Source organism: Narcine bancroftii, chromosome 5, assembly GCF_036971445.1.
Source record: "Narcine bancroftii isolate sNarBan1 chromosome 5, sNarBan1.hap1, whole genome shotgun sequence".
In the NCBI taxonomy this organism is placed as follows: Eukaryota; Metazoa; Chordata; class Chondrichthyes; order Torpediniformes; family Narcinidae; genus Narcine; species Narcine bancroftii.
Window position 1 is genome coordinate 21,353,183 of NC_091473.1, and position 144,179 is coordinate 21,497,361.

General features: G+C 40.5%; 1 protein-coding gene across 3 annotated transcripts; it reads left to right on the forward strand.

The window, feature by feature from the left end:
- The first annotated feature begins 28,259 nt into the window (after positions 1-28,259).
- On the forward strand, positions 28,260-101,369 carry lmcd1 (LIM and cysteine-rich domains 1). 3 transcript variants are annotated; one of them, XM_069936934.1, is made up of 7 exons: positions 28,260-28,569; positions 41,370-41,482; positions 55,874-55,959; positions 69,306-69,561; positions 81,991-82,365; positions 96,679-96,894; positions 101,086-101,369. In XM_069936934.1, the coding sequence occupies exons 2-7, from the start codon at positions 41,441-41,443 to the stop codon at positions 101,245-101,247; spliced, it is 1,137 nt and encodes a 378-aa protein (XP_069793035.1). In that variant the 5' UTR covers positions 28,260-28,569; positions 41,370-41,440; the 3' UTR covers positions 101,248-101,369. The 3 variants fall into 3 exon arrangements, with proteins under 3 accessions (XP_069793035.1, XP_069793036.1, XP_069793037.1); XM_069936935.1 differs by lacking the exon at positions 41,370-41,482 and having other exon boundaries at positions 28,269-28,569; XM_069936936.1 differs by lacking the exons at positions 28,260-28,569; positions 41,370-41,482; positions 55,874-55,959 and adding an exon at positions 59,418-59,518.
- The last annotated feature ends 42,810 nt before the right edge of the window (positions 101,370-144,179 follow it).

Consider the following 144,179-nt stretch of genomic DNA (forward strand, 5'->3'; position numbering starts at 1 on the left):
GTTGCTCTCCAACACCAACATAATCTGCAGCTGTTCTTGATTGTGGAGAGGGTTTTGCCTGTGATATCCTGGGCTGTGCTCACTACCTTTTAGAGGGCTTTATGTTCATTCTTCTTCAGCATGATGTTGAAACAAGCCATGAAAGACCTCAACAATGAAGACGCTGTTTACATCCGGTACCGCACGGATGGCAGTCTCTTCAATCTGAGGCACCTGCAAGCTCACACCAAGACACAAGAGCAACTTGTCCGTGAACTACTCTTTGCAGACGATGCCGCTTTAGTTGCCCATTCAGAGCCAGCTCTTCAGCGCTTGACGTCCTGTTTTGCGGAAACTACCAAAATGTTTGGCCTTGAAGTCAGCCTGAAGAAAACTGTGGTCCTCCATCAGCCAGATCCCCACCATGACTACCAGCCCCCCCCCCCACCCCACATCTCTATCGGGCACACAAAACTCAAAACGGTCAACCAGTTTACCTATCTCGGCTGCACCATTTCATCGGATGCAAGGATCGACAATGAGATAGACAACAGACTCACCAAGACAAATTGCACCTTTGGAAGACTACACAAGAGAGTCTGGAAAAACAACCAACTGAAAAACCTCACAAAGATTAGTGAATACAGAGCCGTTGTCATACCCACACTCCTGTTCAGCTCCGAATCATGGGTCCTCTACCGGCATCACCTACGGCTCCTAGAACGCTTCCACCAGCGTTGTCTCCGCTCCATCCTCAACATTCATTGGAGCGACTTCATCCCTAACATCGAAGTACTCGAAATGGCAGAGGCCGACAGCATCGAATCCACGCTGCTGAAGATCCAACTGCGCTGGGTAGGTCACGTCTCCAGAATGGAGGACCATCGCCTTCCCAAGATCATGTTATATGGCAAGCTCTCCACTGGCCAACGTGACAGAGGTGTACCAAAGAAGAGGTACAAGGACTGCCTAAAGAAATTTCTTGGTGCCTGCCACATTGACCACCGCCAGTGGGCTGATATCGCCTCAAACCGTGCATCTTGGCGCCTCACAGTTCGGCGGGCAGCAACCTCCTTTGAAGAAGACCGCAGAGCCCACCTCACTGACAAAAGACAAAGGAGGAAAAACCCAACACCAAACCCCAACCAACCAAATTTCCCTTGCAACCGCTGCAACCGTGTCTGCCTGTCCCACATCGGACTTGTCAGCCACAAACGAGCCTGCAGCTGACGTGGACATTACCCCTCCATAAATCTTCGTCCGCGAAGCCAAGCCAAAGAAGATGATGTTCAGGGGTATTGGTGTCCCCATACCAGACTGATGTAGCCAGTCAGCACACTTTCCATCAAACATCTGTAGAAATTTGTCAGGGTTTCTGATATCATAACAAACCTCCACAAATTCCTGAGGAATTATAGGAGCTGACTTGCTTTCTTCCCAATGCCATTAGTATGTTGGGTTCAGGAAAGGTCCTCTGAGAAAGTGACTCCTAAAAACTTCAAGTTTATTGTCATCTGCTTGTACAAGTACAAACCAACGAAACAGTGTTCTCCGGCCCTCTGTGCAAAACATGCAGACACACACCCAGACGCAAGGTACACACTGTCACTTACAACTTAAATTTGCTCACCCTCTCCACCTCTGATTCCCTGAATGATCACTGCTTCATACACCTCTGAGTTTCCCTTTCTGAAATCCATAATCATCTCCTTAGCTTTGGTGACATTAAGTGTGAGGTTCTTGGTGCATCATTCAGCCAAATGTTTTCCATTCATTCTTTCTTAAATTGAATGATAATCAGTGGCATAATTTCTAGCAGGAGAAACACAAGATTAATGCTACGCAAATATCTTATGTTCATATATTTGTGTCATATTAGCATGAATTGACTTTCAAATGCTTGAGTTAACAGTTAACTGTTTGAGAGTTGCAATCAAATATCATTCTGTGGAACACAGTGCACCTTGTCCCAGTCTCTGCTGAAGACATCCATTGAATGAGAAGGGCAGAGAACAAGAGAGAGGAAGTTAGCAGGAGGGAGTCTGAGAAAAGGCTGGACAGAAGAGGAGTCTGCTGAAAAGGTTTCTTTTTTCAAGAGTGGGCAGAGTTCCGATAGGGTAGCCAGAGTGTACTCTCTGTGGAAATCAGGAGTGGCAGCTAGTCTTCCTGGTGTGGCAAAGAGGAGTAGAACTCTATGAGAAGAACTTGGAATGAACTTTCTTCTGGAAGACACTCTTGTTTGGGGTGTCCAACAAGCAACAACCATATCTCTGTAACCCTCCACAACTTTCCTGCCAGGTAATTCTAAGTAAGCACTGAAGTTTGCTTGAATGTAATGACTGTTTGATTCTGTGCACATGATTGAAGATTACTAGAAACTGTAGCCTTGAAAATGTGGCCAGTAAAAAGGACTTTCTTGAAAATGCATTACATATTCTTATGCTTAGATTAGGTTGGGGTGAAGAATTGTGTAAATAACTTAGTGTTGATCTTGTTGTTCTATACTTAGAGAATTAAACTAATTTTGTTTAAGGAACCATGGCTTTGGTGTATTTCTATTGCTGCTGGTATATGGGGTTCACTGAACTTGTAACAATGCACACTGACAATAAATCTGAACTTTGAGACAACAAATGGTGTACAAAACTTATCAGTTTAAGTTGTGCATTTATAATGGGAACTAAACAGAATCATATTAATATTGCATCTTGTATGTCTTGCCAACAATATTACAACAATGATAAGTACTGAATTAACTATTTGGTAGTAACACAGCAAATTCCCACAATGAAAGAATGATGGGATTTATTTTTGAAATATTGAGTAACAACAAAGGAACCATGACCATGGTTAGATTCGTGACTCTTCTTTGAATCGTCCTAACTTTTAAAAAAGCAGCCAAGGACTTTTATTCAACTTTACTAAAAATGCAACACTGGTTCAGCATGTCACTGAAGTCTCAGTCTAGATTTGTGCTCAAGTCTCCAGAGAGGAATTAACTTGCCACTTGCCACCCCGGCACAGAAACAAAGGTGCTAACAACTTAACCGCTACGAACAGAGAAAGTAAAATAAATGCATAAGGGAGAAGATAATAAATGGACATACTAATAAAATTGAAATCAATAGGATGGGATAAGATTAGAAAACAATTAGTATATGGATAATGCCTTGGAATAATGATTATTGCGGTAAAGCCCCGGTATCTGGTACCTAAGGCAATTGGTGGATGCCAGATAAGTGTGTTTTTTGGTTGCTTGAGACTCACTCTTACAATGTATAACTAAAACACCTGCATAAAGAGAAAAATACTATATTGTAATTATACTGAGCAAACTTCACTCACATGAATATATAAACCTTAAAACATTTTACTTTATTTACAGACACATTCTTTGTAAACATTTAATCGTCACTGCATCTGCTGGTTCCTCCCTAGCCTCACCAAGCGAACCCAGCTCAGCGCGGACATTGGCGACTTCAGGGGTTTCTACGAGGCTCTAAAGGCTGTGTACGGCCCCTCACCCCAAGTCCAAAGCCCGCTGCGCAGCTCAGACGGCAAAGTCCTCCTCAGCGACAAGATCTCCATCCTCAACCGATGGTCAGAACACTTCCAATCTCTTTTCAGTGCCAACCGCTCAGTCCAAGATTCCACCCTGCTCCAGCTCCCTCAACAGCCCCTAAGGCTAGAGCTGGATGAGGTCCTCACCCTGGATGAGACATATAAGGCAATCGAACAACTGAAAAGTGGCAAAGCAGCAGGTATGGATGGAATCCCCCCAGAGGTCTGGATGGCTGGCGGCAAAACTCTGCATGTCAAACTGCATGAGTTTTTCAAGCTTTGTTGGGACCAAGGAAAACTGCCTAAGGACCTTCGTGATGCCACCATCATCACCCTGTACAAAAACAAAGGCGAGAAATCAGACTGCTCAAACTACAGGGGAATCACGCTGCTCTCCATTGCAGGCAAAATCTTTGCTAGGTTTCTCCTAAATAGAATAATACCTAGTGTCGCCAAGAATATTCTCCCAGAATCACAGTGCGGCTTTCGCGCAAACAGAGGAACTACTGACATGGTCTTTGCCCTCAGACAGCAAGAAAAGTGCAGAGAACAAAACAAAGGACTCTACATCACCTCTGTTGACCTCACCAAAGCCTTCGACACCGTGAGCAGGAAAGGGCTTTGGCAAATACTAGAGCGCATCGGATGCCCCCCAAAGTTCCTCAACATGGTTATCCAACTGCACGAAAACCAACAAGGTCGGGTCAGATACAGCAATGAGCTCTCTGAACCCTTCTCCATTAACAATGGCGTGAAGCAAGGCTGTGTTCTCGCACTAACCCTCTTTTCAATCTTCTTCAGCATGATGCTGAACCAAGCCATGAAAGACCTCAACAATGAAGACGCTGTTTACATCCGGTACCGCACGGATGGCAGTCTCTTCAATCTGAGGCGCCTGCAAGCTCACACCAAGACACAAGAGCAACTTGTCTGTGAACTACTCTTTGCAGACGATGCCACTTTAGTTGCCCATTCAGAGCCAGCTCTTCAGCGCTTGACGTCCTGTTTTGCGGAAACTGCCAAAATGTTTGGCCTGGAAGTCAGCCTGAAGAAAACTGAGGTCCTCCATCAGCCAGCTCCCCACCATAACTACCAGCCCCGCCCCCCCCCCCACATCTCCATCGGGCACACAAAACTCAAAACGGTCAACCAGTTTACCTATCTCAGCTGCACCATTTCATCAGATGCAAGGATCGACAACGAGATAGACAACAGACTCGCCAAGGCAAATAGCGCCTTTGGAAGACTACACAAAAGAGTCTGGAAAAACAACCAACTGAAAAACCTCACAAAGATAAGCGTATACAGAGCCGTTGTCATACCCACACTCCTGTTCAGCTCCGAATCATGGGTCCTCTACCAGCATCACCTACGGCTCCTAGACGCTTCCACCAGCGTTGTCTCCGCTCCATCCTCAACATTCATTGGAGCGCTTTCATCCCTAACGTCGAAGTACTCGAGATGGCAGAGGTCGACAGCATCGAGTCCACACTGCTGAAGATCCAGCTGCGCTGGGTGGGTCACGTCTCCAGAATGGAGGACCATCACCTTCCCAAGATCGTGTTATATGGCGAGCTCTCCACTGGCCACTGTGACAGAGGTGCACCAAAGAAAAGGTACAAGGACTGTCTAAAGAAATCTCTTGGTGCCTGCCACATTGACCACCGCCAGTGCGCTGATATTGCCTCAAACCGTGCATCTTGACGCCTCACAGTTCGGCGGGCAGCAACATCCTTTGAAGAAGACCGCAGAGCCCACCTCACTGACAAAAGGCAAAGGAGGAAAAACCCAACACCCAACCCCAACCAACCAATTTTCCCCTGCAACCGTGTCTGCCTGTCCCGCATCAGACTTGTCAGCCACAAACGAGCCTGCAGCTGACGTGGACATTTACCCCCTCCATAAATCTTCGTCCGCGAAGCCAAGCCAAAGAAAGATAGTTTTCCCTCAAGGACAAAGAATAACATTATAGATAATTAAACCCCCCCCCCCTCCAAGTTTACAGATAAAGCCTGAGTAATATACTTAATAATTTACTAATAAAGACTCCTACTAAGAACAGATAAGGAGACACTTTAAGAGAGTCATCCCAAAGGTGTCATCCTGGGTGACACCATTGTATTCAAAAACAACTTTTTTCAAACAGTTGCTACAAACAAAGCATGACCAAGGCACGCTTCTGGCTGAATATTTGCCCCAATCTTAACCAACAGTTCATGTACAAGTTCACAGAGCATTTACTTTTACAATTTTAAACTTTAATTTTTTATTCATTCTTATTTATTTTATTTATTTTCCTCAGTTTTTTTTGCCGGTTGCTTGAATTCTGGATAATGGTGGGGGGGGGGGGGTTACTGTACATTTAAAGCCATCATTCATTTTAGGATTATGTTATTTAAATAATTGCTAAGTTGCAATTGTTATTAGATAATTCTGGACATGTTCTACATGGAGCTCCTCAATAAATTCATTTTGTTTGAGCTCCTTCTGAGTGGTTCTGTACATTCAACAATGGATTTTTTTTTTCCCCAAGCTTAATAGTCCAATGAGGATATTGACTTTACAAGAACAGTGAAGAATCATAGCCATTAAAGGTGACAAAAGATAACAAATAAGTTCATGATTGCATTGGTAGGATGAGACAGAACTTCACAATTTTTAATTAAAAATTTTAAATTAAAAAATAAATAGTATTTAGACATACAGCATTGCAATAGGGCATTTCGGTCCATGAACCAGTTTTGCCCAATTACACCCAATTGACCTACACCACCCCCCCCCCCACCCCCATCACATTTTGAACAGGTGGAGGAAACCAGAGCCCATGGGGAAAATCCACATGTACACAGGGAAAAAGTACAAACTCCTTACAGATATCGCAGGATTCAAACCCCAGTCCTGATTCCTGGTACTGTAACATCTTTGTGTTAACTTTGCCATTGATAATTAATCATTTTCAGTCTGAGATACGGGCTCAAACAAGAGGAAAGAAAGATTAAAGTTGTGTATACAAAGTCAAGAGCTTGTTTAAAAAAAAATCAAGCCCTGTAAACGTTTCGACAAAACAAGCTCGAAAGCATGTCAAAGACAGGAATAAAGGTAAAAATAATGTATGGGAACCCAACAATTATAAACTGAAATACCAGAAATTAAATTGATGACATGGTTGAAGAATCTCAGAATGTGGACATGCATTCATAAAAAGATTATCAGATACTTCAGACAAACAGAATACTGTACTTACTTTTAGGACAGTTGATCTCTTATTTAACAAGATTCAAAATAATTCACCCCAACGCCTTGAAAAATTATGAGTTTAGAGTCAGACAAGGCCAATGAATATCACACTGAAACATCAATTAGCAGCCCTTCTTTGAGACCACACTGCAACAAGATGTCCTCAAGCACAAGTAATAATGCCCAGGAAGCTCAGGATGCAACTGAGTCTCAGTCACTCATTCTGGAAGGAGAGTTGGAGATGATGAACTTGAAGTGGCATAAACATCACAGCACAGCTGCAAAGTAAAAAGGTTCTGTCCAGTTGGCACAGTTTGGCAGGTTGAAGATAAGAGGATTGATTCACTGAGAATTGGAAAAGACATCTACCTGGATTGATGACCTGCTGAGGATTGGTGGGAAACTCAATGGACTACATGAACACAAATTCTGAGATCTTGGGAGAATGGAGAAGTAGTCTTTATGATCAAAGATGTTCACTGAGTGAATCCCACAGTTATTCAAATGCCAAAGTGGAGTCCAGAAGACAATAATATACCAAGAACACCTGGTGTATCTGTGAGTTCAGCAAAAGTAACACCAAATCAGTGTGCACATGATCACCAGATCAATGAATGGTTTTGAGATACAATATCAAGAAGCAGGTAGCATAAAAAGCCTCCAATGTACTTCTGTAGCCATGATAATTAAACATCTGGACCACATTAATTCCACAAAAATACAATTGGCATGGTTTCAAAAGGTCAACCTTTACACAATGTACACATTCAAATTTCACTGTGAAATAGTCTTGGAACAATTTGGCCCTTCCAAATTGCTATTATATTGCACATTTTACAGCATAATCAAATATCTGGGATTTTTTGGCTTGTTCTGCATATCGCTTGCTTCCAGCTGCCTAACTTGCAGGATATGTCATAGAACGTTGAGATGCTTTGACATTGAAGTCTGTGTATTGAGAGAAAGAATACAGACCCTATTGAATATATTGAGAAGAATATTAAAATGCACTTTGCTGTTGATCTCCAGCTCTTGGTTCGAAGCTAGAATCTGTTATTTTGAGTAAACAACCATGAAATGTGATTGTGCAGTCACATTTTTCAATAGCAACAAGTAATAACGAAGTTCTATTTATGGATATAAATATGCATGCATCTTGCCAGTCACTCTATCATTGAGAACATATCCAGCAGAAGTATTTACCAAGATATTGAAATAAAAAGTAATCAGTGGGCATAATGGATTCAATTCAATGAGTGGCTGATGCCACTGAGGATGTCCAGAATAAAAAGAGATGATATATGCATAAATGCAAACAAATGATAATAAAACACTGCCCTTCAGCCCACAATGTTGTGCTGACATACCTACTCCATACAATCTAACCTTGCTCCATCTCACATCAATAACTTACCATTTTTCTTACATCCATGTTCCTATGTAAAAGTCCTTTAAATCACCCATTCTCAACTGGAGCCCCAAACTGAAATCATATTTTTTTTTAATGCAGTTGTTAGACATGTGGAAGAAACCAACTAAACCATTGCTTCACAGATGGGGGGGGGGGGTGGCCATAAATTTTGAGCAGTGTCTTAAGGGGACCATCACCAAAGAAAGTTTGTGAATGGCTGTTTTAAATGGCCTATTGTACCATCCTCCACCACCAATCCTGGCAATGCATTCTAGGCACCCACCACACTCTGTGTTAAAAATTCTACCTCAGACATCTCCCCTAAACTTTCCCCCACTTGCCTTAAAAAGATGTTCTCTGTATTAGCTATTGTCTTCCCAGGGAAAAGCTGTTGGCTATCAACTCTTAGCTCCTCATTATCTTCCACACTGCTATTATCACCTCTCAACCTTTGCTACTCCAAAGAGAAAATCTTGTAGCAGACTTCAACAGGGATATTATATGAAGGCTGTACCTGGCAATTAGAGTCAGATGACTCAGGCAGCTGTAATTGAAAAGCTCAGATCAGCAGGAAGCTGACTGGGTAATAGAGATCAAATGATCTTGTGACATAGGGTGGTAATAATTCATTTCAACTCAGCAGTCTAGGGAGTTGGTATTGATTAGAGTTCCATACAATATATGAACTGGTGAGTTAGAAATTTACATCTAATTTGTTTTTTTTCTGCAATTTCAAGCTTTGTCAGCCTTGCTTCATAAGATGTGCTCTCCAATTGAGGTGACATCCTGGTTAATCTCCTCTGTACCCTATCTATAGCTTCTAAATCCTTCCTGTAAAATGAACCCTAACATCTTCCAGCAGCTTATCTAGAATATATAAACTAGTGTTCATAATAATGTAAAAATGGACTCCCATTTAGAAATATAGTAAAATTCAAATCCAATGGATATCTCTCATAAAGTATCTTAAAAACTATCTGAGGTATTGATATTCAAAATCTAATTTATAAAATTATCAATCAACTCATTTCTCCTAATAAGGGAGAATTTGCTGTTGAAGAACAATTTTACACTTGAACACAAAAAGCCACAATTAACTGATTTGAAATGCTCTCATTAAGCAGCAAACAGTCTGCATGATGTACACAAATGTTGCATCCACATTAATAACATAAGATTATCACAATATGCTTAAGGTAGCACACTATGTGAGGGTTCCGGGGGAGCATTTTTTCTGGTGGTATGTTTGAAGTGGGAATGTTGTCTGGAGCATCAGGTGAACTCTTGAATCTAGACATTGGATTTTACATCAATTTGGGACAACCTCATTTTATTGTCCTTCTCTCTCATTGAGAAGCAGTAGATTACAACCTGAACAATTACAGGGGGTTATTATATGCAAAACTCATAACTTCCATATTACTTGTATGCAGCCTACTGAGAAATAAGACGGTTCAGTTAAAGTGTGCCCTTCATAGAAGAAACACCACCACACCCCAAGTAGCATGTGATCTCAATGCACTGCAATCAATAACTTCATCACGGCCAGAGATCACAGCATCTTGCACTGTGGTATGCAATTCAGAGATGCTGCAATCTGAGATGATGCTTCCTGTAAAAGATCAGCAAAATGTGGCATAACATTGTGGGTCAAAGGATCTGTACTATGCTGTAATGTTCCATGAATCAAAATGACACAAGGGAGTAGGTGCCTATCAATAAAATTCATGGGGAACTCTTTAATCACACTAAGTGCCTGATTTCCTGTGTGATTTGCTCCCTGTTCATGTTGAATTGAAAATGAAGGTCAAAAGTCACAAACAACATGATAATGGGCAATTGACACCTATGCCTGGAAGACCCTGGTTCAATGCCCCAATGTATGCAAATAGGAAGTGAGCATAACACTTCAAAACATGCACAGAATTATTTTTGTTTAATTTGAGCATAAAAATCAGATACAAGTTTACCTAATTGCCAGTTACTGGTTTTTTTTTAACCATTAGCTTATTGGGACCTTTGTCTCAAACAGAACTGTCAGAGCAGGTGGTGGTTGAATTTTCCAGTGAGCAGATTGTATCTTTGGCAGAACAGTTGAATCTTGGTTTTGCTCAGTTACATTAGCCAAGGCATTATTTTGTAAAATAATATTTTTTCAAAATGACCATTAGTTTTCCCCAACTTTGTTGAAACAATACTGCCCCCCTTAGTTCTGGTGCCTCCCTCAATAGTCGTGGTCCAAAATTTCAAATCTTTCCACACCCATATGTTTCCCTGACTGCCCACAATCCTCAGATTTGCATCCAGTGATAGCCCAATGACTAAAACTTTTATTTATATTGTTATGTTTTTGATGTTGCAAATCATGCCAATGCTCTTTGCAGCCGTATCATGAAACAAAACAATGCCAAGGCCCATAAGCAGTGTTAAAGCAAATGATCAACATCAAAGGGAATGGGTTTGAAGCCTTATGGGAAAAGAGAGGTGGAGGGATTTATGGAGGAAATTCAAGACCTTAATGCTTTGGAAGGGAATGTGAATAATTCAATGATGATCACAGCAGCAAAATTTGAACATTGCAGATATTTTGGAGGAACTAAGTCTTGCATGAGATTATGGTGTTTGGTGGGGAGGGGGGAGTGATACCTTGAAAGAAGTGGAAACAAGCCTGAGAGTCTTAAAAGGGAGGTGTTATTTACCAAGAACCCATGATTTGGCAAATACTGTGTCATTTTCCAGGCGCAGAGTTGAAGAACAAAATCTGAGCTGATGCAAAATTGGCACAGAGGATTAAACAAAAACAGAAAATTCAAGCCCAAAGTAACAGTGGTGTAGATAAGGATTTGAACAGTTGAAGTGAGGCTGGCGTAGCATTGTCATTGACGTAGAGGTGGAAATGAAGGGACTTTAATGCTTGTGTTGATTAATGGTCATATCTCATCTCAGCAATTTGGTTTCAACAAGGGGTGGGGGGGGACAGGGAAGGTCAAGGAAAGTTGTTTTGGCGTTTATAGTAGATTTTGGAAGAAATACCAACTCTAAATGAAGAATTAGATTCGCTCTCTTTATTTTCATGGACCTTCAGTACTCCCAACACCTCAATCCCACTCTACTGTGTGACAAGACATGCCATTCTTTTCTTTGGCTTGGCTTCGCGGACGAAGATTTATGGAGGGGGTAACATGCCATTACTCTGAGTAAAATGAGCAATAAAGCAGGTGATAGAGAGTCTGCAAAATAATTAAGTGAAATGATACAAACAGAAATATGTAACATTTGCCATGGGAGATCAAGTATGGTAAAATACTGTCGTGTATTCTAAATGTAATACCTGCCATTATGAATAGCATATCTTGCCTCACCTTCAGCAGTGCTGGACAAAAACAAGTGAGAATTCACTTTATAGGTAAAAACAGAAATGTCTGGAATTATGGTTTCACAATCCAGATTGGCAGTGAGGACATTTTTGAGATGAGCAAGTACAGATAAATTGCCCCCACTTTAATTATAGTCGTACTGCAGTAATATTCATTTGCCATAATCCTGCCAAAGACATCAATTCAAACAATCAAGTGCAGATTATTGTCATCTGATTGTACAAGTACCACCCGAAGAAACTGCGTTCTCCAGCCCTCGGTGGAAAACATGCTGACACATAACCAGACATAGCATACATACAGACAAATAGTACATATGTAGGACAAGTATTCATCTATACAAATAATTTTTCATGAAAATGAGAGTCTGGGATGGTTAGTGTGAGTAGTTCCTTTGCCCATGAGAAGAAACTGTTCCTCAGCCTCGTGGTGCTGGCTCTGATACTCCTGTATCTCTTTCCTGATGGGAGCAGCTGAAAGATGCTGTGTGAAGGGGTCTTCAATGATTTTATGCACCCTCTTCAGACACCAATCCCTGTAGATTGTTTCCTAGCTACTAAGGGCAAACTGGAGATAGGATTTTTACTAAATATAGCAAGATACAGATCATGAAAGGTTAAAATTTTACATCGTGATTGGGCCCAACATTCCCTCCAGCCAAATTTTCATCTTTAAAAAAGTCCCTGAATATTGGCATACTCGTTTCAGTTTACAAACTATATCATCAAAGCATAATGGATTTGTTTCCTCAAAAGAGAAACAATGTTGCAAAGTGCACATTCTGCCACTTGATGTCACTAAAACTCATGAACAAACGAGAAACTGAGATCCCAATAATTGACTGTTCAAGTCCAAACGCTGACTGACCATTTCTCTCCACGGATGCTGCCCTCCTTGTTTTCTCAAAATTATAGCATCTGCAGTTTTTGTGTTTGTCAAGTCTTCTTCAACAGAATAGAGGACATAGAAGAGTACAGCACAGGAGCAGGTCCTGCAGCACGCATGTCAGTCCAAATCATACTAAACCTCAGCTGCTTGAACTTGATAAATATCCCTCTACCCCCTTCACTGAGCCTCCACAGCTTGGTGGTTAGAGCACTGGTCTTGTAAACCAGGGGTTATGAGTTTGTTCCTCGATGGGACCTCATATCTGTGAGGGCTGTTGGACCAAGTGCTGACTTTCAGTCTTCCTTAAGATCAACAAAGTTAAAGAGTTTCATGTATGTTGCATTCTAAATGTAGTATTATGTGAAAATAGTGGAACCTTTATCTTTGTATCTTTATATTTATGAACCAATTCCTGAACACATTGATTGAAGAGTTTCCCACAGAATTTAACCCCAAGTACATGAGAAGTCTCATTAATAGCCCACATCTTACAGGAGGGTCATAGGGCTGATCCGCGCAATTCTTGGCCTTGAGACATGTGAGCACCAATGACATAATTGGGCTCCAACTTTCTACACAATCACACCTTTATAAACAATTCATCCATGGAGAATGATCTTCAGATATTTTCACGTTAAAAGCTACCTCTGATTTTTTTTTTTAGGTTGGTCATTCTGGGAAATTGATCCTGAGTTCAGCTCAGAATAGTCCTTTTCAATTACAGACATAACATCTGGCTGTCATAGGCAAACAGTTGTATTCCTGGAATGATTAAAAAAAAAGTCATTAGGCTTGAAATGATACCATTGGTTTGGTTTGAAACCGTGTATGAAATTAATTTTGGGATGCTTTAAAAAACCTAGTTTAAATGAGCAAGCTCCTTCATTAAAACAGCAGAGAGAAAAAATAGATGACAGTAAACAACCATATGCGAATACTATAAAGATTAATTTCAAGGTCACTGTGTTTATTTACAGACTAATATCAGTCATATAGCTGAGGAATTTAAACAGCGAAATAATACAGTAGCATGTTTAATAAAATGGATCAGCCCTTGATCCCATTTAGAAGTGCTAGGATTTGTGGAAAATCATGTGGTAACATGATCTAGATAGACTTTCATGACTCAAACCCCACCACAAAACTTTCTCTCTCTCACACACACACATTCTCACCCTCCTACAATACATATCCACTTGCACATGAGGTAACTATTTGAGAATACACAAATTTCATGACTAGTTATCCTGATAATTCAAATAAAAATTGAACACATCAATGTGGCATGTAATTAGAAAAATAATTAATAATTTAAATTAATGTATATAGTTCTTAAAAGGAACATTTTAACTTAGTTGACTGACAATTATTTGTTCTTCTGTAAATATAAATGATATTAGGCTTGTATATATTTGGTGCCTTTCACAGCTCTTGATGTCACCATACCTTTAAAAGCCCTATTAAGCACTTTTCAAAGAGTGTTCATTGTAATGTAGGAGTGATCAGGATTATTAGAAAAGCTAAGAATAAAAGTGTCTTGTTAAATTCTTATATGCCTTTAGAATTTCCAAAGGCGCATCACATTTTAAATTTTAAAAATGTTTCTCTTCTCAATTGTAAGTAACCAACTTTAATCTCTATTCCTTCATTCTGGACTCTCTGGCACAATGGAATTGATCTTTAAGCATCTACCCTGTTTAGTTATCTGAGATTGTATCTTTTTCATTCATGTGCAATACCTTCACAATCTTCTATTTCCCAGAACTCAAAGGCATATTCTAGTCTTCTCGGGTCAGACATTTCTTTCCAGGAATTAATATAACAAATGTCTTTACAGAAAATACACCCCTCAATTGGGAAGTGACACAACTCCAGATGTGCTCCCATCAAAGTTTCAAATAATTCTAGGAAGACATCTTTTATCTTTTTTCTGTAGCTACTTCCAAATAAAGCTAGCATGCCTTTTGCCTTCTAAATAGCTTGTTGCATTAACTTTCTGTGATACGTGCAAGTAATTCAAAAATATACACCTGAATACTAATATTTCCTTGTATCAACATTTTTAAAACACATTCCATTTTTCTATTCTTTACCAAACTGCATATCTTCCTACCTCTGGATTATTATTCCATTTATTCCCATCTTCCCCGGAAACACCATCAATCCAGATCTCTTTGCCGCTTTTATTTTTGTTCTTTTTACCAATTACTTTCATATTATTGATTTGTCACCAAACTTGGATATATCACACTTGATACTCTCATCTAAGAGATTTTAAATAGCTGAGGTCAGACAGTAATCTTTATTACACTCAACTCATTACATCGCATCTTTGGGGGAAAAAACTTTATCACATGGACTACATTAGCATAAAACATTTCGACTGTTGTGCTCCTGTCGAGATAGGCTGTCACTATATCAGCAGGCTGGATATTCGTCTAAACGGGTCATGCATATTACCTAAGGTCAATGCCAATGGCTGGTACCTCACAGTGGCAAATATTGTTTCCAATTGCCCTCTTTGTTAATCATAATTCCAAGCCATCGACACATTTTACCATAGAATAAAAGCTGTCTAAGGTCACAGCTTAAATCAAGAAGACAATTTGGAAGTAGCTCCAATGGTATATCAGTTCTGGAAAAAGAACAATGGAAGGCAGAATGGAATCACAACACTATCCTGAACAAAGACCACATCAATGATCTTATGGAGCCTCATCGTAGACTTGATCTTCTTCACAATACATGTTACCCACAGTGGAATCAAAATTCTCAAGGAAGATGTGACACCAATGGAAACTTGAATTAAACTTTTCTGGTGAATGCAGCAATGAAAATAAAGCAAGTTTCCCCTGCAAACATTTCAGAGCAAGTGGTTCAATTACACTGGATGGCAAAACTAGTCTTCAAGTTACAGATACAGTTGTTGATACTGTTGTGCCAAAAAAAATGATTCTGAAAAATACCATTTGCTGCTTTCTTTGTTTCCATCAGACCTGGATTAACCATTAAGCAAACAAGGGAAGGGGAAACCACAGTTTTTTTTTCTCCCAGTGCCAGATTTACAATGGTGCAACTGAACTAGGGCCCCACAAAAAGGCCCCCCCCCCCACAATAAATGAAAAAAAAACATATATATAGGTTGTATTTAATAAAGTTGAGGGGTCTGGCCTGGAAGAAAATTGAATTTTTAATCTATTATTTCACATTTTGCACTTATTGAGTCTTAACGTCTAGTTAGTTAGACAATAGAAGTGTTGAGGGGGAACCATTGTTTGGCTGGGCTTAAGGCATCAGTTGGCCCTGTTTCTCATCTATTCACCTCCCAAAAATCTTGTGTCAATTATGGCTCAGTTGGTAACACTGGTTTGAAGATTTTGCTTTGTATCCTGGTCAAGTGACTTGAAAAAAATAATTCAGCTGATATTCAAATGTTATAAGCTATCTTTCAAATGAGCCATACCTCCTCTACCAGGTGGATGTAACAGCCCATTGTATGATTTCAGAGAAGAGAAGGAACATGCTTCTTTTGGAAAAAGTCCCATGGGATCTTTTATGTCCACCTTGCCAAAATTATTTGGTCATTATAACTTTACTGTTTGTGGGAGCTTGTTGATCGCTGACTTTTCTCCGTAACAAGACTATCTTATGCTTCAAAAGCAGATCATTGGGCAATAACATTGGATCATTTCTAAATGTAAATCTTCATTTCTGAAATATTTTCCAAGCAAATGAACTCCAAATGTGTTTGATTCCTTATCAAATTCTTTCTGAAAATATGCATATCCATCATTTACTTTTATCTACTGTGTTAGATTCTCCTTCATGAATCAGATTTGTCAGTCATTATCCACCTTTCATAAAATCAGGATGTCATCAGATTCCAATTTTGGCAGTGTACTGTAATCACATCCTTTTTAATAGTTCATAATAGGTATCCACAACCATCATCCAATAACTGGTTTGTAACAGATTTAACACCTCTTACTACAATGTAATTCTGGAGTTATAGAATTGTACAGCACAGAATTAGACCCTTTGACCCACAACAGTTTGCAATAAAATGCCCAATTAACTACCCTTCCCTAGAGCAAGGCAACAGTCTCACTTTTCCTTCCCTTAGACCTTGATTATATTATTACATTAAGCAGTGCAACAATGAACAGTAAACCAGTCTCAATGGTAAAGTAGTTATGTTGTTATGTCAGACTAGCAGCAATGGAAATTCACCAAGGCAATGTTATATATATTTTTAAAACACTATATTAGTAACACAACCGTATGCGTACGTGCGAGAAAGAAATACCCAAATACCCAAACCATTACAGCTTAGGCAAAATTCTGGAAAATCATTCCAAGTTCAGTCTTAGAAATCCATTGTCAAAATGCAGACTTTTAAATTGACATACAGAAGTAATCGCCAAGGAGATGGGAGGGGCTGAGTGACCAGACTGCCAAAAACTCTCAAATCCTCATTGTGTTTTCAATGTATGAGCTAAAAGCAGGCCATCAGACAAAAGGTGATGATTGTACATGGATAGGAGGACAGGTTTGGACATGGGTAGGAGGAGGGCATGTGACCATGGACATATTTATCCAGACTGAGAGCATGTGAAAATTGGTGAAACATCCCTTCATATTCCACCTGAGCACCCTCCAACCAGATGGCATTAACGTTGACTCTGAAACAGCCGATGGCTGTGTTCGATATTCATTTATTAAAAAGCTTAAGAACTGCTGATATTGGGGTCTTGAGCACTCAATGAGAAGCTGGAGGGACTCAGCAAGTCAGGCAGTAACCATAGAGAGAAATGACCAGCCAATGTTTTGGGTGAGGATCCTTTTTTGGAAACATTCTCAACAAACGATTCCTTCCCAAAACATTGACTGTGCACTTCTCTCCATGCTTGCTGCCTGACTTGCTGAGTCCCTCCCGCTCCTTGGAATTTGCCCTCTTTCATTGTTGCCTTTTTCATCATTTTTAGGGCTCAGTTTCGCTCTCAACTTGACGCCAAGAATACTGATGGGGTCCGCTGTGTCTCCTTCACTCTTCCACTTCTCCTCATAGGATTGTTGGGCAAACCATCATCATCATATCCACCACAAATCAAAATGAATGGCCGAAGTACCTAGTAGGTCAGGTGGGATTAATTGAGAGAAAGAGAAACAATGGATTTTTTGGTAATTTTCTTCAAGTCTGGATCAAGAAATCTGAGATTATACCAAAAACCTGGAAGTGTGATCATCTAGATTTCCCATTCTGTCCTCTCCATGTGGTGAATCTGAGAGGGGGTAGCATCTCAAATTTCCTCACTTCTCCCAATAGAACATTTTATGTGTTGTAGATGACCAGTCCCATTTCACTTTCCTGTTCTGCTCACCATGAAATCCAGACACTTTCTGCACATTTTTATTGTTCCCATCAAAATAGATTTATTCGTTCATTCAATTCTTTCAGTGTGATACACAATTCTGATTCTGAAACATTTAAATGTTGTGAAATGCTTATTGCAAAATCTGGGGCAGAATCCCATTCCACAACTTTTTTGGCTGCTGTAAACCTACTGTTTTCATGATTCAAGAATTTCTGGCATCCCTGCTATTATGCTCAATACACCTTGATAATGGCTTTATTGTGAGAACAGCCAATGTCGATGAGCTGCATTGATTGGTATTTGTTCTTCCTTTGTAAACCAATATGCAGTAGTTGTGAGGACTGAGCCACTGATCTATTGTAGATGTTATGTAGCAAGACAAAAATAGCACAGTCTGATGACCTTATTAGACAATACATTTATAATATCCCAGTGGGGTGCTGAATATAACTGCAAAGGATTTAACAAAATGCTCTGTACCAGGTCCCAGGTTTTGTACAATGGAGGAGCATACTTTTGATGTGATTCATAGAACGAAGTAGACTTCGTTTCTGGTTACATCCACTGGTTGCTGTACCACATACAGGCACCAAGCTCCTTCAATATAGCCAACCACCCAAAGGGCAACTTCTCACTTTTCACAACGTCAAGGTTTTGCCCTTGCCTCGCAATTTAATCATAAATATTGTTCCATTTCTGAGTCATTATCATCTCTTAATGATTTAATTTTTGACATCACATTAAATAAATTTCATGCCTCATTGATTTCATATTTGACATAACATTAAATGAACAGGTAACCATTTTTGTTTTGTAAAAGCTGATTTGAGTAATGCCTCCTGATGTACTATAATCTTCAGGGATAACTACAAAATATCTGGGGTAAAACATGGAAGTCTGCAGAACACCGTGATTGAAGTAAAAAAACTATGCTCAAGAAACTGAGCAGGTCAAATAGTCTACTTTAGACAGCACAAAGGTACAGCCCTTCATCAAGGTATGAGTAAAATGTAAAGCAGTCACCCAAACAAAATGGCAACGGGGATGAGCACAGTCCCACAGGCAGGAGGTAATAGGTGGATAAGGGAGGGAGAGCACAACAGCAAACAAGGCGAGGGGGAAGACTCCATGAATGGAGAGGGAAGGGATGGAGAGATGGAGGAAAGACGATAGAGGGATTGGGAAGAGAGGGAGAATGGGGAGAAGGCTAGCAAAAAGTGGAGGTCAATGTTAATGCCATCTAGTTGGAGAGTGCCCAGACAGCAAATTAGGTGTTGCTCCTCCAATTTACGGGTGGTCTTAGTTTGACTGTATGAGGCCATGGACAGATGTGTCAGTGCTGGAGCGTGGCACAGAACTGAATTGGTGTCACCGATGCGGACAGAGCAAAGGTGCTTAGCGAAACAATCACTCTGTCTGTGTCCTGTCTCTCTGATGTAGAGAAGGCCACAACACAAGCACCAGATGAAGCAGATGACTCCCATAGATACAGAAATAAAGTGTTGCTTCACTTGGAAAGACTGTTTGAGGCCCCGAATCATCAGTTTTCCTGTCTGACCAGGGCTAAATTTAATACCTATAGTTCAAAGAGTCTTGATATTCTATGCCAAGGCTCAGCATGAATTCTGTTGAATTATCTCTCTCTATCTCTCTCTCTCTCTCTCGCTCTCACACACACACACACACACACACACACACACACACACACACACACACACACACACACACACACACACACACACACACACACACACACTCACACACACAGACAGTTCCACATAATCTAGACTCACCAATGCTTAGCTGATTTTTTTTACAGTACAGAACGCGATAGTTGGGATCCAAGATTTCATACCGTGTTACAGCCGAGTCGCGGAACAGATGCTTATATGTCAGGGTGCCCACGGATAATCAAACCCAAATACTACCAGTTTTCGAAGGATCTGCTATCTATAACCAACAATTTCAATGAAAGAAAGCAAGCGCATTCTTTTAATATTAGGATTCTGAATTTTAATCAACTTATTTGCAAAGTTTGGGGTCCACAGACACGCGTACTATTAGCGATTCCGTGGATTAACGAATTGCATTCTAACGAAGTTTTACTGTATTTGAATTTTTGGTCATGTACCAAATAACCAATACATTTCTTCAATAATGGACTCACCATGGTAAAGTCACACCCACTATTGTAAAATCATGATCCTAAGCATTCTGGTGGATTTATTCAAGAAAAAATTGTTTTAATGACATTGAATCATCAATATAAATGCATATTTATAGAATGCACTTCTTGTTTGAAAACTTTTTTATGGAAATGTAATTCAAAAAAGATTTTCTAATTTCTCTTCTTTCCTCAAGGCCACGTTGCAACTGTGTAAAATATGATCCAACAAGTATAGGTCTTCTTTAGTTCCTGTTCCTTCCCATTGAATCAAGATGATGCCACATGCAATCTCTCATATTGTGCGACATGCTGAATGTTTCAGCAAAAAAAGGAGTTTTTTTCAGGAAAATGCATTCCTTTATAAATGAGGAGGGCAGAGGATGAGAGATGAACTGTAGCTTTACCATTAATTTATAGCAGTCCTGCCTTCAGTTTTGAAGTATGTAACATGCATTACCTTGATTCATAGCCCATGCAAGTGTTCTTACAAAATGGCGTTGAGCATGTGCCAAAAGTATTGTTATACGACCACCAGGGGGCAGCTTCAGCAGGCTTTTTTTTGCAACTCTTCAACTTCAGAATACCTTCAGCACTCAAAACTCTTGATAAACTATGAGCAAACACTTCAGTTTATTCCAAAATAAGATTTTGTTATTAGAAAGTTGGAGAACTTGGGTCCATGACTTTCTATGTTGCAGGCTGCACCTCCTCCATGATTATGCTCAACACAAGGACCTTGCAAGGCTGTGTACTCAACTTTCTACTATACTCTTTGCATGCGCATGACTGCATAGCCAAACTCTGCTCCAATTCGAACAATACTTTTGAGAATGTCATAAGCAAGATCTCTAACTACCACCCGGACTCTAGGCTGAGCTTTAGTAAAGCCCCCCCCCCCCCCCGACCTTACCATCCTACCCCATAGCCTCCATACTTTGTTGAATACATTAAAGTATGGAGGAGGAGGAGAATTCTGATGCCCTGGTTGAGGGTCTCATCCCCAAACATTGCCTGTCCCTCTGCCACTGAGCTGATTTGGTTCTCTGCTCTGGAAGCAGTTGGCCACCAGGTTCTGATGCAATCAACATGGTGGCATGGCAGGCTGGCTCCCCGCACCCTTACCCCTGTGGTTACCTGTCACTCCTGCACTCTTGTCCGCAGCCTATAGGCACAAACAGCCGTCGGTAATACTGAAAGATTGCGGCTGCGAGTCAGGCCTCAAAATAGGTCAATGAGCACCTGCCAGAATCACCCAACATTTTAGTGGATGCAGTCATCACAGAGCAGGGTATCACCTGGCTCCGAGTGGCCACAGAGACTGCCACCATCCTCACTCACAACAGAGGCACCAACTCCGGGATGCAGCTGTGGCTCAATTCTGATGGCGTGGCAGTACTCTCCTTGCTCCTGGCCTGAGCTGTTGATGGGTAACAGTCTTTACTGTGACTATGGTGTTTATTCTCAAGGCAACAGTTGCTACTGATCTCTATTTGTGTCATCGGCAGCACAATATTACTGCCCCCACAACCCCCCACCCCATGTCTACTTTCATTGTCCATACGTCATTCCCTTCACACCGATGCCAGCGCTTCATTAACTTATCGGGCGATCATTCAAATCATGGACGGGTCTGGGCTCCTAGACTTCAACCTACTCAGCCTAATGGGTAATCCCCCACAGCTAACAATGATGAGTCAAGGTACAGAGGGGAGATAGAGGGATGAGTAGCTTGCTACCGGAACAGCAACCTCTTCCTCAATGTCAGTGACCAAGGAGCTGGCTAATGACTTCTGGAGAAGAAGCAGAGCTCACTCCCTGGTCCATATTAAAGGTGCTGAGATGGAGTAGGAGACAGCTTTAAGTTCCTATGTATAAACAACTCCATGACTTGTCCTGGTTCAACCATGTCAATACAATGAGCAAGAAAGAACAGCAGTACATCCACTTCCCCAGAAGCCTGAGGAAATCTGCCATGTCATCAGCATAATTTGACAACCTCTGCAGGAGCACCAATGAATGCAGAATGCATCGTTGCATGGTATGGGATTTGCTCCTCTCAAGATTGCAAGAAGCTGCAGAGGGTTGTGGGTTGTGAATGTGACATGGCACACATGTCATTTCCCTCCATCAACTCCATTTATAACTCCCACTGCCTTGGATAAACAGTCAATATATTAAAAAAACTCATTCCATCCTGGCCACACTCAACACCCCTCTGCTATCAGGAAGAAGATTCACAAGTACAAGGTCACATACCATCAGATTCAAAGACAGCTTCTTTCCTACCATTATCAGACTTCTGAATGAACCTCAAAATAATAAAGTTATGCTGCCTTTTGTTCTGTACTAACTGATCTCTCTCTGTAACTGCAGATTTGTACTACATCTTATATGTACTGTGTATGAGATGTCAAACTGGTCTCCTCACAAAACAACTTATTTCACTGTATTTTGCTACATGTGACATGTGAACTTGAACATGGAAATACATGGCTATGAACCATTCATGCATCAGGGCTGTCATTCACTAAATTCTGGCTATATATTGAATGCCAGCAGAGAAGGGTTAGAAGGAAGTATCATTTGAACTCTGTGCCTCTGACTAATGTATGCCAGTACAACAGGCACAATGCAGCCAGTGACATTTTCTGCATGTAGTCAGGCTCACTCATCTTCCACTCACTCTCAAAATTGGCGAGGTGCATCACTGGTGATTTCTAAATCACTGCCAGGAAGCACTGACAAAATTGCCTATAGCTTTATCATCCATGATCATTTTGATCACATCCCTCATGTTTACCTTTCATGATCTAGTCATGCTCTGAGCCTTTTCTCTTTCCCACTCCAACTGACCAATACCTCCCTTCATTGTTCTATTCCTCTCACTTTGATTATTTTCTGAGTCTCTCCATTGTCTCCCATTTCTGAATTCTCCTTACACTTTTGCACCACCCTTTCCTACATGTATGAACTCCTCTCCTGCCCTGCATCTTTATTTTTCTTCCCTTCTCCATACTTCCACTTCCTAGTTCCTCCTCCCCTGACTCTTGGAAGGAAATGACAGGGGATAAGATTTTGCACCAGGCAGTGAGCTTCTCTCTGGTTGAGACAATCATCTCTCCAATGTTCCTTTCCTCAGAATAAGGCAACAGTTGCATTGCCCTTTAGAGGGATGATGACTGGTCAAGTGATAGAAGGAAGGGACTTTTGCTGAATGTCAGCTGAGAAAGTGCCCTATCCTGAATATACAACATCTCCTCACTTGTCAGGAAGGTGCAACAGTGACTGCACTTTCTGAGAAGGATGAGGCAATCAAGGCTACTGGCCACCATCCTGTCGACTTTCTACAGGAGCTCTATTGAGAGCGTCCTACTGCATTGCAGTATGGTGCATTACATTGGAGGTCAATCCACACGACCATAAAGATGGCAGAGAGAATCCCTGGGGACTCCTTCCCCCCATTGATGTGATTTACCATGATTGTTATCTGAGGAGGGCACACAAATCAGTGAGGACCCCTACCACCCCACACCTAGAATCTTCCAGCTACTCCTATTGGGAAAGACGCACAGGAGTATCAGAGCCAGAACCACCAGGCTAAGAAACAGCTTCTTATATGGGCAGTGAGGCTGCTGAATGACTAATGAACTGCTCACACTAACCCTCTGAGAATCTATATGTACTATCCACATGTATAGTTTTTCTCTGTGTGTTAGGTCCGTGTGCATGATTGCAGTGTTTTGCATTCAGCACCAGAGAATGCTTTTTCACTGGGTGTACTTGTTCAATCATGAAAAATGAACTTGAAACACCAAGACAAACAGACAAATTTAATGCATTTAAATCTTGGACTGAATTACGTTTACTGATTCATTCGAACAACTTAAACGAAGATTGTTGGAGAAGAGAACCAAAGGACAAAATATGGAAAGTATACATTCATGTAATTTCTTGTCATATTCTCACTATTCGTGTAACAAATTTACATTTGAAATCCATCTACTCTGCTGAGAAAGTTTTGAGTTCACACCGATATGCTTCCAAATCTCCCTGGGAAGGAAGAGTGTTATCCAACATGCTATTTTTTTGGCTGAGGCATCAAGTGGTGTGCTCTTCCCTTAGTTTCTCTGGGAATATAAGGGGTCCCATACCACTAAAGGAGCTCTGCATTTATTCCCACCAGCAACATCAGAACATGTTGCTTACTCATTTGTTGTTTGTAAAACCGAGCTGTGTACACTGTAGGAGAAATGAAAGTTATTACATTTCAAAAGTAATTAATTAGCTATGAAACACTCTGATTAGCAATGGATTATATAAACCCGTGTTCTTAAATTCTTTAAAAACAACAGCAGGTGGAGCTTCGACCACAATGTATAGTTGCTCATTCAATTCCATTGCAGAGTTACTGGCCTTAGAGCAATTGTTAGGGATCTACAATTGATCTCTATGTTACAACATTAACAAAGGTAAAGGTACCTTCCACCAGATTCAGCACTGGTTACTGAGCACAGTGGTGGCGAATTTTATGTATAGTTTGTACTGTGGTCATCTTCAAAATTTTCACATGTCCTTCTATCAGTGAAACCAACAAAGTAAGTTCTCTAAAGAACAGACACATTATGAAACAGAAGTGCAGAAGGAAGTTTGACTACAGTTATTTGCTATTTCATAACTGATGAATACTCAATTATTTATTAATCAGCCACTAATGACTTTGTTCATTTCATTAATATAAAATATCTTTTTAAAGTCTACTGAATGTGGAGTAATGAAGAAAACATTAAAAAACTCACTTGGACCATCCATGGCTACAAGAACAGCCAGAGAGCCTGGGTAAACTTCTGACACTCTGAAGCCTTCCCATCATTTACAAGGTATGGAAGAATCCTGTCCGCGTCTTGATAAGCCTGAAGAAACCTCCTCACCATCCAGGATATTACAATCCACCCGAAACATTCATTCCACCTGCCACCAATTATATAATGACTGCAGTGTGCAGCATCTACAAAATACAATGCATTTTCTCACCTGGGTTACTCCGACTGCACTTCTCGAAGCCATGACCGCCACGAAGAGGGTCAAGGGCAGAGGATGCATCGGAACACCACCATAAATGAGTTTTTCTCCAAGATGCACAAATCCAAACATGGAAATAGTTGACCGTTTCTTCATCCTAAAAATTAATCAGAGAGAGGAAACAAAAAGATTTTTTAACACTCTTTCAACCCTTCAAACCATATACATGGGATGAGGGGCAGGAATGTTCAGATGAAATGTAAATGGTCTAGGATTTGAGCACAATACCTTCATAGACTACTTTAGCAGCATCAGAGTTTCTCCACAAATGCCAACAAAATACCTCTAGATTGGAAAATGGACATATTGCCAACCAGAAATTTTCCCCATGACGAATTTTGGATTTGCATAAGATATAAACAGTTTTTCTCATCTTCATCTAGAGCTGGCCTTTGGTTTCCATTATAAAAGTAAGCAAAGCAATGAACTTCAGGCAAATATTTCCAGTTTATTTAATAGGGATGGATAAACCAATCCAAACATGAAAATAACTGAATCAGTCATATAGAGAACATTTAGGTTTTGTGAATCCATTCAGAATAAAAGAATATCTGACAGTATCTCAAGACATAATTCCCTCACAGTCTGGGCACCAGCAGTTAAAATCAAAAAACAATGATGTTAAATCATTTTTTTCTGGAAAGGCAATAAGATCCAATTCCATGGATAGGATACAAAGAGAATACCCATCCTCCCTTCAACAACTCACTTAACTAGGAAGCTCTGCTCCTGACAGCTCTACAGAATAACGCTCTCTGAAGAGAATACCAGTGAAGATCTGTCCAAGTTATTAAGAAGTGGAGGTGGGGATGTGTGTGGGGTGGGGGGAACAACACTGTAGGTTTTGACACTAACTCCCAGGACACCAACATGCAACTCAGCCAAATTGCTATCCTTCACTGTGGCCATGTGGTTTTCTCCACCTGTATGCTCTTCTCATGACCAAGTTTCTCAAATGTCTTGATTAAATCTCAGTAGTAAACTCTAGCTTCGAGTAGGACAGCATGGTGCAAAAACTGCCAACTTAATCAATGTTTTAAATTCATAGAATATCCCAAATTCCATTCTATCAACACATTCCAAGATGAGTGACAAAATACTATACTGATGTTGTCTGTTTTTACCATTCCAAGAGGCACATTACTTAGTCCCACTGTAATGTCATAATTTGATGTCTTTTTAAAAAAATATCTGTATTACCTTGGGAGTATTTAATGCTGGGACATCTTCCATTTTGATCATCCAATATCAACACAAATCCAGATGCAAATCATTTAAGCCATGGTGCAATGTACATCTAAATAACTATGGGTTTGCCCCATCCCAGGCAGGTAGATAATTCTGCCATACTTCATCACTGTGTCCTGCAGTGTCCGAATCAACCTGCCCATTGTGCTGTGCCTCCAATAGGAATTTGATTGTGACTGCACAAACACATCCAGCGTTGGATATCAACAACCAGAAGACTGATGCTCCCATCAGATGATCAGGAGGTTTCTAATGTAAACTCTGGTTCCAGCAAACCTCATAATGTCATCATTTTTTTTCCACCTCAATAAACAAGGAAAAATCTAAAATACCAAGAACAATCTGAAAATCAAAAATATCATTTTTTTTTTGTGTTGTCTCCTAATAACAGTGCCCTGCTTAGCTTCTGCAAATACAAATGAGGCAACTGTTCATTCAGCTACAATGTCCATTTACCAGCAAATTAATTTGATATGCTAAATCCTGCCACTCCTGAAACTAGGAAACTAATTTCATTGAAGAAGGCCATGCATTTTAAAAGGGATTATTTTGCTCAAAGGGAGATGTATGTAAATTGTGAATTCTAATGTCTCTGATACTAATCCCACACCAAGACTAAAGTTACTAATTTAGGACGAGTGCTTCACAGAAGCAGGGATGATGTTAGTAAGAGGCAATCTGCAAAAATATTTTCAGACAATTCTTGGCATTTAGATCATGGGAGGTGTGATAGTACAGATCTATCACCAATGTACATAGTGTATATAGTTACTGTATCTAGACTGCGCTTACAGCGATTGGCTGAGAGCTAAGCCACACCTATTGTCTGGGCCTTAAAGGGTTGTGTCCCTAGCCAGGGCGGATCATTTCCGGACTGGTCGGCCACCTGTGAAGAGCTCTGGTCTTTTGCTAATAAAAGCCTTGGTTTGGATCAACAAGTCTTTGGTTCTTTCCACGAGCTCTACAGGAGGCGGGTGGGGGGGGGGGGGGTAAATTTCAGATCATTGTGAGTTTTCCAAAATCTCTGCGTTTACAGGAAAACTCTGGAACCATTAATGGTATCCATTACTGGATGGGCTGATGCAGTCCCAACCAAGTTCCTCTTGGACCTACAGGTAAATTGAGATCCTTATGATTTCAAGGAACCATCCCCACGCTACAGTCCGCGTACATAAAGCCTCCAATGCCAAAAATACTCAAAGGTGGCAAAAACAAAATAAAACAGAACAATGGGAGAAGAGTTTGAAGTCTGAAGGCAGCTTCAGAAAGATTTTCATGGGTTGGGCCAAAAGTTGTAGAAGTGGAAAGAGGATCGCGCGGTTGCAAGGATCACAGCTGTTAAGAGGGTGCAAGTAGATTGGAGCACAGGAAGGGGCCCTTTAATACATGGAAGTGGGAACAAATAATTCTGGTCATAGATTAACACATGCTTATTTAATTTGATTCCTAAGAAGAAGAACAAAGATGTTGAGAAAGAAAGACAGGACTAAAAATTGAGATTATTTGGAAGTGAATGCTGGTGGTCTGAGTGATGGAGAGATGTGAGGTCTGGGTCAAATTCAGAGAAATTTCAAACAGTGAGCTAAACACAAGAACTAAATCGTCACAAATTACAAAAACCACAAGTCACAAACACCCCAAATGACACAAGGATTCGTCCGTATCCGCTCTCGATTGAGAGTTGTACCAGAAGGAATGTTTGGTTGGATTGTTTTACGAAGGAGAAAGGCATTTCAACCTGACTCACAAAGCCTGCTCATTAAAGGTTGGTGATTATGTCTCGACCACAGTATTAAGTTGTTGCCTTGAAAGGGAAGAGACGATGATAAGAATCAGAAAACAGCCCCTCTTCTCCGGCTTGAAAAAGATGAATCAAGCATTTTTCTCTCTCTCTCTGGGTCAACGTGGAACCGGCTGCCCGCCCCGACGTCAGTTCTGTGAGGGATGGGTGGGAAAGGACCGACCCTCCCATCTCCCCGGGAAGGCGGAGGATACCCACCCGTCACACCTCCTGATTCGCTCACCCCGCTTCCAAAACCCTGCCCTCCCACTCAAATTGAACTCCTCTGAACTCCTGTGGCAGAATCGAAGTGACCTGTGGTCACGCAGACACGGACAGAAAGGACCAAAAGCGCCAAACGAGACATTCGTGCATTTAGACCAGCACAAGAGAGGGAGAGAATCTGACCATTGACCCTGGCGCAGTGTGCGGAGTTCCACATGGATCTGGGTCCGGCGATGCAGACGGTAAGTGAGGACGCTGTTGGCCGGCAGCAACTGGGCTTGTTCCGCTCGCTGTCCGAAGTGATCTGAGATTGAAAGGGAGATTCTTCTGACATTGATCTGTTTCTTCTTGTTCACCAGTTTATTGGTGGGCAATGCCAAAAAAAAAACCTTTGATCACTATTGTAGCGAGTGGTTTTCTCTCATTTCTCATAGCTTTATTTTCAGAATTAGGCTTGGCAATACCCCCCCCCCCCCCCCCCCCACTCCAAACAAGCCTTCTTCCTTGGGAGAAGTCCGTAAGGTGAGGACGCAAGGGTCATGAACTTATTCCTGGGGTTGGGAACTCTTCTGAAGTTCAAGGCGTGACCTTGAACCACCCACCCGGGTGTGGAGCGGACCCACAAGAAATCGATACTCGTGCTGTTGTGTTTGTCACATTATGAGGGGAGTGAGTGACGGGAACGACGGAGCCTGTCACTTTCTATCCTGGTCTTTCACAGTTTGCCAAGAGCAGGAGGTCCTGCTAAAAAAAAAAGGTCCCCTTTCCCCAAGGGATTGGTCAAAGGCGAAACTTGCTTGAGATCGCTGTATCGTGAGCCGACCTATTAGTCTTCACCCTCTGCTTCACCGACACGGTTTACTTCATTCTGGCGCTGGAGTGAAGGAATGGGAAGGGATGTTTTCATGCAGCTGAGAAACGCAGCAGGGTGCTCGGTTTCTCTTTTGTCTCTGACATTGACCTGATGTTAAACGCTGCGAGTCCGGCTGAACTCCAATCACGGCGTTTCACTGCTGTTAAGTACAGCCGCCTGTGTTCCTGCGTCTTCAACGCTTCCTGAAGTTCTACCCTGATTTGGAAAGGTTCCTTCCCCTAATTCCCACTCCCCACTTTTTTTTCAAACAAATAGTTCACCGATCACTAGATACCTGATTTGCTTCTGAACTCAACGAGTCTGTCCTCAGACATTTCGAGATTACCGAGCGAACACGGCACTATTCTGAGAGTCAATCGAAACTTTGGGGTCTCCGATGGACTGTTGCAACCATCCTCCTCAACTGCAACATTGCAATGAAGCAACTGAGTGTATGCGGAAACATAAGATATTCCCTTGTTTCAGAGGTCCAGGCTACTAATGATTTGAAGTTGCAAGATAAAAGTTCCCTAAATGTAAACGAGTAACCGACTGAACTGATAATTTTAGGTTTTGTTACGCGCCCAAAGGACCCCAAAACCCAGCAGCAATAGATATTCACCACGACAAAGGTGATTTAAACAAAAGAAAATAGAATCAAACTTTAACATCTCTATTTACTTATACTAACCCAAATTAACCCCCTTCTCACTTTAAGCCAGCATGTATGATGTGTGTGTAAATTTTTTAAAAAGTTCTTTGGTCCACAGTTCAATCTCACTTCTCCTTCCAAGTTCTCTGGTTGCAGGCAATCACCATTCTGTGCACAGAATTGAACATGTACAAAGTTCACCAGGCATTGGTGCTCGAAAGGTAAATGTTTACTGCTCAGGAAGGTTCTTGTAGAGTTTGCAGAGAGTGATTTGTTGTTCCAGGATTTCCACAACTGAGGTACCACCATTAGTCACCTCAATGTCTCGCTGATGAAACTTGCCCCATTAGGGTCAGATGATAATCTCTTTCTTTCAGGCTACCACAGAGTTCCTTTCTGTTCCTCTTATCTCAAGAGAAACATCAGATAGATAGCACTGCCAACCATCCACCACTCTGGAGCTTTCTGTTTCCCATTAGCTTTTCCTGGCTTGTTTCAGCCGTGATTGTTCAGTCTCTCAGTGTCACACACACTGGCTGAGAGAGCTTGTTGAGCTTGTCTCACCACTCTCTCTCTCTCTCTCTCTTCAACTCCCAAATGCTAGAAAGCCCATGTGACTCTCTCACTTGTAAATAAACCCCACCTTCTTCAGCAAACCAAAGTTCTCCTTGGTCAAGCTGTTGTTTTAGGTAAACAAAACACAGGTATGACCTTTCTGTGAGCACTCTGTAGTAGGGTCAGAAGCTTTGTAGTTATTCAAGCAGGCAGCCTGTCTCCAATCCAAACAATGGTTTATTCATTTTCATGACATCATTTCAATTAGCACCTACTTGTGAAATGTGCATAGCATTGTCCATTGTTTCACTGAATAAGATCTTTTAAAATCTGTGTATGCATGTAACCTAATCTTACCAAATTCTCCCAAATTATCTACTCCATTACAGTTTTTATGGACAAGGCATTTTTGTTAGGAATTAAAGTACCTTTAAAGAAATTGCTCGAGACAAAAATTGAGAACAAAGAACATTTATTACTACAACAATGCAAAGTTGGGTGCTTCCCCTTACCCTGGGAATACACACACATACTGGGGCTCACCCAACTTTTATACAGTCAATTTCAGTATCAGAATGCCCTCCCCCTTACATTCTTTTTCCAATTAATAAAAAGCTAATTGATCAACATTGATCAAATTTTATTTGACTGAAGCTTATTTTGATTTCATTGTTGAATTTATAAGCAGGCTGTGTTTAAATCAGAAGAAAATCAATATTTCTGGCTTCAATTTAAATATTTGTCTCAAAGAAGGAAAGCACATTACCCATTTGCCACTTGTAAAATATAGTGTGTTCCTCTCCCCAGATAGCTGTTATAAATATTTAAAATGTGTATGTCAGAGAAATAATTAAGCAGTGAGTAATTAATTGGAAATGCTCTCACAAAACAGGAAGTACTGCAGGGATTATCCCAGTGCCTGAAGCAATCAGGTGGGATTTGACCTCTGCCCCTGATGTTTGCAATGGCAGATGTACTTCATTGTCAAATTAGGTCTGGAAAAAATTAAGTTTGGATTGATTAACAAACAGTAAAAGGAGACTGAAATGAAAAGAAAAGAAAATGAGATACTTCATTTGTCTTTTTAAAATCTCAGATCTGAAATAAAGTTTTCCAATTTCCAACATTTATCTTTCCCATGCCAGTATAATCAATACAATTGCTTGGATAGATAAGATTTGTCAAATCACGCCTGTGGTAAGGTTTGATTAGTATCTTCTGGTAAAATTCAGTTCCTTAATGCCATGCAAGGCCTGACATTGGGAACAGTTGAGAAATGATGCCAATGGCAAAGCAATGCAGCAGGAAACTATTTTTTTGCATTTAATCAGACATCAGGTTCTGATTTGAAGCACAATTTAAACATTAAAAAAATTAATCATTTCTGTATTCTGAAGGTCAAGAATGTTTACATATGTGCAGTTGTAAATAAGATGGAACAGTGCATAAAACATGTAGCAGATGTCCTATGCAGTGGACGAAATGCTGAAGAAACTCAGCAGGTCACCCAGCATCCATAGGGTAAACTACATTTCACACCTGAACTTTTTTACCCTTTATTTCTTATAAATGCTGGATCACCTGCTGAGTTTCTCCAGTACCTTTATTCATTGCTCCATCCTGTTAGCCTGTGCTCCCGCCCCGCCCCCACCACCCCATCCCAACCCTCCACTCCCCGCTCCCCCCCCCCACCTTTTTATTTAGGCGCTTGCCTACTTTTTGCTCACTCCTTATCGAAGGGCTCAGGCTGAAACATTCTTTGCCCTTTACTTCCTGTAGATGCTACGTGACCTGATGAGTTTCTCCAGCACTTCTGCAAACTCTCTTGTTTAGCTAATGCCCACCGACAATGATCAAAGAAAATTAGGCTGAGTCGTTGAATGTAAAAGAACTTTGTGAATCTGTACTGGATTTGCTCTGCATGAAGAAACAGTAGCTGACTTGGATGCCTTCATTTTACTCAGAAGGAACTGTGAAATCCATTTTTTTTTGTCATTGTTAGACATAACATTTGTTGTACTGTTGCCGTGAAGCGGGGATTTTTGTTGTTGACATCAGTAGGGTATGGAAGCTGTGGAGTAAGGAGAATGCAAGCCAGCAGAAACAAATTACTCCAAGTAGACTGGAAGTCCCTGAACATGCCATCATGGAGGCAAGGGCTAGAGTAATGGTATGAGTGCAATTTTCCATCCTTTGCAATCTCAGTGGTGTCAGAAGGTTTGAAAGGACAGCTGCTCAGTTGAAATTCTTTGCTTGCATGGTTGTTTATTAAATGATTTTATTATTATGAGTCAAGTAACAGTTCATCTTCTGCAATTCAATTTTTCATCACAGTATGCTGTGAAGATATATTAATAATTTGGTTTTTCACCAACTTTTCAGTCACTGTAAATAGTTGGAGAATTTCAAACAATGATCTTCTTGCCAATTCACTCCAGGGATACTTGGTTTTGATTGGCTATTTTAAGCTACTTTTGATAGCTAGTCTGCAACCTTCCAATAAAAGAAGGGCTCCACAGAAATGTAGTTACAATTTCCGAGGCATAGATATTTGCTGCCAACCTGAACAATATCTGGCTTGGCAGGCAACCGTACACGTACAAACTAGTACCCAGATCTTTCATTTTATTCTCTATTGTGTGGTCATAGAGAAATAGAGTATGGAAATTTGCCCTTTGGCCTGCCAAGTCCACACCAACCATCACCTATTATTTTGTGTTAAACTTTTCCTCATTCATTTTATTCTCTTCCCTAATTCTGCCACTCAGTGACACAGAAGCACAACTTGGTGTCTAATTAAGCTAACAACCTGCACATTTTTGAGAAATGGAAGGAAGCCCTCACAGTCTCCAGCAGAATGCTGGAGCATTAGTGGTCAGCAATGAACTTTGGTCACCAGTCCTCAATTTGCTGCACCATTGCTCTCACTCAAAGTCAAAGGTTGGCTGAGATTCTTGCTTTGAAAAGGGGAATAGGGAATCGTCATTAACAATGTGGAATATGTTTATGCCAGGGTTGTGATGTAACTGCAAAACTTCAATCATCTAACAGCTCTTTACCATGGTGTTGAAGTGTAGATATTTCAGGACACTTCAGTTTGGTATGAGAATGAGCTGTTGATTCATCCTGTTCCTTTCAATAGTTTTTGATTTCAGCTGTTGTGGTTGGTTATAGATCAATCCATATAAATAAATAAATAAATAAATCAAGCTAAAAGGTCAAGGTTGATTAACTGAAATAAAAAATCATAGAACCACCAAGTTTAGATTTAAAGCTCTAAAATGGGAGTGGTCTGAGAGAAAAATAAATGGCTTTTTTTTTCAAACTTTATTTAAAATTTTATAGCATGAATAAAATAAAAATTACATTTAAAGAAATAATAAAAAATAAGATAATAAAAATTAGAATACTACATTATTAAACTACACAAATTAACCCCCCCCAATAATTATAACACAACGTTAATCATCTAATTTAAAATTAGTCCAACCCTCCCCCCCAAAATAAAGAGTGAAGAATTAATTAACAATGTTGTAAATAAAATAGAAAAAACCCCACTTACAAAAAAAAGGATAAAACTTAACAACAAAAAAAATTACTAACAAAAGAAAATCAATACTAAAATAATACCCTTAAACGTATATTTCAATCAAACATAATACATGTATTTAACAAATGAAATCCACTTTAAACCTAAGTTCAAATATTAAAATCATATATCAACCACATATCTGTTATACAAAAAATCATAATTAATAATACATAAATACAGAATTTCCATTAATACCAAGTTTCCTTTATAATTCGAGAGAACAAAAACATCCCTTAAAAAAACAATCAGATAAACTTTTTATTCCCTTCCCCTCCCCTTATATAAAAAAAGAAAAAAAAAGTTCAAACTCTTATAAAATTCTCCATATTCTTCATTTATAACATCTTCAAAATTCTCTATCGAAATTAACTTAATTTTATTAAACTCTTCTCCCTCAATGTATTTGTACTTGGTTTTCTTCTTTTTCTTCTTATCACCTTTCCCCTCATCTTCCTCTTCATCTAATTCAACATCCTCAATTTTTGACTTATTATCTTCTGTGACATCATCCTCTTAAAAAAGAGAAAAAAAACACCCCCAAAAAAAAGAGAGAAAAAAAAGGAGAGAAAAAAAACCTCCTAATTCCCTCTCAATTACAATCAGAAAACAAAAAGAGTTAAAAAAAATTATTTATTTTTAAAAAAAATTTAAAAAAACCTTCACTTCTTAACCCAAAAATTAAAAAAGAAAAAAAAACAGGTCGGAGGTCACGACTACCTCCTCCTGTTTAAACCGCCCAAAGCGGTAACTCCCCCTAAATATTGGGTGTGAGATAACTCACAGGTAGCTGATGACTTCTGGAAACTAGTGCCCACCCAGTTCCCTCTCCCAACTCCCATTTCATTAAACTATCATTATTATTTAAACTATTTAAACTCTTCTCAAAAAAAAAGATAAAAGATTTATTTTTTTAAATCAGCGTTACCACTTTGGTCACCATTGCTTCCATTTCTTTTAAAAATCTGGATCCCACCTTACATCTCTACTCTCTTTGGAGACCTTGAAGGACTACATCGTTCCTGAAACTGCATGATTGGTAGATACTGAGCAAAGTCCATAACCTCTTTAGGATTGTCAAAGAACTTTGGCTGATTTCCATCCTGAAAAATCTCAGTACCGCAGGATACCTGAATGTTGCCTTATGTCTTTTTTTCCACAACCGTTCTTTCACAGAATTAAATTCGCGTCGTTGAAACATAATTTCTTGACTCAAATCTTGATAGAAGAAAACAGGATTATTCTGAACCATCAAAGGAGATCTATTTTGCTGGGCATTTCTAATAGCCGTATGTAAAATTGTCTCTCGTCACAATAGTTTAAACAATGGATCAGAACAGGTCTTGGATTCTGTCCTGAAAAAGATTTTCTTCTTAAAACTCTATGAACACGTTCCAGTATTAAACCTTCAGGGAATGTATCCTGTCCTAACACTCGTGGAATCCATTCAGTAAAAAATTTTCTTGGATCTGGTCCTTCTATGCCTTCTGGCAAACCAACAATTTTCACGTTGTTCCATCTAGATTGATTCTCCAAATAATCAACCTTTTTTGCTAAATTTTTATTTTGGATCTGCAATGTTTCAATTATTCTATTTTCATCTTTCAATTGATCCTGTACATTGACTAAACCTTGATCACACATTTCAAATCTTTCAATGGTTTCAAGCTTAAAAGCTCCATTAATGGCTTCCGCCATCGCATTAATCTTGGAAATAAACAGGTTCACAAAATTAGCTAAGTGACTCGATACCGAATATATCTTATCTTCAAGATCCTTAACAGACATTTCAACAGAAGTAGATTCAGGCATAATGGGGTCTTGCTATTCCTTAGAGACCACGGGATCTTCTGTCCCTTCCCTTAATTTAGTATCTTTTCTAGCAGTTTGACTTCGTATAAAAATCCCTCTCAAGGTCCCCCAGCAATGCCAGGAGACTGAAGATCAGGGTTATCTTTAAGCCAAATCTCTTTAATCATCTTCACTGAATCGATGTCTGGAAATACCATTGTAATTGAAGATGCATTTTGCAGCGCCACCACTGTAGCAGTCGAATGACAGCTCTTTAACTCTCCAGCTGGTGGCGCCCCAGCTGATTCAACTGTCAAAGTCTCAGTAACAGCACTCACAGTGGCCATTGTGTGAAATACTGGCACCCGGACAGCTCTTTGTTCTGAAAGCTGCTGAGTGCGACCTTCAGAGAGCCTTACCGGTATAAAACGGAATTTCAATGCCGAATTCTGTACGTCTTCTGGATCCATTCTACGCTGAGTCCTGGCTTCTTGTAAACAAGCAGGCCCAGACAATTTCGGAAAATGTAGTTTTTTAACAGTCTGTTAATGTTTTCTTTTACCTCTTTTTTTGCATATAAACCATTAGGCACTAATCCAGCACCTCTTATTATTTATAAACTTTTAAAAGAACTTTAACAGGCACTTAAAGACAAAACAATAAATCAGAGTCAGGAGAGGTCTGGAAGGCACGTCTGTTCCCTACGCCATCTTGCCACGCCCCCAGAAAAATAAATGGCTTGAATAGGCATGTAATACTTCCTAATTTCAAGACTGGAATAGTGCATGTGGGCTGAAAAGGCCCGTAACCATGCTGTATGTCTACATTTAAATTAAAAATTTAAGTTGGAGAGCAAGAAAGAAAATTTTGACAAAATTTACTTTGTTGAGCTGAAGGGGAGAGCGAAGGCTGTGGCAGTGAATTGACAATAGATGTAGGAGACTAAAAGCAAAAATATGAGCACTGCCTCATGTGTCTCCAATGGATGGGAGGTCAGAGACTGTGATGGACCTGGCTTTGTTATTACCTTCTACAGCCTTATTCCAGCAAGGAAAATCGTGTGTAGATGGGGCATCTAATCTAATTATCAGCCAAAGAGCTGAGCAGTCTCTTGATGAGAGGAGGTCTTTGGTATGGAGGCTCATTTAAGGTGAGAATGGCAGTACTAGTGGAGCTGTTGATCCCAGCTCCAGTGTCCCGAATTAAGTCCTGTCCTCTGGCTCCTCATTCTTCCCGTGACTGTGTGTGGGCTCCTCCAGTAGTCCAAAGATGACCTGGTTGGTCAATCGTCCACTTTAAAGTGCCCCAGAGTGTAGGAAAGTGGTGGAATCTGGACAAAATTTATGGGAAGAGTATAGGATTTGTATCAATGTGCTCTTGATAATCAGCATGGATTTAGTGGGAGGGGAGGCCTTGTTTCTATGCTGCATTTCTCTGATTCCAGTGGAGTAGGCTTAAACTCCAGGGCAACACAAACCTTCCTCACTGGTGCATCCTTTAATAAGAGGCAGGTTAAAAAAAACCTACCTCTTATTAGTCCTGGACCTAACATATGGCTGAACTCTCTCTCTATAGTCTCTGCATTACCAACTGATTTTATTTCGTGGATGTGGAGGTCTGGACAATCTAACAATCTGCATTTGGTAAAGTGGAAGAGGTTCCAAGACATCGACCTTGGATACACAATTTTGAGACCCCACCCTCTGGATAACACTGACAGCAATTGTAAATATAAAAGGCTTTTTAAAAATTTTTTTTTTGCATGCGCCTGAGTGAATTGCATTTGATGGAGGTGGGGGAGTGTGGTGGTGAAAACTAAAGAATCGTATCATTTTTTAAAATATTTTCAATGTAAAAAAAATTTACAAATAAAAAAAATAAGACCATTAAAAATAAAACAAGTCAGAACTGTGATGTATCCCAATCTTAATCTTAAGATTTAACTACAATTAATTTCAAACATTCATGCCTCTCTCTAGCCCCTTTTCCACTGGAACCTTGTCCTAGGAAATGACAGCCAACTTATTGGTTAAGCGTCTAGTCGAAAAGGGAAACGATCAGAACATCAGCGACAAATGACATAAAATCACACCAGTGATTTGGTCTTTGCCCTCAGACAGCTCCAAGAAAAGTGCAGAGAACAAAACAAAGGACTCTACATCACCTTTGTTGACCTCACCAAAGCCTTTGACACCGTGAGCAGGAAAGGGCTTTGGCAAATACTAGAGCGCCTTGGATGCCCCCCCAAGTTCCTCAACATGGTTATCCAACTGCATGAAAACCAACAAGGTCGGGTCAGACGCAGTAATGAGCTCTCCGAACCCTTCTCCATTGACAACAGCGTGAAGCAAGGCTGCGTCCTCGCACCAACCCTCTTTACTATCTTCTTCAGCATGATGCTGAAACAAGCCATGAAAGACTTCAACAATGAAGACGCTGTTTACATCCGGTACCGCACGGATGGCAGTCTCTTCAATCTGAGGCGCCTGCAAGCTCACACCAAGACACAAGAGCAACTTGTCCGTGAACTACTCTTTTCAGACGATGCTGCTTTAGTTGCCCATTCAGAGCCAGCTTTCCAGCGCATGACGTCCTGTTTTGCATAAACTGCCAAAATGTTTGGCCTGGAAGTCAGCCTGAAGAAAACTGAGGTCCTCCATCAGCCAGCTCCCCACCATGACTACCAGCCCCCCGACATCTCCATCAGACACACAGAACTCAAAATGGTCAACCAGTTTACCTACCTCGGCTGCACCATTTCATCTGATGCAAGGATCGACAAAGAGATAGACAACAGACTCGCCAAGGCAAATAGCGCCTTTGGAAGACTACACAAGAGAGTCTGGAAAAACAACCACCTGAAAAAACACACAAAGATCAGCGTGTACAGAGCCGTTGTCATACCCACGCTCCTGTTCGGCTCCAAATCATGGGTCCTCTACCAGCATCACCTACGGCTCCTAGAACGCTTCCACCAGCGCTGTCTCTGCTCCATCCTCAACATTCATTGGAATTACTTCATCACCAACATCGAAGTACTCGAGCTGGCAGAGTCCACAAACATCGAATCCATGCTGCTGAAGACCCAACTGCGCTGGGTGGGTCACGTCTCCAGAATGGAGGACCATCGCCTTCCCAAGATCGTCTTATATGGCGAGCTCTCCACTGGCCACCGAGACAGAGGTGCACCAAAGAAGAGGTACGAGGACTGCTTAAAGAAATCTCTTGGTGCCTGCCACATTGACCACCGCCAGTGGGCTGATATCGCCTCTAACCGTGCATCTTGGCGCCTCACAGTTCGGCGGGCAGCAACCTCCTTTGAAGAAGACCGCAGAGCCCACCTCACTGACAAAAGACAAAGGAGGAAAAAGCCAACACCCAACCCCAACCCACCAATTTTCCCTTGCAATCGCTGCAACCGTGCCTGCCTGTCCTGCATCGGACTTGTCAGTCACCAACGAGCCTGCAGCAGACGTGGACATACCCCTCCATAAATCTTCGTCCGCGAAGCCAAGCCAAAGATTGATGGCCTTGAGTGCTACTCATATCTCTGGTGTCATCTGCTGCTGGCTTGCCGATTAAACCAGTGGAAAAAGGACAAGTTGCATCTGGAAGTATTGTTGAAGGTGGACTCACCTATCCCTGGGGATGACTTGTGTTCAGTGGGAAAGTAGTTTGTGTCCCGGTTAAAAGTGGCCCAGTGGAAACAGCAAAAACAGCTTATTTAACTGGGACACTGCATGGCCAATTAACTGGGATGCCAATGGAAAAAGGACTTTTGTCATTTTATTCAATATGAACTCTGTTAATTTTGCAGATGAGGTTTTGCATTGTCGGCCTTGTTTGCTTTCTTGCAAACTGAGCTGCTCATTAATTGGGAAAACAATGAGATGGTGGAGGAACTCATCAGGTCAGACAGCATCGATGGGTAGAAATGGTCAGTCAATATAGTGTTCGAGCTAGAGTACAGTTGGCTCAAAGGAAAAACATATGGAACTCCCTTTGGGAAGAGGAAGAAAACTTCATCAAAGTAGATTCTATGACCACATTGACTGACCACTTTAATGGATACTATCTGACCTGCTGAGTGCCTCCAGCAATTCTTTCTTTCAGATTTAGATTTATTGTCAGAGTCCATACATGACATCACATACAATCCTGAGATTCTTTTTCCTGCATGCAGGAAAAACTGTACACAACATGCACAAGTAAACAAATAAACTGTAAACAGATAACCAATGCAAACAAACAGAGAAACAAAATGCAACACAGAGAGAATTTAAAAAAAACAAGAAAATGCACAAGAGTCTTTAAATTCGTCTGTGACTGAGAATGTTGTTGATGAGTGTAATGGTGGAGGGGTAGCAGCTGTTCCTGAACCTGGTGATGCGAGTCTTATGGAACCTATACCTCTTTCCTGATGGCAGCAGTGAGAACAGGGTGGTGTGGATCCTTGATAATTGCTGATGCTCTCTGACAGCAGTGTTCCCTGTAGATGTTCTTGATAGGGAGGATTTTGCCTGTGATGTCCTGGGCTGTGTCCATTACCTTTTGGAGGGCTTCATGCTTGGGGGTTTTAGTGTCCCCACAACAGACCGTGATGCAGCCAGTTAGCATACTTTCCAAAACACATCTGTAGAAATTTGCTAGGGTTTCTGGTGTCATACCAAACCTCCTGAAACTCCTCAGGAAGGACAGCCACTGATGTGCTTTCTTCACGATGCCATTAGTGTGTTGGGTCCAGGAAAGATCCTCCAAGATAGTGACTTACAACAACTTAAATATGTTTACCTTCTCCACCTCTGATATCCTATGATCACTGGATTGTATACCTCTGGTTTCCCTTACTGAAATCCTTGGTTTTGGTGACATTGAGGGCAAAGTTGTTATTGGTGCATCATTCAGCCACATTTTCAAGCTTTCTCCTGTATGCTGACTCATCGTGTATCTTTATACAACCAACTACCACAATATTGTCGGCAAATTTGTAGATGGTATTATTGTCATATCGTGCCACATAGTCATAGGTGTAAAGTAAGTAGAGCAGGTGGCTAGGAATGCAGCCCAATGGTGCTCTTGTACTGATGGAGATTGTGGAGGAGATGTTCTTACCAATCTTCACTGATTGTGGTCTGGAGGTGAGGAAATCCATGATCCAAGGGAATGTGTTGAATCCCAGCTTTTGGAGTTTGCTATGAGTTTTGAAGCAATTATGGTGTTAAATGCCAAACTGAAGTTGATAAAGAGCATCCTGATGAATGCATCTTTGCTGCCCAGGTGTTCCATGACTTTGTGTAGAGCCAATGAGATGGCATCTGCCATAGACCTGTGGCTACGATAGGTGAACTGGAACAGACCCATGTCGCCACTCAATAGGAACTGACATGCTTCAACACCAGCCTTTCAAAACACTTCATCACTGTTGATGTATGTGCTACACATCGATAGTCATTAAGGTAGGTTTCTGCAATCTTCTTGTGTATCAGTATGATTGATACTTGTTTGAAACAAGTGGGTACCATCCCCCGCCGGAGTGAAATGTTGAAGATATCTGTGAATATCTTGGTACGTTGGTCAGCACAGATTTTTAATTCTTGGCCAGGTTCTCCATCTGGACCAGATGCTTTCCTTGGATTCACACTTCTGAAGGCAGCGTGCACGTCATCCTCGGATATGGACAGGATGGAATTATCAGGGGACATGGGGGTTCAGAAGGTTGGTTCTTCACAGTTAATGTGGTCATAGAAGGCATTGAGTTCCTTTGAAAGTGAGGCCTTGCCGTCTCCTACTGCACCAGATTTGGTTCTGTAGCAGGTTATGTCATTTAGATCCTACCACAGCTGTTGGGTTCCAGCATCTGCAGCCTTTGAGTTCCTCATTGTTTATGATTGTTAATGTACTCACATACAAATGCCATTTGCTTCAATGTTATGGTCCCACAGATGTTTCAACCCCCTTTTTTCCTCTTCTCCATCTCTTGGACAGAGTTCTGCCCCAATTTTCTGGTTCCAAGTTCTGCGCTTCATAATGTCTTTTACTGATCTCTTCACTTTCAATATCTTTCTTTGGCTTGGCTTCGCGGACGAAGATTTATGGAGGGGGTAAAAAGTCCACGTCAGCTGCAGGCTCGTTTGTGGCTGACCAGTCCGATGCGGGACAGGCAGACACGATTGCAGCGGTTGCAAGGGAAAATTGGTTGGTTGGGGTTGGGTGTTGGGTTTTTCCTCCTTTGCCTTTTGTCAGTGAGGTGGGCTCTGCGGTCTTCTTCAAAGGAGGCTGCTGCCCGCCAAACTGTGAGGCGCCAAGATGCACGGTTTGAGGCGTTATCAGCCCACTGGCGGTGGTCAATGTGGCAGGCACCAAGAGATTTCTTTAGGCAGTCCTTGTACCTTTTCTTTGGTGCACCTCTGTCACGGTGGCCAGTGGAGAGCTCGCCATATAATACGATCTTGGGAAGGCGATGGTCCTCCATTCTGGAGACGTGACCCATCCAGCGCAGCTGGATCTTCAGCAGCGTGGACTCGATGCTGTCGACCTCTGCCATCTCGAGTACCTCGACGTTAGGGGTGTGAGCGCTCCAATGGATGTTGAGGATGGAGCGGAGACAACGCTGGTGGAAGCGTTCTAGGAGCCGTAGGTGGTGCCGGTAGAGGACCCATGATTCGGAGCCGAACAGGAGTGTGGGTATGACAACGGCTCTGTATACGCTTATCTTTGTGAGGTTTTTCAGTTGGTTGTTTTTCCAGACTCTTTTGTGTAGTCTTCCAAAGGCGCTATTTGCCTTGGCGAGTCTGTTGTCTATCTCATTGTCGATCCTTGCATCTGATGAAATGGTGCAGCCGAGATAGGTAAACTGGTTGACCGTTTTGAGTTTTGTGTGCCCGATGGAGATGTGGGGGGGCTGGTAGTCATGGTGGGGAGCTGGCTGATGGAGGACCTCAGTTTTCTTCAGGCTGACTTCCAGGCCAAACATTTTGGCAGTTTCCGCAAAGCAGGACGTCAAGCGCTGAAGAGCTGGCTCTGAATGGGCAACTAAAGCGGCATCATCTGCAAAGAGTAGTTCACGGACAAGTTTCTCTTGTGTCTTGGTGTGAGCTTGCAGGCGCCTCAGATTGAAGAGACTGCCATCCGTGCGGTACCGGATGTAAACAGCGTCTTCATTGTTGGGGTCTTTCATGGCTTGGTTCAGCATCATGCTGAAGAAGATTGAAAAGAGGGTTGGTGCGAGAACACAGCCTTGCTTCACGCCATTGTTAATGGAGAAGGGTTCAGAGAGCTCATTGCTGTATCTGACCCGACCTTGTTGGTTTTCGTGCAGTTGGATAATCATGTTGAGGAACTTTGGGGGACATCCGATGCGCTCTAGTATTTGCCAAAGCCCTTTCCTGCTCACGGTGTCGAAGGCTTTGGTGAGGTCAACAAAGGTGATGTAGAGTCCTTTGTTTTGTTCTCTACACTTTTCTTGGAGCTGTCTCTTCACTTTCAATATAACATCAGTCTAAATTACTTCCCTACCTTCACAGGCTGCAAGATTTTCACATAATTCTGTTTCAGCACATTCTGGACAGTTTGCATTGGTCAATGATCAATACTTTACTGATCAACTTTTCACCATGTTAATTTGTATTATATTTTAACCATCGTTAAGTTAATGTTGGCAATATTAATGTTAAATCATCTTTGCAACAAAACTAAATTGGGTACTTGGTGGTGGAGCATTGAGTGCTCTGCCTCCCAGTTCCGTAGTCCTGTGTTCAATCCTAATTTGTGTTCCCACATTCTCCCCATGGCAGGTTTCCTCCCACAACACAAAGACATGGGTGGTAGGTTAGGAAGTTGCAGGGATGCAGGAGGAGAAGGGAAAGGGACTGAAACGATAGCTCTATTTGGAGCCGGATCCAATGGGCAAAATGTGCTGTTTACAGGACTATTTGAAAGTTGGCTTGTAAATTTAGAACATTGTTCCATATGTTTAAGTTACCTCTTCTATTGTACAATTTGAGCTAATAGGCCTGTTTTGAGACCCTAAGGTACTTGCCTTGATGCAAAACAATAGCATCGCTTTTTATATGCTTCCATCTCATCTACAAAGTTAAGGGTGGATGTGAAATGCATCCAAATTCTTTCTTTAGTAAGTCACTGTTCCATGACTGCACTCAATGTGGGGATAATGATGGAGCAGGCTGTCACATGTGGCAGCATGTGACCTCCAACTATTCTTGAATCTGCCATTTATCTGACATTCGTGTTGAGCCATGGAGATGATGGGTGTTGAATGGCTGACAGGGGACAGATCTGTATCGACTTTCAGTCAGCTTGGTTTGGGCTGTTCTCTCCTGATGGATCTAATTCCCGACAGATGCTGGCTTTTAACCTCATTTGATGATGCCACTACACCACATCTCATCACTAATAGTGGGTTTGGATTTATTAGAATGACAAACTTGGATATATTTAGTATTGTTATACATCCTGCTGACGTCATTCAAGGGAGATAAAGGTTCATCTTATATGCACAAAGCAGAACCAAAAGAAAAATCATGTATCAATTGCTTCAAGCAGAGTTTCACTAGTCTGTGAACCACTAGATAATAGGTTTTATTTTAAAAAATACCCCTTGAGGTTGTGATTCCAATGGTGGGCCAGGGGAGTTAAACAAGTTATTGTTCTTATTGTTCAAACACTATCCCAAGTACATGCAGTTTTGAACAGCTGATTGCAGAAAGATTGTTGTTGCCTTTTGAGAATTGCAATAGGCTTGTGATGGTTTGTAGAGATGAGCAACAAAGGCCTGATATCAAGCATTTAAATTTTATTGAAGAGGCATTTTAGGATGGAGTCTTTTTTTATTCTCTGATTGTGAAAGTCAATGATGAGAAGATTTCCTTCTGGAGAAACTTTGAGATGTTAATTGGGAGAAGATTAAAATATGGAAAAGAAGCAGTGGGAAACTAGCCAAAATATTTACATTAATTCAGTAAATCTGTAAAATAAATTATGATAGGAAGTCAAACAAAGGAATGAATTCCAAAGATATTAAATGTGTTTCTGTAGAGATGGAATGAGGAATATGATAAAAATTGAAATGAGGACTTGAGATCCTTTGCAAAGCCAAAAGCTTTTGGGAACCTATGTTTTTCATGCACTGCTGACATAAGATGATAGTGTCATCACATTAGCATTATATAAACAATTGCTGATTGGATGTCTTCTCTTACAAAATAAAATGGAATGTATGACTTTAAACTTTCTTTAGAAATGTTGCTCAGAAATGTTCCAAAAATTCATGGGTTTAGTCCAATGACCACAGGCAAATTCTGATCAGAGAAGGATGAGGAGGTGTCCCTCCCAAACCTGATGGGATTCCAACACCACTGTTGAAGCAATTATACATTTTTATTTCAAAAAAGTTAACAATCAGAAAATATATTTAATTGTACAATAGTTAATTGTAATAAGATTAATTGAATTCATCATTTATAAGATGTTATTTGGTGAAAACAGTCTATTTGTGCAGGGCTATGATTTTCAAATCTGCAGACTGTGTTTGGATCTCGTATTAAGTTACCAGCTACAGAGTTTGCAAGCAGAAGGAGACAGAGATAAGGTTGTCGACCCTCAGTACTTGAATGCCTACAAAGTTAAAAATGAGTTTGAGAACATGTGTGATAATTAGTACAAATAGTCGGGACATAGTTCGCAAAAGTGGATTATTTCAGATATCCACATCCCTCATTTTATGTAATTCTCATTGTGACGGGTTTGCATAGGGCATAAAAAGGGGACATTATAAAATTGTTTTCCAGAATTTATTCCTTCCCTTTAGAAGATACGACCATCAGTATCTTCTGGATTTTCTTCCTTTTTTACCCCTTTGCTGCCTTAGCAAGGTAACAGCAGTGTCTATCCCATTCATCTTTTTCCTCAACTACACACATATTTTTTTTTCCATTTCAATATGTACTCAACTCTTTGTAGATGGTATTAGCTGAGAGCTTTTAATATTTTCAAACTATTTAAAAAGAACTATATTTACAAGGTGAAAACAGAGGAACCTGGTGGGCGAGTTAAAAAATGCATAAAAATTAACTTGCTAGAATCATATATTTAACAAGGAAATTCTGTACCTTTAGATAAATATAATTATCATTGACTTCTGGGTCTTCTTCCATTTTTTTTAAATCCCTTTGCTCCTAAGTAGGCAAAATAATAGAACTTACACTGTTGATCACATGACCAGCACATGATAATAGATTCAAAACACCATTAAGATTTTAAAAAATCCATAAAACTTACATTAATGGTTAAAACAATATAAAACAAACTGTAGAGCATAATAATACTAGTAATGAACAATATACATTAAGATATATGACATAACCATTTCATTTTCCAAGGAAATATTTAAAATAGCCCAGTAACAATCTTCTCCCCATTTACCCTTAGCAAGGTAACCACAGGAGACAGGAAGGGAGAGCTTAGGAGGTGCACAAGAGAAGTGAACCTCCAAACTCATTCCTACCAGAAATATTATTAAAATGTCAATAAATACAAGTAACCCATTGAGATAAAATTCACAAATATACAATTGGGAATAGAAATTATTAAAACCCATTTTTAACTCTGTTACATCAGCACCAACCCAATCTGGGTACTTCCAGGGAATTAGTGTTCTGATGGTAATATCAAAATGCTAACAAAAGAATCTCCCTGTTTTTTTTTAAAAAATCCCCAAGAATATTGTACTTTATTGGATGAGATTAAGTTGATTTTTTAATGGCGGATTAAATAATTATTGCTGAACAACTTCTCTGATGACAAGTGATCTAATTTTATGTAATAGTTTGTCTCCCTTCAAAGAAATATACATTTTCCTTTCATTTCAAAAAAGCCTTGGATGTTAAAAAATGTGAGATGAAATGTTAAATTTTTCTGTTTTCTTCCACAGTGTTTCGAGCTTTTCCATGTTCATTTCTTTGAAATATTTGAGTAATGATACTTTAGGACCTTGTTAAATTGCACAAACAATAAATCATTATATGAAGACATAAATTGTTAGGGTAAGATTGCAGAACTTTACTTTCTCGCTAAATGTCAGTAAGAATTACTTACACAGCAGGGAAGGAGACTCCTCTGCCCAACTTAGTTTATGCTGAAAATCAACCATTCATACTAATGGAAGTAAAACACAAAAGTCTGCAGACAGTGTGGTTGATTTAAAAACACAAGGCTGGAGAAACTCGGCTGGTCAAAGAGTGTACTGTACTTTACATAGCAAAGATAAAGATACAGGGGTGGCACAGTTAGCGTTGCGGTTAGTGCAACATCTTTACAGCAGCAGCGATTGGGACCGGGGTTCAAATAAGGGAATTTGTGCTTTCTCTCCGTGTCTGCATGGGTTTTACCCAGGGGCTCTGGTTTCTTCCCACTGCTCAAAATGGACTGGGGGTGTAGGTAAATTGGGCGGCACAGACTAGTGGGCCAAGATGACCTATTACCTTGCTTTATGTCCAAATTTATACATAGCCACCGTTTCAGGCTTGAGCCCTTCATCAAGGTATGAAAAAATGTCAGCAGGTGGATGCCTGCCTACATTTTATTCATACCTTGATGAAGGGCTCAAGCCCAAAACATTGGTTATGTATCTTTATCTTTGCTATGTGAAGTATACTGTTTGATCAGTTGTGTTTCTTCAGCATTGTTTTTCCATTTTCCATTAATCCTATTTTATTCTTCCAATACTCCCAACAACACCTTCCAGATTTTGCTACCACCTACATACCAGGGTAACTTGCAATGGGCAATTAATCAAGAAACCTGCATATATTTGGGATTATCGAAAGATATGGAGGCCCACATTGTCATGAGAGAATTTACGTACTCCACACTGGCAGCACTCAAAGTCAGGATTGGATGCACCCTCTTCTCACTGCCCAAAGACAAACAACTGACAGTACAAAAACAACTTCTTCCCCCTCCTCCATCAGATTCCTGAATGGACAATGAACCACAGGCACTACCTCACTTTTTCTATTCTCTTTTTAGCTGTTTACTTATTTAAAATGTAACATGTAGCAATTCTTGTGCTTGTGAAGCTACTGCAAAACAATGAATTCCAAGAAATGTGTTCCTGATAATAAATTCTGAATCTATATGTAAGGCAGCAGCTTAATTGGCTGTGCCACTATGGCATCCAGTATTTTATTCTTTGGATATCTTAATAATATCAAAATTGCTGGATGGCAGGAATCCCTTGGAACAGAATCCTTTGGATCCAGACAGAACTCGGTGTTGGAAAGTAGGAAATAATACCATAGACATTGTTAGCTCTTGGTGGATACTTCTCTTCAAGGTGAATGGGAAGTGGTCACTAAAAATAACTGGTTGGAAGTAAATTAGTATTTTTTCCACTCATTTTCTTTTGTAAAATATGAATTTCCTTTCAAACAGTTTCTCTTTATCAACACAATATTCAGTTCAAGACTATTATTTTTGTGCAGTTATCATGTAATGTATAACACTGCACGACAAGTGTCTCCTCCTTCAAAAACATGGCTTACTCTTTACTACCATCAATTGTGCTCTCAACCGCATATCCTCCATTTCCCACCCATCTGCCCTGGCCCCATCACGCACCACAAGGATAGGGTTCCCCTTGTCCTTGCCTACCTCCCTCACCAGACTCTACATTCAACATATCATCCTTCACAATTTCCGCCACCCAAATCTTCCTCTCTCTGGCTTCAGCAGCGACTTCTCCCTCGGTGATTCCCTCATCCACTCGTTCTTCCTACCAATCACCCCCTTGGTACCAAACCCCGTGACAACAGGCAATTCTACACTTGTGCCCACCCCTCCTCTCTCACCATTATTCGGGGCCCCAAACAGCCCTTCCAAGTGGAACAAAGCTTCACTTGTGAATCTTCAGGGATCATCTAGTGCATCAGATACTTCTGTTGGGATCTCCTCTTCATCTGAGAGACTGGACACAGATTGGAAGATGGCTTCATTGAGCACCTTCACAAAGCTATCTTCTCAGCTTTTCTCCCTTGCCCCTCCATCCATGTTCACCACTGGCTTCTTGGCTGTTGGCCTGTGTTCCTCCCACTGCCCCTTCATCCCTCCTCCCTCCCTCCAAACTTTTTATTTTGGGCTCCTGTCTGCTTTTTTGCTCCTACCTTGATAAAGGGCTTGGGCCTGCAATGTAGGTTGTATATCTTGGCCTCCTGTGATGTTGTGGGACCTGCTGAGTTTGTCAGTACCTTTGTCTATTAAACACTGCACTAAAAGAGAATGCTTCCAGAGAGAGTTCTTGTGCTTGTCTTGGAAGCATCACTGGGTCTAATCAGATATCAAAACTGGTGTAAGCTTGAGTATCTTGCTGTTGAATCTTGTAGCTATTAGTATTAAGTTTCCCCTCTAGTCTTTCTCATACACTGATACGATAATCCTGTGTATTCGAATTACAGTTAATGACCAAATGTAAGGAAAATTATCATCACCCTTCGCGAGCAGTTCTTTAATGTAATGGTTTAAAACAAATTTCCTCTCTGTCATCAGGAACCCATTTGTAAAATTGAATAGAAATATCAAAATTGGATTAAGTGTACTTGCTGGAAATCTCAAAGAACTGAAAATATTAAAGGCTAAAGTCAATGAAAATAACCAAAAGGCTAAGCTCTGCGTCCAAATGTTTTGAACCTGAACATCGTAATTCTATCTAAGAAGGTTGGAGGGAGGTGGTGAGAAATAAATAAACTGGGGAGAAAATTTTATAGATGCATTGCTTCTCCCCTTTTTCTTATACTTACTACAATTACCTCACCCTGTCACATCTACGTTTGAAGAATACCCATTCAGAATAGTAATCTCTCGGACTTTTCACCGATGCTGGTAAATCTGCTTTTGGCTGATGCTTGACAGTTTTCGCCAACTTCTGGAGTCAAAAAAACAGTTCCAGCAAAGTTGCCAACCTCCAAGAGAGCTCATCAGCTTTCTGTCAATTATGACACTAACTCTAAATATTTGAGTGTCAGTTGTTGCTGGTTGATTAGCAGAGTTTGTTCTGCAGTATTCCACAAAATATTTTGCAATGTTGGAAACTTCCAGGACTTTCAGACTCCAAGAATAATATCATTGCAATTCCATGAATGGTGATCAGTGTCTGGCTTAATTCATTTTGCAGTGATTTTTCCTTGTACTGACTTCTGTGAAATGATTTTTCATTTCATTCAAAAGAGCCTGCCCTTGTAGCTTTCTTTGTGCACATCAAGTAAACCTTTCAAATTGGTCAATATGTTTTTTAGCAGGAGCTGAAGGCTGACCTATTTCTTTGCATGACACAGCAATTGTTGCAGATTGGTGTCCACAGAGCAAATATCCAAGAAATGTAAGGAGAACTGGCTATTTGGTCCTCAAATCTGCTCTATCACATAATGACCATATTCTGAATTGCTGGTCATTGGACCTTCTAACGATAATCAATGCAAGTCTTCCAAGTTACAATGTCTAATATGGTAGTCCAAATCCATTGGTTTATTACTATTGGACTTTGGGAATTGCTTCCTGGATCCCGCACCTGGAGACACCGTCGATTCCAATGGGGATTCAAAAACAAGGAAGCAAAAGAGATGGTAAATTGTTCATTTTCGTAGTAATCACATTTTTATTTGTGCTTTTAAAATTGCAGATGTTCTTTGATTTATTCCTGGAAAATGGTTCATTTAAGTGAAATTTCATTAATCTAATTACTGGGTGAAATACATTATGGGTGTTTTGGTGCAGTGCGTGGGTGGAGTGTGGCGCACGTTTTTGAGAAGAACAGATGGTATCGGTAAAAATCAGAGTGATTGTCTATGTTTACAAGCATTTTAGTTTAAATTGTTTAAATTTTAAAACATTCAATTTGATTTTAATTTATCTCAATGGAAGACATTTGAAAACTAGCTACGGCTGGAGATGGGGCTTTTCAAGTTTATAAAGGTATTTTGAAGGCAATGTTGCCAGAGACATGATTGTGGCAAAGTCAGGAGACGTGTAGGCCAGTGAGGCAGTAATTCCAATGACGCCATGATCATTGCTATGACTTATCCAACTTTTCTTAGCAATATTTCACACTGTTGGAGTCCAACAGCAAACTGCATGGAAACTGGTCCATTGGCTCAGCATCAATGATGATCAAGATGCCTATATGAACTCGTCCCATTTTCCTGTGCCATATCCTTCTAATCCTTTCCTCTGCATATGTCCATCCAAATTTATGTTATATGTTATAATGGTGCCCTTTCCTCTGGTGGCTCATCCCTATGTGTGTGGGGAAAAGTTTGCTCCTTGGGACCCTCTTAAACCTCTACCTTCCCTTTCCTGCCCTCCCATCTTAAACCTATGTCCTCTAGTTTTACACTGTCTGACACTGGGGAAAAGCCTGCGACTATTCACCTTATCCATGCTCCTCCTGGTTACCTCATGGTAACCATGTTGCCTCCTGTGCTGCAAGGAAATGAATCCTCACCTGTTCAAGTTTATTATCATCCATTTGCACAAGTATAACTCAATGGAACACCGTTCTCTGGTCCTCGGTGCAAAAACATGCAAACATGCAATTATGCATGTGCAGTAGGTATATACATTTATAAAAATAAATAAATAATGTTAAATAAATAATAGAATCTTGGAGGGTTTGTATGAGCAGTTCAACGGTTCAGCAATCTCCCTGCCTTTGGGAAGAAGCTGTGTCTCAGCCTGGTGGTTCTGGCTCTGATACTCCTACATCTCTTTCTTGATGGGAGAAGCTGGAAGATGTTGTGCGCAGGGTTATATGGGGCCTCAACAATTTTGTGCACCCTCTTCAGGTAACTAACCCATGTTGATGAGGGGATCCTTTTTGCTGCTCTTGTGATCCTGTGGATTGACCTATGATCTAATGCTCTGCAGCAATGGTACAACACTATGATACATCTGACCTGAACACTTAAAATATAGAAAGTTAACAGGGTGGTAGCTTTGCCTGCCTCATTCTTCTCAGGAAGTACAGTCGCGAGAATGTCTCCCTTACAAGTGAGGAGATGTGTGTCCAGGTTAGGTCACTTCTTAAGTGGACTTCGGGGAACCTGGTACTACTCTCTCCACTACCATGCTATTCATGTGCTGTGGAGAGTGGTTCCCCATGTCTCCCAGACATCCAAGATCCAGGAAGCAATTCTCAAAGTGCTGTGCAATACAATTATCTCCTTAGTCTTGTCCACGTTGAGGGATGGGTTATTAATCTGTTACCTTGTCACAAGAATTTGCACTTTTTCTTTGTAGTGCAACTCATCATTGTTAATGAGGCCAGCAACTGTCATGTCATCTGCAAAGTTCTTTAAAATGTGTTTTGAACCAGTTAAAACTGTTTTAAGTGAATTTAATCATACTTGGCTCAAAAATTTTATTAAAAGTTAAAACTGGTTTAGCAGGAAGTTGTTCTATTTTTAAAAAAATGTCTGCAAACCCAAATTTTTGATAACTAAAGAGAAACCTGAAGCATTTGCAAACATATTCACCAACCCAGATGTACAGAATAAGTCATCTCTTTCGATTTCTTCCTGAGATCCTGCATCCCATTCTTTCTCGGCATTTCACTGTGGTCTGACTCCAACCATGGTAATTAATTTCACATCCCAAGTACATTGAATACAGGAATGGCTTTGGGACCAGATGGTATCCCAGCTGTAGTTCTCAGGATGTAGTTCTACAGAATCAGCAGTGTCTCTGGCCAAACTGTTACAATTACAACATTGACGTGGAGTTTTAGAATACTATAGCATGGAAACGGGCCCTTCAGCCCAATTTGTCCATTCCCACCTAACTAGTTGACAAGCCCAGTGTTAATGTCCCAACTACACTGCTCTTTATAATGTAATTGGTAAGTCCCTGTCCTGGACCACTGCATTCTAGAAGATAAAGGTGCATCCATTATTTTCTAGGAACTGATCATCTTCAGGTACATTAGGAAATGGGCCTGTGGAGGAACTCAGCAGGTCAGGCAGTATCTGTGGAAGGAAATGGACGTTGATGTTTTGGGTTCGGGCCCTTTATCCAGATGCAGCTAGCCTTAACTTGAAACACTGACTGCCCATTTTCCACTATGGATGCTCCCCGACCCATTGAGTTCCTTCAGCTGCTTGTCTTTTTTGATTAAGATTCCAGCATCTGCTGTCTCTTGTGTCCTCATCTTCAGTTACATCAAGATAATTTAACAAGAGATGGGCACTAACCCAATGTTACTATATCGTCAGACTTAATTGTATGATATTTGTTTTTCATCCCACATGCATAGTAATGGTAATTTCAGGGTCATGTTGGATCACTCAAATTTAATCTGACACTTGCTGACATGAATCACTCCAATAACACCGATGTGGGGTTTTTGTGTGTGGCAGGGGCAGGCAGGGTTCATCGCCATGCAATGTTCAGCAATACTTTTGTGCGATCACTGGGGGAGTTTGATCACGTTACTCTGAGAATTCACCCCAACCCCATCCCTTGTGACTTCACACAGCATTGCCGGTGTGATTTCCTTCCTAATCCCACCCATACAGTGGCATTGTCCTTAATCCCTGTCCCATCTCCACTCTCCTCCTGAGACTTGAGAAGATGACAAAGTGATGCCTTTTCAAATAGGAAAATATGCAACACCAGTTTGTTGTATCTATTTGTTTAATGCAGCGGGCCAGTTATCAAATCACATTCAAATACCACATTATGCCATTTGTAATGCAGTAAATAAGGCTTTGGCAAATACTAGAGCGCATCGGATGTCCCCCAAAGTTCCTCAACATGATTATCCAACTGCACGAAAACCAACAAGGTCGGGTCAGATACAGCAATGAGCTCTCTGAACCCTTCTCCATTAACAATGGCGTGAAGCAAGGCTGTGTTCTCGCACCAACTCTCTTTTCAATCTTCTTCAGCATGATGCTGAACCAAGCCATGAAAGACCCCAACAATGAAGACGCTGTTTACATCCGGTACCGCACGGATGGCAGTCTCTTCAATCTGAGGCGCCTGCAAGCTCACACCAAGACACAAGAGAAACTTGTCCGTGAACTACTCTTTGCAGATGATGCCACTTTAGTTGCCCATTCAGAGCCAGCTCTTCAGCGCTTGACGTCCTGCTTTGCGGAAACTGCCAAAATGTTTGGCCTGGAAGTCAGCCTGAAGAAAACTGAGGTCCTCCATCAGCCAGATCCCCACCATGACTACCAGCCCCCCCACATCTCCATCGGGCACACAAAACTCAAAACGGTCAACCAGTTTACCTATCTCGGCTGCACCATTTCATCAGATGCAAGGATCGACAATGAGATAGACAACAGACTCGCCAAGGCAAATAGCGCCTTTGGAAGACTACACAAAAGAGTCTGGAAAAACAACCAACTGAAAAACCTCACAAAGATAAGCGTATACAGAGCCGTTGTCATACCCACACTCCTGTTCGGCTCCGAATCATGGGTCCTCTACCGGCACCACCTACGGCTCCTAGAACGCTTCCACCAGCGTTGTCTCCGCTCCATCCTCAACATCCATTGGAGCGCTCACACCCCTAACGTCGAGGTACTCGAGATGGCAGAGGTCGACAGCATCGAGTCCACGCTGCTGAAGATCCAGCTGCGCTGGATGGGTCACGTCTCCAGAATGGAGGACCATCGCCTTCCCAAGATCGTATTATATGGCGAGCTCTCCACTGGCCACCGTGACAGAGGTGCACCAAAGAAAAGGTACAAGGACTGCCTAAAGAAATCTCTTGGTGCCTGCCACATTGACCACCGCCAGTGGGCTGATAACGCCTCAAACCGTGCATCTTGGCGCCTCACAGTTTGGCGGGCAGCAGCCTCCTTTGAAGAAGACCGCAGAGCCCACCTCACTGACAAAAGGCAAAGGAGGAAAAACCCAACACCCAACCCCAACCAACCAATTTTCCCTTGCAACCGCTGCAATCGTGTCTGCCTGTCCCGCATCGGACTGGTCAGCCACAAACGAGCCTGCAGCTGACGTGGACTTTTTACCCCCTCCATAAATCTTCGTCCGCGAAGCCAAGCCAAAGAAAAGAAATAAGGTATGGTCAAGTTTTCAGGCTGGTGTATTTTCTTGTAATAGTTGTTTAGCTACAAGCCTGCAATGGATAGCTGAAACCTACAAAAAATGTTCAAGATGTGTGGTTCATGAAACTTGACAAATTATGTTTTTGTACACATTAGGCTGAGTGCTTGAAGTCATTTCATAGCCAAAGATAGAAAACAATAGCGAGTTGACTCGCCTTACAGAAAAGGATTTTTATTCAAGGGTGTGGAGGTATTCTTTTTCAGATTAATAGCTGATGGCAGATATGCTAGTTAAACAGTGTTCATTCTACATTAGCCTCCGCAAAATGTGTTCTTTCCAAGGAATTGGAACGCTTCACATTTTCTTCAGATGTATTTTGAAACTTCACTTTGGAATGCGATATGACCAGGAAACAGGAGACCTGTACAAATCTCTTTTAAGGCATTCTTGAAAAGTGATCTCCCAACTGTTAGTGATTTGGGAAAATCCTGGACACGGTGAACATATTTTCAGTTTAATATTATTTGTCCCAACATTATTTCCCATCATGATTCTAAGCTTTCCAGAACAAATGCCTCTTCTCCATAGAATATTGAATGCAATTCTGTCCAATGAAGGGGTCGTATAGTCGATGCAAGTATCAAATTTTGATATACTGCATCTTTATGCCCGATTGTGCAATAGTTTGTCATTGATAACTGAATATCATTTGGAGTTAAGAATGTGGGCAAAGGGTAGTGGAAAATAGTGGGGTGGGGGAAGGTAACCTCTTTAGAAGTGCTGAGAGAGGCATATTGGGTCAAATAAAACCCTCCTATGTTGTATCTGTGATTTTAATAGGATGAATTCTATGTTGTTGAGTCAGTGTGAATATCTATGCTAGTAGATGGTTATCCAAGAGTTTTTGTTGGGCTACTACTGAATGGCAAGCATTTTGAATAAATTTCTTTGGGAAATGGATTATGTGGAATTATACTTGCTGGGCTGACATTGCTTTTTCTCTTTTTTGTATTTTCTTTACAGATGTCCATTCTCCATCAGGCAGGAAAAGGAGCCCCATGTCTAGGATGCAAAGGAATGTGTAAAGCATTTGAGCTACATCCTTGGAGGTAAATGTTCCATGAAAACTCACAAAATCTTGCAGTTCAAAGGAAGTCCATCTGGCCTAATGTACGATATGCTTTCTTTGAAAGACCAATTTGTTAACCTGCTTCATTTCTCCTTTCCATTTGATGGATTTTCTTTCCCTTTTCTATTGTATATCCAATTTCCTTTTGGAAGTTGCCATGGAATCTGCTTCCTTCCCCTACTCAGCCAGTGAGTTGCAGGAAGCATATTTGCTCATACATTCCTTCAGGAACTAATCCATCACTTGTATGTGAATAGTTGTCATATTTAACAGACCAGCAAGAGCATTCCTAGTCAATGAAATTTCCATTGACTTTAGTGTCCAAAAATGAGCGACCTTCTGTTTGGCCGTGTAAAATTGATTTTTTTTTCTTTTGTAACCTGTTGTTAACAGCGTTTGGGCATTTAGGCTTTGTCTGTTGACCATGATCACAGCACGATATTGCTTTTACACAATTCATCCTTTGTTTCAGTCTTCCAGACAATGTTTTAAAACATAAGTAAATATAGATGACACAAATTATTTTAATATGCATAAAAAAAATATTTGGGGTGTATCTTCAATTTTTCATTACTTCTTAAAATGTTACGTGGATTTTGCACGTTCAATCCAGTTCTAAATATTCTGTGGCTGCCATGGGATTGTAGATCAATTATCCAGTCAACAGATCTACATTGATGTAATTTTATTACAGATATATTGTATGAATGAAGAATGTTTGCAAAATATAATGCACTGATATGCATTTGAAATGCTAAGTTTGCCTTGACCATTTTCGGTGCTTCATTTTCTTTAAAATGTGTTTTGAACCAGTTAAAACTGTTTTAAGTGAATTTAATCATACTTGGCTCAAAAATGTTATTAAAAGTTAAAACTGGTTTAGCAGGAAGTTGTTTTATTTTTTAAAAAGTGTCTGCAAACCCAAATTTTTGATAACTAAAGAGAAACCTGAAGCATTTGCAAACATATTCACCAACCCAGATGTACAGTATAAGTCATCTCTTTCGATTTCTTCCTGAGATCCTGCATCCCATTCTTTCTCGGCATTTCACTGTGGTCTGACTCCAACCATGGTAATTAATTTCACATCCCAAGTACATTGAATACAGGAATGGCTTTGGGACCAGATGGTATCCCAGCTGTAGTTCTCAGGATGTAGTTCTACAGAATCAGCAGTGTCTCTGGCCAAACTGTTACAATTACAACATTGACGTGGAGTTTTAGAATACTATAGCATGGAAACGGGCCCTTCAGCCCAATTTGTCCATTCCCACCTAACTAGTCCCATTTAGCTACATTCAGCCCATATCCCTCAGCCTTTCCTATCCACGTACCTGTTTAAATGTCTTTTCCTCTGGGAGCTCGTATATCCCACCCTCTATGTGACAAAGGTTCCCCTCTGGTCCCCTTTTAATTTTTTTCCCCCCTCTCATCATCAATTTATGCCCTCTCATTTCAATTCACCAACTTGTGGAGGTGGGGGGGTGGGAGTAGGTGGGGAGAAGCTATGAGTATTAATCTTATTTATGCCGTGCATGATTTAATAAACCTCTATTCAGTTCCAACACTGCCTTGTGCTCCAAGGAGTAAAGTCCCAACCTATCCAGCCTTGCCTTCACAAATTTAGCCCCTGCACCCGCACCCCATCCCATCAACACTCTCGTGAATCTTTCCAGCTAAATGGTATCTTTCCTATAGCTACATGACTGAAGATGTGCACAACACTCCCAAATGCAGTCTCGCCAATGTCATAGGCTGGACGGTTGGGGGGTGGGTTGGTACTGGATGGGAAGGGCACTGGGTAGGGTGGCTGGATGTCTGGTTTTAGGTTGGACAGTCTGGCTTTTGAGCTCCCTGTCCTCCATCTGGCGCCACCCCCAAATGGAGGACAAATTAAGTGGAAGAAAGGGCACTTACCCATTTAAATGCAGAGACCCAAGGGCCACAGCCCGTGTGCAGCCGGCTGGTGCATGCATGAAATACATGGGGGGAAACGTGACAGCGGTGCTCGAAGGTTCATGGCAAGTAAGCCTTTCTGCCCCCCACTCCCCACCCTTGCTGGAGGTGGAGGCTGGCGGCGGCTGTGTTGGATTGGGCAGGGGATGGGTTGGTCCTATTTTAAATTAAAAACCCTGCTCTTTCAACCCCCTGGCATTTACTGATCCCCTGGATGGTCCCATTGACCACTGGGGGTCAATACCGACCACTTTGGAGAGCCCTACTTTACCCAATGTGGAATGTGGAAAATTGTCCAGACATTTTCTGCTCACAAATCCAATCTGTGTGGCTTATGCTCCATTTGTTGAAGATATAGATTTCGTTGTAGATGTGTTTTTATTATTTGGATATCTGAATTTTAACGCAATGATTGGGGATATTTAAATGTGGTATTGGAGCTTTTATTGGATAATTATTCAAGAGTAAAAGGGAAAAATGGTGGAAGAGTACTAAAATTGAATTGTACAATGCTTAATGAGGTTTGAATTTTGTTTTAAGATGCTGGTTTATGTGACTAATATGATGATAGATGTGAAGTTAGTTGGATATTTGGTGAAGGTTTATCTCTATAGAGAAAGTTTTTTTTCATCTTTTTTCTCATGCTTCAATTTTTTTAAGAATTGATTATCGTTTAAGAATTTTTGATAGAAAATGGTACTAACTTTACTAATTTTTTATATTAAGTTTGAGTTAAATATATGTTTCATCTTAACTCCGTTTGTTAAATATATGCATTTAAGTTTGATTTAAATATGTTTTTTAAGTCTGATATCTTAGTATTAATTTCTTTTTGTTAGTATTTTAATCGGTTATGTTTTTGGTTTTTTTTCTCACATATATTATTAACTTTATTAATTCTTCACTCTTTATTTGGGGGAAAGGGGGGGTTGGACTAATTTGAGTTGGGTTATTAATGTGTAATAATTATCGGGGAGGGTATAGTTTATTTAGATTACTGATACTGTATTGTAATTTTATTCTTAATTTTTTTTAATGTAATCCTATATGTTATTCATATTATAAAATCTTAAATAAAGTTTAAAAAAAAACAAATCCAATCTGGTTACCTATTGCCCAGTCAGTTTTGTAATAATCATTGGAAAACTGATGGTCGTGGTCACTGACAGTCCCACTCAATGGCACTTACTGTTGCCCAGTATAGGTTTCACCATGATCAATCAGCACCAGTTTTCAGTCTTCATCACAGCCTTGATCCAAACATAGTCATACAACATGGAACTGGCCCTTCAGCCCAGCTTGTCATTGCCAACCAAGTAGACATTCTGGGCTGGTTCCATTTGCCTGCATTTGTTCCATATCCTCTAATTCCTTCTGACTGGTATATCTGTTCAAATGTATCTTGAATGTTGTAATTGTGCTCACTTTCTCTGGCAGCTCCTTCCAGATAAGCACTACCTTCGGAGGAGAAAAAGTTACCCTCGGGACCCTCTCAAATTTCTTCCATCTTGCCTAATACCTATGCTCTCCATAGACCAAAAGAGCTGAATTTACTGGTAACCTGGAAACATTTAGATGCCACTGTTAGTTTGACTTTCTCACACTCTTCCCAACTTTTATTTTGCTGATGTGTACAAACAAGTTTTTTTTAATATACAGTAAATCCCTGTTATCTAGAATTCAAGCAACTGATGAAAAAAAATCACAGAAAATAAATAGGTAGCAAAATATGGGTTTAAAATTGGCGCCCCCTAGTGGTTAGTTCACCAATCAAAACAACATGCAAATTCACTTGTCTGGCATCTACCAATCCCCATAGGGGACTACCTTATGTAGTCTATGTTCCATTAGATTGTTGTGAAGTAGGTTAACATGGGTCAGGTCTGTACTGTGCTGTAATGTTTTATGTTGTTGCTGGTGAGTTTTAGCAGGTGAATTGACCAAATGAGATATGGATAAAATTTGAAATTTTCACTTCCATAGACTACAAGTAGGAATCTCTGGCTGGTAAGTTTAACATTTTCCCTTTTCTCCCCATCCAACCTTCCACAACTCAAGAAGCATATGCTATGAAGCTGGTTAACTTGTAACTCATTACTCTTGGCGTTTTCATACCACAGTCGAGCAGTGACCCTACTTTATCCCGGAGAAATTCCTGGAAATTTGCCCTCCCCGCAATGTAGGGGGAGTGCTTCCCCCAACCGATTATGTATTATGCACTCACAGGAGTAAGTTCTCCCTCCCCCCCACCCCGCCCCCTGTCTGTTGATTGTCTGCCCAGCCCCTCCCTCTCGGCTGTCAATAGGTCAGTCGGTCACCCGCCTGCTGCCTCTCCTTCCAGCTGACCGTCCGTCACTTGCCCACCATCCCCCCACCCCGTGCTTCAGGGCCACTTTGGCACTTTAAGACAATGGATGTCTGGGAAATACAGAGTGGTTCCAGCTGCATGAGGGATTATGTTTAATGAAGACCGCCATTCATTTCGCAGTGTACTGCCACTGTGACGTGTCTAAGCGGCCTGCTGTTTCAGGAGGTAGTAATCTTTTAATTTTAATCTCTCACGTGATGCAGCACACAAGGGCTGATGTTATGAGACTTCCCTGCTTATCCATTTGCCTTTTCACATCATAGAGAGAGGGTGGTCCGGGAAAATTTCCTAGGGCCGCGACCCTACGTACAAGGACCCGTTTAAAATTCCTGGGTCAACCTTTTCACACTGCAGATTCACAGCAGTGTTCCCAGAAATATTTAATGAGAATCTTCATTTTACACTGTGGTGTGAAAAGGCCTTCTGACAATGGGTCTCCAGCCTGAAACACACAGAAGCAGTGTGTTCCCAGCATTTTCTGTTTTGTTTTCATTTCAGATTTTCAGAAGATTTTCCCAGGTCATGACTCACTGTTAAAGAGCTCTGCTTTCAGTGTTTCTGGAGTGAAACTTTTCCTGATCTTCCCTTAAATTGCTTAAATAAACCATTTTTATTTCCTTTTACTGCTAATTACTTTAGTCTGTGCACAATAAAAGCAAGCAATGGTTTTTTTTGCAAACTTTTTAGTTCAATTCTCTGATTGTTACAACCTAAAAAAAACCTTCCCTTTATTAGTTTTGCTTTGAATTTGAAAGCTCCATTTTGGGTACAGTGACACAGTACTCAAGTTAGCAGACAAATGCAAAGACATGAAATTGAATCACATCAAGGCAGCTGGGAAACTTAAGTTACGTTAATGAAATAAATAAAAGGAATTTTAAAAATGTAATAATACTGATAATTAATTAATTGATCAGGGCTATTGTAAAGTATCTAGAAGAGATGATACTTTCAAGAGTCTGCAGACTAACTCAAGCCTGAATGTTATATTTTGAAGTTTGGTATCCTCATTTTTCCATTTGGATTTGGTAGTGAGAAACTATTTCCTCTATGGGAGTATTGAGTAAAGAGCATGAATCTTGCAATTGGAGATGAGTCATTCAGGAGTAATGTCAGCATGCAAAGGGTGCCAGAATTTCTTCCCTAAATATATTCACCTGCATGGTCAGTAAAATGTCTTTGGACTAAGCAAGAAATCATTACAATCTTTGAAATTGACAGAACCAATGGGTATTGGGTGACAGCAGGAAAGTGACACTTGGGAAGATCATCCATTACCTTTATGAATGATGAAGCAGACACAAGAGGCTGGATGTTGCATGCCCTGTTGAGTTTCTCTAGTATTTGTGTGTACTGCACAAGACCCCAGCATCTACAGATGTTCTTGTTTACTTCCAATGTGGTGAATGGCCTGCTTTTTTTTCAGGTTCCAGTTAAAGGTATGAATGAATTTGTAGCAAAGGTGGATAAATAATGCCAAGAAGCTGGTAATGTTGATTTAACTGAATGGCAGAACTGTCTCAAGGGACTGAATAGCTGATCTCTGTTATGTTATCAACAACTACTATTAAATGTTTTTATTTTCATTTGGATGGCTAATCTTAAATTCACCACAAGAACCCACAGACAAAACTTGTACAAATGCATGTAGATTTTATACGCGCATGTGTTGTACATGTACACACACACACACACACACACACACACACACACACACACACACACACACACACACACACACACACACACACACACACACACACACACACACACACAGTTTAACATCACAATTGCATGATTTTATTGACTTGGAAACTCTGCCTCTCCCATTTACAAGCAAACCACTGATTTTTTTTGGGAGGGCTGAAGATTAATTGCTGAGAGAGGCAGAAGTTGCTTCTCGAGAATGTTGGTCTAATCACTCTTGGGCCTTTACAATATCTGTAAACAACATCTGCCACTTTTTTTCCTGAACCAATGATTTTAAATGCTTAAAGATCAACTAGAGACTTGTGGGTTATCTCTTGGAGAATGTTCTGGATACTGGTGGTGAGAGGGGACCCTCACAGATTGAATATGGATCCTTACTTGAAATCTATTTGTGTAGATTTGATTATCAATTTAGTTTATCTTGTTGAGATATTCCAGATAGGGAATAAGAACAGTTTGTAAGGCCACTGTTTTTCAATTGTAAGGGAGTTTAGAGCTGGCAGTGTGGAAAGCCTGGCTGACCACTGCAAGGCTCAAAATATTTCCACCTAATCCCAAGTGCTCTCGCATCTGCTGAGGGTGAGGCTCGGAGTATGCAGCAAATCAGAATTCCAGCCCACTCTCTCAACGACCCTGTGCGTTTGCTTAATCCAGGGAAACTGAAATTGGGCTCTACATTCCTTGCTCATCTAGTTTAGGATACAGCGAGTAAGAGTGCACACCACAGTAACAGGCCATTTGACCCACCAGGTTCATACTGATTTTTTTTTTGCCCATTGACACTAATTGGCTCTACCTGCAATCCATCCATGCATTGACTGTTTAAGTCTGTGTAAATGCCTGATAAATATAGTTATTTCATTTGACTTCACCACTTCCTCTGGCATCAAGTTCCAGATATTTGCATATGTCCATGACAAGGTGGTGGGGGGTGGGGGAGGGGACAGGAGAGGAGGGAAAGAAATTTGGGCTTTTCAGATCCCATTTAAAACCTCTTCCTTAAGCCCCTGCACTTCTGTTTGTGATACCCCCTACTAGGGGAAAAAGACTTTGACTATCTCCCATCTCTATGCTTCTCATTATCTCAGATACTCTATTGGGTCACCCCCTCCAACCTTATCGCTGCAAGGGAAACCAATCCATTTTATCCAATCTCTTCCACATACCAATCCAACTAACATTCTAGTGAATCTGCTGTCTTTCCAGTGTAATCACATCCTTCCTGTTAGGCAACCAGAACTGCACACCATTTTCCAAGCGCAGCCTAACCAGTGTTTTGTAAAGTTGCAACACAACAGCCTAACATTTGTATTCTGTTCCCATACATCTGAAGACAAATACACCATGTCTACTTCACCAGACCTGATCTATAACCTGCATTGCCACTTTTGTGGAACACATGAGCAGAAGGAACATCTGACCCATCAAGCGAGCTCTGTGTTCAAAACTGATCTGGCAGTGGACTCTGCACCTGTTTATTTTTCAGAAATCTATCTGACTTAACATAACATAATATAACATAACAATTTACAGCACGGAAACAGGCCATTAGGCCCTTCTAGTCCGCACCGAACCAAACACCCCTCTCTAGTCCCACCTCCCTGCACAATGCCCATAACCCTCCATCTTCTTCTCATCCATATACCTGTCCAACCTTTTCTTAAATAATACAATTGACTCCGCCGCCACTATTTCTCCCGGAAGCTCATCCCACACGTCTACCACTCTCTGAGTAAAGAAGTTCCCCCTCATGTTACCTCTAAACCTCTGCCCCTTAATTCTTAACTCATGTCCTCTTGTTTTAATCTTTCCTCCTCTTAACGGAAATAGTCTATCCACATCCACTCTCTATCCCTTTCATAATCTTAAATACTTCTGTCAAATCCCCTCTCAACCTTCTACGCTCCAAAGAATAAAGACCTAATCTGTCCAATCTCTCCCTATACTCTAGATGCTTAAACCCAGGTAACATTCTGGTAAACTTCTCTGCACTCTCTCCACTCTGTTTATATCCTTCCTATAATTAGGCGACCAGAACTGCACACAGAACACCAAATTAGGCCGCACCAACGTCTTATACAGTCTCAACATCACCTCCCAACTCCTATATTCCATGCAATGATTGATAAAGGCCAGCATACTAAAAGCCTTCTTCACCACCCTATTCACGTGAGTTTCTACCTTCAGGGAACGATGTACCGTTACTCCTAAATCTTTCTGCTCTTCTCTATTCATCAATGCTCTCCCATTTACCACGTATGTCCTGTTCTGATTCTTCTTACCAAAATGAAGCACCTCACACTTATCAGCATTAAATTCCATCTGCCATTTTTCAGCCCACTTTTCTAAGCAGCCCAAATCCCTCGGCAATCCTTGAAAACCTTCTTCATATCCACTATTCCACCTATCTTAGTATCGTCTGCATATTTACAAATCCAATTTACCACCCCATCATCTAGATCATTAATGTATATAACGAACAACAATGGGCCCAATACAGATCCTTGAGGCACACCACTGGTCACCGGCCTCCAACCTGACAGACAATTATCCACTACCACTCTCTGGCCTCTCCCTTTCAGCCAATGTTCAATCCATTTGACTATCTCAAAATTTATACCTAAAGACTGCACCTTCTTAACTAACCTTCCATGTGGTACCTTATCGAAGGCCTTACTGAAGTCCATATAGACAACATCCACTGCGCTACCCTCATCCACATTCCTAGTCAGCTCTTCAAAAAATTCAATCAGATTGGTCAAACATGACCTTCCTCCTACAAATCCACGTTGAGTGCTCCTGATCAGACCCTGTCTATCCAGATATTTATAAGTACTATCTCTAAGAATTTTCTCCATTAATTTACCTACCACAGACATCAAACTTACAGGCCGATAGTTGCCAGGCTTCCTCCTTGAACCCTTTTTAAATAACGGAACCACATGCGCAATGCGCCAATCCTCCGGCACTATCCCCATATCTAATGACTTTGGAAAATTACCTCCAGAGCCTCTGCTATTTCCTTCTTCACTTCTCTCAATGTCCTGGGGAAGATCCCGTCTGGTCCCGGAGACTTATCCACCTTTATATTCTTCAAAAGCCCTAAAACTACATCTTTTGTAATCTCTATATTCCCCATATTTACCCAATTTGCTTTTTTTAATCTCACATCTCCCAATATCCTTCTCCTTAGTGAATACCGAAGAAAAGAAACTGTTCAATATCTCCCCCATTTCTCTAGGCTCCACACACAGTTTTCCTCTCTGATTCTCTAAGGGACCAATTTTGTCTCTCGCTTTCCTTTTACCATTAACATATTTGTAGAACTCTTCTGGATTAGTTTTCACCCTGCTTGCCATAGTTTCCTCGTACCTTCTTTTAGCTTTCCTAATTCCTCTCTTAAGATTCCTCTCACATTCAATGTATCTTTCAAACATCCCCTTAACTCCATGCTTCTTATATCTAATGTATGCCTCCCTTTTTCTTCGAACCAAGTTTCCAATATTCCTTGAAAACCACGGCTCTCTCAAACCTTTTGCCCCTCCTTTTAACCTAACAGGAACATAAAGCTTTTGCACTCTCAAAATCTGATCTTTAAAAGACTTCCATCTCTCTACTACATCCTGCCCATAAAACAAATTGTCCCAATCCACACCCTGCAAGTCCTTTCGCATCTCCTCAAATCTAGCTTTTCCCCAATCAAAAACCTCAACCCTTGGCCCTGACTTCTCTCTTTCCATAATGACATTGAAGCTGATGGCATTATGATCACTGAACCCGAAGTGCTCGCCAACACTAACCTCCGTCACTTGACCCATCCCATTTGCCAACAGTAGATCTAACACTGCTCCTTCTCTGGTTGGCACCTCTACATATTGTTGTAAAAAACTATCTTGCACACATTTCACAAACTCTAACCCATCCAGTCCTTTCACAGAATGTGTTTCCCAATCTATATGTGGAAAATTAAAATCTCCCATAATTACAATCCTGTGCTTATCACAAATATCTACTATCTCCCTACAGATTTGCTCCTCTAGGTCTCGGTCCCCTCCGAGTGGTCTATAATACACCCCTACAAGTGTAACCTCTCCTTTCCTACTCCTCAGTTCCACCCAAATAGCCTCCGTGGATGTGCCCTCTAGTCTATCCTTCCTAGGCACCGCTGTAATATTTTCCCTGACAAGCAATGCAACCCCACCTCCTCTTGCCCCTCCGACTCTATCACACCTAAAACAACGAAACCCAGGGATATTCAGCTGCCAATCACATCCCTCCTGCAACCATGTCTCACTAATCGCTAACACATCATACTTCCAAGTATCAATCCACACCTTAAGCCCCTTTCACACTTGCATCCCACTAAATTGGTTGTTCAGTGTCCTGGGATAGGAATGGGGATTTGTCTTTTCACACTTCACCACTCCTAACTGAGAAACTGAACACTTTCACACTTGCAAGGAGCCATCCCTAGGGTTATGACAGTTCTACCTTCTACTGGTAACGTCATGAGTTGATGGTGAACCTGCCCTAAATCCTAATCAATGTATTGGGATCTTACATTTGAACAAAATTAATCATGCCTAATTATAACATAATTAAGCTTTATGTACAGCACAGAATGAGCCCTTCAGCTCCTGTTGTTGTTGTGCAGACCTATATAAATCTTTATAAGGGACCGTGGGAAAGTGCGAGGAATAAATAGTAATGGTGGACAATTTTTAAACAGGGTGAAAAATTTGGTAGCACTATAGTGCTCAATTTATATAGCGTGGGAAAGTTGGTAGCGCTATCAGATACAATTTATAAAGACCATGGGAAAAATCAATGGTGGACCTGCCCTCTCAGAATGCTCAGCTACATACATGGAGCATTCATAGAGGGGTTTCTCTGCCACATGGAATTCTGGGAAGTCAGGTCCACCATTGCTTTTTTCCCCCATGGTCTTTATAAATTGTGCGCTTTAGCGCTACCAATTTTCCCATACTGTTTAAAAATAGTCCACTATTGCTATTTATTGCTATTTATTTCCTCTTATCCCATGGCAAAGTTTATACCTTCATTTTAATCTTTTCTTCCTGCACTCATGCAAAAACTTAGGTAATTTCAATCCCACAATTAACATACTTGCCTGATTACAACACCAGCATCTGTAGACTCTGGGGATTGTACTAGGGGTTGAGGCCAACAATCCCCGATGTGAGATGACGACATTTGACGTGGCATTGAGCTGACTTTGCTTTCACACTTGCCACTTTAAAGGCCAATTGGCATTTAATTCCTGGGATTATGGGCAAGTGTGAAAGGGGCATTAAATACATTTAATGAGGCCACCTTCTTTGCTTAATTGGGGAAAGAGTTCCACAGATAAACTATGGTCTGGGACTCCAAGGTCTCTCAGCAACTTTCAAATTCCTCAGTGCCCAACCATTTACTGAGTTTGTCCTACCCCAATTAGATTTCCCAAAATTGTATGTTATACAGGCTAAAATGTATGGTAATTTGTATTCTATAATTCCTTTTGTTTCCAACCAGTCTGAATCACCACTCAACTAAAGGGAAGAATGTGGGGTGTGGTCGGTGTCATCAGTAGATAGCAATGTTGAAAAAAATCTGTGAAAATTTTAACATCAATTAACATAATCACTCACTTTATGGTCGTTTACACCGCACCTATCAAGTTCCTGTGCATGTTAGCCCCGGTAATTTTACATGAGCAACATGGCCTGAGTCATCAGCTGGATGTCGAATTCATGAGATAAGTTTTGAGGTGCAATTTAGTTTGCAGGCTTCCCCCAGAAAGTAGGGATCCTGCAGGATAAATCACAGTGCAGCAATTGACTAAAAATTCTTGCACTCTCCTTTTAAACTGCCCATGTAACGGCAAATTTTGTTGATTGTGCCTGCAGTCTAAGCACCACTAGTGGGTAAGGGACTAATGCAGGAGTTGTTCTCCAGCAAAATCAGTTTGAAATTATTTACCCTGTGGTGTGTTTCTCAACAAGATTTCAAACTTTAGTTCTGATTTGAGGCAAGTTTTTTTTCCTGTGTTCCTGCCAAAGTTTATCTTAAAAAGGGACTTTTCCATTGCCAGTGAAATACAACCTGGACGAATGTCCAAATTTCAATGTTAATTTAAAGTCAGAAAATTTGATTTGTTTGGTTCACTCCTTATCCATGGGGATAAATAGTCTTGATGTATGGAAATCCAGGCCAAGTGAAGGTGGGCTGAGTTGGATTCCTATCACATGATGGGTTGATCTTTCCCAGCTCTGCAGTTACTAAAGATGATTTTGAAGGCACATTCTGGAGCACAGGACTTGTATTTTTCACCCAAAGTTTGGATAACTGGGAAACTGAGAAAACCACTTTGAAAATGGAGAGGGTGGGGGGGGGGGGTTGGGAAAGAATGGTGAGAAGCAAGAGGGGCAGCTTAGAAAGGAAAAGGGGTAAGAGATAACAAGTCAGTGCTTTGGTAAAGACCAAATAAACCAGAATAAAATTATTTAGCAATGTTTATTGTTACCAAGGTTACCCAACTGGGGGAGGGGGGAGGGAGGGAGAGAACCAGCAAGAATTTATTAGGGGAGGAATTGTTTGGAAGAGAAAGTAAATAAGGAGAGGAAGAATGTGAACTTGGTTGGGGGACATTCTTGAGATTCAACTTATGTCACATGTGTTGACACAACTAATACCAAACAACCGAATGACTTATCTCTTTTGAGCCTTTTCAACAATAAGTGATCATCAGTCAGGTGTATATGGGTGATAATGCCAAGCTTATTCAGTAGAATTGCTGTCAATTCCACCTTCAGAAAAGTTCCCTATATGACATTGGAGTTATTTACTCTGGAGAGCTTGGAAGTGTAAATAGTTAATGAATGTAATTTTTGGCCAAGTTTTTTTAAAAATTGTGCTCATGGGTTCTTTCTGCCTGCAAAATGGATTGCGAACTGGCCAATTTCTTGACACCAAGAGGGAGGCAAAAATCCTGTTGCTCATTTCAATCTGGCTTAAGTTCCAACCGAGTTCCCAGATGTTACTTGAGGCAACATTCTTGGACAGTGCACCACTGGTCTAATTTGGCATTGACTTGTTGTACAAAGGCGAACCCATTTGTCTTCTAAAATACAGGCTTCATTATGTGACATGCAAATTTTCCATCAAATCTGTTCATGCACAAAGGTCCTTTGATCTAATTCTGTGGCACGACTAATTCTATTGACCTGCCAGCTGATTGCTTCATGGAGAGATGCAAGGTATCTAATGTTATACTCTTATTTTTAATGCAGAAAAATATGCAAGTCATGCAAATGCAGTCAAGATGATCACAGCCTGCACTCTGATGCTGAGGATGATCGGAAAATTGGCCGGCTTTTGGCTGACTCCAAATATTCCAATCTCACTGCTCGGGTGAAGGGAGGAGATGGAGTTCGCATTTATAAAAGAAACAGGATGATTATAACCAATCCTATTGTGTCAAGGAAAGATCCAACTTTTGACACAGTCACATACGAGTGGGCCCCACCTGGTGTGACCCAAAAACTGGTAAGCTAATCCACCCTGAAGAGTTGATGTGTATTCTGCAATCTTGCTTCACTGGAAATATCCAAAAGTGCTGGAGAAACTTGGCAGGTCGTACAGCATCCATAGGAAGCAAAGAGAAAAAGAACATTTCAGGCCTGAGCCCTTTTGGACACTGTGTGACCAGCTGAGTTTCTCCAGCATGTTTGTGTATTAAATTGTTACTGGAGGTATCAGCACGTTAGAGAAATAATTTGTTGATGTGGAAAAATTCATAAAATATCACATTAGAAATTAGTTATGGTATTGAAGCAATGTCATTCTAGGAAGCCAAATGAAATCACTCAGAATTGTCTTAAAAATTGTGAGTTCTCTCCATTATCCATTTGCTGTGGCTTAAATAAATATGGTACATAATGCAGGAAATTTCAGGTTTACAAATTAAGTTAGGAAAATCAAGGCAGGCCTTAAAGTACAGTACTGTATTTCACATTTAAGATGTGTTTAACTGTGCTTGCACAAATATCTTTAGAATAATGAGAAACATAAATAACAAAGTTATTCAATCTAATTTGTTCTAGACTTCATTCCTTGTCTCACCTGCATTAGCTGATCTTAAATGACTGTTTCAACTGGTCTAATGAGATGAAATTTCATCTCCCTACATATTAGTATTAGGGTGAATTATGCCATTTGATGGACAATGGTTCCAAATGGTACTACTATTAGCCATTCTTATCTCAGAAGAACTCCATTGATGCTTGACAGTCTGCTCCATCACTGGACTTTGAATCAAGTGGTATAGCAGTAACTTCCTGTGAGAGAGCTCAGACATCAACTTTGAACAGTATTTAGAAGAACCTGTGAAGGGACAGTGATGCCAATCAATAGAATAGAACAATGTTGATGTTTCAATCTTTTAGACTATCAAAGGTATTTTAAATAGTGTTTCTAACAACTCTTCAGCTTCATATATGGTGAACTGTTGAAGGCTATCTGGCCATTGTGGAGAGGGGATTTTTAAGGGATGCTGCCTGAGCCAAGTTACCACTCATCCTGATTGGACACCCACAAGAACCTGAGGGCTGGTTCTCCTAGTTCAGCCCTCAACATTTGGTAAAACTATGTGGATAGGTGAAGTGGGGTTGGGGGCAGGTTGGACTGGTGTTGCTTGGTATGTGAAATGGGGCCAATGCAGAATGCTACAACTTCACAACCTACCAACCTGATTTCAGTCCTGAGCTCATCTGCTATCTTTTAGAGTTGACTCTGCATGGGTTGGCTCTGGGTGCTCCAGTTTCTTCCTACATCTCAAAGATATGTGGGTTAATCGGTAAATTAGCCACTGTTAATGACCTGTAGTTTTGTTTGGTGAGTGGATGGGAATAAAATCAGATGAGTGCAAATGGGTGCTCAATAGTTGATGCAATTGATGGCCTGAAGGACTTTCTCCATGCAGTTTGATTGACTCGATCGGAAACACATGGTTCCTCCACTCAGCTTCTCAACAATGATTATCCTCCCTCTCTGAAACCCAGTGCCAACAATATTCACAGTAGAATGCAAATCCAAATTTGTACAATAGTTTGCAAATGTACTGATCTCATTGGAGTGGTGTGAAGGGAGCTACAGTTGACCTCCATGAGTCATAGAATGGATAATCATCTGGAAGTCCTTCCTCTACATATCACAGATCAGTTGGGGTCAGTGGTTAGGGAGAAGCTTGGTTAAAGTAACAAGTTTAATTTGATGTGAAAATGAATTATAGACCCATTGGATAAACTTTGCTCGAATTTTCTGCTTCATTTTCAAACTGTAACAATTCTTTTAACAAGCACTTCCTAACCGGACTTGTGCCTAAAATGTTAATGGATGTATTTGCTCTACTCTCCTACTGAAGAATAGTGATGTTATATTTTAAATAAGTTTAAAATCTGTGAAGTGAAGGCAATGACTCTCAGAACAGTTTAATTCTTTTTCACAGGGATTTATTTTCCATGAATTCCACTCTCTCATGGTTGATAGAGCCTGAAATTGTGTCTCATCTGGGTTTTTTTTGCACCTCTCCTCTCACCCCACTCTCTTCCTAAGCAAAGCAAGGATAAAGTTCCCTTGGTCTTTCCTTTCTTTTCCACCCCACCAACTCCAGTATCTTGCAAATTCTCCCACCTTCAACAGGATTCCTGGAGCCCAGCTTTTCCTCCTCTTCCCTTTCAGCATTCTGAAGCGGCCAAAAGAAGTAAAGCATAAAAGTCTGTAGACACCGTGGTTGAAGTAAAAACAGAAAGCTGGAGAAACTCAGCTGGTCAAACAGTGTCCTTTATATAACAAAGGTAAAAATACAGAACTGACGTTTTGGGCTTGAGCCCTTTATCAAGGTATGGAAAAATGCTGGCAGGTATTTGAATAAAAGAGTGGGGGGGGGGGCAAAGCCAGGAGGTAATACATAAGTGGAGAAGGGAGGGAAGAGACAGCAGCAAGCAAGGGGAGGAGGGATGACTGGGTGAATAGAGAAAGAAAAGGGGGAAGGAGAGCTGGATGGGGGAGGGGAGAGACAAGGTAGGGAAGAGGAGAACGAGTTAGTAGAAACCAGAAAAGTCGATGTTAATGCCATCTGGCTGGAGAGTGCCCAGATGGAAAACGAGGTGGTCTTCCAATTTATGGGTGATCTCGGTGGGATAGTACATAAGACATGTGAGTATGGGAGTGTGACACAGAACTGAAATGGTTGGCTACTGGGAGGCCCCTCTCACTGGTGCAGATGGAGCAAGGATGCTCAGTGAAGCAATTTCCCAGTCTGTGCCCAGTCTCTCTGATGTAGAGAAGGCCACAAAGGGAGCACAAAATGCAGTAAATCAGTCCTGCGGATACACGTGAAGTGTTGCTTCACTTGAAAGGCCTGTTTGGGGCCCCGGACTATGGTGAGGGGGGGAGGAATGGGTGGGAAGGTGGCACCTCCTATGGCTACAGGGAAAGGTGCCAGGGTGGGGAGGGGGGGTGTGATTGGTGGGGAGGGATGAATGCATGAATTAGTCATGGAGGGAGCGGTCCCTACAGAAGGCAGGGAGGGAAGGAGAGAGGAAGATGTGTTTTGGTAGTGGCACTAGGTTGGTAGTGTAGTAAGTACCAAAAATTCCAGAGGATAATGTGTTGGATGTGGAGGCTGGTAGAGTGGTAGGTAAGAACAAAAGAGGTTCTGTGTTTGTTGCGCCTGGGGGCAGAGGGAGGCAGGGCAGATGCGCGTGTGAAATGGAAGAGATGGGGGTGAGGGCTGAGTTGATGAAGGAGGGGAAGCCACATTTGTGGAAGAAGGCAGACATTTCAAATTATATGGACTGGAAGACATTATCTTGGGAATTGATGTGGCGGAGATGGAGAAATTGAGAGAAGGGGATGGAATCCTTGCAGGGAAGTATAGTCAAGGTAGTTGTGGGAGTTAGTGGGTTTGTAATATATGCTAGTGGAAAGCTTGTCTCCCAAGATGGAGACAGAGAGATCCAGAAAAGGGACAGTGTTGTCGGAGATGGATAGGTGAGGTTGAAGTTGGCTGCGAAGTGAATGAAAATCCCAAAACGTCGGTTATGTATCTTTACTTCTGTTATATAAAGGACACTGTTTGACCTGCTGTGTTTCTCCAGCATTGTGTTTTTTCTGAAGTGGCCATCCTCTTTTTGACTCCCTGGACCACTCTTTTATCTCTGCCCATTTCATAACACTATTCCCTGCAACCAGGAACTCAAGCAGTTCTTTTGGGTCACTTCCACCTCTTCCATTCTAGTGTATAGCATTTAATGGCATAATGTGGCCTTCTCTACATTAGATAAAACAATCAGCTCAGAGGAGAACTTTCTTTCAATCTGTCAAAGTGAACCTGAGGTTTCACTTGCCTGCAACTATTTTGTTCTCCATCCCACTCCCACAAGGACCTAGCAGTCTGCACTATTTCAATGAGGCCCAGTGTAAGCTTGTTGAACAGGTCCACATTTTCCATCAGAGCAACAATTTAAGGCAATTTAACTTCTCTGCTTATTTTAGAAACAAGCTAGTTCTGCTAAAAGTTTATCCATGTGTGACATTAACTTAGTTTTTACTCTCCAGATTTGCTGGGTATTTCCATTATTCATTTTTGGGTTCCATTTTCTGCATCAGCTCTGATCAGCTTTTAGTCTCCCTGCCACTCTTCCTCCAAAACACGGTGATTCCCTTTGCCTTGTGTAACCTTCTCCTATTATCTCTCCACCTTTTAAGGCTCACTTGATTTTCCAGCTTCCAAATACCTTCAACCTGAAACATTGACGGTTGCTCTTTCCACTAATGCTGCTTGAGTTACTGAGTGTTTCCAGCATTTTCTATTTTTATTTCAGATTTCCAATATCTTCAGGTCTTACTTCATGTTCTGTAATGTTATTTGGGTGGAGTTCTTCAAATTTTGGAGCCAGTTGGATTTAAGAAGTGTGCACGGATTTCCCAGAACTTGGGGAAACCTGGCAACCTAAGGGAATCAGGAACTAAATGATCCAGCAGCTATGTGGTGGGACTGGCTAGGCACTTCCCTCATCCCAGAAACAGACATCCTTCACTCAGCTGCTTAACAATGATCACCCTCCCTCTCTGCAACTCAGTGGCATCCATCTCCATAATGGAATTCCAATTGGCTGTTTTTCCCACCATTTCCTCCACAGAGATCCTTGGCTGTGACCACCACTTATAGACTTGCCAACTGCCAGCTTTGATTTAGTTCTACTCCATTTGGGAAGAAAAGCACAGACTCCAATGGGTTAAAGTATCACATTTGTCACCAACTCACCATAAAGTCTCCATGTATTTCAAGGATGGTAGAAGATGCTCCAATCCCTCCCAGACTTTTTCCATAAATATTAGATGCAATTGTCTTTGAGGTTATGCCAAATTTATTTCCACACTTGAGACTAATTTCACCAGACAAAAAGTTCCTAATTGGACAGCAACGAAGGAATGTGAATTCTGCATTTTCATGTCAATCTGTTTTCAAGCACTAATGTGTTCTGGGGATGCTCCTCCCACCACTTTCATCCTGTACTTCTAAAATCACGAACCCTGTCTGGGCAGGGCGAAGAGCATCATCAAGGATGCATCAGCCCCGAACTATGGACTTTTTACTCTTCTTCCATCCGGTAGGTGCTACAGGAGCCTTCGCTCTCGAACCAGCCGGCTGAAGGAGAGCTTTCTCTCTCTGCTGAACCTTGAATCACAGCGCTGAGTGGTTTTGCACTCACATTGTACTGTCAGTACTTTTATAATTGTTTGCTGAATGCACAAAGTTATTTGTATGTAGCACTATTTTTAACTTCTGGTTGAATGCTAATTGTATTTCATTGGCTTTGTATTTTACATGGCTCAATGACCATAAAGTTGAATATAATCTAAAAGGCAATGCCAGTCAGCGTAGGACTTTCAGATTCTCTTTCAATATTTGTCCAGAGAAATGTAATGATTAAACTTTGAATTTGTTTGAAAATCGTTATTGTACAAAATATGAGCATATGGTTTTTAAGGTGACATTTTGGTCACAGGTTGATTATGGGCTAATGGAAAGAAAGTGAAAAGTCAGAATAAATTGGCACTTTGAGTAGAGAAGCAATGAGTTGCTGCAATGCTTACTCCAAATAATAAACCTAATCTGTACTGAATAATGAGATCATATGGAATATACCTTGTTTTCTGATGATTCAAAAGTAAATGATGGTGCTGGAAGGAGGATTGAGCAAGATCTCAGTGGAGTATAGACAGCTGAAGATAATGGGACATATGAAATATGTGGCAGCAAAAACATAGAGACAGAGTACATTTTAAATGGCGTGTGATTGAAATGTGTTCTTTTTGAAAGCTACTTGGGTCTCCTTTACACTTACCCGAGAAAGTTAATGAGGAATCTTTGGAAGTGAACATGATTACTTGAAGCATGAAGCAGTCAGATAAAGATCCTCTTTTGCACAATGAATGATTAGGATTTAGAATTCTCTACCAATAAGGCCCTGATCCAATTTTGATAGTAGTCTTCAAAAGGGGGGGAGAAAAAAAAAAGGAAGGAATTATATTTGTTTTGGGGGAAAAACAAATTGGGTCAAAAACAAATTGGGTCAAACTGGTATGTTCTTTGAAAGAACCAACAATCAGGCCAAATAACCTCTTTCACTGAACAGCTCACTACATTAAGACTGTGAACTGTAGAAATAAGGCTAAATACAACAATTTTGAACCTTGATCTTTGACTGTTAATGACTTTGAAGGTCAAATTCCTTTTGGCAATTTGACTCTGAGTGAGTCATATGACCAATCATGCTTTTTGACTTTTGGACTTCTGCTTCCTTCCTGTCGAGCACCATGTCTATCAACTCATTACATGCTTGTATGTTCATCTTCTCAGCAGATTGGAATGGGAGTAGAAATATGGTATCTAGCAGTAGAATGTGTTCCTCTGGGACATGAGAGATTGTCTGCTTCAATTCTCTTGTTCATTTCAAACAAACCTCTAATAAATGCAAAGCAGTCAACAACTCAAGGTCCATAAAATGAGGGAGTATTTTATGAGGGAGTATAATCCAAGCTAATTATATAGCCAAAGTCTCATGTTTGACTTTAGTCTGGCATTTCCCTTTCTTTATTAGTTACTCTTATTTGGCCATAGGCATTTACTTTCAATGTGGAATACAAGGCATTTTTAGGATGACAGTAAGGTGTGTAATCCGATACCATGCAGCAAAGGGATAAAAAGAAACCAGAATAATCTTGATTAGCAGCTGCAAAGCAGTGGAGGTGGCAAAAGCTCCATGCCTTTGACCTGGCAATCACCTGGTCTCTCTTGGAAATTGCTTGACCTTTGATTTGGTTTGGGAGTTAAGGTGACATTGAGCTGAAGGTCAGTGGCATAGCTAGGGTGGTACAGGGGACTACCTTTTTCAAAAGTGGCACCTTCCTTCCCCCCCACCCTTCCTCGGACCCCCCACTCTGATGCAGCCTCCACCCACTCGCTCCGATGCGGCGACCCCCCCCCCCCCCCCCACCCCGCTCCAAAGTCTGGGCTGGTCTAACACCACCGAAAAATCAGTGCAGTCCGCCTTTCAACCACTGATTCACCAATCTGGTAGGTGTCGTGGCTCCCCCTAATGTTAGAACCTGGCTACGCCCCTGCTGAAGGCCACACATCTCTTTCAATTAATTTTCCTATGTCGACACTAATCAGCTGACTGATAGGAGATACAATCAGAAGAGCATAGCTTCTGGCTGTGCTTCCAATCTTCTCCAGTCAGTGGGCACAAATATAGCCCTGGGTATGGTGGGACAAATACATCAAGCCTCAAGAGGCGATCTGTGTGGAGGCCTTGTAGGTTAACAGTCCTGGAATGTTGATGGCTATTTTCACTGCAGTAATGGCTCAGACATGCTCCCCATTCTTCCCATCTCTGTGATCAAAGCCCAGGCACGTGGTGGTTTTGGCAAGGCCTAAGGGTAACAATAATTATACTTCCTAGCCTTGAAAATTGGTGTGTTCGAAGTGTTTCAAATAGGATTAATTTAAAAGATGCTCCAACAAACAAAATGAAATGGGTTGCTTTTATGTTTGTCTTAGAAACAATAACTGGTCAACCAGTTTACCTATCTCGGCTGCACCATTTCATCAGATGCAAGGATCGACAATGAGATAGACAACAGACTCGCCAAGGCAAATAGCGCCTTTGGAAGACTACACAAAAGAGTCTGGAAAAACAACCAACTGAAAAACCTCACAAAGATAAGCGTATACAGAGCCGTTGTCATACCCACACTCCTGTTCGGCTCCGAATCATGGGTCCTCTACCGGCACCACCTACGGCTCCTAGAACGCTTCCACCAGCGTTGTCTCCGCTCCATCCTCAACATCCATTGGAGCGCTTACACCCCTAACGTCGAAGTACTCGAGATGGCTGAGGTCGACAGCATCGAGTCCACGCTGCTGAAGATCCAGCTGCGCTGGATGGGTCACGTCTCCAGAATGGAGGACCATCGCCTTCCCAAGATCGTGTTATATGGCGAGCTCTCCACTGGCCACCGTGACAGAGGTGCACCAAAGAAAAGGTACAAGGACTGCCTAAAGAAATCTCTTGGTGCCTGCCACATTGACCACCGCCAGTGGGCTGATATCGCCTCAAACCGTGCATCTTGGCGCCTCACAGTTTGGCGGGCAGCAACCTCCTTTGAAGAAGACCGCAGAGCCTACCTCACTGACAAAAGGCAAAGGAGGAAAAACCCAACACCCAACCCCAACCCACCAATTTTCCCCTGCAACCGCTGCAATCGTGTCTGCCTGTCCCGCATCGGACTTGTCAGCCACGAACGAGCCTGCAGCTGACGTGGACTTTTTGCCCCCTCCGTGAATCTTCGTCCGCGAAGCCAAGCCAAAGAAAGAAGAAACAATAAATAGCAATGCAGTGATTTATTTCACCTGTGGTGGTACACTTGAATATGAGTGAAGTAAAATGTGTTGAGGATGAATGTCATCAACTATTTCACAAGCATGGTACCACAGTATCAACAACACATAGGATGCTGCAAAAATTCGGCAAGTCAGGCAGCATCCATGGAAGGCAAAAGATGGCCCATGTTTTGAGCCCAAACCTTTTAATTTGGTTCCAAGAGTTACAGTATGACTAGATTGATGATATTTGGGTACATTAGGGGTCATCAATAATATTATCTTTATCTCAGATGAAAAGCAGCTTTGCAAGCCAGCTTGTGAATGTTCAGTATGTCAGCAGTGCTGAATGTGGGGCTGTTTCAAAATCCTTTTCTTGTATGTGAGAGCTGCACAACGCCTGGATGATGGAAGACAGCCTGCAGCTTTCTTGGATTTGTTCAAAGCAGCTGTCATTCTACAAGTCTCCACGGTTTTGTTGAGATTATCAGGATCATTGCAACAGTGTTCACATCGAAAATTTGCCTTGATTAATAGCCATCTGAAGCTACCTTGAATTTCTGAAAGTGTTCAGCAGTATAATTGAATCAAATGGTCACGGGAGTGAAGGTTGAAGTTTTGAGCCATTATCATTTTCCTGAGTTTCAGATCATAGCACCATCTTTCTAAAATGAAATAGCAACTGAGCAATGCTGCATAAGTTTTAAAGAGCTTTAGATGGTGATTTTCTTGGATAAGTTAATGTTTTTACAGCTTGGAATACAGTGGTCTGATCCGATTTGATGCCTCAAGAGGTTTATATGCTCTGATCATCACACAGTTGACTTGATAGATCAATGGCCATCATTTGGACAATTCCTGCCAAATCAAAGGCAGTGGAAAAACAGGCCAAGTCAATTATTGTTTCACTGTTCTTGTCATTTCTTGCTTTCTCTCACCTTTCCTCTCTCCCTATCTTCTCTCTCTCTCTCTCTCTCTCTCTCTCTCTCTCTCATCTCAACCAGCTCTCTTGCATCTCAATCCACTCTGTCCCCCAGTGGAGAAAAAGCCTTTAGGTTTTTGAGTTCTATACTTTTCATGGCCTTTCCACTCACTTCTCATTTCATAACTGAAAATTCTTTTCATCAACCATGCTTTGTCATTTTCTTCTACTGATCTTTGTTGTCTGTTGCCTATTGAGTCATGTTAGGATGAATATTTAGGGGTTCGAGATGATATTATGCATCCAACATTTCTCTAATGCTTCCCATTTGACACCCCACTTGCCTACTAAGTCATGGAACACGGTTTTTAGTCCATGCATTCTTGTTTTTGGCTATTTTTGGGTAATTTGTCTTGGTTTTTTTTCTGAAAGAGATGTTCCCAAAATATACCAGCAGGAACTTGTATGTTTCCTCTTCAGTCTCATTTTTTCTCTGAAAATGCATTGGCATTTTATTTTATAAACTGAATAGTTTTGCTGATTTTTTTTTCAGTTATTTAACCATATAATTTCTTCATCTGGAATTACTCACCCTGGTTTCAATGGATAAACACATTCAGCCCCTTCACGTGTAAATATATGGCTCACATGTCACTTCAAGATACAAAACATAATCGATAAAAGCAGTCCTTTGTGGAACTGGATGTTGAAATGTTCCTGTCTGCAAACCAGCAATCACCAATTAACTCCCAAAAGACCTTTAGAAATGTGCAGAAATTAAATGTGGTAGCCCTGTGGTTATCTTTAAAAAACCTCTGCTTGGTTAGCAGCAGAAAAATTATGGTGTAGATTTCACAGCCTTGCATTCCTGTTGCTCAGAGGGCACATCAAGCCTATAATACTTCAGGAGATCCCTCCCGTGCTTATTCAAAATAAATGGTGTTATTTATGCTGAGTTATCTGATGTGTGCAGAGGTAGCATTCAGTGTTGCTGCAATCTCCTTTGGGCCAGTAAGTGCAAATCTGGGTTTCAGTCTTTGTCCTACATGGAGATATCCAAGTCTGGAGATTAGCCAATCTGTTTGGAAAACTGGGGTGAGAATTATGATGATTAATAGCCAACTGGGAACTGTTGTCCATCAGAATATTCATGCCTCAAAATTTCTAGAATTCTATGCCTACAGAGATGCATAGTCCAAAATAATGGTGATTCATCTTTGGGTCCAGTGGCAGAGTGGTGATATCCTCAGCAGGGGTTTAGATCATTCAGCTTGCCCCATGGCAATGGAGTATTTGAGTGGGGTCATGAACTCTGTGACCAGTTTTGGAAAGCAGGTGATATGGCAAAGTCACAGAACAAAACCCCTCAAGATTAAAACATGAGTCTGCAGACACTGATCTAAGTACAAACACAATAATTTTCTCAAGCATCGTGTTTTTACAAAACCCCACGGTGCTGTTTCTGTGATTCTCACAGCTGAAGTTGTCATTATACTATGTATACAAATGGTATTGGATGATCCATATAGTATTTTCATAACATGAAACAATGTCTACGTCACAACTTCACACCCATTCAAAATACATGGAAAATCTGGTTGAGAAGAGAATTTTAAAAATGCTAAATAAGATTTTCATTAAACACCTGAAATAATTTAATTGTATTAATACATTTTGGAAGTGGCTGAAACTTTAGAACATTTGCACTTTTTTCTATTGGAGTAGTGGGGATGGAGTTGATATTAATGTGAAACACAGAGTTTGTTGAAAGGTTTTCTGGAAGCGTTGAAAATATTCAGAATTTGACCAACCATTAAGAATTTCACATCACTTGGATCTACATTTCCCTGAGCATTTCCATCAAAACAACATGTATAAACAAGAGCAGACTGGATTACTAAGTGTCTGGTTCTCCTGACACTCCAAGACACAAGTCAGGCACATAAAGGTATACTTTCCACTTGTCTGGATGCATGTAGTGTAAACATCCCTTGAGTTGGGCAGGATAAGCATGAACTGCACATTATGGACAATTCATTCCCTGCTGTTACCAAACTATTGAATGGGCTTCTCCTTAGTGAAACGGTGGTTCCATTGCATTATTTTAAGAGAACATTTTCTCTGCCACACTATACAATGTACTCTCATCTTATATGCCACGTTCGAGAAGAGGATGACCTTATTGGATAGTACGCAAAACAACATTTTTCACGATATCCTGAATATTAAATTCAAAAGTAATACAGCTCCATAGAGATCCTACATTTAAGATCCCCCTGGAAACAACACTCACTTTGCACCTTATCATCGCCAAACTCTAGACCATCACAAGATGCAGACAGGAATTTTGAACATGGTCAGGTGTCACCAAAATAAAACAGGAATTGGAGAGTCTGTATGGAGAACAGAGAGGTGCTTTTTCTTTTCTCAGGAAAGTCCACTTATCAGTGTGGGATTGTGAATTCTGATGCATGATTATTTATTCTTTTCATATACCTGGACAGCAGCCAAGAAGGACTTTTCCTTATGTTTTATCAGTAAATCTATGTTCATTCACTTTATTCTAAGGCCATGAAATCTTGGGCAGCCCATGTGCTCTCTGTTTGATGATTCACTTACAGCCAAAAACCTGCTTGGTGAAAATGATAAGAATTATCTTTCTAAATGTTTTATTTGCAATTAATCTATTTTTGCACAACATTATTTTCAGCAGGACACTTGTGCAAGTGCAAATCTGCGTGGATTTACAGAGAAAATATGGCTCAAGGACTAACTATGCTTTGCAAAACTAATTTTTCATTTGATGGGAATGGACAATATAATCAGGACAAACTGTTCCAAATAACACAATACTTGTAGAATTCCACTCTAATGTATCAAAATAAGTAACCACTACAACTGGCAATAATTTATGACCATTTATAATAAAACAATTTTTTAGAATATTTATAAAACACTCTCAGAGCTGGAAATGAATGAAATAGCTGTTTTATTCACTTGAACGATGTAGTTAAATTCTGGCTGTAATTTAGTGGGAATTAAGTCCATATGTATGTCGTTATAGATCACCGAGGTCCTTTTCTCCCTTTCTCCTCATCAGGCTATTCATTACATGGATTTCATTCCAAAGGAAATGCAGCCAATTGCTGGTACTGAAGGGGCCTATTATCGCCGCAGGCAACTAATGAGGCAGCTGCCTGTCTATGACCAAGATCCGTTTCAGTGTCACGCTTTGTCAGAGAGTGAAGTGAAGAGTATGCAGGAGTTCATCAGGAATTACAAGAGCAATGCTCTGGGAGTTGGAGAAGTGGCACTACCTGGCCAAGCAGCCAGTGCCCAACAAGAAGCCAACCAGGAGCAGAAGACTGAGGCCAAGGGTCAATTTTCCAATGGCAAAGTGGCAAAGGAAGACCCCCAGTCTACCCCAGCTGCGTCCAATGGGACACTGCCTGAGACCCAGCAGAAAGACAAATATGTAAGTATGAATCCTTTTTTTTTATAAAAAGCTTACTCAGCAAAATCAAAAGAAAATCATTGTATGAAATTATTTCAAGACACAAGAAAAATAGCCTTGTTGCTAGTTTTAAAAGATTGTACGTTTCCTCACTTAGATCTTAGTTTTCTGCATCAATGATAATGCAAACACAGACTGTAAAATGTCTTCTTTCATCCTTTATGTGCCTTTCAAATTCTTTATCTATCTTGTATTTCTCTTAACCACTTCCCTTCTCATCCTTCCTTCTCCCCATCATTACTTTTCATGAACAACATGTTGAGACTGCAACTTGCCTGCAGGAGCCATCAGGTGAAGTCATCAAAGAACAACAGAGAAGCCCACCTGTTTTTCTTGACTCTGATACCTCCTTTTTCTCGGGCAGTGTGATTGACAAGCAGTGTGTTTTAACTGGTCTACATTCTATCGGTGAAGCAAATAGTTTTCAGTGACTTCACAATGGATGAACATTACGATGACAGGGAGAATATTGTTTTGCTCTTTAAACATGAATCAAGTTCAAGGCTAATGAATTTTGCACCTGTAATGTTGGTGATGGGTTCCTTCAGTCGTTTTGAATACTTCAGGTCTGGTAACTCTGTCATGTTCTTCCCAATAAGTTCAAAAACTTACCATAAAGGCAACATTTCTTTCAAGAAAACTACAAAAACACTTTGAAAAGAACAATGGTCTAAGATTTCCCTTTGAATTCGACCAGGCAGAGGCATTAACTCTGAAATGTCAATTGAGGATATCCAAGGTGGATGAAACCTTGTCACAGTGCTGTGAGTTCTCATGGTTTTTTTTCCAGATTTTCCCTTTTATTTCTCCTTGGAAATACAAGCCTATCAGTTCTATTATCTTTCTGCACCTAAGCTTTCTGAACCATTTCATATCTTCATCTTCGATGGAAAACACTGGATGGGTTCTTTAGCATTGGGTTCATTAAAAGTTGGCCTTCGAGCTCTGTACCTCCAGCCTGGTGCTAAATCATCAGCTGAAGAAATGTTTTTCGTTGCTCCGTGTTTGAATGACTGCTGAAAGGATCTCTTGAGAATTGAACCAGATGGTTCCAAAATTATTGTCCCAACTAAGCTCCTATGCTCACGGGTTGGGTGTCCACCAGATAGCCAGGTGCAGTCTGGAATCAGTTATTCAGCAGAAAAAGCAGCTCCTTCTCAACCTGTCCATGCCGACCAAATTGTCTACGTAATCTTATCCCATTTACCCTCTGTCTCTCTAAATCTTTCCTGTCCATGTACATGTCTAAATGTCTTTTAAGTATTGTAATTGTGCCCATCTTGTCTGGCCTTCTCGGGCAGCTCATTCCACATACCAACCACCCTCTGTGTGGAAAAATTAGTCCATCCAGTCCCTTTTTAAATCTTTGCCCTCACAACTTAAATCCATGCCTTCTAGTTTTAGACTCCCTCATGCTGGGGAAAAGATTATGCTTATTTCCCTGATCTATGTCCCTCATGATTTTTTTTATCACATGATCACAAGACAAAGGAACAGAACCAGGCCACTAGGCCCATCGAGTCTGTTCCGTAAATCTACACTAAGCTTCTCTACACTCGTTCCAATTTTTGGACTTTTCCCCATATCCCTTGATGCCCTCACTAATGAGATACTTGTCTATTTCTTCTTTAAATACTCCCAGTGATCTGACTTCCACTGCTATATGTGACAGTGAGTTCCACAGATCCATGATCTGGATTAGGAAGTTCTTCCTAATCTCTGTTTTATATCGATAAACTCTAATTTTCAGACTATGACTCCTTGTCCTCAATTCACCCACCAAGGGAAATATCTTACCTACATCCACCCTATCTAAATCTTTCAAAACACGAAATGCCTCTATGAGATCTCCCCTCATTCTCCTATATTCCAATGAATACAACCCAAGAGCTGCCAAACGTGCCTCGTACGTTAGCCCTTGCATTCCGGGAATCATCCTAGTAAATCTCCTTTGCACCATCTCCAACAGAATCACATCCTTCCTAAGATAGGGGGCCCAAAACTGGACACAGTACTCCAAATAAGGTCTCACCAGTGCCCCATGGAGCCTCATCAACACCTCTTTACTCTTATACACTATTCCTCTTGAAATGGATGCCAACATAGCATTCGCTTTCTTCACTACCATTTTCACCTGGTCATTAACTTTTAGGTTCCTGCATGAGGACATCCAGGTCCCTTTGCACATCCGAGGTCTGAATTTTCACCCCATCCAAATAGTATTCTGCCTGTTTATTTTCACTGCCAAAATGTACAACTGTACACTTCTCTATGTTAAATCTCATCTGCCGTAATTTTGCCCAATCTCCTAATCTGTCTATATCCTTCTGCAACTTTACGGTTTCTACTACACTTCCTTCTCTGCCACCTATCTTGGTGTCAACCGCAAATTTGGCCACAAAACCATTCATACCACAATCCAAATCATTAATATAAATTACCAACAGTAGCGGCCCCAATACCGACCCCTGCGGAACACCACTAGTTATAGGCAGCCATCCAGAATGGGAACCCTTAATTTCAACCCTTTGCTTTTTGCCTATCGGCCACTTCTCTATCCAGTTTAATAACTTCCCTGTAATTCCATCATCTTATTTAGCAGTCTAATATGTGGCACCATATTGAAAGCCTATTTGAAAATCTAAATAGGTAACATCCACAGCCTCTCCTTTGTCTATCCTACTTGAGATTTCTTCAAAAAATTCTAATAGGTTGGACAGGGAGGACCTACCCTTTAAAAAACCATGCTGACTTGGACCTATCTTGTCTTGCATCTCTAGGTATTTCATCACCTCATCCTTGAAGATCGACCTTAATATCTTTCCAACCACTAACATCAGACTAATTGGCCTATAGTTTCTTTTTTTCTGTCTCTCACCTTTCTTAAACAGCGGAACCACAGTTGCAACCTTGCAATCCTCTGGAATCTCTCCAGAGTCTATCGATTTCTGGAAGCTCATGGCCAATGGATCTACAATCTCCAAAGCCACCTCTTTCAAAACCCATGAATGCACCTCATCAGGCCCGAAAGATTTATCAATCTTTAATCCATTTAGTTTGCCTAGTGCAATTTCTCTAGTAACTCTAACTGAATCTAACTCTACTCCCTGAAGCCTCTGACTGTCCAGGATATTAATTACTAATGTCTTCCATGGTGAAGACAGTTCCAAAATATTTATTAAGCTCCTCTGCCATCTCTTTATAACCCATTACAATTTCCCTAGTATTGTTTTCTATTGGTCCTATGTCAACACGTGTCTCTCTTTTATTCCTTATATATTTGAAAAAACTCTTAGTGTCATTTTTAATATTGTTAGCTAATCTCCTTTCATAGCTCATCTTTTCTTTCCGAATGACTCTCTTTGTCTCTTTCTGTAATTGTCGAAAGAAATCCCAGTCCTCTGATTTCCCACTAATTTTAGCTTCCTTGTATTCCCTCACCTTTGCTTTTATCTTAGCCTTCACCTCTTTTGTTATGCCTCTATTAAGTCACCTCTCAGTTTCCTGTATTTGTCATTCAGCCTCTCATTGTAATTCAAGCACACCTGTCCTGGAAAAATCCTTGTGAATCTTTTCTGCACCAATTCTAACTTATTTGGATCTTTCCTTTGGCTGGGTGACCAGAAATTGACACATTACTCTATGTATGATATCACTATTACCTTGTACAATTTCCATGGCATCCTTGTTCCTGGACTCGACACCTTAACTCAGGGGTGTCAAACTCAAATTCACGGAGAGCCAAAATTAAAAACTTGGACGAGGGCCGAACTAAATATTTATTGAAAATTTTCAACAACATCTGCATGTTTTCTCTTCTTTCAACATATGTAATGTTAAACTTTTTCTTATTAAAATAAATGTTTAATAATAGTTTTGGATAAACTCTTTCCAGAAGCATTAACAAATGAGAAATAAAATATTCAATAAATAATATTTCTCTATAGAGGATTTGTCAAATGTTGCTAGTGTGCTGTCGAATAGTAAAATCTGAGGGCTATTGAGAATGTGGGAGAATAACATGATTCCTGAAACAATCAAATGGGTGACTGATTGTGGGCATGAACTCTAGCAGGGTTATTTGCTATGCCCTTTTTCCATTGGTACAGATATCCTTTGATTTACACACTTTTCAAGTTTTATGCCTAATGAGCTTGTATCCAGGTGCAGGACCATTTTTAACCAGGAATATATTTATCACTGTGACATGAAACTATTGGAAGATCGTTTTATCCTGAGATTAAAGTTCATAATCCTTACTCAGGCCTGTGTGCGGGAGGGCGGGGTTTGCGGGCGATCGGGTTGGACAACGACAGTGCGGGGGCATCGGCTCTCGCTGCAGGGCGGCATCTCGGCGGATAAGCGGCCCTGTCACCGAGTCGCGGGTCGGCCTGCGGCAGGGAGGGGGAGTGGGCAATGGTTCTGGCGAGGTCAGGCCCGAGGCCTCCGGTTCCGGGAACTGGGAAGTGGCCTTGGCTTCCCCTGACACCGGCCAGGCCCCAAAACCAGAGTCCACGGTGAGACCCTGCAACGTAAACAGAGGAGGTGGGGGCGATTAGCGGGCTGATGCCAATGCATTCTGGGATTTGTTGTATTACTGTGCATGCGCTATACTGGCGCGGCGGCCAGCGGGCCACCTCTAATACATTTTTGAAATGATCTTGCGGGCCAAATATAATTATATCGCGGGCCAAATTTGGCCCGCGGGCCAGAGTTTGACATGTGTGCCCTATGCCATCGGAACTCTGTAATTAGTAAGGGATTGCTTAAGGTGAGATGTGAGTGGGAAGGAAAGGGTGAAAATCACTGCTCTAGACCCAACTGATACTGAAATATTTTGCTTGAGAAAAATTGTCATTGGCCCATTTCCTTTAGCCTTCTGAAACTGTGCACATGACGAGTCAATGAGGGATGATTAAAGCAGTGGTCTTCAAACTTTTTCTTCCCACCCACAGACCACCTTAAGCAATCCCTTACTAATCACAGAGCACCAATGCCACAGGGACGCGAGTGGAAAGAAAAAGGTTGAGAACTGTTGTATTGTGGTAACTCCACATCTGATTAGGTTAATTGTTAGGCAAGTGGTCAGAGAAGGACCCCCCCCCCCCAACCCCAAGAAAGGCTTAAATCACAGGAACAAAATAAGCTTCCGTCTCACTGCTCCCAATCTTACACACAGTCCTGATGTGGAATGTGGGGTCGCAGCTCCACGTTCACCCTAGTTCAGGTGCTGTCTGTGTGGAGTTTGTACGCTCTCCCCTTGTCTTGGACCAACAGGTCGGTCGACTGACGAAGGCACCCGAACCCCCCCGTTGAAACGCCGGCGTCCAGGGCGGTGGAGGAATTGGCTGAGAAGAGCGTGTTGCTCCCACCCCCCTCCCATGGTTGGAGAGGGATTAAACTGCGATCTCACGGCGCCGGGCTCGTCTCCAACAAAAGGAGCGGGAGGCAGGGTCCGCCGCGCATGGAGTGAGGGGGAAGGCATCGCCAACGAGACGTTCGGTCCGGCGTCACCGCTGAAGCGCAGACCCAGCGAGGATGGTCCCCAACTCCAGCCGCTTCTGTGTGTCCGGGAGCCGGGCGGGCTGAGTGCGGCGCTCCGATCCCCGGGATTCGGGACTCTGAGATCCCTCCACACCTCCGGCGTCTTCATTTTCACCTTCAGTGTGCATGTGCTATAGTGGCGCGGCGGCCAGCGGGCCAACTCTAATATATATTTAATATGATCTTGCGGGCCAAATATAATTATATCGCGGGCCAAATTTGGCCTGCGGGCCAGAGTTTGACGTGTGTGCCTTAACTAATGAAGGCAAGTCTGCCATCATCTTTTTCACTAGCCTATCTATATTGCCACTGTCAAGGAACTCTGTCTTGAACTCCTTTTTCTCTATTCTAGAACACTCTTCAGGAACTGACCAATTATTGTACAAGTCCTGCCCTAGTTTTAGTTCCCAAAAATTTCCCATGGAATATTCAAAGAATTGCATGTTAGCTGGAAAAAAGCCTCTGCCATCTGTTCTTGCAGAAAGATTATGGCTCATTTTCCTTCCTTCTTTCATTTTGCAGATTTGCCCAAGGCAACTCTCTTTCATGTTTTGGATTCCTCAAACTCTCCCCTTTCAAGTTTGGTGGGCTTCTTCTCTGTGGAGATTTTAAATGTTTTCTCTCCACAATCTTGGATAAAATTAGAGGAAAGTTTTAGACCATAAACTAGATCTGTTCTCTTCTGAATTCCTTTGCTCAGAGAACTAGGATTTTATTTTTACTTTCTAAAAAATAGCTGTATAGTTTCTCTAATGTTTAAAAACACACACACACGCACACGCACACACACACACACACACACACACACACACACACACACACACACACACACACACACGATCCGTTTTAAGATTTTAAAAGTCAATCTACTCTTAATATTCTGCTGTTATAAGTTTACAACTGCATCCATGTACCCCTTCAACAACCTCCATGGGATTTTCTGAATGTTCAATTGTGCAGATGAATCAACGAGCTTGCGGGTTACACAAGTCATATTATTTATTTATTTTTATCATAAAGTTGAAATACTTTCCTTGAAGCAAAAAGCCACATGCCCTGTTGTTCTGGAGCATTCTGTTCTCACTTTCTTTTTCCCTTCCACAACCCAATCCCAAGAACATAGAACAGGTTAGGTCAATTAATTGCTTGGGCCACCTTGATCAGTCAGCTGGATTGTGAATGGTTTGTACCTTTTCTCTGCTTTCTGGCCTTGTTTCCAGATCTTTTGATACTATTATTATTACAAAGAACATTCTAAACTGTGAGTGAGTTAACTTTCATGGGGGAGCAGAGCAAATCTTTTAAATTAAATACATGATTGACTTGGAAATGTAGTCATATGTTGGGTTCACACTGTTTGGAACAAATCAGCACAGGACCAGACCCATGATGTATTTGCCGAATATGATACCAAATTCAACTAAATCTTTGCTACTTACACCTGGTTGCTATCCCTCTATTTTCTGAATATTCGTGTGACTTCTGGGAGGGTTCTGAAACATAATTGTTTCCATGTCTGTCCTTGGCAGCCCCATCCAGGCATGTATAATCTGTGTTTTTGAAAAACTGTTGCGCACATCTCCTTTAAACTCATCCCACCCACCTGAATGCATGTCCTTTCCCCCTCCCCTGCCACTAGTTTTGACATTTTTATCTGGGTGGGGGGGGGGGGGGGAGAGATTTTTCTGACCACCTATGCCTCTCATAATTTTTTTTTAAGTTCTATCCTTCTCTCCTCCATCTCGGACACTTCAAAGAAAACAATCCAAGTTTGTCCAACAATTCCTTTTGGCTCATATCCTCTAATCCAGACAATATCTTAGTAAATCTGTACCCTTTATTAACCTTCATCAATCCATCCTGTAATAGGGTGGCTAGAATTCCACAAAGTACTCCCAGTATGGCATTACCAAAACTTTATATAGCTGCCACATGACTTCCTTATTCAATGCCCTTACCAGTGACGGCAAGCATGCCATCCACCTTCTTTACCATTCAATCTTGCGGAGTCATTTTCAAGGAGCTATGGACTTTGATCTCCATATCTGTCTACATGTCAATTTTGTTAAGTGATTCTCCATGTGGAGTTCACAAAGACAGATAATGCATCCCGATTCCTTACTCCAGGAAAAGGACAAAGTACGAGCAAGATTCATCATTGTGGACTTTAGAGATAGTCCTTGGGGAATAAAAAGGAATGGTGAATGAAATATATCTCTGATGCTGAGAGGAGGTTGTCTCCAGTCACACACTCCTTCCATGTATTGTCAGTGATCAAAGTATTATTGTCAAATAATCTAATAAAATAGAGCTGAAGAGAGTTTCCACATTCTAGTCCCTTAGCACCACTCAGCAGCCTTGTGAAGATTGAGGAGCCACACAGGAGAGAGCAGATGCTGGAATCTGAAGCTAAATGCAATCTGCTGGAGGAATCACCTCTAATAGATTGTGTTTCGTTTGTTAAGGTTTGGGGCTGAGAGCATCATTAAACATGCTCATATCCTTTTTTTTTGTTTTTGTAAACTCTTCAGGATAAGTTCATTGAGTACACTTTAATTTTCCCAACTGGGATAGCAAGCACATTTCAGAACTGGATAATGGCTCCAGTCAATGAAAGTTGATCTTTACAGTTTCAACAGATAGTAATAATTTGAAACAACTACTTGAAAACAATTATAATGATGAATGAAACACATGAACATTTGAGAAGATCCAGCTGCAACTTCAGTGCCTGACAAAACTCAAGTGCTGTTTGTTAAGGCACCAAACTCTGACCCCTACCTGTTCTGTATCACTAATTACAAAAGAAAAGCTGCCAGGGTTGAAATTAATTGTGCTCAGATATCCCTGCTTTTACATAGTGCTAAGATTAATTGCCAGCACCGGATGTCTCTGAAATATGTAAGAATTTCTACATAAAATAGCAAAACCGCAACTCTCCGCATACCTAAAATTATATTTTATGGAGTTGCCAACTTCAACTCAAGAATTCTAGTCACTTCTTGACTAAGAAGTGCTCAGAAAATTATTGTCCTTGTGAATGGAACAGAGTCATGAATCATCTTTGCTGTCACTTGTCAAAAATGTGAACGTGTGTGTCTTTTCTGTGCCAACTTTTGTCAGTGGGTAGAGTCTGTAACAGACTGGCAACTTGTTTCTCTAGAGGAATCACCCAAAATCAACCATCTGACCTCTAAGATAGATCAATTGTGTAAACTAAAGCTAATATCTGTGAAACCTTTAAGATTCAGAGGTTCTGTTAAAGGTAATGTTTAAGCCATTAGTGTTTTTACTGCTCCCCAACCAGTTTCTATTTTGATTCTGAAAAGTCATCTCATTGTGTTGAAAACTGTGACGGTGCGTGAAAAACTACCTCTGATAAGCAATAACATGGATGCCCTAATCCTGAATATAACTGGCCTCATGGACTGGCTCAAATTGCAAAGTACATCCAGAACTTGGCCTCTGATGGGAGCACTGCTACATTGGCAGCACAGCCACTGGTACAAACCCAGGGAAAGTGGAGACACAGTGTTCCCCTGGAGGGTATTACCACCCAGTCCTGCAGTTGACAGCTCTGCACAGGCTTTAAAGTTCCTGTTAAAGGAAATGTCAGAGTTTTATTTAAAATCATGCGACTGTGGGGTCTGGGCCCAAGATAGCTGCACCTCTGTTTAGCAGTGGCCTCAAGGGAATACAGACTCCAGGAAGCAGAGGACTGGAGCACGGTACCAGAAACAGGGAGATCATGCCCCCCAGTGGAAAAGGAAGCAGAGGAGATGACCCCAAGGATGCTGATCACAGTGGCAGACACTGCAGTGAGGGCTCTGTGGCTGAAGGACACACATGGGTGGCTAGCTGTTGGCTACTTGCAGACAAGAAACCCATATAGCCTGTGGGCTGCTAGTGACTTGAGGTCAAAGGATTCATGCCAGGCTGTGGGCTGCTGAAGATTGGCTCATGAGAACCATGTATCAGAACTGGGGTTTTAGAGAATGCTAGGGGCAAGGAGGGATCCCAAAGGGATCTGAGAGCTGAAAAAGCTTTCCTCATCATGTTGGATGTTTTTATCTGGGCTTGGGTTGTCAATGCATAGAACAGGATTCTGTATGGCTCCAGAGGCTGTGGAAGCACTGGAGGTGAACCCACAAACACTCGGAGACACTGGGGGGGTACTCTATTTTGCTTCTCTATCTCTGACTGTCAGGGGTGCCAGGCAATGCTAATGCTACTGGCAAATCTTTTATCTGCCTTATGTCAGACGAAATCCAATTGTGTAACATTACATATCTGTTTCGTTACATGATAATAAACAATATCTCATCTCTGTTCATTTATTTACATCCGGTATACATTGATAAACATGAAGTTTTTTTGTGGCATGTATCACAGCAGCACCGGAATAAGGCAGATGAGCCCTCATCATAATAAAGGCCTCATTTGAATAATGAGTGCGATCAGACACCAGGATTTTTTTGTTTTGTTATGGAATGATTAAAGGATAAGATGCAATTGCTTGGTGGTGGCCTTGATGCTCCACCCTGTACTATTGACTGCACATCTGCTGGTGCCAACAAAAACCTGACAACGGTATTAATGCCCGATAGACAACCACATCCTTTTTTTTTGGAAAGGCTGAAGGATTTTGAATTGTGCTTGTGGTTATATTTATCAGGAATAAGCTGCACTGCATTTAAAATCACACATATTTATTCACTTGGTTGCTAAAAAATGCACAACTTGAAAGGTTCAGAGCACAAACTGAGAGAGCACAGTGTTGTCAGAGATGCTGTTGTTTGACCTGTTTAATAAAGGTTATTCAAATAAAAGCATGGAACCTCGCAGATGTTCAGTAACAATTCTCCCTCAACCATGACAGTTCAAAGCAGATTAACTGGTCATTCATCTAATTGCACTTTATAAGCAGTTCTTTTCCATATACAAATTAGTCACTGCTTGCTGAAGCATATTACTATCTTTTAGCTGTTTAAAAAGTCTGAAAAAAGTACAAAGTACATTTTTCTGGGCAGAATGGACAAGAAATTAATTTTGTGAATTCCAGACAACAGAGACAATGTCCAGCCGAAAAGCAGGTTAACCTGGTCTCGAGCAATTTTGCCCATGTTTTTGGGTATATGAATGCCTGTCCAGAAATTCATACTTTTCTTTTGGTTGATAGATTTTCATTCAGATTTTTTTTCTTTCCAGTCAAGTTGCCAATATTTTCATGCCCATTTGCATGAAAAACCACAATTCTTATGAACTGCACCACCAGGTTTAGGAACAGCTGCTACCCCTCCACCATCAGATTTCTCAACAATAAACTCAATCAGGGGCTCACTTAAGGACTCTTTTGCATTTTATTGATTTTTTTTTCTTACCTCTATCTTGGTATTGCAGAGTGTGTTTAATTTCTTTATTTGCTTACATGTGTACATTATGCAGTGGCATCACTGGGGTTGATGTCACCCAGTGCGGTAACTCCTGGTGTCACCCACCCCCAAACAAAAACAATAGCATGTGCTTGTAGTGTGTACAGATGAAACCACGTGATTCAAAGCATCATTGTAATTGGGTAATAATGACAGCTCTGACCGGAGCACATTAGAAGGTTCAAAAAGTCAATTAGCATAGAGCTTTAGCCTTGTAGGTATCTTGATACATATAAGCGAGGTTTACAAGAAATATTTTCGTTGTTATAACTAACGACGGGGATATTTTTATTAAAAAGAATACATTTCTCCTGAAATACTGCAAAAAAAATTATAGACAGTCATTTGGTGTCACTCCCTCTGATGGTGTCACCTGGTGTGGTCCACACCCCTTCGCACCTCCCTCGTGACGCCAGTGACATTATGTAGTTTTTTGTCGCCCTACCAATAAGCGGTAATTCTGCCTCGCCCGCAGGAAAACAAGAATCTCAAGGTTGTATGTGAAGTCACATATGTACTCTGACAATAAATCTGAACGTTAATAACAACTGGATGTTACGAACCGTTTCACCTGAAACCTGGCTATTTAAAGGAAAAGAAAAAACAAACTGAGTTCCTTGTCCTCTGTGGGATCTGTGACCTGCTCCATCTCCAGCATAACTGTATGTGTGCCTGGACTGCTTCGCTCATGAGCTCAAAGCCACGGTCACTCTCAGTCTGAGATTATTCCGAGCTGCACCTTCTGATGCCTGGCACATCTCTTTCGTGTTTTACCAAGGTTCATACCGTATGAGGGGAATCTTCATCTATTTTTCCTTAAAGGCACAGAAGCAGGCGGAACAGGAACAGACATTTACCTGCAATGCAGGTTTCTGCGAAGTGTAGGCATTTAGAAATTCTGTCATATCATCTAAAAGAGCTTCCTTCTAATTTTCTGTCAGAATACCTGGCAGTGGACAAGTACAAAGTACAGTTTATGTATGTTTTTCCACCAGCTTGTTCGTGTCCCTCTTGGCACAGCTCCTCCCATAATTGTAGTATCTATTTCATGGCCAACATTTCATTTAAAAGCATTCTAAAAAATACTTTAACAACTACAAGAACATGCATGCAGGTGCTGAAACTGGCTTGTCAATTTCAATGTACTGGGAAACCTAACTATACCTCTCAAATGACGTTCTCATCATGTCAATACCTTCACAAAATCTTATTTTTGAGATTGTTTTTTTTATAATCCAGATTCCAGTATTTGTAATCTCTCTGTTTTTCCTTCACAAACATCAATTGCAATCCTATCTTAATGCAAGAAAAACACGTAGAACCAATTTTACAATAATATTTTCATTGACTTTGTTGTGGCCATTTCTGTCAGCAATAATTCTAAATATTTGTGTATTTTCACAGAATGATTCTGGCTTTATATAGTAAAACCCCTGGTATCTGGCACCAATGAGGATTGGTAAATGTTGGATAAGTGTATTTTCTGGTTGCCTGAGATACTTTTTACAATGCCTTACAAATACACCTGCATTAAAAATAAACAGTTTATAATGTACTTGTACTAAACAAACATTACTTGCATGAATATATAACCTTTAAAAATTTTACTTTGCTAAAATCTAGTTAGTTCTTTATTCTCTGTCATCTTGTGTGGGCTTTTGTTGTTTTCCATTGAGGCCTTAATGTGTTTAGTACCCCATGTGTCATTGTTTTCTGAGAGGGAGAAGTTCCCTTAAAATCCTGGCCAATATTTTTCTTTTAACCAATATTATAGGGAAACAAATTAACAGATCATTCACTTCTTTTAGCCTCTATTCATATTCTTTGACCCTTTTTCTCTTGTACCAGTGGCTATTTGACTGTTGGTTGTATCCAGAGACCAGCCTGCATGGATACCTATTTAAGGCAGATTGATAGCAATGAAATGATTGAAAATGTCAGCAAAAAAGCTGTCTCTTTGTACAAGGACACAAGAACTAGGAGTAGGCCAACTAGCCCATTCATTAAGACCATGGCTGATATGGCCATAAACTCAGTTCCACTTATTTTGTATTTCCCATAACCCTTAATTCCCTGACTAGTATTCAAACATCTTTGTCTGTCTTAAATACATTCAATGAGGAAGCCTCTACGTCTCCACTCAGCAGAGGATCTCTGGTACATAATTTCTCAATTTATCTTCATGTTGGGGATAGCAGATGATAATATTCACCATACTGTAAGACTGCTAATTGCCACAGGAGATGTCAACTCTGGCCTGGTATGACACCATCCTTCTATCTTCATGTTGACCAAATCATCTTTTGTGTTGTTTTCTATTTAATTCTTTCTTCTCTCATATCTCCCATCACTTGACCACAGTAGCTACTTGACCATGAGGTTAAAGAGCTTTTATGTCTGAGCAGAGGTAATATATTCAGCAGGAGCATGGGTGTGGAAAAAAGGAATAGAGATTTTATTTTTGACTGGCGAGAAAAGGCTTTTTTTTACCTTGGGGATGTAAGGTGCAAATAAAATATTCATTCTTGATACTGGTGTATTCATCCTTGAAATGCAAAATCAAGTGCTCCAGCAAACACAAAGCAGCATTGCAATGGGGTTCTGTCTGGAGTCAATTTTCCAAAACCGTGCTGTTGTCTTGTTTAATATTATGATATGTACAGACCTTCCACAGGCAACATGTAGGGTCAACACCTGGGCACTGTTCTCTGTGACAGTGTGCTATCGAATTTGCTCAGTGATGTAAAAACACTTACTTAAATTGCAGAGTAAATTCCACAGCAGCATCCAAATGGACAACAGATGTTTATTTCACCTGAAGGACAGAAACATTTGTTGAAATGTAGCTCAACACCACAGGTTTGTGAGTCTGCCTTAATATTCCCAGATCATTTGGTTTGAATCCATCAGTATTTAAAATGTTTATTTTTAATTCACAAATAGCCATGGCCTGTGTTAAGGAAAAACATTTTAGGACTGTTGCTTAGCTTCAAATGGGTTGCTGGAAATTTCCTGTAAATTTTACTGAAATGTTTGCATTTCAAGTGAACTGCAGAGGTTAGCTATAATACAATCCTTGGAATTTAGCTCTTCAGTAGCATTCCAGTCCAAACCACCACTTGTTCCTTGAGGTTTTTTTTTAAATGCAGTGAAACAGAAATGCTGGAAATGGGTTTGCCACATCTGAAAGCAAAGACTATTGTTTCAAGAGTGAGCCACACCTCAAGCTTTTCCTGGAAGAAATATTTATGTGAGGTTTTATGCTGGCCTGAATTTTGATTTTTTTTTTCTTTTGCAGCATTGTGAGCTTTGCAAACAGATAATCAGCAATGAGAACCCTGTGGTGTATAGTGAGAGAGCTGGATATTCCCACCTTTGGCATCCAACGTGCTTTCTTTGCACCTGGTGCAATGAACCCCTGGTGGATCTCATCTACTTCTGGAAGAGAGGCAAGCTACTGTGTGGGCGTCATTACTGTGAGAGTGAAAAACCTCGCTGCATTGCCTGCGATGAGGTGAGTTGTTGGAAGAATAATGATTGGTGCATTGCCAGCCCAAGCACATAGCAACATATCTTTATATTGTTGTCAACTTCCTCAACCCAAGGAAAGACTGGGTCACAATGTATAATTCAACTGGGTTTCTCTTTTTTTTACTAGTTACACTAGTGAGCCTTTTTTTTTGCTGAGGTGGTCATTTTGGATGTGGTTGAAATAAAGTGGATGTGACTGACTGTTCATGCCCTGGAAGTTCTGTAATATTCAGAGCTGCACTAAACTTGTGATGCTCCAAATCAAGTTTTAATACCTTTGTACCAAAATCATAAAATGTACAAAAACAATCAACCCCTTCAAGATTTGCCATCAAAGCACTAAGGAGAAAGACCCAATGAATGACTTTTTTTTCACCAGCCTTATTCTTGCATAAGGGTTTACTTTCGTTCAACCCTAAGAACAACATCCTGTAACAACTCTGAATATATGACAGCCACATTTGTATTTTGCCAAATATATATTGCCTCAAAGCTACTTCTCATCCAATATGATGAAAACTCATGATCCAACATGAAACTATGTTTTCTTGGTAGCAATGGCTGTGAAACCTTGTTGCTATCTGGAAGAAGGTCTCCAATCCAAAATGTTGGTTATGTATTTTTACCTCCGATGGATGCGATGCGGCCTGGTGGATTACTCCAGCATTTTTGAGTTTTTTCTACAATCCCAGCATCAGCAGACTTTTGTGTTACATTCTTTCTGTGACAATAAATTTGGTTTTCAGCTGTCTTTGAAAGACTGGTATTAAAGAGCATCTTAATACCTATCTAGGAACACAAATAATCTGAACATTTAATATGTACTCACAATGTTTATAAATGCTTTATAATGGGAATATTTTTGTAAAAATTTCAATGATTTACAGAGAGTTGTAAAAGGAAAATTTAAAGGCAAGTGAAATTCAATTCTAACATTATTAGGGCCTAATCTAATGTTTTTTTTCTTTTGATGTTTTTTTGCCATTTCTTTCTTGTGAAATGTTTTTGATACTTCAAGCACTTTTTCCACAAAAGATTTGCAGAGAATATTAAAGCTCTTCTCTGATGAATGACCTAATCCAAGCCTCCACGGTCTATAAAACATTTAAAAAATAATTTGTTTTAATAATTCTTATTGTATTTGCCATGCTCTCTGACTTCAAGCTCTCTCTTGCCTATCATGGCAGTGACAACCCAGGAACACATGATATGTTCCTTTACATACAGTTTACGCTCCCTTGAAGGAACCCTTTTGAGATGCAGGGACAGTTATCATTACCATTCAATATCTGAATTCTTTGGCTTGGCTTCGCGGACGAAGATTTATCGAGGGGTAAATGTCCACGTCAGCTGCACAGCAGCTGGTCGCATTTCATTTAATTAAAAACAAAATGAATTTGGCAACATCAATTTTGCTACAAACAAGCTCAAAAACATAAAAGAAGAAGCTCATCCAAATAGTGTATTTTATTTCCACAGAAATGCCATAGTCTATTGGGTGTCAATATCTTATTGTAATATCACAGAAATCAGAAGGATGATTCTGTCAAGATTTAACCATAAATTTCAAAGTGAATGATCTTTTTCCTCCTTCAGTGTTTCCTGACAAGCAATCAGCATTCAAAACTGCTTCCTGGAGCTAAGCTCCTGGAATTCCAGGAGAGGCAGTGGCATCACTAGGGTTGGACTCAATCAGTGCAGTAACTCATGGTGTCACACCACCTCCCGTACCTGACCATACAGAATCCTTAGTAATGCTTTTTGTACTAATGTTACTCGTATCGCTGAATGTAACGGCAATAGTAGTGAGATAAACAACTAGCAAAATTAAAATTAAACCTTTAAATTACAATATCACATGTTATGAGCCCAGTGGAACCCCAAACCCCATCAGCAATAGATATTCACCAAGACAAATGGTTATTCAAACAAAAATTGTTTTTAATAATCTTTAAACATGAAAAAAGGATCAAACTTTAACTTATTACTATTAACTTAACTTAACCTCCTTCTAATTCTAAGCGCACATGTATCTAACGTGTGTGTAAGTTCAGAGAAGTTCTTTGATTCACAGTTCAAACTCGCTTCTCATTTCTCCAAGTTCACTGGTTGCAGGCAATTTTTATACTGTGCACCAAATTTAACATTTATGAATTTCACCAGACTTTGGTGCTTGAAAGGTGAATGGTTACCCCTAAGGAAGGTTCTTGTCGGTTTTCAGAGAGAGATTTGTTGCTCATTGGACACCCACAACTAATTCCTTCTGATCAGCCACTTCAGTGTCTTGCCGAAGAAATCTGTCTCATCAGGATTTTCGAGACGATAACCTATTTCTTTCGGGTCACGACAGAGTTCCTTTTCTGTTACTCTTATTTCAGGTGAAACACTCTAACCAGCTATTTCCTCTTGTATGGACCACAACGGTTGTTTCAACAGGCTAAACTCAGAACTCACAACCCGTCTTCAAAATGGGGTTTTTCCCCAAGCTTGCCAGCTTGTCCTGTTCCAGTCTCAGCTGCTGCTGCTGAACAGTAGAAATGTTGAACTCTCTCTCTCTCTATCTCCCCCTCTCTCTCTCCCTCTCCCAGAGAAAAACCACTTGACCATCCAAGAACAGCCAAATGCACCCAGACAGACTGTAGCCCTGGACCCAATCCTCTGAGCTCATTCATCTGCTGCTCTCCAAAACAACAATCCATCACTCCACAGCATGTCCAATCAACACCCACCTGTGAAGTCCCCATAGGCTCTCCCCAAAGTTCATGTAAAGGCACTCTGAGCCCTAATCATCTGGATTAAGCAGAGCATCAGCACCCCAAATGAGACCTGCCTTGAACTGCCTATATGCGACCCACATTAAACAAAAAACCTGCCACAATTCACCTCCTTCTAAAACATATCTATATATAATACAAAATACAACACAATCCGTCACATATATGCAAAACCTAAATGTATTTACATAGTTTCATGTGGTTAAAGTGAAAATTCAGTAAGAAAACAATGGAATTTGAAATAAAAATGTTTAAGAACTACATCCAAATTAGGTTGATTTTAATGTTAAAAGTTATTGATATTGGTTCACAAATACTAATTACCAAAATATTGTAGCTAAACACCAGAAAATTTGACAAAAGCAGCGACTATAGAAACACCAGCAGCAATGCGCATGTTGTAGCGTGTGCAGACAAAACCATGTAATTCAAAGCGTCATTGTAATTGGGTCATGACAGCTCTGACTGGAGTGCATTAGAAGGATCAAAAAGTAAATGAGCATCGAGTTTTAGCCTTGTAAGTGTATTGATACATGTAAATTGGGCTTACGAAAAATGTTTTTGTTGTTATAACTAACTACAGGGATATTTTTATTAAAAAATAATAAATTTCTGCTGAAACACTTCACAAAAATGTTATAGACAGTCATTTTGGTGTCACTCCCTCCGATGATATCACATGGTGTGATCCGCACCCCCTCCCACTAGTGATGCCAGTGAGGAGAGGTACATGAATAAGGGCATGGCTGTTCTGGCCATGGGCTCTGCTCCACTTACCTGCCTGTTCCTCATCACCTTTAATTCTCTTTATTTAAAAATGTATCCAACTGTGTTTCAAATCCATTTGATGAGGTATCCTCCAATGCTTCATTGGGCAGAGAATTCAACATATTTGCTACTCTCTGGGAGAAGCAGTTCCCCCTTAAACCTACTCTCCAGAATCTTGAAGCAATGTTCCTAAGTTCTAAGATGAATGTATCCCTTGATTCTTTCAATACTGAATGCTTAAAGGGAAGTTATTGGACATGGGAAAGAGAACAAATTGCAGGGTTACACAGAATTAAATGTCAGACAATAGATCCTATGGAATTGCCTGCTGGAAGCTGGCAGATATCCGATTGGCCAAGTGTCATTTTTTTGTCTTGGTAAGTAAGCCACCTATTCCAACTTCACTTGCATATCTGAGTCAAAAGGTCAAGAGTGGAGATTCTACTCTCAAACACGGGCTCACAATGCAGAACCTCAGCATAATACTTTGGCATGATTTATTATTTTGAGTGCCCACACTGAAATGGCAGATGAGATTGAATAGTTAAGAAGTGTCACTGAATGGGAAAGGGATAAGAAGCTGAATGTGGAAACAATAACCTGTATTTGATGGTGATCTCTTTGTGCTGCAGTTAATTTTCTCAGAAGATTACGTTGAATGCAAGGGACTGACATGGCACAAGAAGCACTTCTGCTGCTTGGAATGTGAGCAGCCATTGCTGGGAAAAGCCTACGAGCTGGATCAGACCAAGCTGCACTGTACACCCTGTCACAAAAGGATCAAGAACCTGTGAAAGTATTTCCATGGAGCAATGATCTTGTGTTTTCCATTCACTGCACATGTAAATTTAACCTAGGAACTTCAATTCGCTAGATCATAACATGAAACCTAATAAAAACCAGTAGCATCTCTCAAGAGTGAAGTACTTCCACAAAGTGGACATTCTTTTAAAACTGTATAAGATTCCTTTGTTATTTATTTATTATTTTGCAAAATCTCTCAAAGAGAAGGCCATAGTTTAGTATTAAACTCTGGTTCAGTGAAATGTCCCTCCTCTTTCCTGACCCCCCCCCCCACCCACCTTCAATCTTAGACCAATCGGTGAGGATTGAAAGACCTTTAGAATGTTTTTTTTTGCAACCTATTAATAATTGAGTGTTTGCACTTGAATCCTTGCTATACTTGTGTATTGAGTACAGAATACTGCAGCATCATCGGCATCTGACCATTGGAAGAGCTAATCTTTTCCACAGAAGAGGCATCTTTGCGGAGTTTATTTCAGCTAAAGTTAAGTTGCTATCAAAATGTTATTGTTAGACATGCATAATTGTGAAATCCATTTAGATTATTAATAGCAAAGCATTTGACGTTAAAATCAAATTACTCAACAAAAATAGAATTTCCCCTCCTTACTCATGCTGGTAAAACAATGAATAAGTAACCTATAAAAACTTATCCGTTCCTGTAGTTAATAGTCTGAGCTTTTTTTGGTGTTGATGGAAACAAATAAAGATGGTGCTCTTAACTTTGATGCCCCCAGGCCATTGAGGGAAAATTTAATTAAGATTCACTTCCTAAATCATTATCCAGTGACCCCATTCTTAAAGGACTTTATCAAGATTAAAGTGAAATCGAACTAAATTATGATGCATAGTAGAGTTGGACAATTTTGGCTGCACCTGATGATCTGGAACTACATGGGTGGGGTACAGTTATAAGCCCTAACACCTTTGGAACATTCCACAAAGGAAGTCTTCACTAATGAGAGAGAAAAAAACAGGGATCATGTGTGGCCAGGGGCGCTATCAGTTTTCAGCTCTAGTTGGTTGCTGCCTTGTGGGTGGTCCAGTCATCATGTACCTTTGGTTGCAATGGACACTGCAGAAAGTCAAACCAGCAGACTAATTTGCATTCGGGGTTTGAAATTGCTCCTGGGTATTTCTTATGGGTAGGTTTGCAGAGTCGAGACTTTTTTTATGTAAAGTTGGTCTGACTTGAGATACTACATTACAAATATCAATACGATATCATCTCACCCATGTTTATTTTGCAACAGATGACTTATTATCTGACAACTGCAATTCAGCAGCTACCTAGTGATGAGAAATGTCTTGTGTGGTCCCTTAACCATTCCTTCTTGGAAGATTTTGAGGGAAATCTAGGCAAGAGAATGAATATCTGGACTTTGAATTGACTGTTAATTGTTTTTAAGTATGCATGTCATGTTGTGTTTAGTTCTATTATGTAGATGCTACAAATTCAAAATGAGGTTCACTACCAGGGAGCAGGTGTGAGACAACTAAAGTGTGAGGGCAAAAAAATTGGACCACAGTAGCTGGGGGATTGGAGTGTAGAGCTGGGATATTTGATAATGATTATCACTCAGCATAAATTCCTTTTCCCTTTGGATCATCTAGAATCCATTGATCTGTGTACTCAACTGAATTGGGGTTATTTTGACCAATCCTCTCAGATGCGGAGATCTGTAGCAATAAGTGCTTTATTGTCCCCCTTGTATTGTTCACTGGTGATTTTAATGCAGAGTAAAAGGCTTAGCAGGATGATTCTTAGTTTCAATTCTTGCTCTTGAGTGCAACCTGTTGACATTGAGGTAGAAATGGAGGAAGTAGAAGATCTGCTTCTGCCGTGTTTGGGTGAGTGTACAAAAAGAAGGGTACCAGGGGAATAGGGCAATCAATGATCCAGCAAGGCAATCTGCATGCATATTCACCAATCTTCTTTCTTTGGCTTGGCTTCGCGGACGAAGATTTATGGAGGGGTAAAGTCCACGTCAGCTGCAGGTTCGTTTGTGGCTGACAAGTCCGATGCGGTTGCAGACACGGTTGCAGCGGTTGCAAGGGAAAATTGGTTGGTTGGGGTTGGGTGTTGGGTTTTTCCTCCTTTGTCTTTTGTCAGTGAGGTGGGCTCTGCGGTCTTCAAAGGAGGTTGCTGCCCGCTGAACTGTGAGGCGCCAAGATGCACGGTTTGAGGAGATATCAGCCCACTGGCGGTGATCAATGTGGCAGGCACCAAGAGATTTCTTTAAGCAGTCCTTGTACCTCTTCTTTGCTGCACCTCTGTCTTGGTGGCCAGTGGAGAGCTCGCCATAGAACACGATCTTGGGAAGGCGATGGTCCTCCATTCTGGAGACGTGACCTACCCAGCGCAGTTGGATCTTCAGCAGCGTGGATTCGATGCTGTCGGTCTCTGCCATCTCGAGTACTTCGATGTTAGGGATGAAGTCGCTCCAATGAATGTTGAGGATGGAGCGGAGACAATGCTGGTGGAAGCGTTCTAGGAGCCGTAGGTGATGCCGGTAAAGGACCCATGATTTGGAGCCGAACGGGAGTGTGGGTATGACAAAAAAAAAATTCACCAATGCTCACTCCCCAAACAGTCGTGTACGTACCCGACATCAATTTGTTCATCACAACAGATCAGAGCACAGAAAGAAAATATTCATTAGCATAATTAGTGTCCATTTTGGTGAGCAGTGAATGACTTGTGTAGATATAAACTGCTGCAGTTATTTAACCCTTTGAAGTTTTGAGAATATAAATAAAAAAATAAAAGCAAAACTTTTTATGTTTGGTTCTTTATGTGCACCATGCCTTTCTTTGATTTCTCACAATGATTTACCTGTTAATGGGAGTTACATTGAAGAATTACTGAGGGTCAAAAGTACAAATTAATATTCAGAAATACACAATTGTTCAGATTACTTCAGCTCACATAAATCACAACACATTTAAATTATTCACGGCCTGACAGCGCCAGCGGCTATAAGGAGTTTGTCTGCTTGGGTTTCCTCAGGGTGTTCCAGTTTTTTTCCCACCATCGAAAAAGTATGGGGTTAGTAGATTAATTGGTGTATTTGGGTAGCACAGGTTTATGGGTTAGAAGGGGCCATTACCATGCTGTATCTCTAAATTAAACAAAAGATTTAATTCAGCACAATTTCATGGCAAAATTGGATGGATTAAAGCCTTGGATAAAAAACCATCAGGACCTCTGACAACTGAAGGGTGAAATTAAAGGTGGTTTGTATTTTTACATTTGAAGCTGAAGGTTTCAGCAAATTAGTGCTTCAACCCACAGTGCCACTAGGTGGTGGGATGTGCCTTCATGACAGGACATCAGGACATGCTCCTCAGTAGAGTCACAGTAGGGTGAACAAGGTTGTGGTGAAAGCCGAGTTATGGCAAAGAAGTTGCATTGAAGATCAGATGGGAAAATGGACTGTAGTGCAAGCAGAACACTGGATAAAAGCTATAACTTTTTGGCAGAGTGAATGTAGGAGCAGAAAATGTTTCAAAAACTCAATCATGTGCAGAAAGAAATACAAAGTTAATGTTTCAGATCAATGAACTTTTGATAGGAGAATATTAAGTTGTGGAAAAAGGGGGAGGGCAGCAGCAAAGAGTGCAAATGGGGGAGTTGAGACAAGAAGAGATTGTGTGGCATAAGTGGTAGTGGAATTGGCTAAGAGGATGGTTATGGACATCTGTAAATAAGAATACAACTGAAAAATCAAAAAAGGAGAGAGAGAGGGTGGCACGGTTAGCATAGCAGTTAGTGCAATGCCAGTACAGCTCCAGGTTTGAATCTGACGCTCTCTGGAAGGAGTTTGTATGTTCTCCCCACATCTGCATACGTTTCTTCTGGATGGTCTGGTTTACTCCCACCCTTCAAAACGTACTGGATTGTCGGTTAATTGAGGTATTTGGGCTGCAAGGGCTCATGGACTGGAGAGGCCTGTTACCTTGATGCATGTCTAAATTAAATTAAAAATTAATTAAAAAATAAATGCTGGAAATAAGACACACATTACAGGGAAAGCTGATATTCCTGAAATAGATCACCTGTCAGAAATGAATGGAGGCATTCTGCAAGGCAGTCATTCAATCTGCATTTGGCTCCTCACTGTTGTGGGTTCACATAATGAGTACTGAATGCACTGCACTAAGTTGGAAGAGAAACAAGTGAATCAATGTGCCATTATGAAAGAGTGATTGATTCTTTGGACACAGATAGTGAGGAGTTTGAAGGTAAATCCATCATCTCTTGTAGTTGCTTAGAAAGGTAATGTGAAAAGGGTGGAGATGGAACCAGGAGAGAACAGTCACTTTGGAACACAGAAAAGGGAGTGAGAGGAAGATGAAGGATCTTATTGGAGATGTGCCAGAAATGACCTCCATGGAGACTGGAGGAATGAAATTTGAGGAGTAATAACATTTAAGGAGAAATGGAACCCCAGTTCTGGATGGGAGCAGGAATAAGAGAAGTTCAGCAAATGAAACTGAGCTCTATCAACTACCGTGGATAGTAAACATGAACCAAAGAGGATAAAGGATACATTAAAACAACTATATGCAGATATTGTCAGTGTTAACATGTTGGATGGCAGTGACAAATGGCAGGCACACAGGAGTAAGATAGATCAGCTAGATAGATGGCAATGAGAAGGCACACAGGAGTAAGATAGATCAGCTAGATAGATGGCAATGAGAAGGTACACAGGAGTAAGATAGATCAGCTAGATAGATGGCAATGAGAAGGCACACAGGAGTAAGATAGATCAGCTAGTTGAGTGGTATCAGAAAAAAAAACACTGTGGATTCAATGTCAGTAAAATTAAGGAATTGATTGTGACCCAGGAAGGAAAAGCCAGGAGATCAGAAAACAGTCCTCATTGAATGATCATCAGTGGAGAGAGAAAGAAACTTCAGATTCCTGATGTCAACATCTCTGAAGACCTATCCTGAGACTATCATGTTGATGCAATCATGAAGAAGGCACACCAGTGGCTAGACTTCATTATGAGATTGAAGAGATTTGGTACATCACCACTCTTGCAAACTTCCCCAGGTGTACCGTGGAGAGCATTCTGACTGGCTGCATCACTGTCTGGTATGGTGGTGCCAATGCACAGGACAGGAATAGGCTACAGAGGGTTGTTAATTTGACCAGGGCCATCATGAGCATGTCTCCACTCCATTAAGGACATCAAGAGGCAGTGCCTCAATAACATAGCTTCTATCACAAAGGACCCTCATCACCCTTTTCTCATTGATACCATCAGGAAGGAAGATCAAGAGCCTTAAGACAGACACTCAACATTACAAAATCAGGTTCTTCCCGTCTGCTATCAGATTTATGATTGGACAATGAACCCAAGGACACCACCTCACTTTTTCTCTTATTTTTTACTAGTTTTTTTTTTAATTTTGCACCTTGTTCTGCACAATACTGTTACTGCAAAAACAACAAATGTCATGACATGTTCATGGCAATAAACCTGATTCTAATTCTGATCATGGAGCAGGCAATTATGTTGGGACAGTGGAACAATGAGATATGATTGGACATCCATATTGATTACATCAATCACACACTGCCATTATTCATTGCAGGACTTCTAATTGTGTTCAATTCCTTTTGATGGCAACTGATAATATAGTCCTAGAATTTTTATTAATCTTACTGTGAAATATAAAGTTGACTAATCTGTTTGATGTCCTAAATGCAGTGATAGTTATAAATTAAAGTAGCTTTTATGTGAGGAAAATGGCAGTGCATACTTAACAAGTCAAACCAGACATTGCTTTACATAGTTAACCTGTGGGTTTGAATTTTGTTCCATCTGGACCTGATTTGTAACCAGAGAAGGAGGTTTTCAAATTGAATTCCTGGTGATTAATTAAAACAAAATAGAACATGTGTTTCACTTTTCATTCTTAGCGGTTGTCTGGTGAGGTAAAATCATTCCATTTTGCTGAAATGGATGTAATTCAACTCTGTTTCAAAAGTGACAGGTGAGATGCAAAAAGGAACATTGGTTCAAATATCACTCCCCCTTCCCCACAATGAATGATGTGTCATCTTCCACAACATCTGACTCATACCCTCAAGTCATTGATGCTGCAAAGAATGATCATTTTCTTTTACATCCACATTTGTCTCCACCACTTCTTAAGAAGATTCCATGGATGTAATTGCTTTCTGGAGATCTACAATGAATATTTTTGCACGGCCAATTATTGCAATCAAGCACAATCCGTAAGCTGCCAATGTCTATATATTTGATATACTCATACTGTGTAGCATTGAGAAATGGAATTTGGCTGAAGTTATCTGTGGCAATATGCAGTTCCCCAGATAGCACATCACAAACTTGGACTATTCTCATGTTGATTAATGGCTCTGGGGGGGTCCAATTTATATGTTAATAAAAGTACAAAATTATGCATCAGATCTGTGTAAATGTGTGAGTGAGTGCAAGTCTGTGAGTATATATGTACGCATGTGTATTTTTGAGTCAGTTCGACTGATTATATGTGAATGTATTACTTGGTGTGATCTTGAGTGGAAGCAGGCAATTATGTGTGATTGATTGTTATATCTCCTGTGTAACACACACCATGCTGGTGAACATCACTGAGTTAGACCTTGTGAAGCAATTGCAATCGTGAATTGGCATAGTTCCAGGATGTTGAATGCGACAATTATGTTTTCAATCACCAACAGGATTTCAGACATGTCACTTCAAGAGGAGATATACACAGAAGAGACAATGATCGATTAATTATGCTCCCTAGAGGCATTTTACTAGCATTAATTATTTGAAACATAATCACTGCAGATAATTAAAGTCAGATCTCCCTGTGGATTAGTCCATAAAAGCAGCGTGCAATTGAAGAGGGTAGAGAATAATGGTGTTGGTTTGCCTTACCTCAGTCAAGTTGGCAATAAAATATTTTCAATGAGCCCAACACTACCGAGATACAATGTGGTACCTCAGACTAAGACTCTGCTACATGTTGGTGAGGACCCATTTGGAGTATTGAAAACTACAAAGATATTGCCAGGACTCAGGGGGAGAGGGGTGGTTGTTGGAGGGGGGGGGGTGGAGAGAGATAGGGAGAGGTTGAGCAGGCTAGGGCTTTATCCTTCTGAGGGGTAATTTCATAGAGATGTACAAAATCATGACAGGAATAGATCGGGTGAATGCAGAGAGTCTTTTTCCCTGAGTATGGGAATCAGTAACCAGAGGCCATAGGTTTAAATTGAGGGGGTAGAGATTTAACAGGAAACAGAGGGGTAACTTGTTTACACAGGTTGCCATTGGAAGTGGTTGAGGAAGGTGCTATTGATAAGTTTAAGAAAAAAATGGACGGATACATAGTTAGGTCGGGTTTAGAGGGATATGGGTCAAATGCAGGCAGTTGGGACTTTGGTTGGCATGGACAGGTTGGGTCAAAGGGTCTGTTTCCTCACTGTATGATTCGATAGGTTGTTGTCCACATAATGAGAGCATGGTTTTGATTGTCTTTGGTTGAATACCCTGATATTGTCATGACTTCATTTACAATTTATTGATTGTTTATATTAATGTGTTACTCAAGGAACAGATAAGGCCAAGCCCATGGCACAATGCAGTGAAATTCAAAGAGGATGATATACTTCATGGTGGAATTATGCAAAAATACAAAAGTAGCAAGTTCAAGATTTGGCCAAAATTTGGACATAAGAATCATGTAGGTGGCCAAATCCTCAAACTTTGTCTATCTCATTAATGTCCCTCTCTTCACCCTTTTCACAATGTCACAAGTACCAATATTGAGCTCACAGAGCAGGTTGCATGGTTAACATTGCTCAGGTTTCACTCTTGATTGAAATCAACTTTAACGTGTAGGCAACTGAGCATAACGTAAACTGATGTGGATTCATCACTCAAATGTCACAAAAAGTAAATGTTTTTTGCAAGGGAGATATGGAATTGAAATAACATTTGCACTTAAATGAAAAATATGAACATAATTTTGTAGACTCTTTAAAGAAAATATTGCTGCTTTAGAAATAAATATTATGTAACTTCTATATGCAGCTTAAATTGCTTTTGAAGAATCTTAATGAAAGTTAGCATGTCCATTTGCTATATTGGTATATTTTAGAAGTTCTTTTTAAAAGCTGCTGTATTTTAAAGATTCGCATGTTTTATTTGCAAACCCTGGATTACTGAAAGACTGTGTAAATATATTATCCAGAGCTTTGAAAGTGATGTTGAAACAGGCTGATACAGCTGTCTATTGTCACTCCAATGCAGGATTGAAGAACCAATGACCAGGAACAAATTAATGAGGATTTCTCTGTGTAAGCACCAAGGAAAAATATTGATTTGGGAAGAAAATATGTGAAGTCTATACACAGATAACTTGCTTCTTGTGAGGGTATGTGGGTTTATTTATCCAACACACACACACACACACAAACACACACACACACACACACACACACACACACACACACACACACACACACACACACACACACACACACACACACACACACACACACACACAGGGCCGGTTTTAAGCCTATTTGACCAATTTGATCAAGTTGGGCCCCATGCCTCAAGTAGGCCCCGTGTGCATGTTTGAGCCCAGGCCTTGAGCAGAGAACACTGTGACGGACTTTGTTTAAACTGGTAAGGGAATAATAATACTATAGGCCTTATAAACTAAGAGATTTGTCAGTGAACTCATGAAGTTATTGCCCTTACTTGATCGTATTATCTCAGTGAAATATTTTTAGGAAATATGTCTTTGATTAAACTATTGGCTATAGGCCTCCTTTATCTCCCTAGCCAAAAATTTCATGTTTCGTATCCATTTCACCCAGTAAGATAGATGTATTCTAGAGCTGATGAAGCATCTCTTATTATTATGAAGATCAAAACAGGCTATAGGCTAATCAATCAGAGAGCTTGTACTTTAATATGAGCTTGAGATAGCTTCATGCTAGCCTAGGGCCTAGTCTATAGCCTAGGCTTAAGCAGTTAGCCTGAACATAAATAGCCTAGGCCTATGCGTAGAATTTCTGACAATGTTAGTAATCGTAGATGGAATTGGTTAGGATATTCAGGTCTTGTAAAGATGAATAACCCTGAAGTTAGGTTAGTTTAAGTTGATCTTTACTAGGCTAGGTCGCTGTGGGGGGGGTGTTATAGCCTACATCTTCTACATCTTTATGAGCTGGTTTACAAGGTCATTCAGCTATAGGGGCATGTACTGTACATCTCAGGGTTATTCATCTTTACAAGATCCAGATATTCTTAGCAAGGCTGCCTCTGTCATTGTTTCATAATTTTGCAGTGGTTTGATTTAGTATCAAAATAGTACTAGGCTACTGTTACTAACTATGCTATTGCACTGGCAGGGCTTAATATAGCCTATTTCATGTTTTTGGTGATTTGGAACAGGTGCAGTTTAGCTTGACCATGTGGAAATTGTTTTGTTCGGGGCGAATTTCATCCATTACATACATCAGTTTTTCCACCCATTTTCTAGCCAAATATCTAGCGACAAACTAGCGCTAGACATTTGACTAGAAAATCAGCTAAACAAAATGGCAAAATTAAAGTGCGTCCCCCCCATTCTGGAAGTTAACCTTAACTAACTAACCTAACCTAACTAACCTAACCGTTACTAAAAAAAGGCAATTCTTACCTTATTCGAAGTTGTCGTCATTCAACGAATCCAGAATCGGTCGTTTGTTTTGCTGTTCTGTGGCGTTCACAAGTTGAGAGTTCGGTGCATTGTTCCAAGGTCAGCAGCTGACGTTGGAACAACGTAAAGCTAATGAGCAAAATGTTGTGGGATTGATGTTGGTTTCTTACATTGTACCATCAACAATGTCAACATTGTTTCACTGTTGGAATAACGAAGACATGTTATCAGGGATGTCGAGTCCAATTTTATAACAAATTGTTAACGTCAAGTTTTTTGTGTAATTTTAAGTCTAAACTTTAAAATATACTTCTTTTACCTTTTTTACCTTAAAAATATAGCCCAGAGAATTAGCAGCTTAAAATTTATATTTCATTTTACATTGGCAAGCACAAGCAGAGATAGAGGCAAAGGGCGTAAGTATTTAAGCGGCAACCAGAAACAAGCTCTGGCCAAGGCTATGGTAGCTGAAAATGAAAAACATAAGAGGTGCTATCACAAAATTCCTTGTCACTCCATCTTTGAAGCGCCCATGTATTGAGGATGAAGAAAAGAAAAACAATTCAGAAAATGACAATACAGTCTTGAGTCCAATTACAATTGATGAATACAATGTGATAACAAGTTAGAAAAGGATGACGCAGCTGAAGACGATCAAATTAAAGACGATCTCAATACACCAGAAGACAGTGCCAAATCGGAAAGTCCACTTATAGCCGAAAAAGACCAAGCCCAAACATCACACAATGATGGATCATCCATGAGTACAGTTGTAATTAACATTTATGATGATCCAGCCAACTGGCCAGCATTATTTAACAATGAAAGTTCCTCCTATTCCAGTGAACAATTTTCCGCGAAATGAAAAGGGATTGTGTTTTTCAAAGTTTCACTATAAGAGGAAACTTCCAAATGGGGAGTGTATTGAAAGACCTTGGATTATATTCTCTCAGTCTGCTGATAGAATTTATTGCTTTTATTGTAAACTTTTTAGTAAGAACACAACCAGTGCATTATCAACAAGTGGATTCAACCACTGGTCTAATCTTCATACAAGGTTGTGTGAGCATGAAAATTCTAAAAACCATTTGGAAGCCATATGGAGTTTCTGGGAGTTACACCAAAGACTTAGTAGTGGACAGACAATTGACAAAGAACTTGAAATAAATGTCAATGAACATGCAAAGCACTGGCACCAAGTATTCAACAGGCTAGTAGCAATAGCGCAGTTTCTTGCTGAGAGAAATCTAGCATTTTGAGGAACAGAGGGAAAAGTTGGTAATGAGAGTGTACACATTAGAAACTTTTTAGGTCTTGTTGAGCTGTTTCGAAAGTTTGACTCTGTTCTTGAAGAACATTTGAGAAAAGTCAAAACCCATGAAATTCATAATCACTATTTAAGAAAAGATACTCAGAATGAACTACTAGACATTATGGCTACAGCTGTTTTGAATGAGATACTGAAATGCGTAAAAGCAGCTAAGTACAAAGCCACACCTGATATGAGTCACCAAGAGCAAATGTCTCTAACGATCAGGTATGTGTCTGATGGTAACTTCGCTCCTTCAGGTGTTTATGAACATTTCATAAAGTTTATGCAGGTTGAAAGTAGCACAGGAGAAGATTTATACAAAACATTATTAAACACACTGAAAGGATTAAATTTAGAGGTGAAAGACATTAAAGGCCAAGGCTATGACAACGGTAGCAACATGAAAGGTCACACATCTGGAGTACAAGCATGACTGTTGAAGGATAACTCAAGAGCTTCCTTTGTACCCTGTGCATGTCACAATTATAACCTTTTACTCAGAGATGTAGCCAAGTGTTGTCCAGATGCTATAACATTTTTTGGGCTCTTGCAAAGGATCTACATATTGTTCTCAGCATCAACGAAGAGGTGGGCAATTTTTAACAAACATTTACCGGGATTATCAGTGAAACCCTTGAGCAACACAAGGTGGAAGTGTCAGATTGATAGTATTAAAGCTATTCGTTATCAGGTTGGAGAAGTATATGATGCACTTGTGGAAATATCAGAGATAACAGATGAGCCCAAGGTAAAAGCAGAAGCTGAAAAGACTACAATTTTTTAGTTTCTTTGATATTTTGGCATGAAGTACTTTTTAAAGTTAACTATGTAAGCAAGGAACTACAAGGTGAAACATTGATGAAGGCATGGAGTCATTTGAAAAACTATTATCATGGCCAAGAATTTATAGAGAGGGCAGTTTTAATGATGTCCTAATAGGTGCAAATGAATTGGCTGAAGCTGTTGAATTACCATTGGAGTTTAGACAATTACAAGAAAAAAAACTATGTAGAAGGAAGAGAATGTTTTCATATGAGGCAAAAGATCAAGCTTTAGATGACCCAAAAGAAGGATAAAGAGTTCAGTGCTTCAGCTTAGTGCTAGACAAAGCTATTCAATCTTTAGAGTCTAGATTTAAGCAGCTTAAAAGCCATGTAAAATTATTTGGATTTTAAAATAACTTCCAGAGCATACAAAAGTCAGAAGTAAGGAAACACACAGCAGACCTTGAAGCAGCTTTAACTGACATCATACTAAAACAGAGCACTGATGGAGGGATAGTTACTGAAACAACTAAAGACGTGGATGGTTATCTGTTGGCCGAAGAACTTGAAGCTCTGAAAACTTTTCTTCCTTTCAGTATTGTTAAGCCTCAAGCTCTGTTTGAATACCTGGTAGTAAACAATCGATTCACAGCATTTCCTAATTTTTTTATTACTTTGAGGATTTATTTAACAATGCCCGTAATAGTCGCATCGTGCGAAAGAAGATTTTCAAAACTAAAATTGATTAAAACCTACTTATGGTCAACAATTTCACAAGAGAGACTAAACAATTTGGCGATGCTATCTAAAGAAAATGACATTACTAAAACCATTGACTTTGAAATAATTTTGAAAGATTTTGCAAATAAAAAAGCCAGAAAAGTCTGTTTCTAAAAGACCTGCATAAACAGTCTGTCTGTAATTGTCTTAACTTGTATTAAAAAATGAAAACTTTCATATTGTCTTTCAATATTTAGTATATGAAGCATTTAATGCTTTTTGGCTAAGACTGGCGTACTACACGAAATATAAAACATCAAATTAGACTTTTGAACACACACACACACACACACACACACACACACACACACACACACACACACACACACACACACACACACACACACACACACACACACACACACACACACACACACACACACACACACACACCAATAAGCTTGATGAAGAGCCAGCATTAACAATAAGGCAGGCTCAGTCATTGAATGGAGTCATTGTATCTCTGCCAGTTTCATACTGAGAGTTTCCTTCTCATTCTTAAAGAAAATACTATTAATAGTCTCATTAACAGTATACCTTGAAAGCTACTTAAAAATAAGTATGATGCAGTCTTAACTTGGACTTTGGTTCATAAATTACGAATAAATATCTGGTCTTACATTTAAAAAATTCAAAGTATCTTGGATCTTATTACCTGTATTACAGAATACTGGAGCAATAAAACTTGGAAGAATGAATTTTTGGTTAGCAAGCAATTTGCTTTGGGGTTTATAGGTATTACATTATTTTATGAACTTAACTCTTTCCTCCTACATTTCTTCCAAGTGAGGATTTTCCAATGCCGATGTTTGTGTTTGAGATGTAAAATGTAACCCACTGGTAGCCGATTCCCGATTCAGGGTCTTCGCATGAAACCCGAACCACCCTTTAGCCTCCACAGATATGCCTGACTCATAGAGTTCCTGCACCAGCTCAATATTTACTTTATTTTCCTTCACAGTTTCATTTACACTAAGGCCACTTTTTAAAATTGATCCCCTTGAAAACCTGGCCGCATGAGCAACTGATTTATTTTTAACTAAACTGTGTCCAAAATGATTCTCAGAACCTGCAATCAGCCTTATTTCAAATGGCCCCAGCTCAGTGGCGTGACTAGCGTTGACATCACTCAGAGGTGTCACCACCACCACCCCGACCCGCATGGACCTCCTCCCGTACCAAACCATACAGAATCCTTATTTTTTTTGTAATAATGTTACTCATAAATCATAATTCCCGTTTATCACTGAATGAAATGGAAATAGTAGTGAGATAAACAACTAGCAAAATTAAAATTACACCTTTAAATTATGATATATGTACAGCCTAAATGTATTTTTCTCCTTCTTTTCCTTTAATTACAAATTCATTCACAAAAAAATTATTGATATAGGTTTAAAAATACTAATGACCACCAGAAAATCTGACAAAAGCAGCGACTATAAAAACACCAGCAGCAACAAAAACAACAGCGCATGCTTGTAGCGCCTGCAGACAAAACCACATGATTTGAAGCATCATTGTAATTGGGTAATAATGATAGCTCTGACTGGAGTATATTAGAAAATTCAAAAAGTAAATTAGCATAGATTTAGCATTGTAAGTATATTGAAACATGAAAGCTGGGCTTACGAAAAATGTTTTTGTTGTTATAACTACAGGGATATTTTTTTTTTAAATAATAAATTTCTGCTGAACACTGTTCAATAATTTTATAGACAGTCATTTTGGTGTCACCCCCTCTGATGGTGTCACATGATGCGGTCTGCACCACCCCCCCAACCCCCTAGTGATGTTAGTGCCATAGACGTGACACTACTAAGAGCTGTAGGTGATTTGATTCTTGTGCCAAAGTGAGGTGGTACTGAATCACAGGATGGAGCTCAATTTCTATGTCCTTATTGTAAGGTGAAAGGAGTTAAAGTTTGGGTTGGGTTAGAGTAGGGAAGTCCTGTTGCAATTGTACAAGGAACTAGTGAGATCGCATCTAGAATACTGCAAAAAAAAATTGTCCCCTTAATTAAGATATAATTTCATTGGGGAGGCAGTTCAGAGATTTTCTCGAGGATGATCCCAGGTACAGATGAAATAAAGACAGGTTAGGACTAAACTCGTTGAAGTTTAGAGGTTGAGAGGTGATCACGTTGAATCATGTAAAATTCAAAAGGGCATGGATTGGGTAATGCTGAGAGGTTGTTTCCTCTCAGGGCAGAACTCTCAGAATATTAGGGCACCTATTTAAGACTAAGAAGAGTGCGTTGTGAGTCATTGAGTCCTATGAGAGCAAAGTCCTTGGCGATGCTGATTTCTAACCAGTGACAAAATTGAGGATGATGGAGAATGAGCAGTAAAGTGGGAAAGAGCAATGTCAAATCAGCTATGATCCCATTTGAGCAGCAGCCGCCTGCAAGGCCTACTCCTGTTCCTACTTCTCATGGTCTTAAACAAAAAGAAAGGTTCATTATTGGAGTGAGGTGAACTGAAGTAGAAGTGTCTCTCAGGCCACAATGTTATTTGCAATGGCCCATAATGCTGAATGGTCTGTATTTTATCGAACATTATCTCATTGTGAGATGTCAGCTATTTAGGGAGTCCACTTTCCATCAGCCATTTTCTTCTGTGTTAACTTCTTTCATGTTCTGTTTCATTGTTCAAAAATGTTGTCATCCACAATTCTGGCTGCCAACACAGAAGTTGGTAATCCATTTGATGATGAGATTCTTTTTAAATGTCGACATTCAGCACGCTAACAGGCCATTTTGGCCCATGAGTCCATGCCGCCCAATTTATACTCAATTAACCTACACCCCAGTACGTTTTGAATGGTGGGAGAAAACTAGAAAACCTGGAGAAAACCACACAAACATGGGAGAAGGTACAAATTTCTTACTGACCGGGCGGGATTTGAGTCCCTGTACTGATTCCTGGCATTGTGAAGGTGTTGCGGTAACCACTACGCCAACTGTGCCACCCAAATAAGATGATGTGTGTTTATTGTCATATACATAAATACAATGTCCAGATGTACTGAAATTCTTACTTACTCTTGCCACAGGTATGTAAAATACACAAAAAAAATTATAAATCAAATTACCAAAATAGAAAAGGAGATAATATATTTTAAAGGATAAATAAAAAAATATTCACAGTTACAGTTAGGGCGAAAACAGAGTAGCCTTTCAATAGAGGAAACAAATTGTTTGATGGTCTGAGACAGTTGTATCAGGAAGCTCAAGATGCTGATAGTTGTGAGAAAAAAATTGTTTTTGAACCTAAAGGTGCTGAATCAGGCTTCTGTACCATCTACCACATATATATTGCATCATGCTATTGAAAAACGTTATTTGGGAGGCAGAATCTTAATGCTAAATGGTGGAATATCAGCACATGAAATCAGACATTTCTCCAAATACTGTGAATTTATTATCTTAGGGGAGCAACAGTGAAAAGCATGGACTGGTACCCAGAGGTCAATTGAATGAAATGTCTCCTGCACATTTGTCACTTATCACATTACACTAATTTTTGTCAAATATCGCCTGATGTATTTATGATCAGAACACTTTAAAAAACGAATGCCGAAAAGTGTATTTAATCCATAGATTGTAGGCTTTTCATTTAATTGTTTCCATTCAAATGCTTTAGGATTTAGCTCACATAGAGAAACTATCACTAATAGAATAAGTAGACTTGTTATAGACCAGATAAGAAGGTCAATGTCAATGAGATGATTAAATTGCCAAATTCTTACAGTGTCAATCTCAATTTTTCCTAAAATAATAGCATTGTGAATACAGTGGCCACTTGCAGTTTTGTAACTTGGGGGACAGCTTATTACTTTTAAAGTAAGTTTATGATAATTTTTTCTAATAAAACAACTTATAACGGTTAAAGTGACTTGCAAACATATTCTTGCAAACCAGTCAGCGAGTATTGTTTACGAATGTGTGTCCTGATAACAGCCAATTCCAAGGTTACCTAGTTTTGCATGTTTAAAATAAACATTCAGTTTGAGTTTGCTTTTGTACCGTTCAGAACCAGGGGAGCATAAAAGCGGACCAGATAATTCTTTCGACCATCCTTTTGTACATTTTAACATCTGTTTTATTCACTTTTTTCAGTAAAGTTTTAATTGTTTTAACATAGTTCTTATCATATAAAGTTCTAATAAACAGTGAAAAACTCTATGCTACTTTAGAACGGAATTTTAATTTAATGAGTCAAAACAACGGTGTCTCCATGCATTCCAAGCAATTGTGAAGGAAGATAGTCGCAATTTAACTTTCCTCTAGTGATAATAACATGGAATCAGTAAGGAGAGATATTCTTTGTGCCCAATATATAGCAAAGAATAGATCCATTCTTTGAAATTAGATCTATAATTGTGTCAGGTGAAAAACTAAAAAATTTCCTAGTACATTGAGTTTTGGTTCTATGTATGCTTCATAGTTTTTAAAAAAATTCCAAACATGTTGACCCAAAGAACTAATGTAAAATAGCACATTGAAAACAATATCAATTTAATCCTTTTTATCTGCTAACACCAAATTGTGTCTAATAAATTCCTCCGTGGCCTTGCACATCCTCTAAGCTCCTGAGATACAGTTCTGAATAAATGGATTTCCCCACTGCCACCCTCCCCCCACCCCCACCACTGTAATCAAACTAAACATCGAGATTTTTACCTATTCTTACATCCACTGTTTAGTTCCAAGGAATTCAATGCATAGGCACTCTTCCAACACAGCACTGAAACCATTAAAGGAGTCTTCAATCCTCTTCCCAGCTAGATATTCCTCTATCAATTTGAAAGACTGCCATTATGGTGTCAACATTCTTTAAACAATTATATGAATAAAAAATGTAATGCTTCACAGAGAGCTAGTTTCCTTTAAAAAAAAACCCACTGTTTTGGTTATAACCACTAGTTGATGCCATTGTTGAATTTATTCAGACACCTCCTCTTTAAAGAATGGTTCAGGTTTTCAGCCTTCGACACGGATAACTTGGTCTGGAGAATGTAATTTGTTCCTGTGAATTAGAAGGGGTTTTATATTGGATGCTATGAATGGCTGCAAAAAGCCAATAATTTTCCAGTCTGTAGAGCATTAAGTGACAATTACTGTTTGTGCTGTGACTCTGGTAATAATAATCTGTCTACCTCCTTCTTTTTCTTTTCTTTTCCTTCTGCAGTAATCTACAGTTATCAAAAAGAAAGCTGCTTTTAACTCACTGTTCATGTAATTTTTAGATGTTCCAAAATTATATCGGGTAAAATGTATAATGGAAAAAGGTTTACCAAATCTAAATAGGTCATATGCATTAAATGGTAGGCTATTGAGATGTGCAGAGCAACAAAGAGATTTAGGAGTTGTGGTAAATAGTACCCTCAAGGCTGATACTCAGGTAGATGGTGTGGTGAAGAAGGCATTTGGAATGTTGGCCTTCATAAATCGGAGTATTGAATTCAAGAGTAGGGAGGTTATGAGGAAATTGTACAAGGCATTGGTGAGGCCAAATTTGGAGTACTGTGTACAGTTTTGGTCATCAAATTATAGGAAGGATATAAACAAAATAGAGAGAGTGCAGAGAAGGTTCACGAGAATGTTGACAGGATTTCAAGGTTTGAGTTACAGGGAAAGGTTGTGCAGACTGGGGATTTTTTCTCTGGGGCATAGAAGATTGAGAGGGGACTTGATAGAGGTGTTTAAGATTTTAAAAGGGACAGACTGTGGATAGGCTTTTTCAATTAAGAGTGGGGGAGATTCAAACTAGAGGGCATGGTTTAAGATTGAAGGGGGAAAATTATAAGGGGAACATGAGGGGAAATTTCTTTACGCAAAGGGTGGTAGGGATGTGGAATGAGCTTCCGACAGACGTGGTCAAGGCGGGATCATTGGTTACATTTAAGGAAAGACTGGATAGTTACATGGAGAGGAGAGGACTGGAGGGGTATGGACCGGGTGCTGGTCAGTGGGACTAGGAGGATGGGGATTTGTTACGGCATGGACTAGTAGGGCCAAACTGGCCTGTTCTGTGCTGTAAGTGGTTATATGGTTATATGGTTATATGGTTAAGTTCTGTGTGATTCTATAGCACCCACACAACCCACATTCTAATGTCCTTGAGGTTATCAATCCACAAGTCTAAAAATATTTTCCAATGAGATACTATGCAGATTCCAGCACAATTTAATGCTCAAGACTTGATTGTTACTTTTGAGGAGCATAACTTTACAAGTGAGAAGTTATAGTATATGGCATAAAATCTCTTTTTTAACAGCCAAGCATCATTATTTTTACAAGATCATAAACAAAGTGAAAATATCTTAATGGATGTAACTTTCAAAGCTCCTGGACTTGGCAAAAGAAAAATACTTCACCAAGTAGTAATTTGATAATTCCAAGACTTAAGTCTTAGTTAAATTTGTCACAAAATACCCAATATAATGACAAGGGTTCTTCGGCAAAGAAGCTAATTGGGAATCTGTAAGATTTCATAAAGCCGTGTAAAGATTACTGAGTATAGGATTACAATGGAAGGGTAAATCAATTAGCATCAAGCTAAGGCAGCAAAATAGCACTGTTATGATGCTTATTAAAAATTCTGATGTCTGGGGGTGCAATTGATGCAATGAAGCTAGGTAGATGCTGGCCCAGGGGCTCTCCAAACAAATTCATTTTAAACCATTTATAAACACCAAACCTGGTTTAATTTGGTCAGATAGCTGCAGTATGGACCAAAGATGAAGGAACAAACAATTAAATTCAACTAGTGAGCAAATTTTGACATCTGCAGAGGAAACTATTCCCATGGCTGAGACCGTGAAGCTCGCATAATGACTCCAGCACAGGAACATCTGAGCGGAAGAGACTCACTTATTCTTCAAGAGTTAAGAAATGGTAATCAAGCCCTTTACGGTGAACTTGCTTCTAAAACTGCAGAAATTAATCAGTCTATCTCCAAACTGAAAACTATGCTGAATAAGCTGAGCATCTGCATAGCTGAGGCTGAGGAGCATGTCAGCGTGGCAGAGGAGTGGTTAGTAGAGTTAAGGAAGGAAAATGATTTTTTAATGGAGAAAGTCAACCAACTAGAAAACTACAGCTGACGCAACAACATATGTGTCGTTAATCTTCGGGAAAGTGGCGAGTTTTTTGCTAAGTGGATCCCAACCATCCTGCATCAGAGCATTTTACAGAACCCCTTATAATAGAGTGAGTGGATCGGGCTCCTGTACCCTGTCCACCTGCAGAGCATAGACTGAGACTTGTCCTGATACACCTACTTAAAGATCAAGACCAAGGTAAATTCCTACAATTCACTGCACTGTGGTCTAGAGAGAATAATGGTCCGATCATGTATGACGATAGACCTGTGCTGTTTTCTCCTGACCTGGGTGCTAGTTTAATGAAACACAGGAAAGAGTATGACCAAGTTAAGAGAGAGCTTCTATCTAAGGATATTTTCCCTACTCCACCCTGCAACACTGAGGATCACACTCCCCGATGGAGGGAGAAGATTCTTCAAAATGTCTGAAGAAATGGCAGCATTCCTGTGTAACTCTCCAGAAGAAACACAATGGACAAAAACAGGTGGATGAAAATCAGATAAACAGCCATAGTCTTTATGAGCTGCCATATCCATATGCTTAAAACTGTCATCACTCTTGTTATGTTAAAGATGTTCTAGATAATGTAATGTGATGACAGCACTCACAGTTTACATTTGATAGACTAGTTTCAGCTTAAGTTGACTAATTTCTGTAGTAACAGTTTTTGAAATAGGTCTTTTCAGTGTTTGTAATAATTCATTGTTTCATATAAAATTGGATATTTTTGTATGGTAATTCATCCAGATAGAGCCCTAGTCTGGATAAGACATTTACCAATCAGTCAGATATTCCAAGCTTGACAAGTTCAAAGTGCACACCTCACTTTGATAGGGTCGATAGTGCTGAATGTTCAGTAGTTGGCACTGGGTGGGGGGGGGGGGTCCTGGGTTTTTTTTTCTGACTATTGTCAGTGCTTCATCTTATTTTTTGCTATTTTACTATGAGACACATTTTTGCATGCACAGGGATTTCACAAAGAGGTCATAAAACTTCAATGGATGTATATTCATATTGTTGATGAACTGGGTAGTGAAATTTGTCAGCTTTAATGTGAATGAGATAAATGCAACAGTTAAAAGGAAAAAAAGTCTTGAGAACCCTGAAAAACTGCAAAATGATATTCTTCTTTGGCTTGGCTTCGCAGACGAAGATTTATGGAGGGGTATATCCACGTCTGCTGCAGGCTCGTTGGTGACTGACAAGTCTGATGTGGGACAGGCAGGCACGGTTGCAGCGGTTGCAAGGGAAAATTGGTTGGTTGGGGTTGGGTGTTGAGTTTTTCCTCCTTTGTCTTTTGTCAGTGAGGTGGGGTCTGCAGTCTTCTTCAAAGGAGGTTGCTGCCCACTGAACTGTGAGGCACCAAGATGCATGGTTGGAGGCGATATCAGCCCACTGGCGGTGGTCAATGTGGCAGGCACCAAGAGATTTCTTTAAGCAGTCCTTGTACATCTTCTTTGGTGCACCTCTTTCTTGGTGGCCATTGGAGAGCTTGCCATAGAACATGATCTTGGGAAGGCGATGATCCTCCATTCTGGAGATGTGACCCACCCAGCGCAGTTGGGTCTTCAGCAGCATGGTTTCGAGGCTTGCGGACTCTGCCAGCTCGAGTACTTCGATGTTGGTGATGAAGTAATTCCAATGAATATTGAGGATGGAGCAGAGACAGCGCTGATGGAAGTGTTCAAGGAGCCATAGGTGATGCCAGTAGAGGACCCATGATTCGGAGCCAAAAAACCCATCTTGCCGCACAAGAGCATAAGAGACGGAGGAGATATTGGGTAGGACATGTATTACCATCATCCTTTACCTCCACAGCCAGGAGGATGGGTATTTTGATAAATAAAAACACTCCAGGTACAATTGGAGAGACTATTATTAATCCATCAGGCCAATATATATTAGTTAATTGTCAGATTTACTCAGAGCCATGGACACTATAAAATTTATATGCACCTAACTATGATAATGAATCCTTTATTCGGGATATTTTTCTCAAAATATCAGGGAGATGACAAAATATACTTGTGGGGAGCAAATTTAATTTTTTTCTTGGATCCTAGTGACCAAAACTGCCTTGGCTTTTATGAAAGATCTAAATTTGACAAACGTGTGGAGACAAATCCACCCTCAAACCAGGGGCTATTCTTTCTATTCCTGCCCCCATAACTCTCATTACTAGGATACACCTTTTTCTGTTGTCAACACAACTAATTCATAGAACATTAGAATCTGAATACTTATCTAGAACCCCGACAGATCATTCACCATTGACCATATCTATCTTGATGCCAGAAAAACCAATTAATTCATATAGATGGCAGTTGAACCCCACCTTTCTTTAAAAACTAGGTTCTTGTAAGTTTATTAGGGACCAAATTAAGTTATTCTCTCCCAATAGTTTTATATTATAGATATGCTAAAAGCTTTTTTAAGGTGACATATAATCTCATATACAAAAGGTATTAAGAAGAAATACATGGAAGACATAGAAAAACTGGAAGCAGAAATTTTGAAATTGTCTAGTTTCAAGGAATCGCTTTTAAACAAAAAGCTCAAATACAATACACTACTTATGGAATTGAAAAAGCCATTTTAAGAACTAAACAAAGATATCATGAATTGTGAGAGAGGCACACAAAATCTTGCAACTGAGAACAGAAGAAAGTTCAAGGACAATTAATGCAATTCAAACTGAAATGAGTTCAGTTTCATATAATCCAAATTAATGACACATGTAAACATTTTAATACAAATTTTATATACATCAGAATCACCAGACGACCTGACTAAGATTGATGAATTTCTGTCCACTGTTAAATTCCCCAAACTTGGCCAAGAATACAAAATGAATCTTGATCTTCCCTTCACTCAAAAATAAATTGAAAAGGCTCTAGACTAACTACAATCTAATAAATCACCAGGGGAAGATGGTTGTCCCCCTGAGTTTTACAGAGAATTTAAGAAATTTCTCATTCCTCTCATCATGGATGTAATTAATTTAGCATCTAAAACTTAAACACTCCCCAAATCATTCTCTATTGTCATATTTACTGTGATTCACAAAAAATCTAGACACTCATTTCAGCCCATTTTATTATTAAATTCAGACTATAACTTTATCTCTAAAGCTAACAGGCTTGACCAATATTTGCCAAAATTAATAAATCCAGACTTTATTTTGAAACGTCTATCAGCTAACTATTTATGTATGCTCTTTAATATTATCCACCTAGAAAATTCTAAGACTGAGCCTAATATAGCTGTAGCTTTAGATACTGAAAAATCCTTTGATAGGCTGGAGTGGACATATTTATTTGAAGTCTTGGCCAAGTTTGGGTTTGGGAAGATTTTATTAATCGGGTAAAAACCCTCTATCATAAACCCAGGACCAAAATTACTTCTGATGGACAGACCTTGACAGCATTTTCCTTGAGTAGATTAAGTTAACAGGGCTGCCTTTTGTCTCCAGGATTCTTTATCTTGGCTACTGAGCCCCTAGCCAAAGCAATTAGACAAGATACTGATATAAAGGGTTTCAAAGTAGATAAGACAAATCATAAAATTAACCTCCTGGAGATTATTTAATTTTGAAATTAACAGACCCTGCCAACTCCCTCACCAAATTACATACTTTATTAAACACTTATGGTGTTATTTCAGGATATAAGGTGAACTGAGAAAAAAAGTGAAATTATTCCACTAATGAGTTTTTATTACACTGAGTATCAGTAAACAAGTCCATTTAAGAGGCTTCTGAATGGTACAAAATATCTTGGAATAACTGTAGATAATGAGCTTAAAAATTTGTATAAACTTAATTACCTCTCATTACTCAGGAGTATTGAAGATGATCTACGTTGGTGGATGAGTTTGCCCATTACTCTAAATGGCAGAGTAAACTGTATTACCATGGTTACAGTATTTTTTCCAGTCCTTGACCATTTCATTACCCCAAACTTTCTTTAAAACCATCAACAAAGATGTTAGACAATTCATGTGGAATTGTAAAGTGCCCAGAGTGGAAAAATTAACATGGGATTATTGATGAGGGGGCTTTCAATTACCCAGTTTTAAAAATTATTATTTGGCAGCTCAAATGCGATTTATTTCATCCTTTTTTTCCTGGATACAAATTGGATTACAATCCCTGAAAAAAAAGGTATTCAGTGGTTTTATTTATCAATGGAACTCCAGGATTATATTCATCAGGACATACAATCCTATTTTAAAGCATTTGATTAAAATATGGTGTGAGACTCATGGAAGTCTTGAACTGAAAATGGGACTGTCACCAAAAACACCTCTGAGACAAAATAAACTCATACCCATGACTCTAAACAACAAGATTCTGGAGACTTGGCATCATAAAGGGATCCAACATTTGTAAGACTGTTATGAAAAAGGATTTTTCATGTCCTTTGAACAATTGAAGAAGAAATATGACTTGTCCAGCAAGATCTTCTCTGTTATCTTCAGTTAAGAACTTTTATTAAAACTAACCTGGGCCCTGAAAACTTCACCTGTACTTACTGATGTGGAGAAACTGCTTCATGAGGGAAATGTATGCAAATTTATTTATAAAATGCATTCCTTCCAGCTGAACAAAGACCCAAAGCCAGGTTTGCACAAATCTAGAGTGAGATAAGAATCAGATCTGACATAACAATTCATGAACAACTCTGGTCAGATTTATGTCAAGGCAGTTCCTCGGCTACCATTAATGTTTGGTACAGATTGGTTCAATTTCCTCCACCTTACCCCACAGAAATCACATAGATCTAAACCTGAATTTTCAGAAATGTGTTTCAGATGTGGTATAGATATTGGCTCCTTCCTGCACTCTACCTAGCTTTGTACAAAGGTGAAGTACATTTGGTATGACCTCTGTGTCACCTTGACTAAGATCATAGGAATAACCTTCCCATTAGATCTTGAGCTTCACTTATTGGGGAATTTCATGAGTGTCGGTAGATCTTTAATCAATTCCCAAATTAAATTTATGGAAATCACTTTATGTATGGCCAGGAATTGTATAACAGTGACATGGAAATCTGATGCCCCGTTCGTCAAGATAGTTGGTCTTTGGAATGAACAGTTGTATTCCTCTTGAAAAGATCACATGTAGTCTTAGAAAAGGATATAACACTTTTCTAAAAATTTGGCAACCTTATCTAGAATATATAGGCACTTCACTGATGCAACCATAGGGATGTGATCATTTCTGGTTAGCCAGAAGGCCTCTTTAAAGGATATAACATAGCATTAGTACCGTGTTTCTATTTGTTTCACTGTATCCACTGCCTGTTTTTTTTTCCTTTAATTGGGTTTCTTTAGGAAGGGTAGGGAAGTGGGGTTTCTTTCGTGTTTTGTCTTCTGTGTAATTGTTAAACTTATGTCTGAAAATGAAAATAAAATAGTTTGGAAGATTCTGATGAGTGCAAGGAAGAAACAGTCTTTAAGGCTGTTGGTGCAAAGCTCAAGCCTTCGTGCCAATGGGAATAGGAAGAAGAGAGTGATTAGATCCGTCAATATGTTGGCTACTTTTCCTTGACAATGGGAGATGTAGGCAGAGTCTATAGGAAGTAAGTAAGTTTGCATAATGTTCTGAGCTGCATTCATTACCTTCTGATACTTCTAATCTTGAACAGAACAGCTCCCATACCATGCAATGATACATCCAATTTATATGCTTTCAATGGTGTACCTGTGGAAATTATTGAGGGACAAGAAAGACATGCCAAACTTCCTTAGACTTCTCAGAAAATAGAGGTGTTGATACACTTTCTGGTTCATTGGATCAATGTCATTGTCCCTGGTCCGGTTATTGGAGATATTTATTCTTAAGAAATTGAAGCTCGAATCGCAACTTCAGTGCCACTAATGTGGACGAGGCTTTTTTTTTAAATAAGACTAAAAGGCCAGAAAAACAAATAAAATGAAATGGAAGTTTTCAATGAGTGCTCCCTTATTGCATCAGCTTTTATATACTGTGTTTAATTGTCTCATGGACCAATTGTTATTGCCTGGATCCTTGTTTCAGAAAGTCAGTCCACAACTTTTATCAACAATGAAAAAATTAGGACCCGATCATTTCTTACTCTTAATTGTTCCTCTTCTCAGCTTTAGACTTTTGCCTTGTGAAAGTTTCACAAAAGTCAAAATGTTGTAAGAATCTGGATTCTCACAATGGAATGAAAACACCAATATAAAGCAGGAAAGTCAATTGCTGTGCAAGATTTGATTTTAATAATTTTAGTTGTGCATTGAGATACATTATCTTCAGCTTTATTTCCTTAAATATGGACGCCTATTGCACATTTTATTCACAATCGTTTTGTTACTAATTTCACATTTTTTCTTCTATTCCATAATTTTGTTAAGCTCCATGCCATTTCAAGAGATTTTTGAATATCTATTGATGTATAAACCATGATTATCCCATAGATCATGACAGTTGAATGTGTACTAATGTACACTGGGCTTTCCTTCCTGAAACCTTCATAAATACTTTGCCAATTGTGTATTGACTCGACCTCTCAAAATAATTTCAAATTCAAGGCAATCTTCAAACACGTAATATGCAAAGAATTGATTGTCACAGCCAGCATAAATATTTGATATTTTTGTAATCACAACGAGTTACCCAGTTTCTTTCAGGTGAAGGGACTTCTTGGTGTTGACCTTTTTATCAACCACAAGAGTTTACATGAATCATTGCTGATGCAGTTTATGTACCACCAGATGCTAATGCTAAAGATGCCAGAAAAGACCTCAGTGCTGCTATCAGAAGGCTGCAGACATTGCATCCAGATGGAGCCTTTATTGTCATTGGAGACTTTAATCATTGCAATCTCTGTACTTCAAAGATTTTAGCAAAATATATCATGCACCACAAGGAGAAGTAAACCTTAGATCATGTCTACACAAACGTAGTTGCTGCTTACAAAGCCACAATCCTCCTCCACCTGGGCCAGTCTGCCCATCTTTCATTGTTTCTGTTTCCCATGTATAGCCCAGTCATTAAACATGTGAAACCCACAATAAAGACTGTGAAGATCTGGCTTGAAGCTGCTGACTATGTTCTTCAGGAACAATTCCAGCTGCCCATGCTACCACAGACTCTCAGATTAATATTGACTTGTATACAAATTCGGTCCTCGAGTACATCAACAAGTGTGCAGATAGAGTCACCAATCAAAAACCATGGATGAACAGTGAGATTCACTTCTTGCTCAAAGACAGAGATTTAGTCTTCAGATCTGGAGACCAGAAGATTTACAGCTCAGCTAGGGCCAATCTGAGGAGGAGAATCGCTCAGGCTAAACACAAATCAAAGAATCGAAGAGCATTTCAACTCCTTGGACCCTTGGCACATGTGGCATGACATACAGATCATTTCAGATTTCAAACCACCTAGTACTGTGGCCCCTTCCAGTTCTGTTTCCCTCCCTGAGGAGCTCAATTACTTCTATGCTTGCTTTGATCGAGGGAACAAGGAGGTCACCCTCAAAGCGGATCTTCTACCTGGTAAGCTGCCTCTCACTTTCCATCTCAGATGTTTGTGTCACCCTGAGTAGGGTGAATGTATGGAAGGTAACTGGTCTAAATGGCATACCTGGCCGTGCGCTCTGAGACTGTGAAGGGCAGTTGGCTGGGGTCAGGTAGATGTCCCTGGCTCAGACAGCTGTCCCCACAAGCTGAAGCATTCCACTGCCACGAGCCTGAATGACTTCCGTCCAGTTGCACTCACCCTCATCATTTCAAAGGGCTTTGAGAGACTGGTTCTATCACATTTGAAATCCTGTTTGCCCACCACCCTGGACTCTCATCAATTTGCCTATCGCACCAACAGGTTGACTGAGGATGGGATCTCCACTGCACTTCACACGGCCCTGACCCACTTGGACAGCCCCAACTTTTACATCAGAATTCTGTTCATTGACTTTATTTCAGCTTTCAAATACTATGATTCTCTCCAAGTTGAATGCCAAATTTGCCAGCTTGGTATTAGCACATTCCTCTGCAATTGGACTTTGGACTTTCTGACTAACTAGACCCCAATCCATTAAGTTCGACAATCTCCCTTCCTCCATTCTCACTCTGAGGACCGGTGTGCCTCAGGGCTGTGTGCTGAGCCCTCTTTTGTATTCCCTTTTCACCTATGACTGTGTTCCTGTGCATGGTTCTAACTCTATAATCACGTTAGCAGACGACACCACAGTGGTTGGTCTTGTCCCTTGCCCTATAGGGACAAGGTCCACTACCTGGTTGCATGGTGTGCCAACAACAACCTGACCATTAACACCCAAAAAAACAAGGAGATCATTGTGGTCTTCAGGCATGCTGGGAGCCACACTCTAACCCTATTTACATCAATAGAGCTATAGTGGAATGTGTACCAAGCTTCAAATTCATTGGTGTCCACATTTCCAATAATCTCACCTGGCCCCTGACCTTCATGCTGATCAGAAAGCTGCAACAGCATCTTTATTTCCTGCAGAGTATCAAGAAAGCTCACCTCTGCCCCAGGACACTGATTAATTTTTACCACTGTACCACTGAGAGCATACTCACCTATGGCATCTGAGTGTGGTATTGCAAACTATTCCATATCAGACCGTAAAGCACTCCTGTAGGTGGTGAAAACTGCCCAGCCGATTATTGGCACCTAATTGCCCATCATTGGAGAACATCTATCAGAAACACTGCCTGGACAGGACAAAAAGCATTATCAAGGATACATCTCATCCTAACTATGGACTTTTTACTCTCCTTCCATCTGGTAGATGCTACAGGAGCCTCCGCTCCCAAATCAGGAGGCTCAGAAAGAGGTTCTTTTCTGAGGCTGCGACCCTGCCGAATCCTACATCACAGCACTGAGCAGTATTGCACCAATATTGTACTGTCAGAAGTTTTATACTTGTTTGTTTGCTGGAGTGCTTGCTTTTATTTGCAGTTACTTATAAATAGCACTATTCTTTGTACTTCTGGTTAGATGATAATTGCATTTCATTGGCCTTGTATTTGGCACAATGACAATAAAGTTGAATATAATTTTAATATGTTAGGCAATTCATATCATATCTGCAGACAGAAATGAAATATTTTCTCCTTACATGGTATAAAAACCCCATTCATTCATTTCCTGTACCCTTGCTTACTGAAACTAAGAGATGAATATTGCCAGCCTCATAGTGATTGACAAATATCCCTGTTGTAATCCTCCAGCTTTCCTGCAAATATTCCTTCTTTCACCTTTTGACATTGTATCATTTTCACCTGCTCCTTCTGCTCCCCTATTGGGAACTCTTCAATCATCTATTGCCGACCTGTTTTCTGAAGCTCTCTTTCCAGATGCAAGGGATTACTCAACATTCTCCATGTTTTCAAAATCCTCCTCTAGTAATTCTAGTGAATCTTCGTCACCTATATCCCTGCTGCCTATTTTGAAAAATACTTTGTGAATATAAAAATAGAAATGCTGGAAGTACTCAGCTCCTTGAACGATGAAGGGTCTATAACTTGAAATATTAACTGGTTTCTCTCTCAACAGATGCTGCTTGACTGGTTGAGTTCTTCAAGCATTTCTACTTTTGATTCTGACTTTTTAATATCTTTCTGTTATTTTCCACTTTTTACATAGAATTTGATTGTTTCTTATATTCGGAGTTGCTGAAAAATATGGCAGTCCTTCATTAAGGAAGGATCAAACCCAACAGCCCTCTGGTATGACAGCAGTTCAAGAAAGTGTTTTTTTTTTCATTTTCTCAAGGGCAATAAAGGTCAAGCAAAAAAAATGTTCATCTTGACAATATGATAAATAATTTAAATCAGCCATTCTCAACCTTTTTTTTGGCTATGACCCCCCTTACGAGTCTGCTCAAAGGCCCCTTCCCTGTGAAGTAGTCAAGTTCAATTGGTTTCTTCTCTATTTCTTTCCTACCACTGCAAAAAAGACATAAAATAGATTTATGTTATGTGAAGAGAAAAGAAAACAAGGCTTTTACTCTGAGCATAACAACTATGGCTTGTGCTTCCAGAACAAACAGACAAAGAGGAAATCATTGTTATTGAACATGTAGGAAAAAAGAAAACATGAACATACATACAACAATTTTTAAAAAAAGATTCTTAGAGTGCAAGGGTCATAGGGGAACTTTAAGTGTAAACTCAAGGTCATGAAAACTTCATAAATATAACTTTAAAAAATAATTCTTATGAAATGAAAATTTTAGCAAGTTGTTTGATGTCAGGCTCCAAATCGGATAGTGATAGTTGAAGGTCGCCTCTTGTTGTAATATCAAGTCTGTTCCTGGATTTTGTCAAAGAAACTACCTTGCTGAATTCGCATTCAACTAAGTATATTGAGGGAAAGGCAATGAAAATATTTCAGCTTTCTCCCATAGTTTTGGAAATTTACTCGGCAGATCACTCTTAAATGAAAAAAAAACTTTTAAAAAATTGATTGAACCTATGGCATACAATTATATCACTTGGAAGATCAATTCAGATCTCTTTAATTTCTGCATCAACATTGGTGGGTTGTCCCTCAAAGGGATCAAATATCCAATACAGGGTTCTGAGTTTTAGCAGGTCATTTAATCTTTCCTGCAGATCTGTGTGTATTTGCTTTAGGTGTTTCATATAAACAGTAAAGTTATCGTCCTTCAGTGCCTCTGCGTTCTCATTCAGATTTGGACATTTGATATTGCTCCAATAGACTTGGAGCATTTTAAGGAAAAGAAAAGGTTTTCTTACTATCAAAGATGTTATTGTGTTTACCCTTTAAACAGTGGTTCTCAACCTTTTTCTTTCCACTCACATACCACTTTAAATAATCTCTAAGCCATCGGTGCTTTGTGATTAGTAAGGGATTGCTTAAGGTGATATGTGAGTGGGAAGGGAAGGTTGAGAATCACTGCTCTAGACCCAATTGTTATGGAAATCATTTGCTTGATAAAAATTGTCATTGGCCCATTTCCTTTGGAGTTATGAAACTGTGCACATAACGAGTCAATTAGGTACGATTAAAACAATGATTTTCAAACTTTTTCTTTCCACCCACAAACCAACTTGTGATAGTACAGGATACTATCACCAATGTATATATTTGTATATATTTACATATAGAGCTGTAGCCACGCCTACTGGCAGGTTATAAAGGGCTGCTCCTAACCAGACACAGGTCAGTCACGACTGGTCGACCTCGATGTACCACAATCCAGTCTTTTGTTAATAAAAGCCTTGGTTTGAGTCAACAAGTTTTTGAGAGATTCGACGTGCTACACACCTTAAGCTATATAAATAGCTATAAACAACCTATAAGAGAGACAAAAAAAAAACAAAATGCATATAAAACAAAAACTATTCTAAAAATCTAACCCTTCCCAAGTGAAGTTCCATTAATGCATAAAAGAAAGGAAAACCAAACTATAAAATGGAATCCAAAAATCTTATAAATTCTGAAAATAATTAAGGAAAGGACCCCACAAATTTAGAAAATTAAGGTTCATTATCATTAGTAGAGCATTTAATTTTTTCCAGAGTTAAGCATGCCATCACGTCAGATAACTATTGAGTATGTGCAGGAGAGTCAACATTCTTCCATCTGATAAGTATAGCTCTTCTGGCAATAAGAAGAGCAAAGGCAACTACATGGGATTATAGCCCAGACAAATTTACATCAGCTGACTTACTTACTCCAAATAGGGCAAAAAAAGGAATAGGAGCCAAATTAATATTAAGAACTAAAGACAAGGTACAGAAGATACTTTCCAAATAATTGGAAAGTAGGAACATTAGCAAAGCATATGAAATAATGTACCTTCTTCAGTCTTACATCTATTACATTTTGGCAAGAAATTAGAATAAAATTTAGCCAAATGAACTTTGGAAACAAAAGCCCAATGTACTATTTTAGGAATGTTGCCAAGGGGAGGAAGTGGTTTCTATGTTAAAGCAAATAAGGCTGGATAAATCGGCGGAGCCAGACCTTGAGGAGGCGAGTGTGAAAATTGCAGGGACTCTGTCAGAATATTTAAAATGTCCTTATCCACGGGTGTGGTGCCAGAGGATTAGAAGGTAGCTCACGTTATTCCATTGTTTAAAAAAGGTTCTAAAAGTAACCTTGGAAATTATAGGTCGGTGAGCCTGATGTCAGTAGTAGGTAAATTATTTGGAAGGTGTTCTATGAAATTGGATATACAATTATTTTTGTAGCCAGAAACTGACTAGGGATAGTCAAAATGACAGTGGGTGTGGTATGTCAAGGTTAACCAATCTTATAGAGTTTTTCGAGAGATTACCAGGAAAGTTGATGAAGGAAAGACTGTAGATGCTGTCCACATGGAGTTTAGTAAGGCCTTTGACATGGTCCCTCATGGGAGGTTATCAGGAAGGTTCAGACACTAGGTATTCATGATGAAGTAGTGAACTTGATTCAATAATGGTTGGATGGGAGAGTAGCTGTGAATGGTTGCTTCTCAAACTGCAACCTTGTGGCTAGTGACATGCTTCAGGGATTGGTGTTGGGACCATTGTTGTTTGTCATCTACATCAATGATCTGATGATAATGTGGTAAATTGGATCAGCAAGTTTGCAGATGACACTAAGATTTGTGGCCTAAGGCATTGTGGACAGCGAAGAAGGTTTTCAAAGCTTGCTGAGGGATCGGGACCAGCTTGAAAAATGGGCTGAAAAGTGGCAGAATTTAATGCAGACAAGTGTGAGGTGTTGCATTTTGGAAGGACAAATCAAGAAAGGACACACATGGTGAATGGTGAGACACTGAAAAGTGAGGTAGAACAGAGGGACCTGTGACTAAAGATACATAATATCCTGAAAGTGGTGTCACAGGTGGATAGGGTTCTAAATAGAGCTTTTGGCATATTGACCTTCATAAATCAAAGTATTGAGCATAGGATTTGGGATGTTATGATAAAGTTGTATAAGACATTGGTTAAGCCAAATTTGGAACTATTGTGTACAATTTTGGTCACCTAAATACAGGAAAGATACCAGTAAGAGAGATAGAGTGCACAAAAGATTTACTAGGATGTTGCCCAGATTTCAGGAACTGAGTACTGGGAAAGGTTAAACAGATTAGGAATGTATTCCCTGGAGTATTGAAGAATGAGGGGAGATTTGATAGAGGTATTTATAATTATGAGGGGGATAGACAGAGTAAATGTAGATAGGATTTTTCCACTGAGGATAGGTGAGATACAAACCAGAGGACATAGGTTAAAAGTGAAAGGGGAAACGTTTAGGGTGATGGTTCTCAACCTTTTTCTTTACACTCAAATACCACTTTAAGTATTCCCTATGCCATAGGTGCTCTGTGATTAGTAAGAGATTGCTTAAGGTGGTATGTGGGTGGAAAGAAAAGTTTGAAAACCACTGTTTTAATTGTACCTAACTGACACATTATGTGCCTGGTTTCATAACTCCAAAGGAAATGGGCCAATGACAAATTTTTTCAAGCAAAATATTTCAGTAACAATTGAGTCTAGAGCAGTGGTTCTCAACCTTCCCTTCCCACTCACATACCACTTTAAGCAATCCCTTACTAATCACAGAGCTCTTATGGCAGAAGGATTACTTAAAGTGGTATGTGAGTGGAAAGAAAAAGTTTGAGAACCACTGGCTTAGGGGGAACATGAGAGACAATTTCTTCACACAGAGTGTGGTGGGATTGTTGAATGTGCTGCCATCTTAGGTGGTGAATGCAGGCTCAATTTTAACATTTAAAGGGAATTTGGACAGGTACCTGGATGGGAGAGTTATGGAGGGCTACAGCTAGGTGCAGGTCAGTGAGACTAGGCAAAAAAATGGTTCAGCACAGACTAGAAAGACCAAAGGGGCCTGTTTCTGTGCTATAGCATTTTATGGTTCTACTGCTAACACTTCTTTTTTGCCGATGAGCTCATGGTAAAATTCTTTCTGAAAATAATAAAAAATAACTATCACCAAACAAAAGCACTCATAAGACTTAGGTCAAAAGTCAGTTGAAATTTTATGGAAAACCATGAAAAAATACATACCTTCAATAAAAGCTACCAAAAGAACACATATATTTACTCTTCCTCATGGAAACCCAAAGCAAAATGAGGGCGCTTGCGGGCATGAGAAATATGGAGCAAAATGTTTTGGCCTGGAATCTTCTGGAATCGATGGCGATAGAACAAAAGAGGAAAACTATGTGGAAGGCAATTCATGGCCAAAGCTGGTTCTGTGTCAGTCAACCACAATCATGTCTATGCAAGGAATCCTCTGAAAACATTGTTAATTTTCTAGGTCATTCTAGGCTGTCTCCAAATGCCTCCAACCTTGAAAAAAATCCATGTTGCTTGGCAAGTATACAGCAAAGCCTAACAGTAAAATTCTTTCCTTCCCCAAACAATGTTTAATCTGTTCAGTTTTCATGCCTCCCTATGCACCTTGGGACTCTTTATTAAGCATTTCAGTCTATACACACCCACCCCCCCTTGAAATTGTTTTGGCCCTAGGGGAGCTATATGGTCCCTGTTGAGAATGGTTGATTTAAATTGTGATATTTTTCGTTTCCTTCAAAGCTGCTAAATTTAACTGCTGTTTATGATGACATCATTTTATCACATTTGATGAATATTTTGGGCCTACTGTTGATTGCTTGTCAAGGAAGTTTATTCTAGAAACTGTTTGTTGTTAATCTGAAGTAATGCCCTCATAAATAGATATACTCATATAAATGGATAGGCCTTTGCTTCAATATAGAGAATTTATTACTGCAAAATAGGAAGAGCGGTCTATGCTGGTTATGGGAGACTGGTGCGTAAAACAATGCCTACAGATTAATAGAGCTCACCATACATTATTCGGTACATTTATAGGAATTATAAGAAATAAATCAGAACATCACAGAATAATGCAGAAAATCATAATGTTGTATAACCATATAACCATATAACCACTTACAGCACAGAACAGGCCAGTTCAGCCCTACTAGTCCATGCCGTAGCAAATCCCCACCCTCCCAGTCCCTCTGACCAGCACCCGGTCCATACCCCTCTAGTCCCCTCCTATCCATGTAACGATCCAGTCTTTCCAATGTAGAGCTCTTTGTAGAGCTTCTATTTTGAAGGTTCAGAACCTAACTGAAGTGGATCTTCAGACAAGTTAGCTGATCAACTTCATAACTCAGATCTTTTGTCTTTGGCTTGGCTTCGCAGACGAAGATTTATGGAGGGGGTAAAAGTCCACGTCAGCTGCAGGCTCGTTTGTGGCTGACAAGTCCGATGCGGGACAGGCAGACACGGTTGCAGCGGCTGCAGGGGAAAATTGGTGGGTTGGGGTTGGGTGTTGGGTTTTTCCTCCTTTGCCTTTTGTCAGTGAGGTGGGCTCTGCGGTCTTCTTCAAAGGAGGTTGCTGCCCGCCAAACTGTGAGGCACCAAGATGCACGGTTTGAGGCAAGATCAGCCCACTGGCGGTGGTCAATGTGGCAGGCACCAAGAGATTTCTTTAGGCAGTCCTTGTACCTTTTCTTTGGTGCACCTCTGTCACGGTGGCCAGTGGAGAGCTTGCCATATAACACGATCTTGGGAAGGCGATGGTCCTCCATTCTGGAGATGTGACCCACCCAGCGCAGCTGGATCTTCAGCAGCGTGGACTCGATGCTGTCGACCTCTGCCATCTCGAGTACTTCGACGTTAGATAACCATTCATCAAATATATATCAGAGTGATATACATCAGTCATTGTTACATTTGAGGGAGAACCATGAACTGAGGTAGAATCTATCTTCATCCAATATTCCTGGTCTATATTGCTTGCTGCCATGACTGCATTTATCCTTTCAAGAATCCAGCTTCCTTGTCGTTGATACCCTTGTTCTACAGAAGGAAATTTCAATGCCTCAATTTAAAAAGGCTATGAAATTACTAATGCTTAAGAATTGAATTCACCCATCTCATTCTGATAGAGAAGTCATGCATAAATGCATGTTTAATTTTGATTTTTTTTCCCCTTTTCTGGTATAAGTTCTGCCTATTGGGAAATATCCTGGTCTATCAAGTCACTACTAGACATTATTTATTTTGCAGGGCTTTTGCATTTTCAGGGTCACTCATGCACCTGATGTCATGAAGCAAAGCTCCCACTTGCAATTCTGACAGGAACTGGAACAATAATGTGCAAACTTTGATCTTTGTTGTTCACGTAAAATAAAACAAGATGCTTTTCACACAATAGATCTCCAGAGATGTGAATTTAAGGGAGATATAAGAGACTGCAGATTCTATGATGTGATATCCAAACTTATCCTCTCGTAGGATGTTAACCCAAGATGTTGATCTTCTCTCTTTCCACTGACTTCCTCCAGAGGATTTTGTTTTGCTGTGAATTAAAAGGACTCGCAGTTCCTGCAGACGTTTTGAAACATTGTGCATTATTTTGCATCATATCTGAGTCTCAATGCTTATCATTGGTTGTCATTGTCAGGAATAGGGCAAAGCACTGCAAGGCCACAAAATGGAGAGGGACCATTATTAGAAGAAGAATCAACGTCACAGGTGTTAAGCACATGCACTGAAGACATGTACTCTCCTCCCCTGCCCTTCCTTCATTTCCATGACAGCCTTTTACATCTTTGTGCTGTGGCTGTCAAAGGGTTTGTTATATTTGTTATCCATCCCTCATACTTTTGAGCAGTAAGGACAGTGGGGATTGAAACCTTTACAGGCAGCTGGTGTTGGGAATCATCAGGTCCCAAACTATCACATTAATCGGGGTGAAAAGCCCCCTAACCATTTTTGAAAGGTAATTTATTTAATTTTCATGTTGTTTGTAATTTGTACTAAATGCAGTGCCTGCTAGTAAACAAAATCTAGGTCAACTCCAACCTCCATTATTATCCCTTCATGGGCCCGAGTGGGATTATTGGTAAACTGGTGATTTACACTTTTCTATCAGGCTATTCATGAGAGCAGGAGTAAATCAAGCAGTGTCTTGAACAAAGATACATTTGATAAGGTGGTTTACAGAATGACAGAGATATGAAGAGAGAGAGTGTTGATGACTAAAAATGGACATCACACTTCTGTGAAGAGATACAGGAGTATCAGAGCCAGCACCACCAGGCTGAGGAACAATTTCTTCCCACGGGCGGTGAGAATGCTGAACAACCAAAGGAACTGCTCGCACTAACCATCCGAGACCCTCATATGTACAAAATAGAAATTATTTATTTATTTCTGTAGCTGAAATACTTGTCCTGCATATATGAATGTATGCTTTGTCTGGTTGTGTGTCTGCATGTTTTGCACCGAGGACTGGAGAACGCTGTTTCGTTGGGTTATACTTGTACACTTAGATGACAATAAACTTGACTTGAATTAGCAGTGTCTATGAGAGGTGACAGCAAATAATCACAATCCCATTGAGCTCAACATGGGGGAAGCCAGTGACAACTGCAAGGGCTCAGGGGCAAAATGTTGGTTACCCTTTACTTCCTATAGGTGCTGTGTGACCTGCTGGGAACATTTCCCCAGCATTCTGTGTGTTACACTTAATCTGGTCTATTTTCTTAGCACAACATCACAATAGAGCAATAATGCAAGCCGAAAAATCAGACATTATCCCTAATTCCTGTTCATTCTCCAGTGACCTCTCCCTCATTGCTAAATATAAACAAGGACACCTTGCAAGAGTATTATCAGGCTGAACTGTGAATCCACTAGTAACCCACACCATAAGCCTGCTGTCTTTCTCATATAGAGGAAATATTTACATGGGGAACTTACTAAAAGGCTGCTGATGCCTATATGAGAGCATACCCTGAATAAACCCAAAGGAGAGTGGAGAACACATCTGTTGGTTTGTGCTATTTTTGCCAACAAACTGGTTTACTTTACATTGCAATTGCATTTTGTTCTTAAGAGCACTGTTTGCATTGCATATATTGGCACCATTCCACAGTGAGTGAATGCAAAGTCGAATTCTGCAGTTATCTAAGAATAGGACCCTAAGACTAAAAGAGGACAAGGGCAGCACTCAGTGAAAGAACAAACTGGAACCCTGGAAGGTTATAACATACTGACAGTATTTAATCAGTATATGAAATGACCAGAAGAGAAATAAAAACAAAAAATGTTGCAAATGCTGAATTCAGGTTTAAAGTCTTCATTTATGGAGAAGGACAAAGATATTTAAGGATGAAGAGAAAATGTGGCGTGGAACAGAGAGAACAAAGGGGAAGGTCAATTATAGTTTGGAGGGAAGGAGGGAATAAATGTCAAGAGTGAGAGTGAATAAGTAAAGAAACAAGATTGTCTGATAGCGGCCCGCTACCTAGTAGGCGTACCAGCACACAAGATCGCTGCAGCCAAACAGCAGGCTAACTGAACCCCACCACTTTCCCCCCCCCCCCCCCCATTACACCCCCAGCATGAGCAGCACTGTTTCTATCACCAATGGTGGGGTTTGGAGGCCCGTTGATGCCGCCCTCCTTGCGGCGGCCAGCCACAAGACAGCCTTCTCCACATGTGGGACTCACTATTGGGGTGATAATTCCTAGTTAGTCAACACTGGGCCCAAGATCAGCATCCTGCCATCCTCAGGTCATGACTCCCACAACAGGAAACCGGGCCCAACTCTGAGGGCCACAAACAATCCCAACATTCGAACATTCAGCACCCGCACCATTCCAACTCACTTTGGGAACAGCCAGTTCATGAGGACATGCGCCCTGGCTGCAGAGCAACAACCACTCCTGGGGCAGATTTTCTCAGGGCTCATTGTTTGTTGGTGGACCTCAAAGGGTGGCGGTTAGAACATGCCAAGACTTTCCAAACCTTCTCCCTAGGGGAGGCCAAGCTACCGCTTCCCCCCCCCCCCACTACATTCTGTCACTGGTGACGATAACAAGTTTGCACACATCCTGGCAGAATTCCCCTTCAATGTGGTACCACGGTTTACCTCAATAGAACCAAAACATGGGGTATACCATCATATCCTCACTAAGGGCCTCCCCTTCACGCCAGGGCATGCTGCCACCCCCCTCCCCCCGAGAAACTCAACAAAGCAAAGGAGGAGTTCCAGAAGATGGAAAGGCTGGGAATACTGTGGTGGTCTGACAATCGCTGGGCATCCCTCCTGCACATGGTGCCAAAGATGGCAGGAGTATGGAGGCCATGTGGAGACTATTGCCAGACAGGTATCCTGTGCCCCACATACAGAACTTTACTGTGAACTTATAGGGGGCACAGATATTCTCCAAGGTTGACCTCACCAGGGGCTTTCACCAAACCCCAGTCTACCCAGAGGACATGGCTAAAACTGCCATCATCACACTCTTCAGTTTGTATGAGTTCCTTTGGATGTCTTCCTGGCTTAAAAACATGGCTCAGACATTCCAGATGCTGATGGATGCGATGGGCTGGGATCTCAAGTTTGTGTTAATTTACTCTGATAGCCAGCCGCCACCACCAAGAGCATGTGGCCCACATAAGAAAGCCTCAGCGAGTTTGGCCTGACCATCATCCTGGTGAAAGACAATAGACATCCTGGACCACAGAATCAATAGACATGGGGTGACACCTCTGCCTGAAAAGGTAAAAGCCGTTAGGCATTTCATCAAGCCACACAAGGTGAAAGGCCTCCAGGAGTTTGCCAGTCTGATTAATTTCTATCACTGCTTCATACTGGCAGTAGCCCGCTTCATGGGCCCATTATTCTCGCTCATGGTGGGGAAGCAAAAAGAGGTCAAGTGGAACGAGGAAGCATCAAAAGCCTTCCAGAAGCCCAAAGACGTCCTGGCCAATGCCACGCTTCTGGTGCATCCGAGGACAGACACCCCAACCTCCCTCTTGGTAGACGCATCCAACACAGCAGTCGGGGTTGGACTTGAGCAATTGGTTGGGGGTCAATGGCATCCCTTAGCTTCCTTCAGCAGGCATCTCTGGCCTCCCGAGCTCAAGTACAGTGCTTTTGACTCTGAGCTCCTGGCATTGTACCTCGCGGTCTGACATTTTAGCTATTTCCTGGAGGGGAGGTGATTCAAGGTCTTCACGGATCACAAGCCATTGACTTTGACCTTCAATAAAGTGTTGGACCCATGGTCAGTCAGGCACCTGCCCTATATATCCAAGTTTACCACAGATATTGAGCATATGCACTGTCCCAGCCAACAGTCCAAGCAATACAGATTCTATCCCAAGGGATCGAATACAATGGCCCTGGCCCAGGCACAACAGACAGACCTGACATCCCAGCATACAGGATGGCAGTGAAAGGACTCAAGCTGAAGACCAGACCCTCCTTTGTAACATTTTGACTGGCAAGCCTCGCCCCATCGTTCCGGCAGCATAGTTCAACCAGTGTTCAACATGGTGCACAACCTGGTGCACCCGGCCATCAGGACCACTGTTAAGATGGTAGCAAGCAGGTTCATCTGGCATAGCCTCTGCAAGCAGGTCAGCCAATGGGCCAGAACTTGTGCACATGGCTAGTTGTCAAAGGAACAGACAAATGTCAAGATGCCCCCCAAAGCCGTTCAAGCCGGCATGACGGCAATTCAGCCGTGTGCCCATAGATATTATGGGACCCCTGTCAGTATCATGGGGGGGGGGGCATGGTGCCTGTTGACAATGGTAGACCATCTCACAAAGTGGCCAGAGGCAGTCCTGCTGGCTGAAACCTCAACAAAGTCCTGAGCCAAAGCCCTAATAAACACATGGGTGGCCAGATTCGGAGTCCCGGAGCACCTGACATCAGGCAGGGGTGCACAGTTCACCTCAGGGCTCTGGACAGCCTCAGCCAGCCTCCTGGGAAATCAACTTCACCACACCATGGCATACCAACCCCAGGCCAACAGATTGTTGGAGAGGTTCCACAGGTATCTTAAAGTGGCCCCAAAGGCCTGACTCAATGATCTGAACTGGGTCAACAAATTGCCATGGGTCTTTCTGGGGATCCACACTGCACCCAAGGAAGACTTCAATACCTCGGCAGCAGAGATGGTGTAGGGAGCATCCCTGGTCATCCCTAGGGAATTCCTGGCCGCCACCAGTGAAACGGATAAACCACCAGAAGCAGCCATCGAGAGACTGAGGGAACGACTGGGCATGCTGGCCCTGGCACAGCCATCATGGCATGGCCAGCCCAAGACGTTCATCCCCGAGGACCTGGCTGGAAATACATCTTTGTACGATGAAGGGTGCACTGGGAGCCTCTATAGTGGCCATACAAGGGGCCCTACTGGGTGGTTAGACTTAATGGGACTACATGTGTGCTGGACATTGGTGGCAGAGGGGAAAAATTTACTATTGACTGCCTCAAACCAGCACACATGGGCACCAGCTAGCCAATCACCCCACCACCTCCACGCCGCAGAAGCAGGCCATCCAAAACCAAGTACGGTGCCTGGATTTCTGGTTCTAGGGGTGGGGGGTGGGTTGTGAGGCGGCCCGCTACCCTGTAGGCATCCCGGCACAAAGATGACACCTGAACGCGGAGATCCTGCAAGGGCCAAGCCGACTAATTGGCTTTTTTTCACAGACTGCAGGCCGCACGGTGGAAAACAGTAAGCAACAGCGGGAATGCCGACCTATCAGTGGTCAGAAGCAGCAAGCCTATTTACATTAGGGCAAACCGCCAACAAATCATTATCAACTGGACTTACCTCGTGTAGGTGTCTTGCTTTCATTCCCTGCTGTAGCATGTGCTACAATCTGAAAATTACAAAGATAAATGCTGTCTTTACTGAATTATCTCAAATTTAATAATACCCACAGCCCTCATTATGACAGGGATTGCAACACTTGCTTTTACCAGCACTCAAAGTAATTTGTCGGCATAATGGAGAAAAGGTTATCTATAACTGAGATAATAAAGTAATTATTTAAACAACAGTATAACATCTCAATCCAAATAATTGGCTGATTTATGTAGATTCATCTCTAAATTACAGCAGTTGAACTCAGAGAAATTCATAAGGAATAAGAAGACTTCTGGACCATAACAATGGTTGATAAAACAGAACTTCTCAAGAGTGTAATTCTGACCATTCTCAACAAAACAGAACCCAGTGAATGGGATAATTGTGACTCTTTGAGCTGGCAGTAAGAACACTGCCTGTGGAATGTATTGTATCGTCCAGCAATAACAGGTTTTTCATTGCTTGCTTCACTGCCAGCTGACTAAAAACTGCCATATCAAATGTGATGCCAAAATTCAATACCTTGCAAAGAATTTATGTTTAATCTGAAAATTGTTTTGGTACAAGAGGACATTATATTCTGAATGTATCAAGTACCAAGTACATAACAGTTTATGTGATAAAATAACCTCAGTGAATGCTTGTTTCTGGTCACAAAGCTATTTACCAACATAAAAAAAGACACATTATTGTTTTTTGAACATATTTCATGCAGGAATGGATATACTTGGTCCAGATCATTTTTCAGCTCACTCTTGTGTCATGAGATCACAAGATCACAGATTACATCTGTGTCCACTTCATCAGCTAATCAGAAGTATATTCTTTGCCAAAATAGTTCTCTTGCTGATAATCTTTTCCTCTGGAAACTGAAGAGCTGTCTAATTGAGATAAAGTAAGGCAGACATAGTGATGTTTCCTCATGGGAAGTTTGAAAGTAGAGGTTCAAATTATATTAATGATTAATAAATGCAATGAAATATTCAGGGGAAGCTCAGTTACCCAAAAGTGAGCACTTAGTAGAGTTGGCTAATTTCAGTCTGATAGCATAAGTGTCAACTACATCTGCAGGAATAACCAACAAAAGATGCATCCAGTTGCAGTGCCTGGGAGACCGAGTTAGGGAACTGACGCTGGAGCGGGATGATCTCTGGATCATTAGGAGGTAGAGGCAGTGATGGAGAGGAGTTTCAGGAAGACAGTCATCCCTAAAAGTCAGAAGGCAGGTAGCTGGGTGGCTGTTAGGAGAGGGAAGGGGAATAGGCAGACAGTGCAGAGCACCCCTGTGGGCATTCACTTCAACAATAAGTATACTGTTTTGGATACTCTTGGAGGGGGGGATTATCTACCAGGGACAAGAGCGTGGCACAGAGCATGGCCCCTCGGCTCAGAGGGAAGGGGAGGAGGAGAGCTATGGTGATTGGGACTCACTGGTTAGGTGAACAGATAGGAGTTTCTATGAATGAGATCAAGGCTCATGGATGGTTTGTTGCCCCCCCCCCCCAGGGGCCAGGGTCAGCGATGTCTCTGATCAGATTCACACCATTCTGGAGGG

What these genes read in the sequence shown, in the direction of transcription:
- lmcd1 (XM_069936934.1), top strand. Translation starts at nt 41,441, where the DNA reads ATGGACAGGATGGAATTATCAGGGGACATGGGGGTTCAGAAG. An exon ending in CCCAGCAGAAAGACAAATAT is followed by an intron (nt 82,366 to 96,678) that starts GTAAGTATGAAT and finishes TTTCTTTTGCAG; the next exon opens with CATTGTGAGCTTTGCAAACA. An exon ending in GCTGCATTGCCTGCGATGAG is followed by an intron (nt 96,895 to 101,085) that starts GTGAGTTGTTGG and finishes TTTGTGCTGCAG; the next exon opens with TTAATTTTCTCAGAAGATTA.